Source organism: Pyxicephalus adspersus, chromosome 11 (assembly GCF_032062135.1).
Source record: "Pyxicephalus adspersus chromosome 11, UCB_Pads_2.0, whole genome shotgun sequence".
Classification (NCBI taxonomy): Eukaryota; Metazoa; Chordata; class Amphibia; order Anura; family Pyxicephalidae; genus Pyxicephalus; species Pyxicephalus adspersus.
This window is the reverse complement of record NC_092868.1, coordinates 15807729-15933116: the sequence shown is the minus strand read 5'-3', so window position 1 is coordinate 15933116 and position 125388 is coordinate 15807729. Positions and strand designations below refer to the sequence as shown.

General features: G+C 37.4%; 2 protein-coding genes across 8 annotated transcripts in view; both read left to right on the top strand.

Moving 5' to 3' along the window:
• The window catches only part of FLT3LG (fms related receptor tyrosine kinase 3 ligand), an 86381-nt gene extending 48020 nt beyond the window's left edge, over positions 1-38361 (top strand). For 2 of the 6 annotated variants that reach the window (XM_072425470.1, XM_072425474.1), the window contains exons 3-9: positions 15623-15730; positions 20253-20306; positions 22130-22273; positions 24068-24191; positions 25909-26034; positions 27693-27841; positions 28703-28885. In XM_072425470.1, coding sequence (XP_072281571.1) covers positions 15623-15730; positions 20253-20306; positions 22130-22273; positions 24068-24191; positions 25909-26034; positions 27693-27841; positions 28703-28798 — 801 coding nt within the window. In that variant the 3' untranslated portion in view covers positions 28799-28885. Of the gene's footprint in view, positions 1-15622; positions 15731-20252; positions 20307-22129; positions 22274-24067; positions 24192-25908; positions 26035-27692; positions 27842-28702; positions 28886-29067; positions 29108-32154; positions 32986-36106 lie in introns of those variants that run through there. The other 4 variants (XR_011922634.1, XM_072425471.1, XM_072425472.1 and 1 more) reach the window with 4 other exon arrangements.
• Positions 38362-57646: 19285 nt separating this feature from the next.
• LOC140340682 (excitatory amino acid transporter 2-like) lies at positions 57647-123612 on the top strand. 2 transcript variants are annotated; one of them, XM_072426020.1, is made up of 10 exons: positions 57647-57842; positions 86094-86266; positions 102579-102731; positions 110385-110635; positions 113077-113260; positions 114627-114753; positions 115895-116128; positions 118975-119169; positions 119255-119389; positions 123028-123612. In XM_072426020.1, the coding sequence occupies exons 2-10, from the start codon at positions 86137-86139 to the stop codon at positions 123290-123292; spliced, it is 1674 nt and encodes a 557-aa protein (XP_072282121.1). In that variant the 5' UTR covers positions 57647-57842; positions 86094-86136; the 3' UTR covers positions 123293-123612. The 2 variants fall into 2 exon arrangements, with proteins under 2 accessions (XP_072282121.1, XP_072282122.1); XM_072426021.1 differs by lacking the exons at positions 57647-57842; positions 86094-86266 and adding an exon at positions 107505-107532 and having other exon boundaries at positions 102601-102731.
• The last annotated feature ends 1776 nt before the right edge of the window (positions 123613-125388 follow it).

Sequence of the window (125388 nt, the reverse complement as noted above, 5' to 3'; positions counted from 1 at the left end):
TTTTGTTTTCTTTTATAGTCTGACATTTGCACTCATGTTGATTTGTCCCCACACAACTCCTGTGTTCATTTGTAGTTGTATACAAACACACTTCCACTTGCTGCCCAAACTGGTTGTCAATTAGTTGTCTAGCTGAGTTGCATACTCATTCTAACACACCTGATGGTGATGGAAGGAGGAAGGAGGTCCATGTCTTCCAGATTTGAATGGCATTTTAGGTCTTGGCCCACTATATATAATTGACTTACCTCAGCTTGGCAGTGGAAGCACATAAATGTGGATTCCTTCTTTTAACCAGAAGCAATATTCTCCAAGATTGTTGCTTGTAGCCAAGCCCATGATATCCGAAATCATAGGAAGAAATAGGCAATCTTTTCAATGTGAAGCAAAAAGGATTCAAAAAGCCATCTTTGCCTATATCTATTTTCTCTTTTCTATGAACATGTATATACATCTAAATGCATACATACAGGTTAGGCTTTATGTACACTTATGTCTATACATAGATGAGTGCATATGGAGCAAAACATGCAACATACACAAAAAAATACAAACTTACCTTAATGAGGACTGTGCAAAAGTGCAGTGCATTTTTCAACTGATAAAACAGTTCAGGCACACGTAGCGGGTTCGCCGTTGCGCACAACTATGAGCTACACGCTTCTGAAGTTTGGCGCACAACTATGTGCATCAAACAAATAAGACAATTGTGCTGTTTTTAGCTTTAAAAATAATTCAGAGGAACAGCCTAAAACAATCACAATTGTCTTTTTAAACTGTGTGTCCTTGGAGATTGGAAAGGAGATCACATAACCAACCCCCACAAAACAAACAACAACATTTTAGAAACAACTTTATTAAAAAGAAACATTTGCTAAAAGGTCACAATAAAATATAAAAACACATCAAAACCAAAAAAAAAAACACATCAACAAAATGGCCCAACAAATATTGTATTCAAAAAATACTCACCAAACCAATATGCAATTTTGCCCTATCAAGGGTGGAAAACTGGATTAGAAAATATTTATGCAGGACAAACTTTTCAAAGTGGTAATAAAGGCAGAATTTTGCAATCAAACAATCTGGCCACAAACACAATAACATAGCATTAACATTGACTTCAAAATTGCAAAATGCACATTAAAACTTTCAAAGTAAAAAAAATAAAAAAGAAGCTATTGTGCTAAGTGGTAAGCAAGGTATCAAATGCAGCAACATAGATTAATCAGGATAACACACAAACAACAGCCCCTCCAAGAAAAGAAAAAGACAAATGGAAAAAGCAAGCAACTATAGAAGTTACAATTAAATATATATATATATATATATATATATATATATATATATATATATATATATATATATATATATATATATATATATATATATATATATATTTATTTATTTATATACACATATCTATAAGAAGCAAACATGAACGTGTGTCTGCTTGTGACTTTTTGTGAATCTAGTCCGATGGCAAAGCCGAGGCTTCGCCCGCGGAAAGTCGCAAGACTTACCCCGAGGCGGCTCCTCCGATCAGGCATCATACGCCTTTAGATAGGCGCCTATGTAGAGTAGCTGAACTCGGTTAACTCTTTCCCAACAGGAAAGAAATAAGTGATTTTAAAATATGCTTTTTTCTTAGCACATATAGATGTTTTAAACATTTGAACAGCACAAACATTTTTTTTTTTTTAGGGCAATTTAATGTATATGTAATATATGTGCTATTAGAATGCTTTTTTAGGGGAACAGTGACTTTTAATGCAAGCTCGCCAGTGTAAAACTGCCAGGGATGCGCGGCTCCAGCAGCGAGCTTATTCAGTTGCTGAATTGCGCGACGGCTTCTGATTTCGGATCGCGAATACGAATGCGCGAGCGATCTTCTGAATTTGCTTCGTGAACCAGGGCCAGAGGCGGGTAATGTATCACTGCAGGGGAAAAAGACAGATTATTTGGCTTTCATACTCTGCAGGCAAGCTGCACTAAATGGTTTTATGTTTCCTATTTAGTAAAAACAACCCTCTCCAACTTTGGAAAGCTTTAATAAATCAGGCCCAATGTGTAGACAAGTTTCTGGAAGTAAACGCAGCGATATTGTTTTCTGGGAAAAAACTAACATTAGCACATGCATGCTTTGATGATGTTCACTTTAGTTATTTAGTAGGCTGCTTATGATTAAGCACATTTATGAGAGGCAAAGGTCATAGTTACTGAATGCAGCTGAAGTTATCGCCTTCAATTAATAAAAGTTTCAAAGAGCAGAAATGCTGTAGTGCACTTTGTAAATTATGATACCATTGTATCCAAATATTGTTCTTTTTATAATAAGCTTGTCTTATTATTAACCTGTGATTTATTTAATATTGTAATTTCACCACAAGAATCTGAAAAGAAATCCCAGAAATTATCAGTTAAATATTTTTGCTAACACATAACTCATTAAATAAAATAGTTTATTATATGAATATTTTAACTCTTTTGCTATCTTCGTCATCCCAGTACATTATTTCTAAGCAGTGTTTTGGGATCCAAATTGGCTGAGGAACATTTTTGTGATGGGTTTCCACATGACTTGTAGCTAACATGTAGCTAACTTAGCCTTGTTTGTCCAAATACAAAACCAGTTGGAAATGGTATAGATTACTTGATATATATATATATATATATATATATATATATATATATATATATATATATATATATATATATATTTATTTATTTATGTATTGACTTTCTCTGTTGGACGCTCAGAAGAGATACCGCATACCAATCAGGACTTAAAAAGGAAGCTTTTTGAAAAAGCATCAGGGATACTTTCCCTTTATCTTTCTTATTAGGGTGAAATTAAATTAGTTTTTACATTAATTATACAAATTTACAAAGTTTAAAGACATCAGACATCTGTGTGTGTTCCAATGGAATATATCCTTGGAAGTGCAACTGTTCTGCATACTGACTGTAACAGATATTTTCCCCTCCTTTTGCCCAGGCCACTAGAGAATTATTGGATGGTGGAACATATAGAGGTCTTTTCTTCTGAGGAAGCAATGTCTGCCACAAAACACATAGAGAATTAAAAAGCAACATAGCCAATATAGTTTGAGAACATATATCCAACAAAAAGCTATTGCTTGTGTTTTATGTCCTATATTCAAAATTGTTGTTTTACTATATTTTGCATGCTGTTTGCCTATATGACTGTATGTCATATGGATTACCATGACATTTATTGTATATGCAGTCTTTTTAGGATACACGTGCCTAAAAAAAAATTGTATCTCTATATATAGTAATAAAGTGATATATATCAATTTAAAGTTTGAAGTTTACATATTTTTTAGTCACATATTGTGCATTCTAAAACATACACAGAGAGTGTCCATTTCTGTGGGAGGAATACGTATTGAATTTTCCCTCCCACAATACCCCCACAACCTGTATAAATGACGGCACATATATGTATACAGGACTGGAGAATATAAAAGACAGCATGTGAAGAGAACTACACAGACAAGATTGTGATATGAAGCAAACCCTGTGCTATTAAAAAATGTCAAAATGACATGTAAAAATGAATTCATGATTCATGTATTTCTCTTGGCTTTACTAGTGTCCCTGTAGATAAAAAGTACACTTTTTAATATGTCATTAAAATTATGATTCTGGTATAGACATAGCAATGTTATTTACAAATTTAGATGAAATCAATAATAATTATAATATAATAAACAAATAATAAAGGTTTAAATAGAAAGTAATGCAAAACAATATGGGTAGGGTATGGCATAACTGACATAAGTTGTGTTCTGAATGCTGGCCAGAACCTCAGTTTTAAAGAACAGTTGGCTACATTAGCAAAATTGCTATCTAATGTAATGGGGGAAAAAAAGCAGGGAACCACAGGAAGCATGGGCTGTCCATGTATGCACTGCAAATGTTCTGTACTTTACTGTACTGTACTTTTTTCTAGACAAGGTTTTAGTGTTTTTCCTTAGGGATTTTTTTTAACCCATTGAACTATATGTAAACCTAATAACTAAAATCTCATATAAGCTTTAAAATGTTAATGTGCAAGTAAAGCCAAAAGTTAAATGCCATAGATAAGCTACCTACATGTATTCAACATGCTAAAAGAACATGCATCCTAGAAAGGAAATTTCCTGTTTCCTTTATGTGCAGTCACAGGTCTTGGAACCAACATGCACTCCTTGTAAAAATAGTTTACTTTCATTATATTGAATTTCACAAACTGTAAAATATATTCCAATGGGTAATAGGTTTAGGAGGCTAAAATTAAAACCTATGTGGCTTACAGCTGATGTTAAAAAAGCTATAAGGAACAAGAAAAAGCCATTCCAAAAATAAAAAAATGAAGGATCACCTTCATCATTTGAAACCTATAAAGAATATAACAAAAGATGTAAAAAGAAGATAAAATGTGCAAAACTTTAAAATTAAAGACTGATTGCAAAGTAAAGTAAGACAAACCCCCCCATATATTTTCATATATATTAATAGCAAAAGTTCAGATCTGAGCATGTAGGCCCCTTAAGGATGTCGCTAGGTTTGTACCTGGGGATAAAGACGAGGCAGATTTGCTAAACACTTTTTTGTAGCTTTGTGTAGACAAAGGAAAATGGCAGAGCTCAATTCCAAATTCATAATAGCAATGTCACTGCCTTAAATAAGTCACGATGGCTCAGAATTGATATGATTGAGAAACAGCTGGGAAAAATTAAGGTTGACAAAGCACCAGGACCTGATGGATTACATCCACGTGTCCTCAAAGAGTTGAGCTCAGTTATTTCAAAGCCTTTATTTATAATTTTTAGAGACTCTTTAGTCACTGGCAAGGCACCGATGGATTGGGGTAAGGACAATGTGGTTCCTATCTTCAAAAAGGGAGCAAAGTCATTACCAGGTAACTACAGACCCGTTAGTTTAACATCCATAGTTGGAAAGGTCTTGGAGAATTTGATAAAGAGCCACATAGAGGAGTTTCTGCTAGAAAATAATATAAGTTATAGTCAGCATGGCTTCAAGAAATACAGAAATTGTCAAACAAATTTACTCTCTTTTTATGAGGAAATAATTAAACAGGTAGACAGTGGAATAGCAGTTGACTTAGTGTACTTGGTCTTTGCTAAAGCATTTGACACTATACCCCACAGACGGTCAATATGCAAGTTAGGCTCAATAGGTTTAGAAAAGTCAATCTGTAAATGGATAAAGAACTGGCTTAAAGATCGCATCTAGAGAGTTGTAATTAATGATTCATACTCTGAATGGTCTAAGGTTATTAGTGGTGTACCCCAGGGTTCAGTGTTAGGACCTTTACTGTTTAACATCTTCATAAATGATGTAGAGTTTTGGATTAAAAGTACCATTTCTGTGTTTGCAGATGACACCAAACTATGTGATGAAATTACGTCCATACAGGATGCCTATAATCTACAAGCAGACCTGGATCTACTGTTTGATTGGGCAGCCAAGTGGCAAATGACATTTAATATAGATAAATGAAAAATTATGAATTTGGGAGCATACTTCATACTGTCTAGGGGAAATGCATTTGGGGGAGTCAGAAATGGAAAAGGATCTGGGGGTTCTGGTATATCATAGACTTAATAACAGCATGCATTGCCAAGCTGCAATATCTAAAGCTAGTCAAGTACTTTCTTGTAATAAAAAAGGAATAGACTGCAGAGATGAATAATAATTGGATAATCCTGTCCCTGTACAAAGCATTGTTCAGACCACATCTGGAATATGCAGTCCAGTTTTGGGCACCAGTTCACATAAAGGACATTGTGGAATTGGAGAGAGTGCAGAGAAGGGCAACTAAATTAATAAAAGGAATGGAGGAGCTCAGCTATGATGAGAGATTAGCTGAACTGAATCTATTCTCTGTTGAGAAGAGACATATAAGGGGGGAATATGATCACCCTGTATAAAATATATAAATGGTCTATATATAGAACTCTCTTCCCCATTATTCACTTTGAGATCATTACAAAGAACAAGAGGGCACTCTTTGTGTCTGGAGGAAAAGAAGTTTAAGCTCCAGATAAGGAAGGGATTGTGGAATTGGCTCCCTCAGGAAGTAATATCAGCAACTACTATGGATTGCTTTAAGAAAAAGCTGGATGTTTTTCTAGAAGCACCGAATATAACTGGGAAGTAAGACTTTAAAATAAAAATAACAGTGACTGTTGATCCAGGGAACATCTGATTGCCTCATGGAATCAGGAAGGAATTTTTTTTCCCCTGTTGAAGCAAATTGTACCAGGTTTTTTTTTGCCTTCCTCTGGACCAACTATGTCTTATAGGGTTTTATATGTGGGATATGTTTATTTCCCTAGTGGTTGAACTTGATGGACTTATGTCTTTTTTCAATTTTTTCAATTAAGCAGATTAACCACCTGGGCGATTACCCCAAGCCTGGTTTGGGGTAAGAAAACTTGCTGAAAGCGTTTACCAGGTTCAGGGTAGCTAAAAATAGAAACAAGCATTACAGTGCAATCTGATTTTCATACAACATTGTATATATATTATATAGGCTACTGTACAGTTACATTACATTATACACTATTTTTTTTTATATTGTTTTATACATTTTTTTAACGTTTATTATTAATTTTTGGACATAGCTCTGTGAGTTATGCCTAAGAATTATAGCCTACTATCTAAAATAGATTTCCGTGCAAAAAATGTAATGTTTTTTAAGCATGGAAGTACGGAAAGAATTAGAAAACACGGCGTTTGTGTACGCGTTCCTCGGCGATTCCTGATGATGTCAGTGCATACGCTCGTCGACGGGTGTCGTAGGAATGTGACGTTGGACATTGTAAAATTTACTACACTAGGGAGGTGTTTTAGAAAAATATAGTACTATACAGTATACCGAATTACTGCATTTTCAGTATTTTTTATTTATTTACTTTTATTTATTTAACACATTCTTGTTTAACCACCTGGGCGGTTAGCCCGCGCCTGGTTCGCGGTAAGAAAACTTGCTACTATCGGTTACCCCGAACCAGGCGCGGGGTAGCTAAAAATAGAAACACACATTACAGTGCAATCCGATTGTCATACAGCATTGTATGACAATCGTATTACAATTGAAAAAAAAATACTTACCCTGTCCCCGCAGCTCCTCCGAAAATGTCTGTCCTCTTCTGTCTTCATCTGGCGTGTCCAGTGACGATGTCCGGGGTTTCCATATATTTATGTGGTTTTGTCTATAGGTATGTGACGTTGGTCTCTGTTTTAAAATTTACCACACTAGGGAGGTATTTTAGTAAAATATATTACTATACAGTTACAGTATTATTGCATTTTCAATATTTTTTTTTTATTTATGCATTCTTGTTTAAGCTGATTTTTGTGTTTTTTATTTAATTTTATTATTAAAGTTAATTTTTTTTTCATGATTGTGTGTTTCAAACTTTATTCTATTCAGGATATCTTCTAGACCCTTGTTGGACATATTTCTGTAAGTTACAGGTCTACAATTTAAAAAAACAAAATTTCATGAAAAACAGTGTACCGCTTTTGGTACAGAAATCCAGACATCAGTTAAACGCCCAGGAGGTTAAAGGCCTGGAGTTGATTTGAGGGGGGTGGGGTCCTTGTATGTGGAAGATTCTGTTGTGAACAGACAACATACGGTCAAAGGAGCTCTCCATGCAGGTAAAACAAACCATCCTTAAACTTCAAAAACAGAAAAAACCCATCCGAGAAATTGCTACACAAATATTTTAAAATGTTTTGTAAAGGGAGCTACCCTACTAACTGGAATAGAAGGCAGAGGTTGATATTCCAATGTTTAGGACAAAGGATTTGGTTATTATGTAAAGGTTTCTTATATGTAGATAGAATTTCACCAATGTATGTTTTATCCAATGGTACTGTTTTAGTGTTTTTAATATGTCAGTTTAGAATGTTCATGGATCGGTTGTTGCATTGGAGTGAGCCTGATTGGCTGGGACCAGACTCACTCTTTATTGGAAAGAGTTGGCTAATAGGTTGCTGCTTTTGGAAGCCGCCATGATGACTTCATCCAACATCCCTCCCCATAAAATAGCTAACTCTCAGATGAATCTACGCTTAATATCTTGGAACGTGGCAGGTTTAAATAGCCCTCAAAAACGTAAAAAAGTTTTGCTACATCTGAAGTGTAAAAAAACGGATGAAGTATTTCTGCAGGAAACTCACTGGAAGGCTGGCGATACTGCAACTTTACATGATTTATGGATAGGTGACAATATAGCTACTACCTTTTCAACTAAGAGGAGTGGCGATCCTTTTGAATAAGAATCTTCCTTGGAAGATCATTACTAGAGCAGATGAGGAGAGTAGATATGTGATAGCAGACTTGGCGGGCCAGAGATTCTCATTTTTTTGATCTATGCTCCTACAGGTAATTCAAGTTCTAGCTGATTTCCCGGCGCTTTCCGGGTATTTATTTTTTGCAATCTTATACAGGAAAAAGAATCAAATAAAGTCTATAGTGATTTTCTTGTCTTTGGTGCTGTTTCATTTTTTTGCCTTTGATTGCACTCAGCCAATTCCCTTACGGTTTCTCAAGGGCATTATTACAGGCCAGAAATTTGTAAAAGAGTCCAAAAAAAGTATGTAAAAATTTAAGCAAAAGGCACACTGTCACTGAGCAATACATACACACATGCAAATATACCTCTGACATATACCATAGGGCTGTACAAAGATCAGTGGTGCACTCACATGAGTCTGAGTCATACAGTATGTCTAGCAATTTTGGTTTAAATGTCTCCATGTGTTTCCTAGTGATAACATACTCACATACATACAAATATAGCTCTGACATATAGTACAGCACTGTACAAAGATGACTGGTGCACTCACATGAGTCTCAGTCATATGTATAGGAAGTTCGGTTGAAATGTCTCCATGCGTTTTTGAGTACACACATATATTCAATTTTATATATATAGATTTTATAGCTCTGACATATACCAAAGTTCTGAAAAATGAAACACTGAGCTAGACCCATCAGTCTCTGTACAGAGGAGCTGACACTCTAATGTCACACACTATTATTATACATTTATATTGCTTGGACATATACCGCATTGCTGTAGAGAGAACACTAAGCCAATCCCATCAGTCTCTGTACATAGGAGCTGACACTCCAATGTCCCCCCACAGTCACATGCTATTATTATGCATTTATATAGCTCTGACATATACCGCAGTTCTGTACAGAGAACAATGAGCCAGTCCCATCAGTCTCTGTACAGAGGAGCTGACACTCTAATGTCCCCCCTCCATCACACTATTATTATACATTTATATAGCCCGGACATATACCGCAGTGCTGTAAAGAGAACACTGAGCCAGTCCCATTAGTCTCGGTACAGAGGAGCTGACATTCTAATGTCCCCCCCACAGTCACACACTAATATTATACATGTATATAGCTCTGACATATACCATAGTGCTGTACAGAGAACACTGAGCCAGTTTCAACAGTCTCTTTACACAGGAGCTGACATTCTAGTGTCCCCTCACAGTCATTCACTATTAATATACATTTATATAGCTCTGACATATACCACAGTGCTGTACAGAGATCACTGAGCTAGTCCTATTAGTCTCTGCACAGAAGAGCTGACACTCCAATGTCCCCCCACAGTCACACACTATTGTTATACATTTATATAGCTCTGACATATACCGCAGTGCTGTATAGAGAACACTAAGCCAGTCCCATCAGTCTCTGTACAGAGGAGCTGACACTCTAATGTCCCTTCACAGTCACACACTACTAATATACACTTATATAGCTCTGACATATACCATAGTGCTGTACAGAGATCACTGAGCCAGTCCTATCAGTCTCTGTACAGAGGAGCTGACATTCTACTGTCCCCCCGTGCTCCACAAAGATGACTGCTGCACCCACATGAGTCTGAGTCATACTGTATGTCTAGCAAGTTTGGTTAAAATGTGTTGATGCTTTTCCAAGTGATGGTGGAACATAGCATGTTTGGTTGAGTTGTCTCCATGCGTTTCATCCAAATATAGCTCTGACATATAGCACAGCGCTGTACAAAGATGACAGGTGCATTCACATTAGTCTCAGTCATATGTATGGCAAGTTTGGTTGAAATGTCTCCATGTGTTTTCGACTGATGGTGGAACATACATACACACATACAGATACATACATACACATACATTTTAACGCGGTAGTAGATAATGGATTAGACCGTTCTAGTTCAGCTAAAAATACACCAGGGCCGGTTTAGAATTAGATTAGAGTTTTTCAATGGAAATGTTCCTCATCATTAATGAGATTTCCAGAATTTTTGAACTATGTGCAAAATCACTGGGTAAATAGTCTTGACGATAACTTGGAACACAACTAGGATACACCTATATTGCTTTGGCGTACCCTGAAAGCGGTCATGAGAGAATACTTTATGGACTATACTAGACAGCAATACAAGGAACATCTAAGGAAGGAAAACAAGGAAAACCTAATGTCCGGAAGCTGTTACTTGTTTTAACACCTATGTAGCCTCCAGAGTGGATACTCAGCTTAGATATCAGAAATTAAAATGTTATCGCTGGGGCACCAAAGCAGGCTCCCTGCTGGCAAAATAAGCTAAACCACATGGGCCCAAGAGATATATTTTTAAGATCACCGATCCTATTTCTAAGATGACTCAAACTAAAAGATAGTATTAAATATTTTTCAGGGTTATTATAGACAATTGTATACAGCACAATCAGTACAATCTGGGGTATTAGATGAGTTGATAACCAAAGCTAAACTACCTAAACTTGCATCTGAGGATAGAGATTCTCTTATTAAACCAATTTCATTAGAAGAAGTTCAGAGTATGATTAGATCAATGGTCAACCATAAGACTCAGGGTCCTGATGGCTTTGCTGCTGAATTTTATAAAATACTTCTGGGTGAAGTGGCACCCCTGTTAACAGAGGTATTTAATGCTATACTTTAACAACAAATCTCCTTCCTAGAATTCAATTAAGCACATACAATATTGATACCTAAGGTGGGCAAAGATTTGTCTTAGTCTTTTCTTATAGACCAATTTCGCTTTTAAATTGTGATTACAAAATTTTGTCAAGTTAATGGCTAATAGACAGCAACATTTTTTACCATCCCAGTTGATTAAACATCAACTGGGATTTGTACGAGGTAAACACCCGATAGGGGTTTGCACTGCCATTGCTGCAACTGTTGCAGCACGAATACCCAATTCTCCAAAAACAATGGTATTGAGCCTAAATGCAGAAAAAAGCCTTTGATAAAGTCGAATTGCCATTTTTACACCCAGTATTGGCTCAAAGGTCTTTTGGACATTTTTTCAGTATTCATTTAATATATATATATTTATAACATCTTATACAAGACTATTGATTAATGGATCTTTTACTTCTGTAGAGATGAAAAGGGGCATCCATCAAGGCTGCCCACTTTCACCACTGCTGTTTAATTTGGCTTTCGATACGCTGTTAGGACTTCTTGAATACTCTCCAGACTTTGAACGTATACTTATAGGCACTAAGAGAGTTAAAGAAACGGCATTCGGAAATGATCTGCTGTTGAAAATTTGCTAAACCTAGAACTAGCCTCCCGACTATCCTGAACCTAATAACACAATAGGGTTTGGTATCTGGATACTTTAATAATTTGGATAAATCTAAGGCCTTTTATTTAACTAAAGGTGTTTAACCTAATTGGAGCTCTATACCCTGTTGTTTGGTGTAAGGAAAAGCTACAATATCTAGGGGTCTATATTACAAAGAAACTGTCAAATTTATACAGGGCTATTATTAAGCCACAGTGGAGTATACTCAAAACTCAATTGTATAAATGGTCCTCATTTACCATTTTTTTATCTGGGAAGAACGAGCTTGATTAAGATGATACTATTTCTTAAGCTCCTGTAAACCATCCGAATGTTGCCAATTTTGCTCTGCCAACAGGATCTGAAAACTCTTTATAGAATGTTTTGTACAGTAATTTGGGGGGGCAAGAGGGCCCGAGTGACTATGCACAATATGCACCAGTCAGTAGGAAATGGTGGGTTGAACTTTCCAGACATGGAATTATATAATTGGGCAGCGCTAACCAGATAGCTAAGGGATTGGCTCCACACAACTAGTGTTTATACAGATACATGTTTGGAGAAACAAATGGTTCCATACATGCGGCATATGCATAGGGAATTGCTCCCAAAAGCGGTAGTGTCAAATCCGCTTTTGTTTTCAATTTGGCAGATTTGGAATAAAATTAGACATCGTTGTCAATTAAATAGTCACTCTTCTTTATACTCCCACTAGTGAATAATCCGGACTTTCTATTGAGATTTTAAGGAAGGATTGATAAGGAGAAGCAGGAATTACAGCATTTGATGGTAAAATCCTTTGGTGATGGTCAAACTAAGAAACTTATTTTATATTCTGCTACAATATATTTATATCCATTCCTGGAAAAATAAATTTTTGTATACCATCAGATCCGGTCATATGTTTCAGTAATATTGGGAAGGCTTTCTGATAGTGACTGGTCTAATACGTTAAATAAAATGCTGCATAGGCCGAACCATTCAAGAATATTCCACTTCTTTGCTTTAATTAACTCCTGGGTTGCTTTGGCTGTATGTTTTGGGTCATTGTCCATCTGTATTATGAAAAGCCTCCCAATCAATTTGACTGCATTTAGCTGGATTTGAGCAGACAGAATGTCTCTAAACACCTCAGAATTAATTTGGCTGCTTCTGTCCTGTGTCACATTGTCTATAAACACTAGTGTCCCAGTGGCATGGCAGCCATGCACGCCCAAACCATCACACTGCCTCTGCCATGTTTTACAGATGATGTGGTATGCTTTGAATCAAGAGCTTCCATGCTTGCTCCATGCTTTCCCTATACTTTTTTCTTTACATCATTCTAGTGAACCCTGATCCTTGATCTGTTCAAAGAATGTTTTTCCAGAACTGTGCTGGCTTTTTTTTAAAGTCAAATCTACCCTTTTTTATACTTGGCTTTTGAGTGGCTTGCACCTTGCAGTGCACCCTCTGTATTTACTTTCATGCAGTCTTCTCATTATGGTAGACTTGGATATCGATACGCCTACTTCCTGGAGAGTGTTGGTTGGCTGTTGTGAAGGGGTTTCTCTTCACCATGGAAATGATTCTGCCATCATCCACCACTGTTGTCTTACGTGGACGTCCAGGTCTTTTATCATTGCTGAGTTCACCAGTGCTTTGTTTCCTTCTCCTGGTGTATCAAACTGTAGATTTTGCCACTCCTAATATTGTAGCAATTTCTCGGATGGGTTTTTTCTGTCTTTGCAGCATAAGGATGGCTTGTTTCACTTGCTCCCTTACAAGCACCGCCCCCCCCCCCCCCCCCCCTCAAATCAACTCCAGGTCTTTTATCTGCTTAATTGATAATGACATAACAAAGGAATTGCCCACACCAGCCCATGAAATAGCCTTTGAGTCATTTGTCCAATTACTTTTAAGCCCCTGATATGAAGTGATTGTATAAAAAAAAAGGCTTTAGTTCCTCGCATTTTTTTGCAATCTTTTTGTTCAACCCACTGAATTAAAGCTGAAAGGGAAAGCCCCTCCTCTTCTGTCTTTACCGCTGTGGAGGAAAAGACTAAATGGAAGTGCATGGCTTCATGGGATACGCACGTCATGAATTCCAGGAGGCTTGGGCTGCTCCTTCTGCACATGCCCGATATCAAGCATGTGCACAAGGGACTTTTCTGTCATTAAAAAAAGAAAGATGCTGATCTCACACATGTGAAGGGAGATTGGCACTTTTTTTTTGTTACTAATACAGCAGCATACGTCACCTGATCTTGCGCAGTGAGAGGTCGAGTGATGTATGCAGAATAAGGAAGGAAAATCCTTCTCCATGCTGGGACGAAGCAAGCATCCGAGACAACATGGGGGACCGCATGGAAGATAGCACCAGGGGGATCGATGGAAGTTGTGTCATTTGTTTATTTTCACTTTTATTCCGCTTTAACTGATACCCTTTTTTTGATAACTTACAAAAAATGCAAGCTTTCGACTTAACATAGATCCCCGCTCTTTGGGGTTTAAACCTGAGGAAGGTTTTTACTTGAAAAAATCATTTTCAGTATTTTTACATTTACAGCTTTCAATAAAATAATACTTGTTGATCATTGTTTAGGCACTTCCAGTAATAAGTAAATGTTTTGTATCCCAAATGTACGAGTATCATATGGGCACAACAAGTAGCTATTTCTACACACATTATGCAGCCATGGTCTACTGTTTTCACCAACAAGAAACCTTCCCATTGAAATGACATGCAGCCATCACTGAAATGCCTACATGTAGACAGAAAGTGGCTGCAAAGAGACTATAATAATAAATAGATAAATATGTAAAAAAAAAAAAAAAAAAAGTAAACTGCCATTCAGTTAGTGTTTACATCTAATTATTTTGTTTTACCTTGTTGCATCAAGAATTCCAGATCCCTAAACTTCACTTTAGCACTGTCTTTTTTTCCCTTCATTTAGTTCTAATATTAGAATTCTCCTGTAATTATGAGATAATAGGATTACAAACCTCTAAGCCTTGGAAATCATATAGCAGTGTTCCAAATTAACATTAAAGTAAATGTAAAATCAAGGCATCTCACAAATAAAATACAAAATGTTTATTATATCTTCAGTTCGAATCTTTGGATTATTGTTTGCATACTTTTGCAAACTTGTGTTGCTTGAATTTGCCTTAGATTAGTTCTACGTCTGTTCAGCCTGACTAAGGGTATGGGTACTGTTGCTGCCTACTGTGCTCTTCCCCAATGACTGTTAGCCAATGGGAATTTTGCCAGCTGTCATGTCAATAGCCTTTACATTAGTGAACATTGGCTCAGAGTCTGTGGCAATGTACACAATGATTTAATAAAGTTCTACAAGGCTGGAGAGAGGATACACTTTCATCAGTGAACCTGGGTAATCCAGCAAACCTATCAAATAGCAAATTACTTTCAAGAAATCCATTCCAGGTTTTCTGGATCACCCAGCTTCACTGAAAGTGTATCCTCCTCGGAGAGCTTTATTAAATCAGGCCCAGTGTGTACTGTAAATAGGCTAACCGATGTTAGCTCAAACAACATGTTTATAAAAACTGACCAGGGGAGAAATAGCAGTAAAAATCTTCTCCTGAAAATGTAGGTGTCAGTCTAAAAATAAAAAATGTAAGGACTGCACTCAACTCTATTGTTTCAACTGATCTTAATTTGTATTTTCAGGATGATTTAGGCCTTTGAAAAACACTAATTCTAAAAAAAAAAAATCACTAAAGAGTAATGGGTGCCCTTGTACTTATAGGTTCCCTTTGTACACACACACACACATATATATATCATACTAGTTTGTACACATTAACACACGGTAGTAGGAATATTTGCATGAAAATGATCTCTTATCATTATATATATACAATATATATATAAATGTATATGTATACATTTATTTTGATGCATATTTGGGTAATAGGGTGATTGTCTAATTTTTATTTTAATTTTGATTTTTTTTTTGTTATAGGTGGTTGTGTATCTGGTGCTGTTATTAGGGCTGACCTTCACAGAATCTGTCACTGCTTGTGAATACAGTAGCATAACAAGCTACTTTAATGAAACATTATACAAAGTGGTAAGTGCTGGGTAATTGGATAATATTTCTGTTCTGGATTTGTTTGGATCCACCACCAAGATCTGTGATTGTTATTGATGGGCACATCTACTTAGAATTTTTTGGATCAAACTGAAAATCTAAGGTATATCCTATTTGGCAAACTTTTGAACAAGACAGCTGTTTGGAAACATGGTGTGGTTGCATAAATTAGTATTCCAACCAGGCCCTTACTCAAGAATGCAGCCTCAGGCAAAAAAAGGAAGGGCAACAAGTATTTAGTACCTCGTCCTGTCCTGTACCAGACAACTCCACATGCTTTGCAACATGGGGGGGGGGGGGGGGAGTTGAATCCTTCCACCGTGCAAAGTACCCTTGTCACTCATTGTTGAGGAGACACAACAAGTCCTCAAATCACTCACTTTTTACTAGAGCAGTTATTTCAGTTTTGTGATGTGTTTGTTTGACCTTAAATATCTTGGTCATATTTTAGTCCAGCTACATAAGTTTTGTATGTTTTTTGTATCCTTTAGACATTTTGCAGCTTGAAATGTTTTTTGTTTTTAAAAGAAAATAGGTTAATGAAAAAGTGTACACCAGGGGTCGGCAAACTTTTTGAACTACTAGGCCATTTCAGGAGGTCAAGAAGGCACACTAGGCCAGAAAAAATAGGGTGTCCAAGGAAAGGTTTTTTTCCAACCATGACTGCAAACGAGCAGACAAAGGAAGCTTGAAAGTGCTGTTGGTGTCGTTGCACACTAAACACAAGGCTTTGTTGATGTGTTGGGCGAAGAATAATTTGTCAGTCCATTCGGGTTTGAAGATACAATGGTCAAAGTCAACCCTACGGAGACTTGTGGCTGCGAGTTGCTTCTGCTTTAGGCATAGTAATTGGGGTTACTGTGCGGGCACTCAATGATATCGATATTGCGAGAACTCGCGATAACGTGACAAGTCAATTAGGCCGGATCCAACAATAAATAACTACGGGGGTGTTAGGCCAGACTGGAATACTGGCTAGGCCGTATCCCACCTATAGACCAGAGTTTGCCTACCTCTGGTGTACACAATACAATACAATACTATATATACATACCTTTACATTTTCTGTAATTTATTAACCTATCACTCTAATAGTGATCTACGCTGTTGTAAACAGCAAGAAAATACATCAAGGGGATCAACTATTTTTGCCAGCGGGAGAAAAAAGTTGTGTTTATCAGAAAGTAAAATCACATATGGGAACTACTCTACCCTCCAGACTATTTGTAATTTTCTTACCTGATTTATAAAACTCTGCCAAGACAGAAATGTAATGTAATTTCCTTTTGGACAAATAATTCACTTAATCACACTGCTAATTTAGTGCCAAATAAGCAGAATAGTGACACAGGAGCCACAGGAGCATGGTGTCTCAGAGGTAAGTGCTCTGGCCTTTGCAGCACTAGGTCCCAGGTTCGAATCTTGGCCTCGTGTTTGCGTGGGTTTCCTCCCACATCCCAAAAACATGCAGTTAGGTAATTGACTTCTCCCTCCCTGAAATTAGAGAATAACAAGAAAAGATGGGTTTTCTTGGCAAAATAAAGAATTTAGGTGTATTTGTTGACAAAAATCCAATGTACAAATCACAAGAGAGATCAATTTCAAATACAAAAGAACAAAAAAGATAATTAAAAGACACATTCAGGCTAGAGCACCCCTAGTATTATGTAGCTAGGGAGATGCCCTGCTTACTAGACAGTCAGATGCAACACTTGTAAGAATGAAGCTCAGTAATCTCTAACCCGATGCGTTTCGCCAGAGGGCTTCATTAGGAAATATATATGAAGAGAGTCAGAGCAATCAGTATATAAGATGGCAGACAAAAATGGCATGGACTGATGGTAGGAAGTGAATGGTATTTGTAAATTCTTTATTTTGCCCTGTCTTTTCTTGTTATTCTCTAATTTCTGCATCACTATGGGGTCGGAGGACCCAATATTGAGATCATAGGTAGAGTCACTTCTTCTATTTTGCACTTTTCCCACTAAAATTGACCGTAGACTGTGTTAAAAGATATATGACTATGGTAGGGACATTTCATTGTGAGCCCCTTTGAGAGACAGCTAGTGACATGACTATGGACTCTGTACAGCACTGCGTAATATGATGGCGCTATATAAATACTGTGTACTACTACTACAAATACTACTACTACCACCATATTCAACATGGTCTAAAGCTAGCAGTGGCATACTACTACAGAATATGCAATGGATTGGTTCATTTCAATCAATATGTAATATATACTACATACCAGGTACTTAAAAAAGGAGGTGTAACACCAAAAAGAATAGCTCAGAAATTTACAGAGAGTTATCTCTCAAAGACCCAGCCTGTGAATATTCAAGAAAGTCAGAATCCAGGAGAGAGGAGAAGAAAAATATAGGCTTTTGTAGGGCCAAGTGGTTTATAATAAAAAACTAAACTTTATTTGCATTTTATAACCAAAAACTTAAACAAAGACCACCTATGCTAGTCCTGGCTCAACATAGGTATACTACTCCACCATCAAAAATCAGTTACAATAAGTTTCAACAATAATAATGTAGAATCATGGCTGGATCTCCCTGCTTAATGTGTTTTGCTCCATGGGGCTTCTTCAGGGGATTAGGGGATCGTAATAGGATTGCTGAAACCTTGAACTCTGAGAGGAGGAAAAATGTGGTGGCTGTTGTTCCTCAAATATGAGGGAAGAAGTAAAACCAAGTATTGCACATACTCAGATGTTAGGCTGTCATATGCCCCCACACTCATTTTTCTATTTCATCTGCAAGGGGGCAAAACCAAGAACTTCTCAGCACCCCCTCATATTTTTAAATAATCTTTTACCTGTTTTTTCTTCTATATTGAAATAGTATACCCCAAAAAGTGAGCCTTACTTTAGTATGCACAACCCATAAACGCAGACACAAATTTTCGGGTGGGTAGAGTTGAAAGGCCCTGCAGCATGGTTAGCTCAGTGGTTAGCATTCTCACCTTTGCAGCACTGGGTCACAGGTTTGTATCCCATCCAGGACTTTATCTGCAAGAAGCTTGTATGTTCTCCTGTTGGCTTGGGTTTCCTCCAGGTACTCTCCCACATCCCAAAAAGTAAGTAGGTTAACTGCCCCCCCACCCCAAAAAAAAATGTCTCAATCTTTTATTGTAAATAGATATAAATTTACATGTCATGTATATTTTTGATGTCAATAGAATGAATATACTGTAAAGGAGACAAAAATGACCAACATACTCCTTGTCTCAAGCTCAAACATAGGAGAGGCTAACCAGGAGAGTATTTTTTAAAATGATCTAAAACATGTTTATCAAAGCTTGATGAAATAGTCATGATGCCCCTTGTTAAATGCAGGCCCAAAAATTTAACAGATGGGGGGGGGTGGAGTGAGACAAAGTTCAACCAGCAGCATACCCTGGAAGATGCTGTAATCCATGATCATAATCTAATGAAATATTAACCCCTACCAAAAATGGCCTTCAGCAGAGCAACAATATTGAAAGACATGATGGTTGGAAACCACTTTATGGGTGCACAAAAGTGAAAATTTTGGGACTAAATTAGGGGTACGTAAAAATTGTGAAGGATGCCTTCAAAATAAGTTTGGAACTACCTAATGGCTAAAAAGATCAATTAAATTATTTTTCAAATTATACAACTTTTGTGGTATTTTTTTTCCAACAAACTGCAAACTTTTAAATATTAAAGAAGGAAATTGTAATTTCAAATATGCTGAGTTAAATAGCTAAACACAAGAGAATACAGGCAGGCTGCATTTTTTGCAACTTCCTAAATAAGAAAATAAAATGTTAATGCGCCAAGGTATAGGGCATGGTAATAGCCTTTACGCTTTGCTGATGTGTAAAATCAGAGTATGTACTGACTAAGCATAACTTCTGAGCATTTTTTATTAGACACACCAAGGTATAACTGGCATGCACATTTATAAATTTAATAGCAAAATACCCATCTCAATTAATTCCATATAGGTTTGCTTTTCCTAATGCATAAATGTTGTCATACAAAGTAAACAAATAGGAATTTCTGTTAACCTAGCTTTATCTCATCCTTACAGCATCAATGCTCAATTATAAGTGCATATATACTGATAATGTCTTCATTACAGAAAAATCAAAATTTTAAGTTTATGGTTGCAGCTACTGAATTAATGGGATAATATGCCTTAATGAGACATCAAAATACAATTATACAAATAAATTACAGCCAAAGCTGTAGGAGGAAATTTGAAAGTGTCAAGAATTTGACACTAAGTCTATAGTTGCCTTATACAGAAGAAACTTTACAAATATAAAAGAGAAGTAGTTCTGTACAAGAATTGTGTTTCCAAAGTTATGAGAAGAATATGTTTTCCTTTGTTGGTGATGAGTTAAGTAAAATAATGTAGTATATTTAGGCAGAAGTGGAAATGTAAAAGAGGAATGTAAAATTGTGTAATTATTTATGTAAGTAAAGACTAACTAATGCATGCATTTCTCTATTTTACAGATACATGTCTTGATCAATGATTATGAAGTCCCAGTGGTGTCTAACTTTGAACAGGTAAGTCTTTTTGCTAATACCTAAACTCCTAAAGGAACATTGTCCATGGAAGAAATGGCTGCATTTCAATTAAGCCAACATGCATACTTTTCACCTAAATAATTTCAATGATTAAGCCCTTATGGGTAAAATCCATCATAAAGGGCAGAGTCTGTGCAAGTGTGTGGTGTATACACCACTTGTGTTAGAATCACTGGGCGGTAGCTGTTAGTTATGAAGACATCTGGCCTAATTTATTAAAGCTTTCCAAGACTCATGAAGATAGACTATCATGGGTGAACGGGGGCAATCCATCAAACCTGGAAAACATCTCATCTATTTCAGGTGTGCAGGATCACCCAGGTTCACCCATGATGGCCATGATTCTCCAGTCTATGGGAGCTTTAATAAGTCAGGCCTAATGTCTGTGTGGTTTCATTTGTTCCATTATTCCATTCTATTCCTTTTGTGCTGCATAGAGTGGTGTCATCTGGATTTGGAGTGTGCATTTCCTCAAATGAAGAATATAAATTCTTGCTTGTCCTGCTGTTGTCTTCAAACACTGCTCTGTTGATGCAGAAATAATCTACTGGAAACCATTACCTCCAGAAATGTCAGTCTCCTGGGCTGTGCACAGTGTTAATTTTTTTCTTCCACAGACGTCCATGTTTTTGCAGGACACAAGCGTCAGAACACTCGATACATTTGTACCAGGTCATATACTTAGTAAACATTGGCTGAGCAAGAAAAGCTTTTCTCCTTTAAACATTTGTGATGTTTTTAAACTGGGCTGTGTAACTATAACAGTACCTTCCCTTCCTTTACCAGCACCATATCTTCCATTATCTGCACCTTACATTTCTTTTTTAGCACCCTACCTTTCTATCTCAGAATTGGTTTGAAAATGGAATGGGTGAAGTGGGCGCCTATAAAATATTGTGAGAATGACCAAGGGAAACCTTGTTAGCAAGGTGTAATATAGTTTCAGTTCTATTTCAAAACAGACCTTCCACTGTCTGGGCCCCCCTACCCTTTCCCAAATTCATTACTACTAGAGCAGGAGTAAAATGCACATAAAAAGAAGAGCGTTAGAATTATGTTCACCTTACAGCTGTTATCTGTATTCCATGACATCACTTTCTGGGAAGAATCCTGTCTGGATGCAGAACAAGCAAATCATGATGGTAAGACACTGAATTCCAAACACTAGGATCACTTGGGAGATTTTGGATACTCTGTTTTCTGCAGAAATCTTCTCAGAAGGACGGTGTCATCCTCCCCTAGCTGCCATGGGCAGAGGAAGGATGTAAGAAAATTGCAATTCAGTTTTTTCTTTTTTAGGTGTATTTTATTACTGCTAAAAGTTTGTGATTTGGTGAAGGGGATCTAAACTGTATAGGTGAACCTTCTATCTAAGCTTTCTAATCAAATCTACCAGTTTTTCTAGAATAGAAATGTTGGAGGTAGTAAGAAAATAGGGTAAAAATTGTAACAAACTTAGCGGTTCCAAGTTCTTCCCAGTACTTTGATTCCTGGTAATGTAAACAAAACGCTGTAAATCTCATAATACCTTCTAAGTAAGTGCAGATATGCAAAATATGTCAAGGCTGTGTAATTCTACTCCTAATATTAATTCTACTCCTAATAATAATTAATTAAAATTATTATTATCATTCATTAAAAATAATGGAAAACCACTTAAGTTTTACACAGAAGTTTTAAAGTTTAAGAATCAGGTAAGAATGGGGTCTTGAAGGGGTGTTGGAAAAGAGATAAGTTTGGACTCTCACATTGCAGGAGACTAAATTGTTTGCACAAAATTTTTACTCTTTTTTGTCCCTTAGGATAACCACTGTTTAGACCTTTGGAGGGCTCATGATACTTATACAATGCTGAAAGTCTTAAATGAAAAAACACAAAATGACCTTAAGGAACGTATAGAAAAACTGCTAGAAGAGCTATCATTTGTGAAAGACTGCCAATTTCAGGTCTGTGTTCTTTGCTTATTGGTAAATCAAGAAATCTGATTTGCAAATACTTAGGAATGCAAAATAGGGCTACCTAATGCTTATTCACATTCAACTGCATTTGTCATTTTAAAGACATTTCACAGCCTTCCAAGCTGCTTCTTTAGTTTTACCAGTGTAGGAAATATCCAGCATTAAATCTAGCATAAACACCTTATTCCATTAAAATCACCATTAAATGTGACACTGCATATTGTTCAAGACTGAGGGGAAACAAGGTGACATTTGTTAAACCACCCCTTTCTATTAGCATTATCCCATTCATTGCTGTCAGAAAGTCAGACTCTTGAATTACATAGCTCAAGTGGGAATTGTTTTTTAAAACACTGAAATTAAGATGGTAAACTGGCAATATAGGTGGAGACAGATGGTGTTGAAGACCTCCATCTCTGTTTAGAGATAATTTTTCTAATTTGATGTTGCTGGCCACTTTCACTCTTGCAAACCACTTATCTTCTCAGGCCAAAATTTACACCTCGCTGTCCTGGAACGTCCTGCCGAATCTTGGCCTGCAGCATTTGCCTTCCGATATTGGGCCAGTTGTTTGTGGTTTTTGTTTTTTTGCTGGATCACCCAGGTTCACAGATGAGAGTGTATCTTCTCCAGCCTTGGAGAACTTTATTAAATTAATACCATAGATTTCAGTACTGACTTAATCTTCAGTACTTTATCTGGCTTTCCTGTTTCAAACAAAAAAGATTCAAACCTGGGACCTAGTGCTAAAAAAGGCAAGTGTGCTAAACCCTGAGCCCCCATGCTGCCTCCTCACTGCCCCCAGTTTTTAACCACCTGTCTTAGCTTTTTACTAGAAAGGACTTTATTACTCTCAACCTGTCACAATTTTTGTAGGGAATCAGAATGGGTTTGGTGGATCACTGCCCTTTTGCCCTTTAAGTAGAGCAATGGCCGGGCTATAAACATGAAATATTTACAGTACAAATTCTTAACAGCCTTAACAAGGTATAAAGCAAAGTCTGAGCATCTGGGCCAAGGTAACGTTAGAGACTAAAAGTCTACTGAGTCATTGTTGATTTACTAATGGAAGTAATTTGTTCCCCTGTTGGAGCCAATTGAAACTTGATGGGCTTATGTATTTTTCTCAATCCAACTATGGAACTGAAGAAATAGAGGCTGTGTACATAGCAAAGTGAATCATTCCCATTTAATGGAATATTTCACTTGTCTTAGTTATTATGACGGACGTTTTGCTGACTTCAGCCATCCAATCATATGCAAGGGAAATCATGTTTTATTTTAGATTTCTTTTGTTTGGATATTCTTTGCAAAGCAAATGTTCACCAAGCTGATTCACTTATGCCTTGCAAGGTGATTGTTCACTATGGTAATTGAACAGCTTAAAATAGGGAAAAAAAGGAACTGAACTCAGGAAATTAACTTAAAGTGCTATTACTTTGAAGATGAATTAAGCAAAAATACGTCCAAACATTATTATGTGCTTGTTTTAAAGTTGATTTACTTCTTGTTATAGGTTTTTGTACATATTTGAATACTCATAGCCTGGTCATAACTTTACATAAAACTATGACTTTATCCCATGTGACAATACTTTTGATATATAAACCATTGCAAGTTGCCTACTACAATATATTCTTTAAACATTTACAGTACTTGTGAAAATCATTTGTGTGACAATCTTGTCACTGGCATGACTTCCTTATAGCTGATATTTTAGTAGGCAAAAAAATAAAAATATCATAATAAATTATTGTATGATATACTCAACATTTCTTTTAGGAATCAGAAATCTGTACCAAACATAACCAGACGCTTGTAAAGGTACTCCAGCAATTAAATGCTCAGCAACTTGAAAACATTAGTGGAAACCATTTCAGATGCACTTCCATACGATGTGTTTCAGGTAAGTGTACAAGGGGGGCTCTGGAAAATTTATACTTGTGTGAAAACCAGCAGCTACTGGAAAATAAATTACTTTATAGCACTTAAATATGTTAAAAATAACCATAGAAAAAGAACAGGATTTATTTTTGGGTGTATATTACTAGAATATAGTGTATGGTTAAAGTGGAACTAAAGTCACATGACTCATCCGTGTTTCATGGCACAAGTGCCATCATTCATTCTTCTTCTTTCTGAAGATGATCTTCATCCATTTGATTGGTTGTGCCGGGATGATGTAACTATTCATCCCCAACATACACAAAAGAGGCCGGGATTGCCAGGTTTCCCTGGCACCTAAAGCTGATGCTGTGTCATGGCTCCACAAGGCAAAGTGGTGGACCCACTATGTCACCCACCCTGTGCACGGGGCGCAGGGTCTAAGCAGTAGCTTGGTCTTCTCTAGAGCCTCTAGAGGTGAGGATGTTGTGCGGCAAGCTACTGCCAGGTTGCAGCCACCGTGACTGCCAACAAGCAGTGACTGAAGCGTAGTACAAAAGGGAAATCCAGGAGGGTAGTCAGATAAGCCAAAAGGTCAGGACCGGCAGCGAACAAGGATGGTCAGGAAACAGGCAACTTCCTGTTGCCAGGTCACTTCCTTGAGAAGGGAAGATGGGCGTGGATCAAGTGAGCCACAGACATCAATCCCACCAGCTGTTGCTGGGATGGTCTCAGGTGTTATTTAGAAGGATTTTAATGTGTGTTTAATAAAGTTTTTTTATATTTTAATTGTGACTGGGACATGCCACATAACTCCTTACTTTGGGTTTTACCCCCTCTTTATGATAAACAACCATTGGCCCCTTGGCCATTCTTTATGCTATTTTTAAAATTAAAACAGAAACCATTTCAAAAATATAACATAAAAATACATAAAAATACATTTGAAAAAAACAAAAAGAAAAAAACTGAATGAAAAATCCCTATCACAGGAAAAAAACACCTGATACTCATGCATGGAAAGTGGTTTGGGTGGCCAATCCACATGTGAAAATTATCCCACCACCGCTTGTTCACAATTAGAGCCTGATGAATCCTGACATTGTCATCTTGGAAGTACCTGTTGATGGATGTATGGTCATTTGGTTAATTCACATATTCAGCTAGACCTGACCAATTTACACAACCCTAGTTCATTACACTGCCCACACAGGCATCGGAACCTTATTTTGGCAAGGGAGTTTATATTCTGATCAAATGTAATATATTTAAATATTTAAATGTATTACTTTGTACTTTGGCCCTAATTTATGAAAGCTCTCCAAGGCTAGAGAGAATACACTTTCAGAAGTGAAGCTGGGTGATCCAGCAAACCTGGAATGGATCTGATCCAGGATTCAAATCATTTGCTAGCAAATAGCAAATCATTTTTAAAAATCCATTCCATGTTTTTTCACCCAGCTTCACTTCTAAAAGTGTATTCTCTCCAGCCTTGGAGAACTTTCATAAATCAGGGCCTTTGTATCATTGCAAAATCCTGGGCTGATGGCAAGGGCAAGCTGAGGAAATTATTTCTTTCTGTTTACATTTCTAGGCATTTCTTACTATATTTAATAGTGTGGCCATTTGATACGGTTACTCGTGGGATGCTCCCCTGGGGAATTATCACCCTTCACAGATCTCTAGTGCTCTTTACACTGTTTACCATGTAACCTGAAATATCTAAATTTGATCTGCAGGCAGTACCATAGCACCTACCGACCAGCCAATTGTTTACCATGACAATGTTACTACCAATTATTCTTCTGAATGGCAGGATGCAGGGAGTGTTCCAAATAATGAAGAATATTTGCAACAAAAAAGAAGTATGTAGAAACAAAAATGATTATTACCTAACATTACCAACTCCCTAAAATATTGAGAGCATAATCATTAATAATTATGATATCCATACTTGTTTAAAGTGGTGTTCATCTTATCCTTCTTTACATTAAACCCCCTATTCTATTGTTCTATTGACTTGCTAGGTGGTGAAGTCAGAGTTGGAATGACAGCTATGACTTCTGTATATTCCTAAGCAATTAAAGTAAATATTAACCTCCTGAGCGGTTCATTTCTGTCCGGTTTTATATGTTTAAAAGCATGATATAATAGTATGAGTATAAGAAAGTTTGAAACACAAAATCATGTCAAAATAATAAATTAAATATTTTTTTTTTAATCAAAAAAAAAAAATTACTAATATGATTATATTATACTGTAAAATAAATGTTCATGAAAGACAATGCTTTTACACATATACATCCACTGTATTGTATTCAATACAGGTATTTTGTATTGAATGCAATACAAATAGATTTTCCTGCCCCGAGCGGAACGTCCGCAAACTCTGTCACCGGGAACTCCCGGTGACTCGTCGGGTGCAGAGGACACCAGCTGGAAAAAGGAAGACGACGGGGATTGTGAAGAAGGACGCCGGCGGATCAGTTAAGCACTTTATCATTGTTTTCCATAGGTTTACCTACCCCGACTCGGGGTTTACCACATGCAGCATCTTTTTTTCTACCCTCGGGGTTACTGCTGGGGAGGTTAAGAGACTGATGTTTTGTTTGTAAGTTTGACACATTACGCCATTTTTTTCACTATAATTGTATAATACATTAAATATTCATATTTTTTACTACTGTTTATACATTTAAAGTATCAAAAGAGTCAAGGGACTTTTCCCATAGGAGGCCACAACACATTAGAAAATTGTACACTTTGTTACCAAAAAAGTGAAAAATAGTGTTCTGATTCTTTAAAACTTGATTTAAAAATGTTAAATAAAACTTGATATAATAATATGTTCTTCAACACAAATAGGTGTGCTGCGTCAACCCTTAATTAAAAATATAAGAGTATAGGATCTGTGGAGAAATGTAACATATTAAGTGTTGGGGTGTAGCAGTTGTTTGGGATAAACAAGGAAAAGAGCACTATAATTTGACCAATTCTACAAATACTATGTTTTTGTTATTTATGTTGTTTGGAAGTTGTCTGTCAATTGTTAACAAGTGAAAAGTATTTGCTGTAATTACGGTACTTGTTTTTGAGGTTAGCCCATTAAAGTGTAACAGGTGCATTGGTTTTATTACCAAATATTTTAGCATAAGGTTTCTTTCACACTTGCAAACTGCACTGTAAGCCTTTCCCAGGCTCATAGAAAACTTCTGCTATACTCCCAGGAGCACACATTGTCCATTGGAGAAAAGGCAACCCCCATGGCCAGAAGCGACATGTCGCACAAACTGGTTCCCAACCTTTCCCATACAGTTGCATGAGAATGGTTGAAAGTGCAGTTCTGAATGTGGTATTGGCCAAACCACTATGGTATGTATGTACAGTATGTATGTATGTGCATTTCAGTGCTTCATTTACTATGGACCGATAAAGTTGTTTATTCTATGCTGATAATATGATAGAAATGAAACAACATGCCTAAATGTAAAAATGTACAAATTAGATCTATATTTTATTATAGGTGAGCCTTCAAACAAGCATGCATTAAGTCAAGATGATAAAACCCATACACCTCAAACTGGAAGAAACAGGCTTTTTGTTTTTGTCAGTTTTATTCTATTTATTCTACTCCTTGCTATTTTTCTGCAACGTGGAAAACACCAAAATATGGTAAAATTAAAAAAAAAAAAAAAATACTTGCAAAACAGTCATCCGCAGTTTAATATGACTCCTGATGCTTACCACTGATGTTTCAATTCATTTTTATTATGCAAGTTTTGTTATGAATTTTTATCATGCACATGCACATTTCATAATTGTTGACTGCTAACATGCCAAAGTCAAATAGCACAGATTAGCTGGAAAAATTGGTAATTTTTAGGCTATTAACTATTTTTATAATTAATGCCACTTTTTTATTTACATATTCTGGTTGCCATATATATAGATGGTAATCAGCCTTATCACCACTATTGATTTGAATGTAAAGACCACCAAAGGCAGCTGCTTGCGGTGAACAGTGGGAACAATGGAGGCTTTTTTTTAAACTTTTGAAGCAGTTTATAAAAAAAGGATGAGAGAAAGCACAGGCTTTTTGAATGCAATGTATAATATTGTAGTTTAATGTTTTGTGTTAAAAAATTAGCTTCTAACAGAGTCCAACTGAACACTATTACATAACAAAACAAATTGAATTTAGTAGTGTTTTTTGCATATCAAATCACAGCTTGCTCCAAGAGTTAAAAAAATGTCTGGGCTTCATATCGATTTTTTTTTTGCTTTGTTTGTGATTAACTCACAGTGAGGTAACTGACACCATGCTGCCAAATATTATGTTGAGAAAAACATCTGTCCCAATTGAATTTATTAAAATAATGTACCTGTTCTGACTTACATACAAGTTCAACTTCAGAACAAACCTACAGTCCCTATCTTATATGTAACCGGGGGACTACCTGTATTTGACTTTTTTTATAAATAGACCCACTAGTATCAGATATAATATTTAACATATCCTTTTCTGTCATCCAGGTTTGTGCAGGAATATGTGCTAAACATTGTGGCTCTGTGAATACAGGACAAGGCAGTGCAAGGACTGAAAGCAGCTATTTATGTGGGAGAAAATGACTTTTAAACCATTTTCAATCAAAAGTCAATCACAAATCATAACTTGCATGGATAATACACAATAAATAGAAAAAATGTTGTAAGAAATTATTTAGACTTTCTGTTTTCTGCCTCATTGTGCCTGGTGCTAAACCTGAATATTATATACATAATTTAGACAATCTTGTTTTAGCCACTTTGCCATACAAGAATTAATTGTAGTTGAAGTGTTATTAATTCTATATTGCTTTTACTAATATAGCATTATTATTTTTTTCTATTGACTATAGGATCCACAAAATGAAAACCAGAATAATGCAGATATCGCTGGTATGTGTTAGTTTAACTTGCAATATACCTGAAATAATTCAGTTTGGTCACTTGCAACTTACAAAGCCCTGTGGTAATCAATTTTTTAAAAAAAAGAGTATGGCCTAATTCTGTATCAAAATTGCCTAGAGAATATAGTGAAAATCAAGATAGGGTACAAGGGACTGATATTGGTCAAAGATCTAAAGAAATAAAGGCACCATTTTCCTCCACTGGAAAATGTCAGTTATCCTTGTTCCTGTTCTGTTATAAGAATTCATACATTAATAATCTAGGAGAGAATTAAATTACTAATTTATCAAAATAAAACTGTAGTCAAAATTGAAGAATAAATTGAGGTACACACAGGGAGAGCCTAGTAATTTTTGTTTTATGTGTTTTATGTACCACGCAGTGTTAGTCTATCTGACACACTATTATTTGTATTTTGGTGATCCTGGAACATACCTGCTGGGGCCTGAACGCCATTCTTGTTGTCAATCATTTACATAAAGCCTGACCTAATAATGCCAGTGATATAAAGTTTGTTACAGGAACCAGTCAAGTGTAATACTTCCTTGCAAGTGTGAATCCAGGTGATAAAGTAAGCAGAGTTAGGAAGGTACACTGCCCAAGATTTCCGGGACACATTCTGCAAGGGGACATACAATAAATTAGGAGAACTCTCTGGTTTACAAGATAGCTTTAGGAACTTACTAAATGCTTATAATTACTGTGTGGATTGGCTATTTATTACTTACAGTGTATGTGCTTTTTGCATTTATTGTATTAGTTAAAGTAGTATTCTTAGACATATTATATTTTGCTACTAATATTTTTTATATCAGGGTTAGGTGACTCTGTAAGGCACTTCAAGTGCAAGTATTAAACAATGTTTAACATATTATCTGGAATTGTTCAAAATGTATATGTTGTTATATATTTCATAGTAATAGTCATTTTAGAGACCCTGGCACTAAAAAAAAATCACAGTTAAAGGCAGGAAAAATGCTAATTCAATGCTTAATTTTTTAATTGACTTAATAGGCTTCTGATCTTGTTAAAAACTTTATCTACTTGAGGAAGACATTTTATTAATGCAATCCCTCCTTTATTGCACAATAAAGTTCTCTACTCTTAAAGCAGACAATAAGTCTGCTGTGTACTGTTTTTGCCGCCTCTCCTATCATTTTTCGTCATAACAGTGTAGCAGCCAGGGGAGAAGCAAAGGAAATACATTAGATTGTCACTTCAGTTCTGAATCTGCTGGGGATGCTGACATCCAAGATGGTGGTGCCCAGTAGCAGCCTCATTGCTTTTGGATGTCTACACAAGGGAGGAGTTTACAGGTGCTTCAAAAACTTTAAATGTCCATATACTGTAATTGTATTGTAAGATTGTAGGGGTCAGGTCTCTTTATGGGACTTTTTATAAGTAGTTAAACTGTCTAGACTGAATGAATAATGTAAATACGTGTAAAATATCTTCTTATTAAGGGCATGTAAGGGAGAAATTTTTTTTTTGAACTTTGTTGTTTAATGGCTTAATGCCACAGATGTCACTTAGTCAATAAACAGCTCTGACTAAGGAGGAATAGATAGTAAGAAGTCAGTATGTCCTTTAGGATTTGTGTGTACTTTGGAGCAATATAAAACATGTTAATGTTAAACTTAATATCTTCAAAAGGTAATTGAGGCATGCAAAAATGCTACAGAAGGTAGGAAACTAAGTATTAATAAAATTATGAAAGGAATGGAGGAGCTCAGCTATAAGGAGAGATTAGCTGAACTGAATATATTCTTCCTTAAGAAGAGACGTTTAAGGGGGGATATGATCACCCTGTGTAAATATATAAATTATCCATATAGAGAACTCTCTTCCTCATTATTCACTTTGAGATCATTACAAAGAACAAGAGGGCACTCTTTGCATCTGGAGGAAAAGAAGTTTAAGCTTCGAATAAGGAAAAGGGATTTTTCACTGTAAGGTCTGTGAAAATGTGGAATCGGCTCCCTCAGGAAGCAGTTTCAGCAACTACTATAGATTGCTTTAAGAAAAAGCTGGATGATTTCTAGAAGCAAAGAATATAACTGGGTATTAAGGCTTTAAAGTAAAAATAACAGTGACTGTTGATCTAGGGAACATCTGCTTGCCTCATGGAATTCAGGAAGGATTTTTTTCCCCCCCGTTGAAGCAAGTTGTACCAGGGTTTTTTTTTTTTGCCTTGGACCAACTATGTCTTATAGGGTTTTATATCTGGGATATGTTTATTTCCCTAGTGGTTAAACTTGATGAACCTATGTCTTTTTTCAACCTAACCCACTATGTAACTAAGTACAAACAAAGCATTTTTAAATAAATAGTATATTAAAACTGGAAGATTGCCCTGCTTGCTTCGGTAGTTTGAAGAGAATAATGTCAGTTTCACTAGTCAACTACTTTACTACTGAAATACAGAAAATGATGTAGTGCTACAAAAAGCTGTTAGCAATTATAAACCAAAATATTGGATTATGATAAAAAAATGAATATCAGTTAGCGAATGTTAGTAATAAATGGTACACCAGCCAATAGGAGTGCATCCACCATGTGCCTAATAATTATTCAATGTGTACCTTAGTTACCCCAGATAATACACGTTTGCTCATCATGGAGTACATAGATGTAATACCTTCACATGCAGTCTTTGTCTCTCACTACAATGCAAACCTATAATATTACAAAGTGAATAACACGTTATATGTCTCAACCAGAGGGCCAGAAAATTGCACATGTTTGCAGTGTTTTATGGCTTCCGACTATTGAATCACTAATCATAATTGAGATGAAGGACATTCCAGATGGAAATTTCCCATCAGATTGCAAAAAACAGTGTGAAAGTGTGTTTTCCTCCTTAGGATTCCTGTTAGGTTTGAATTCTTGCCACCTTCACCAACAGATTCCTTTACTTTTTTATCTGTTGATACAGCTGTAAAACAGGTCCTTTTTTGTATTTTAATACGGCTCATTACAGTTCACTGTATTAAGCATTTGTTTTTGGTTTTTTTTGTTTTTTTTTTAACTTTTAGATGCCCAATAAATGATTGTTGAAGGGTAAACATCACTAGATTGGTAAAACCAACTATACAGAACATCTGAAACATATTTCAATTTTCTGCTGAGCTAATAAACTGAAATCACAGAAATAAAAAATAGGACAATTACATAAGAAAGATACAAAGTAAGTACTTACAAACTCTGGATTGCTTTGCACATGAAACATTTGTTGCACATGTTGTTTATTAGAATAGATACAACTACAAATGGAAACTAAAGGGGATAGACTTAAATATATATGGGCAGCTAAAGAGTACATAATCAAACAATTCCTGAGTTTCTTAGCCACCATGGTAAATGTATTAACGCATACATCAACAACAAACTGCCCCGTTGGAAAGACTGCACTAATAGTGAAAGAAAGCAATATGTGGACAGAGATTGCTTTGAGAAGCCAGCCATGTGAACAAAGACAAATTCAAATAGACTGTCACTTGGCTGCAGCAAATGCCAAGATAAATCTACCTATTAGATACTACTGGTTTCAGGTCATCTGGAAATTATACAACTGGAATGAGGACATGTTTGAGCAGCAATTACCATTTAAAGAAAAGGATACAGTGAAATGGATGGATTTTTTGGCAAATAATGTGAAACAGGTGTGAAAATCATAACATAAATGTAAATATAAATGCTTTGACAGACAAAATTGTTTGCATATATGTATTTAAATTGTGAATATTGTTGTCTGTGTACTTGTTTCCCTCTTGAAAGAAAACCTATATGAGAGAAATGTGCATGCTGCCTGAAACTGCTGACCTTTCCTTCTTAAAAAAAAAATAAAATGCTTTGTTTATGATAAATTGGCTTCATTGCTATTTTAACCAATGACCCAATACAAATATGCTGAGTAGGAGTTCTGCTTTCTTTCTTGGTCAGTGACACAGGAAATATGGAAGAGTTTGCAGGGTAACTAATATTTGAAGTTAGATGTCAGCAATGGCAGCCTGTTTGTCTAAGTAGAGGTTTCCTTTAAAGACAAAGCCTAAATCACACAATTTCATTTCAGGGCTTTGTGCCATCCTCGGGCTACTCCTGTTATCTGTGTTTTTAAATACTTGCTTCATAATCTCCTTGAAAATAATGATTTGTGCTGCATTTTTATCTATTACCATGCTGAAACATAAGAGCAGTTATTTATGCACTTGTGTGTCTGTTTTACTTTTCACTATTATTTTTTGACGAACTTCAGGGTTCCTATGGGAATGGTTTTAAAAAAGGAATAGTCCGTAATATGTCAGATGCCAAAGTTGCAGCACATGTAAATCTAGACTTGCTGCACCAGGTCTGTAAACTAGTTAAAATGATGGTGGAAAGAAAGGCACACATGAGTCTAGGACAGGGGTCAGCAACCTTTTGAGTTGAAAGAGCCAAAAATTACAATTTACAAAATTTCAAAGTTTTTAAAGAGCCGCAAAATTTTTTCTTGCCAACAATAAATAGTACTCGCATAAATAAAGTTTTTTGATAAAAAAACTAATCTATTTATTCATAAGAAAAAATATCTATTTATTCATATATAAGTAGTGTTTTTCACAACAAATTAGATAATATATATATGGCATTTTTGGATAATTACCTATTATTTAAGTAAAAAATTAAAACAAGTAAACATTTACTTACAACACTAACTTGTACTTCAATAACAAACAATTGAGCAAACAAATTCAATGGGAGCGATGGCTTTGCATGGTTTTAGAAAGTTTGGATAACATTAGATGACATTTCATTTTCTTCAGAATTCTGTAATGGTGAAACAGGTACAAACATTTTGATTTTCCATGTATTGTTGCTAAACTGCCCACTTTTGTATTTTATTGTAGAAATATAGATACCTTTAGGCACCGATTCTATCTCTCAGCCTGGCTTTTTGTGAAGCTGCGGCTCTTTAATTCAGTCTGTCGGAAGCTATTCTATCTCTCAGCCTGGCTTTTTGTGAAGCTGCGGCTCTTTAATTCAGTCTGTCGGAAGCTATTCTATCTCTCAGCCACTATCTATCTCTCGGCCTGGCTTTTCACCACACCCCTCCCCCGTGACACGGGTCCTCACTGTGATCAGTTCTTCGGAAGCTCTCGAGTGTCACGGGGGAGGGGTGTGGTGAAAAGCCAGGCTGAGAGATAGAATAGCTTCCGACAGAATTAATTAAAGAGCCTCAGCTTCACATCTAAAGAGCCGCATGTGGCTCGCGAGCCGCAGGTTGCCGACCCCTGGCCTAGGAGTAAAATAGCACATGGCTGCCCTTTGTGGCCAACGGTAGAGTTGCATGTGAAGAGAGAGCTCTAAACTGGATCTGCATCTGATGATGCTATGGTCAGACCTGCTGAGTATGGAGACACAGAGGTGTCCTAGTGAATCAGTAGCAGCCCCTCTTTTGTTTTCAAGGGCCTCCTCTCTTTTGCCAAAGTAATCCATCTGAGTTGTCACTTGTTTACGAGGATGCTGTTCTATCTATAATATGTGTCTTTCTCAATCAGGGCTCCCCCAGAGGTTGTTAGGGAGGGATTCTGAGGCTGATTGATCAGCAATTTGATGATGCCTGCATAGGTTTAGGGCCAGCTACATGATTCTATGGCCATCAATTTGAGATGCTTTTTCCTCAGTAGTATAAAGGTTGAGAAAGCTTGCTCTATACATTCATGTTTGCCACTGGCTGTGGAGGGCTGCCAGATGCTATCTTTTGTCAGGTATGGATGAGGTTCTATTTTACATTTATGTGCTGTAAATAAATATCTAGTATTTTGCATTCACCTTTTCCAGGAGTATATGTGTAAATTCATTGGGTGTACTTTAAAGGACCTATAATGGCCCTACCTGAACTTTCAACTGTGTTTTGTAGGATTAAAGAGACAAAGAGTGAGGGCTTTGGTGTATCAGCTTTAAAAGTTTGTGTTTCCAGCAGGTACTTGTCAGTGTTTTAAAGCAATTAAGGTAGAGCTTAGACTATGTACATGTTAGATTTTTGTTGTTGGAAACAATCTTTCAACTAAAAAGGTGAATGAATAGGCGATTTACATACAGCAACTTTCTGTTCTATGGAGTTGGAAGGGGGGAAAAAGAGAGAGCGGCGCCCTGCTGCGCTCTCCTCCCTTCACTTCTATTGCAGTCGTTCGTTTTCCATCGAATGGCCACAGTACACATGTGAGATTCTCGTCGAGACGAGCCCTGAGGCCAGAATCGGACAAGAATCATCTGACGTGTGTATACTTAGCCCTTCAGTGTGTGTTGGAATAGTTATATAGTGCTATTGTTTTATTACTTTGGATTACAGTGTAGTGGGCTACAAATTTTAGTAGCTACCCAATGTTTACAGTTTAGAGGCCAGACCCTTTTTAGAAAAACAATGTTTTGTTTTGTTTTTGTTTTTTTTTTGGGGGGGGGGGAATCTGTAGTTGATGCTTAGCTGCTAAAAACAGTCTTTTTTAAAATTTATTTATTTTACATTGTCCAATATTGGTTTTATTCTATGCTTGTTTTATTTTATTTTATTTTTAATTCACTATCCTGTTGCTAAAGCTTCTTTTTTATGAGTATATCAGTATATTTGTGTTGCTAACACAGGCAAAGCTACTCTTAGTTTGCAGCACCTAACCACTTTTGTGCTAAGTGGTGTGCACCCATATATATATATATATATATATATATATATATATATATATATATACCCCTGTTTTTCTAGTTATCTATGCAGTACCTATGATACACTATAGCCTGTCAGGCAGCCTAAAGTGAGGGGGTGAGGATTTTTAGGCAGAAATAGTATGATGGGGGCAGATTCTGCAGGACAAAAAAGTAGTCAGGCTGCAGCCGCTGTCAGTGGAAGGTCTTGTCAGCTTTTTCTGTGTCAGTTTGAGTGTAATCTACAGCCAGAACATTTGCATGAGGTAATGCATTGGCTGACCAAACACTCTTCTTTTTTTCCCCCAGGCATAATTATCAGTTGACTGAAAGAGCCTTCTCTTCTTTCTCTTGTGTGAATCCCACCATAGCTCAGCAAACCAGCCATGAGGAATCCACAGAAATATTTGAATATTCAATATATGACCAACATTCTTCCTTTCAGATAATGAGGATGAAGACCTGCCATCACCAGAGAGAGGGAGAAAAGAAGTTAGAGAACCAGTAGTCAAAGGAGACTATCAAGTTGGTGGCTGACCATCTGTAGGTTCCACTAGTGCAGGAAAGATCAGACAGAAAAATTGGACAGTCACAAGAGGATTTCTTCAAGGTATATATTTCAGGAAACTGAAAGCAGCCTTTTGTCTACTCTATCAGGTGGCTCTGCCCCACAGGTACAGGCAACTGCTATCAGGGCTCTTTCCCTGACAATAACACAGTTGTAGTGATTCTCTGCCTGCAGGGTATCAGCCAAAAAACAACAAACATTTGTATACTAAATCATGAGGACGTAAATATAAAAAAGAGGAACAAGAAAGCTGGGGTTTTTTTTGGGCAAAGTAAGCCTATATTGTGATAATTTGTCACAGACAGTTATAAAAATATACAAAAAGTGGAAAAGGTCTTGACCCATTAGTATCATGGGTATAGTCAGACCAATCAGCTAGACAGTTTAGATCCCTAAATGTATAATATTAGAGGGTTTAATACATGAAAGTATAACGTCTCCCTGCAACGTGTCCAGCATTTCGCCCTTGTCGGCTTCCTCAGGGGGTGTATAGATATTGTTAGGAGATAAGCTACATGTAGAAAATACATATGTAAATATACAGGGTATCATAAATAGTTGATGTTTAAATGTAGTATTCACATAGCAGAACATCAAAGTTGTGATCACGTTTCTTAAGTGTGCATATATAAGGCATACTAAGTACTACATCCATTTATTGGTACAATGCTCAGAGAATCAATATTTAAACATCAGAATTATAATAAGGTTCGATACAGTATATTTGTGCATAATGTAAAAATCTTTAAGAGACACTATACTCTATACCACAGAGCCCAGCTGTATCAGTAACTCAATAACGCAAGTCAGCAGCAAGGGGGTGCACTTCTGTTCATTCCTCACTGTTTACACCCCTTCCCCACAAAATTCTCATCTGTAGACTACAGATAGGAGGTTGGCCTGACACGTAAATTTCTAGGACTTAGGCCTCACCAAAATATCCTCAAGGGGCTATGATGAGGTAGACTTTGACATTAGCCTGGATCTCTGCTATCAGCACTATGACGCCATCAGCATCATTCCCTAAACGGATCTGCTCCACAGCCACTGAATCAAAATGAATATGTCCCCAAAACATTCCTATTGTCATAGTGTGACTGTCAGCTTGGAAAAACTTTTGGCATTGCAGCCTCTTCCATTCAAAACTTGTTCTCCCTCTTTTGTGAGTTCAGGGCTTCATGGCCTGTGCTACACCACGATGGCAATTACCTGACTTCCACTAATAGCAGCATGTGGACTGTAATGTTTAGGGATGAGCGAGAATGCCTCTGGCATTCTCACGAAAATTTCCTCGAAATTCTGAATTTTGCGAAACCGCGAAATAAAAATAGAGAAACTCTATCCAAGAACACATACAACTAGTAAAGGGCTGCAAGAACAATCGGGAGTGGATCTGACAGCATGGAAGCTGCATATCTTTTACAGCACACTGGGTATTTTTCTTGGTGGCTGGGAAGGATGTACGATGGGGCAAACGGCAGCAGTTAGTGATACTGTGGCAGGTCAGATGGGGGTGATGACAAAGTATTCATGTGTATAATCTCCTCCTTTTTTACTTGATCCTTTGACACTTTCAGCAGTCTGCTCCAAGTGCCTCAAAGCCTTTAACCCCTTACATTCAATACACTGCTATGCTGTGTTACAGCTTTTTTGCCTGGGGGAATGTACACTGGGCTATAGCTACTGTGAGGTCTCCAGTTTCAGGCCAATAGCAATGTGTGACAAAAGCACCTCCCTTTGCCTGGGCAAGATCACACCTTGATTAAAGTACACTGAAGTTAAAGTGTAGGTGGGAAACATGTTTAACTTCAGTGGATGCTCACTCTGAATTAGATTGTAGTTCCTTAGCATTGCAGTTTTTTTCCCTGAGTCAACTGGCAATTTATTTAAATGTTTACGCTTTCATTCATTCACAATTACCATGGAAAATCTTATTGCATAGTATGAAATTTTGCTGTATAAAAGGGAAAATGTAAAGGCCCAAGTCTTTTAAATATCTTAATTTGGAAAAGAAAAAAAAAAGAAAAACATTAGCTAGAGTATCCTCTTTTTATGTGTTATGTATATTTAGATTTTTCCTCAAATATGCGTATTTTGTTATTTCATTTGGTTAATCAATACCAAACTGCCATATCCCTTAATCTTACATAGTACACAAATAAACCAAAAACATATATGGGACTTTCAAGGCAGTCAAAAATCACATCAATTATGAACTAATTTTTTATCACTTTTTTTTAAACATCTGAATAAAACAGTATTATTTATTGTCTGAACATATAAAACCAACATAAAAACATTTTCACCATTTCAATGTGTAACTTCAGACAAATAAAGGCCTCAACATGATATAAGGCTCTTGACGCGTTTCACGGAATTCCAGTCTGCTTTTTCAGGAGGTATTTTCTTTGTTGCTTTACCCTTTTCAAATGCTGCCCTAGATATTACAATGGTCACAGGACAGGAAAAGGGGGCGAGGAACTAGACTAGAGGTTGCACACTTTCTACTATACCGCCATCATCCCTCCATTATACAATAAGTTTGGTAACTTTCTGATATCAGTCTTTAGATCAACTTTCAATATATCCCAATCAACAAAAATCCCATAGGAAGCCAATACCTTAGCAATGTCTGGCTCCTGTGCTTTTCAAATGTTCCTCTGTGTAGTATAAATCATCCTGGTCTGTCCTCCCCGATGAATAGCTAAGGTTGAGGCCTGAGGATTTCCACTGTGAAGGATGACTTAGTAGTCTAAGAATGTTTGGTCAGATACAAAGAAGCTCACTCTTAGTATTTTAGATGAGCTTGAGAACAGATCACACAGAAGTATTTAAGGGTCACTGGTATCACTAAGACAATAAAACTTCAATCTTTACAGGAACTTTACTCTAAAATGATTCACTGTCTCAAGCCAAAAAAACTGCCCGTAGGGTGGAGTGGACCATTGTGCTGTTATATGAGGTGTGAGGCCTGTTATATGATGTTACTACAAAAAATAAACAAAAATTCCACAATTATTCTGCACACAAACATAGTTGGATGGACAGAATTTATTCATCTTAAGAGATCACTAAATGGAGGTGTTCTGCATTCATAAAACATTCAGCAAAATCTGGGCATTACAGTTGCAAAAAAGTTTGCTTCACATATGTACCCTAAAACTCTGCATTTACAGGAGGTGGAGGAATTTCTACAGATAATGTTCAGAGAAGCCGATTCAGACCTGCCTGATTTATTACACACCCTCAGCAGGGATAAGGATAAAATAAATATGACTCCCAAGGCCCAAAAGGTGAATCAACTGCAAACTACAAACTTAAGAAGTATACTTGAGTAGATGAGTATTGTTCTCTGCTGATTACCTGTAACTGTCAGATTTTTCTATTGTCTATGATTTAGTTCATCTTTTATATCTTTGTTTTTTTTTTTCCTTGTTCCAAGCTGAATGGTATAACAAATTGCCATAGGGTCTGCTTTCCCAGGAACAAACATTCTATTCAAACTACAGTAGCCTGAACTAATTGTGAAATGTCTTTTATGTGCAACAGATCGTTACATTTATTAGTATATAGTAATTAAAATATGATTCTGTAATATCTCTCCCTTTTGAGATGTTTCCCATGAGCCCTCTGAGTATAAGCCAGTATACCATGTTTGCTACCAATGCATTTTTACAGTTCATTAATGACTCTGGTTCACTTTTTAGATTATGTCTTGTTATTGAATGATAAATCCATAGTTGCCCATGCTGGGGGCGTTATCCTTTCTGGACTTTTATTTTGTATTAAACACGTTTGCCAAAAGATATATACTTAGTTTATGGTTTATTAATATAATATTAACAAATGATTACACATACTGTAGCCATTCTTGCTAGTAACCTTCTGTCAATGTCAGTAATCCCCCATCAAGTGTGTATTTATTCATAGACACCACAAATTATAGACAGATGTAACACTACTACACAAAATGCATTTTTAATATTGTATACTGTTTTTTATGTACAATAAAATCAACACATTTTGACTGAGATGGTAGAAAATGAAAAATGCATATAGAACTCTGTGATAAAGAACTGTATGTATATATTTTTTTTATCCCAAACCCCAAACAATTTTTTTCCAGGAGGTTGCTTCCACATTGTATTCCACAAGACTGTGTGAGCTTATAGGTGTTTTTTTTTACTACTATGAACAGACAAAAAAGCAGTACTTCTTCATTTGAATGTTTTACATCCTCCTTGCCACATGAAACACAGCTATGTGACCTTGCCAGTTCAATGAATCTTACTTTTATTTGGAGGCAGAGGTACCGACTTATCTATATAGATTTACATTTTTGTTCAGATGCTTTGCTTCAATTGGCCATTTCAGTGGAAATATTATTCTCCAATGATCATTATTCTACTACATACAATACAGAGGGTCAGTACTAGGTTCTGGAAGTTTTTCTCTTTTCTTTTAATGCCCTTAATGAAAGCCTTCAACTTTTCATCATGGGAATAAGCAACTCCCAATTCAGTTCATAGTAATAATCCCAATTTATTTTTGGAGATGGGAGTTCTTGCAAGGGAATTTTTTTTTCTTTTGGCCTGAAAGAAACACACGACATGCAAAATCTTCAAGCTCAACAGTAACTTGCTAACAATGCTACTCATGTAAGCAAAAAATAAATGACATGAAGCAAAGAGACAATTAGACAAATGGCCTGAGTAACAAAATAAACAGTTGGGTAAAATTAGGAGAAATTTTAAATAGAGAGAGTACATACAATCTAGAGCCAACCTTTTTGGTCCTGCGGACTACTAAAATCATGGGCTTCCAACCGCGCATGCGCCAGGAGCCAAGTGACACTCAAAGGGGGAGAAACTTCCCCCCGAGTGACGTCATTATGAAACAACCCCGCCCACTCTCCCATCGCAGATCTGAGCCTGCAATGGGAGAGTGGGCGGGTTGTGTCCAGGGACCTAGCCCGCCCACTTCCCCGAGCGTGGAAACTGTACGGGGCACATGGTCCATGGCTCTGGCAAGTGCGTCATTGTCTTATTTATATATTTAACAATTCTGGATGCCAAAGTCCTTTCCTAAAACTATGAAGAACCAACTGCTTATTAGCTTGCTATCTCTTATATCCCTAACACAGGGGATACAAAAGGACATGGCGGTCTTCTTTCACCCAATGGGCCTGATTCATTAAAGCTCACCAAGGCTGGAGAGGATACATTTTTATCAGTGGACCTGAGTGAACCAGCAAACCTGGAATGCTTAAGGTCCAGGAATAAAAACATTTGCTACCAAATATAAAATACCTGTTTAAGAAATCTGATCCATTCATTTCTTTTCACCTTTTAAAATCCAACTAACAACAACTAGACATAAGCTTCAACTAACTTTTCCAGACACCCAGCAATTTGTGGTAATCTAATATTTCCTCAAGTATTGGATCACTCCAGTTTTCCTATATGGAAAGTTTCAGGCCTTGGCAAATGTAAACACATCTTTTATGCTTTTCATCCCGTTGTTTCAAGACCTTCCAATTAAATATAAAAAGCCAGTCCCTGCAATTCATCCCGTCTTTTGTATGTAGCACACCAATTTTTGCAAGTCACTAATCTGTAATCGTTAGGAACTCTTAACTAAAGCATAACTTTTAATTATAAGCGTAAGACTTAAAGCGTAACACTATACTATTTTGTGCCCATCTATTTAATTTCCATTTGTCTTTACATACCTAATATACTATACCTGGTATAGCCTTCATACTACCACACATTTCCCTTCCACTTCTCTATAGAATCCCTACTGTAGATCCATCATGAATGTTCCTTTTACCAACCCATGTTGCTTATCATTCTTAAAAGGTATATTCTATATTCCAACTCAGTTTGTTTCATTCTGTTGTTGAGCTAATTTTAATGATGATTTGGTAAAACACGTTTACTCATGCTGTCAAGAGTTTTTTAAGTGTAAAAGTTTTTTTATTATTATTCTTGTTGGTCTATGGTTGGCAGGCACTGGTCTGTGCTGACTCCCTGGAATCGATTTGGGTACTTTCACATACGATCAGCAACTTGTCATAATTATTTATTCTGTATTGTATGTTTATTTCAAAAATACATGTAAATAATAAATGCAAAAAAGCATAACAGTCTCTAATATTCTTTAGTTTTAACTGCAGTCTTTATTTAGGTAATAGGGTATCTTTAATGTTTCTTAAATCAAGGACAATGCCTTTAGGCTATGCAAGCTGCAGTGAAGAGAGGCGGCAGCATTTCTTGAGGAAAGGTAAGTATTTTTTTATGACTTATAGACCTACTTCTGCCACTACAACAGAAGTTTAGACTCTCATTATCTAAAACAGCCCTGTAGTTTGCACCCCTGCCCCTTCTCTCCTTGGCCAGTCACTAAATACAGTTATTTTGCCTGTTTCATTTTCACTGTGATTAGGACAATGTGGGGGGCACCGAAGGTCAATTTTTTATTCTGTCACTATTATAAAAAGATTTTAGCTGGTGGCTGGAGTTAGCTTTTATGATACAAACTCAATAGAATTAGCCTACACTCTAGTCAAAAGTAATGCACAAACTACCTGCAAAATTGAAAAAGAAAACTGTACAAACAACCTGCTCAGGATTTCACATTTTATCTTTACTTTAAGCTTACCAGTTTATAGCACAGGAGAAGTATTCCTGAATACTTTTGAAGTTTTTTTGTGCCAGTTACAAAGAAGGAAAAGCAGCAAAGAAGCAATAGTATGAAAAGTATAACAAAGGGTGAAGGATGTTTTGTAAAGACACTGTTACTTTCCCTGCATGAGCAAGATGACAACGTCTCTTTAAAGAGCAAAGGCAGACTGAAAGTGTGATAAATCAGTAAGCTACATCTGCTATCCGGAAACTGTGCTATAGTATAGTGCTATGTGCTATCAGCCCCCTCAGAGAGGTGACAAACCACATTGAGAAATTCAGTGACAGAATATAAATGTGGGTGGGAGCTTATCTTGTCCGGAGGTATTGTGGGTGACAAGTGCTGAACGGCTTCCGCACCAAGTGCAGAACCAATCTGTAAACTAGCTGTTAGTGTTGATGTTCGAATTCGGGTTGTCCATATATTCGACCCGAATATGGCTGTTCGAATTCGGGTAGACCCGACCCGAAAAACACGGGATTCCACAGCAAAAATTCGGGAGGAAAATTGTTTATTTTGTATGTGTTTTTTTATTTTAAACTTGTTCATTTTTTTTTTTTTACAGGTTATCCGACAATGACATTATGAATCATAATGTTATTGTGGGATTCCTGGACCGTGGGAACTGTGGTCACAACTAATTGAAAGCACGTGCCTTCAATTAGCTGTAATTGCAGGCAATACCAGGGCAATAGAGGTTGAATGGAGATACTGCCCCTGATTCATCAAGCAGAATCGGATTATCGCTCGCGCATTCGTATTCGCAATCCGAAATCGTATGCCGTCGCGCTATTCAGCAACTGAAAAAGCTCGCGGCCGGAGCCGCGCATATCCGGCAGCTTTACACTGGCGAGCTTGCATTAAAAGTCACTGTTCCCCTAAAAAATCATTCTTTCTAATGGCACACACATTTACAATGTATCTTTTTATGTATCCTTTTATAATGTATCTTTTTACATCTGTTTGGAGGCTGTAGAAGCTCTACACAGTGCTGAAAAAAACCCGAGTTTTTCCTCCCATTGACTTTAATGGTGTTCGACTTTGAAATTCGACCACCCGAATAATTTTGCTACATTCGAGCGAATAGCTGCCGAATCGAATAGCTATTCGACCAACACTACTAGCTGTACAAAGATTCTTCATGCAAAAAAAAGGGCAAGCAGATAATGGAAGGTTGCTGCCTTTCCCAAAATATTTATTTTCATTCCCAGTGTACCTTCCCCTTTCTGTATGTGTAACCATTTATTCTAGTGCAGCATTTTTCAACCTTTTTAACATTGGGGAACCTCCTAAAATAACTCTCAGGTCTCCAGGGAACCCATCCTATAATTGCAATATCCATAGCTCACAGTATATTTTTGTGGTGGTCAGTAGGAAGAATGCCTCTGACATTGCTGTTGAGTAGGAAGGCTGCCACCATTTGCTGTAACATATTACAGACAAAAAGATCATTGGTGTCCCTTAGGAACCCAGGTTTGAGAACCGCTGACCTTGTAGCAAGAACATAGTACATGTTTGCTTTATATGGAAATTTATTGCAATTTGCTAGTTCCAGTAGATCATGTAGGCAGTATTTGTATTGTAATGCTGTTTATAGGGATGAGCAAGAATGCCTCTGACATTCTCACAAAAATTTCCTCGAACTTCAGACGGGTCCGCAAAATTTCGTTGAACCGATATTGCAGACCCATCGGAAGATCGAGTAAATCTTTACAGGAGGAGTACCGTGGCTGCATTTATAAAAGCAGTCGTAGGAATCTTCCTGTCCATGATCCCCGGGCACTAGAGGTTAAATGACGGCTCGCCCCATTTAAGCTCTAGTGCCCGGGGAGGCAGAAGGAGTTTAAAAGTTTTAACACCATAAAGTTTTAACACCATAAAGTTTTAACACCGTTGAGTTTCCATATGGGAACCTGCCAAAGCTATAACAGTGATGAAATGAAATTTATTGCCCTCGAAAAACTCTCCCCAAAGGGAAGGAACTTCGCTAAGGAGCTGCTTCAAAAGGATATAACATATATGTTGTATATTAGCTGTGAATATATTTAATTTAAGATAATTTCCTACACTTGTAACACACTACATCACCTACGTTATCATTATTAACCACAACTATTCACATTGCTCAGGAAGTTTAGGTGAATGTTGAGCAAGTTTATAGAAGTGTCCACTTCTATAAAAGGAATTAAGATGAAAAACATTAATATTACAGTCAAACTTTGCAGTTTTTACCATTAGAGTCGAAATGTGGATATCCTAAAAACTGTTAGTAAACAATTTTTAGGTGATTTATCAAGAAGATATATGAGATAATCCTCGCCTGCTAGCCTATACCACTCTGCTGTTTTGCTAAGTTAGTGCTCTTTTTTTTTGGAGGAGATAACCACCTTAGAGTGTTGTGGTCAACCCTTTTCCAAGAATGTGGTATGTAAGAAATTCCTATTTGAAAGGATTTATTAATGTTATAAAATAAGGGTAAACTAGACGCTGTTCATTCTTGTATATCATTGGGACTCAATACTTTTCAGTCAATTTTTTACTTGTGTTTTAAATCTTCTAAAATAAAAATTGTGTTTTCACTTTTTTTTAAAACTGTGCCCAAAAAGTCCTGTTTTGTTTGTGATACCTGTAAGCTAAAGAGGCAGGAGGAGTACCGTGGCTGCATTCATGAATGCAGCCTTGGGAATCCTCCTGTGCGCGATTCCCAGACACTAGAGGTTAAATGAGGAGGGCAAGCCCTAATTTACCCTCTAGTGCCCAGGGATCACGCACAGGAGGATTCCCACAGCTGCATTCATGGATGCAGCTGCGGTACCCCTCCTGTCAGTGCGAGTCCCGCGGCTGTGCTCATCAATTAACGCAGCCATGGAAATCATCACAGGATGATTCCCACGGCTGCATTTATTCATGATAAGCACAGCCGCGGGACTCCGTATTCTTGGATAGAGAATTTCTATCCAAGAACACATACTACAGGGCTGCAAGAGCAATCAGGGGATCAGTCAGCTCCACTCCCCTGGTTGCTCTTGCAGGTTCCCAAAATCTTGATGGGCGAATTTACACAGGCCGTTCTCGCTTACATGTTCGGTAAGCGTTAACGGCCCGATTTCGCTCGCTCATCCCTAGCTGTTTATACATTTATTCACATTTTATTTTCAGATAAATTTTGTATAATAACATTTTGGTGGTAATTGAGTTATACCCATTTTGGTCCTAGACTTATTTACAACGTGACTTATGTTTCTCAATATTCCAACAGATAAACATAACAATTTATATATTTTAAAATATACTTGATACAAAATAGTATAATGTGATGCAATATGAAGACATTTTAAAGATAAAGGCTCTATGTTTTGGCTTTTTTAAGAAAATTATTATTGAGAATAAATAATCACATATAATAATGCGTAAAGAATGTTTATTTGTTCTAGGAAGTTGTCAACAAATGAATGAACACAAAATATTCGTGTATGAAGAAAGAGTCAAAAGTAACAAAACTACAATAAAATATAGTACAAGATACAAAACTTTTTTTTTTGGTCATCTGTTCCTCTAGTGAATGGTGTTCTCTGGTTGTGGTTCTTTTAGGTACCTCCCACCCCATGCCTGGAATTCCACATTATTATACTCATTGTAGATTAAGCTATTACGATGGTCATGTCTTCTTTCCTATGAAGTATGCTTTTCCCATGGCTCAATGTAGGGTTCTGTCCTGACATCAGTGCTTGTTATAAACTACAATCCCCTAATACACAACCAAGCTCCTCATCTGCGGTTGAACCATTCACTATACACTCACACTCTCAGCACTTGCTGACCTCCCAGGAATTGTGTGCACAAACTATGTTGTCTGTAATGAGACTGCAAGGACTGACAGAAGGCCATGGTGCAAGACAGGGAGTCCAAAATCAGAACCAAATGTCATTTACAAATGTCCAACCGCTAGGCACATGATCAATAGGTAAGGTTAAACGGTAGCTGTCAATTCTCCTTTTATTTAACCCCCTAACCGCTAAGCCTGTAATTTCTCGCACTAAATATTTTTGCTCTTTTGGTTAAGCCCGTATTTTTTCGCCTACACTAAAATCCCCACTTACCTGGTCCCGCTGTGCTAATCCAGCGTCGGTTCCGTGTTCCAGCGTCGGGTCCATGTTCCAGCGTCGTCCTCCAGCGTCGGGTGTCCCTCTCCTTAAAAGAAAAAGCCGGCCGGCTTAGAGGAGAAAGCCAGCTGGCTTTCTTTTCTAAGCCAGCCGGCTTCCTCTCCCTCCTCTCCCTGTCCCTATCCCTGTGCCTCTCCCTGTCCAGCGTCGATCGCTGGACAAAAAAAAAAAAAAAAAATACTCACCTTCTTCCTCCGCTCCTCCGGACACGTCTTGTGTCTTCTGTGTTCAGCCGGCGAGTGCAGAGACGATCACCGGGGTTTCCCGGTGACGTCGCTGCGTGCGTCGGCGCGGGAGGGAGGCGGGGCGGCAAATTCAAAATTTTGCATTGAGTTCCTTTGTATTGAACTCAATACAAAAAAGCTGTATTGAGTTCAATACAAAGAAATCCTTATATAATATATATATAATTGTATTATATATATATTATATAAGCTACTGTACATTACATTTTTCACTTTTTTTTTTTTTTTTTAACTTTTTTTAGTTTTTTTTAAAGATTTTTTTTTTTTATGTTTTTTTTATGTTTTATAAAAAAAAAATTTAATTATTAAATTTATAAAATTTTGGACATATTTTGGTGAGTTATGCGGTAATTCGGTGAATTAGAGCCTACAATCCAAAATAAATTTCCATGCAAAAAATGTAACACTTTTTGCATGGAAGTTTGGAAAGAATTAGAATACCCGGCATTTGCGTACGCGTCCCTCGGCGATTCCTAAAGATGCGCGTGCGTGCGCCCGTCGATGAGGGTCGTAGCGGAAAATTCAAATTTTTTGTATTGGATTTAATACAAAGTCCTGTATCCAATCCAATACAAAATAATAGAAAATATATTTATGTGGTTTTGTCTATAGGTATGTGACGGACACTAGGGAGGTGTTTTAGAAAAATATATTACTATACATTATACCGAATTATCGCATTTTCAGTATTTTTCATTTATTTATGTGTTCTTGTTTAAGCTGATTTTTGTGTTTTTCCTTTAATTTTATTAAAAGTTTTTTTTTTTTTTTTACATGATTGTGTGTTTCAAACATTTTTTATATTCATGATATTTACTAGAACCCTATTCGGACATATTTCTGTAAGTTACAGGTCTACAATTTAAAAAAAAAAATTTCATGAAAACCTGTGACGCTTTTGGAACAGAAATCTAGAAATCAGTGTAACGCTCAGGTGGTTAAATACATACTTATGTAGCTTTGACAATATTTTTGTGCATAAAAAATGACATAATACAATCTAAAAATCAAAGCTTTGAAAGTGAAGAAGGGGCTCTGTCCTGGGACAGTATCTCATTTTTGCCAGTGAGATTAAATATTTTTCAAAATTACAATGGGGAAGAAGTATTGAACATGGCAACATTTTTCTCAGTTGATGTGCACATTGTGCACAATGCAACCTTGTGCACAATGCAACAAAGAACCCCCAACCCATAGCCAAGCTGTCACCATGTCTCATAGTAGGTATAGTGTTTTTTTCTTTAAATGCTTTTTGGATTGTGGAGATAGAGCTGATGTGATTTGCCAAAAGCCTTTGTTTTATCTCCAATATCCGAAGGAAGCAGGAGTCAATCAAAGGAGTCAATTTTCCACTTGCTGACGCCAACGAGGTTGGCTGTCATTGACCTTAAACTTCTAATTTGTAACTTGTCATTGGAATCTCAAGCTGCTTACAGATGGTCTTTTAACCTTTCCCTGTAGCATGCTTGTCTATAATTTCCTTTCTGATCTCCTCAGAAAAGTTTTCTTTTTTTTTTTGTGGTTTTTCTGGTCTGTGTTCAGTGAAGACACACAATGATAGCAAACAGCTGTGACTACTTCAATTCAAATAGGATGAATCACTGATTGCACAATATTGGAAATGTGTTTTGAAAAAAACTGCTAATATTAAACCTAACTCTAACTCAGTTGTTTATGATCTTTTTATGAGTACCAACAAATCTGTCTAGGACATTTTAGAATATGTTTCAATAATAATCAATGCTCTGGCTACCTAATTCCTAATTTTTATTATTTGGTTGCTTAAGGTCAGGAAAAATGTGATAAACTTTTAATTTAAATAGCCTTCATTTTACATATCCTGATGGTCACCAAGCTTTTAATTGTTTACATGCAGTCTTTATTGGACCAGCAGACTTTGTCTTTTGCCTTGTCTGTTTGCTATATCTGACCACCTTGTCTGCATACCATTAGCTTATTAACAAAAGTGAAAAAGGTTTGTGAGATTAAGAAGTGTGTTACTGAATTTATATATATATATATATATATATATATAGACACCAAGGCAGGATTGGAGGTGGAAGGGAGATATATTTGCCCAGGATTCCTCTTTTATGTGAGGTATATTTGCCCAAGATTCCTCTCCTGTGTAAAGTAGCAGGTGGAAGACTCTCACCTGGGAGATAATTAATGAAGAAGCACTGAGGGTGGGGATTTAACATAGAGCCAGGAGCTCAGTCAGCAGCTTAACTTGTAGAGACACAGACAGGGGTCTGTGCGGGCTCAGCTTGCCTTGGAGAGACACAGACAGGGGTTTGTGTCAGTGCAGCTCTATTTGGAGAGAGCTCTGTTTGAAGACACAGCCAGGTTGACTGTGTGAGTGAGCTCTGCTGGAGACACAGACAGTCAGTCTGTAAGGGAGCTCGGCTGAGAGACTCAGAAAGTCAGACTGGGTGAGTGAGCTGAAAAGTGAGCAGAAGGTTCCTAAAAGCTTTGTTTGGAGCTGATAGGGAGAAGCTCAACACCTTTACCTCAGTGTGTGATCTGAATTGGATGAATCAGACAAGTGTCCTTTGACCCCAGCAAAGGCCATCCTGAGCTTAACCCCATATATATATATATATATATATATATATATATATATATATATATATATATGTCCATGGCTTAACTGGGTGTATATAGCATCCAGGCTAAGAAGCTTTGTCTGTTAACCTCCCTGGCGGTATGAATAATGAGGATTTTCAAATGTAAAAGGGGTACATTTAAACTCCCTGGCAATTCCACCCCGTGTGTGGCAAATCCACCCCAAGCAACACTTGGGAATACTGCCAGGGTGGTAAAGGGCTCCAGGACACTGCGTGGTAGTTGGCCAGACAGTTGGCTTTTAGGAAACAACAGTTTAAGGGTACTGGCCAAGAAGAGTTTTGAGGGGTCTTTGGCTTCCTGGTACATGTCTGCGTCTTAACCCTTACTTTGAGAGCACAGGTGCTTTATATGGAGTGTCAGCAGCGGATTGCTGGGAGCTTAGTGGCTTCCCAAAACTTCAAAGGAGATGGAACTGAAGATGAAATCACCTACTAGTAAGCTATTATCTTTCATTTATGCTTTAGGGCCTTTGTTTATTGCCTTGTTAAATAGAAGGGGAACTACAAAAGAGCTAGTTAGTGGCCCAGCCTGCATCCTTGTGATACAATAAAGCACCCAGACTGGAGCCTGAACTAACCGCGTGCTGCCTCATTCGAACTGCAGCAGGCCTGTTTCTATGAGCAATCCCCAGCAGCAATCTTACAATAGAAATAGAAATATATATATATATATATATATATATATATATATATACACACACACACACATACAAACAATATACTGTGTATGGATAAATTGTATACACATTTTTAAATCAATTGCTATTGGTAAATCAACTATAATTTTCTATGCTGCTCCTACAGAGTACACTGTATTTATGTGGGGAAATAAAGACTCTTTGGTCTGCAATGTCTTTTACTCAACACCCACGAGTTGTTGGAGATTTGGGAGAGAGACGGGCACTATGCTACATATTTTAGGCTCTTGTCTGGTATTTAGACAGAGTCGGACACAGTTAGAGAGAAAGTGTGATTTACTGATTTTACCCTCCTGCTGGATCCTGATTTTTTTACTTCTCCTCATATACCATACCTACTAAGCCTTACGCCTGTTCCCCAATGGCACCTAATGATATGAATGATAATGAACTTCTAGGGTATATACAACCTAATCCTTAAACTTTTTTTTAAAAGGATTTATAGAGCAAATAACATCACACTCATGTAAGCTCATTCCCAGCATTTATGACAAAAAATAAAAAACTCTACTAACCTGGAATTACTGGCAATACATGCAAAGGTATTATATAGTTGGAAAAAAACTGTATTAAAAGCAATTAACCTTTTTTGATGTAATTACATGACTGAACATGGTAATGTTACCAAAATTACTGAGGGGTGATGGGATCAACAGGAATAGTGAAGTGTTAATAAATACTGTAAAACTGTAAATACAGCAATTTTGTAAATTGGTTGTTTACATTTGTAGAATCTTCAAATTAATGAAAAGGTCGGACACCCCAGGGGACACCTGGCTCACCTGGCTTTGAAGGCCTTCAAAGTAGGACTGCATGGAGCAATCTTCATCAAGAGATGGACACACTGGCTGACACATTTGTGATTAAAAAATTCTATAATCTTATGGGCATGTGAATATTTCCTAAAATCTCCACAAAAACATGTAGTAATTGGTTATTTAGGATAACAGATCAGGCCTGATGTATTAAAGTTCCAAGGCTGGAGAAGATACACTTCCATCAATGAACATGGGTGATCTAGCAAACCTGGAATGGATTTCTTAAAGTCATTTACTATTTGTTAGCAAATGTTTTCAATCCTGGACCAGATACATTGCAGGTTTTTTTTTTTGGATCACCCAGGTTCACTGATCAGTCCCAAACAGCCAATTACAACATGTTCTTATGGAGATTTGAGGTATGTTTTTGAAAGCTTAGATATACTTTTGGATTGCAATTTCAGTATCCAAAGGTGTATTTCCCCTGCTTTTTAGATTAAAAAAACGTGTCTCAATGTGTAAAAGTAGATGCCGAGATTGCAGAGTTGCTGAAAACAACAAGCCTTCAGAGAACAAGTCACAGGGGTGTTCGTAAGAATCAGAATTTCCACCCTTGAATTGTTTTATAGTGTAGACCCACCACTTTGATTGCTTTGAATGTCCACTGCTCAGAACTCACAGAACTATATCATATTTTAGGACCTGTCACCTACAAACGTTAACAAACTAGCAGACTTTATTATTATCAATTTTATACTTGATCATTTAGAGGAAAAGTACTTGATACATTTATTGGACATCTATAGAATTTTTTATGTTCCAGAAGATCATGTAGGCAGTAAGTGTATGATTACACTGTTTAGCTATTTGTGTGCACATTTTATTTCTAAGAAAATTTGTTTAATAAGTTCTGCCCAGACATGCTTTCACCCGCTTTGGTGCAAATGATAGCAATAATGGCTGAACAGGGCAACTGCAAACCAACCTCCAGCAGTAGAATTTTTTGTTCCCTCCATTCCAGAGCAGTTTTATCAGGTTGGATCTTAAATATTGAGTTTACTGCTGGTAACAAAAAAGAACTGCCACATCATAATACTGGAGGCTTTCTTAGTTTATTGTGTTACTCTTTTCCAGAACAATATAGCACAGGTTCACATTATTGTCTCTACCCCCAGCTGCATAAACTTACCAACTTTTAGGGTACTTAGTTATCCGTTGAGCTGCCAGGACTAAAAGTAAATCCTTTAGCAACAGATGCCAGATTTACGTCTTTCACAAAGTCATGGATTTTACATGTTACAGTGCTTTTCGGTCAGCATCCTCATATGGAGTGAATTTTATACTCCTCATTGATTTTGTTCAGCAGCAGCAAGTAGTTAATTTCAAAATTTCCTTTAAGGTTATAAAGAAACTATAAAAAAGACAACAAATTGAAACAATTGATATGGCTAAAAATCACTAGTTTTGCTTAATGCTGTTTAATAACAGTCTATAATAGATGGGATCTAGATGAAGTTTGTCATAGCTCCACCAGTCTAACACAACTTTGCTTTACAAGATATCACATCTATAGTGGGAGTACATCTTTACTCCTTTCTGGTCGATTGCTTTTGCATATACCTCCACTGTGCTGTTTTCTACAATATCTGTGCACATATAACTTTTGCACTGTTCATGTTAGTGTAAACACACCGGATATCATGATGATGATCTACTGATTCTTTTTGTATTTTGATTCTGCAAGTACTTCAACTGGATCCACTATACTCCCTGGACACTGCAGAAACCAATCAGCATACCAACTCTTAAATTTGACTAGTCATATTGGTGAAAGAAGGGGGTGAGGTATTGTTATAAACTCAAGGTTAATGTCACAAAAAAGTTTCTAGCCAACCCCTGGAAAAGATAGAAAATAGGAAGAAATTAGCATAACTCCAGGGCAAAGCAGGAGGATTCCCTTTGAGCAACCCAGGTCTTGGCTATCACCAAGGGGGAAGCTGCGTCCACACACTCCCTTTTTTTCCCAGTGTGTTTTATGAATCTAGAATCTCCGTTTAAGATTAGCAGATGATTCCGCTTGATTCTACAGCTGGCTCACAAGGTAAACCCAGTAAAACTGCCTAAAGCCTAACTGAGTACTTAGAAACCAAAGAGGCTAACTGCACCTGCAGCAATTGCCTTATTATTCACACATGTACAATTTAAACATGACAGTTGGTTGTAACATGCATTTTTATTCCCCTTATTGTATGTGTATTAATATAGCTTCATTTAATGTCACACTCAAGCTGATACAGATTGTAGGCCAGCCCTGGAACATTCCTCACCACTTTTAGACCAACTTGTTTTGTGAGGCTGTGCTGAAATAAATGAGCGTTATTACTCCCCCATGGCAATCTTTTTTTGCTTGCTGTTTTACTTATTCTTTCAAAAAAGCAACTCAGCCACTTATAGAGAGGGCAATTTTTACTTTAAATAAACTAATACTAAACCATAACACTAAAAAAAACAATATTTACCAGTTAGATACTTTTATTTATATAGTGGCAATTATCAGGCCAAAAAGAAAGACTGGGATAAAAGTGGGATGGAAACATTTGGTCAAAAAAAGCCCAGTACTTCCAAAAGAAAAAAATATTTTACTGCATATTTCCAAGTAACAGTATAACCCTTATCTTGAAAAAAGCTAGGCAAATACATTTCAGTAATTATACAGTTATGTGTAGAAGATTGTAGAAAAATATGGAAAATAAAGTCCAGCAAAAAAGATGAAGAAAATATGAAGAAAAATATATAAAGATCTATATGTATATATACATATATATATATATATATATATATAAAAAATGATAACAGATTTACTGTTTGAGTGTTATAAATTCCGTGGTATAATGTAGTTCTGAATGAATATACTTTAAAGTTTTTTTTCTGATTAAGTCACACTGTATTTTTCTCATAAAGTGGGTGAAAAGCAAAAACAAGTAAGGAGATTCCTGCTCAATAAGTCTTACGTAAGAACTTAGTAACAAGGAACAATTGCACTCAATTTTTTGGTCTCTTGCTAGGAAACTTGGACAGTTCTATCAGCTATGCAGCCAAACCACAAAGCAGCCAGAGTCACAATTTTACAGACTGTAACTTTTAACTAGTAGACTTGAAAACTTTTATATAACAACAAATCATGGGTTAGGTATTACATTTATCAATGTAACCATTCAATACAGACAAGAGATACAAGAGGATCCTGTGAGCCTTGGGCGGCCACACAAAGATTCATGTATCATCTGCACATGCTCTGACCCTGTTTTGACAATCTGATTTTATTTTTGGTGATATCATACAGTTTCTACCACTGTATAAAAAAAGAATATGAAGCACCTAGTCCAGCCTTTCTCGTGCTTTTTACCCTGGAGGTATCCTTGAAAAAAATAATGAAGTCTGAGGGAACCGCTGAATAATTTTCTGATTTACACCTTTTCAGTGAAAACCCTACTCTGTGTTAGAGCTCAGTGCAAAACCCACCCTGCATTAATGTTAAGTGCAAAACCTGCTCTCTGTTGATGTTCAAAGCAAAACCTGTCCTGCAATGGTGTTCAGGATAAAACCTACTCCATAGTTCCGTACAGTGGAAAACCCTCACTGCATTGGTGTTCAGGTAAAGTATTACCTCTGCATTGGTGATCACTGCAAAGTCCACACTACCCTGCTTTATTTCTTGTTTGACTTAAGTATCAGTATTTATCTAGAGTAGTAGACAGGAGTCATTCTGTCCCATGTTTCTGCCATTGTAAAGACTAGAACATGTTTTTTACACCTTCTCTTAAATTGACTTTAGGAGCAGGAACTCTAAGGGGTTTATTTATGAAGCATATAAAGCAACAAATATGACATTCATCAAAACATGGTGAAGAATCAGTTCCTGCCATTGAATACACATGGACCTGAAAGAATCTCCACATGGATTGTTTCAGTGAAGTGAATGCTTTATAAATAGACTCATAAGAATACCATTCGTTGAATTTAATCCACCTTGTGCAAGTCTGCACATTGAAGCCATTGTCGAGTGCATATAAACTCAACTGCAAAAGTGGCCTATGGCAAAACTGCTAGAAATATCTTCCAGATTCCAATTCTTTATGTAACTTTTTTGAAATCTCAATCTTCCTTTTTGAGTTTTTGACTATATATCAATGCCTACTCTATATTTATTTAGGTTTGCATGGTTTGGACATGTATTAGGTGCAGCCTAATTTTATGGCTATTTTTATTCATGGCCACGTGTTTCTAATAAAGTGGGAAATTAATGTACAGTTTGCACAGATTTGAACAAGGGTATGAATAGTGTGGGATCAGCAACAAACATAGTTTTGCTGATGAAACACTAAATGAATTTAAAAAAATAAATATTAATAATTTGTTTTTATGGAATAAAAAAATATATAAATAATGGAGTGGTTAACAAAAGAATCAGGGAATATAATGACCATTTGTAGATAACAGTATAAAGTATTAGAGACTAGGGGTGTGTGTAGTTCTAATGTTTGTTAAAAAGGGAATGTAGTTCTAATGTTTGTTAAAAAGGGAAAGGCGTATCTTTAAAACCTTTACCTATAAAACGTAAAAACTAATCAGCCACCACATCTAAGGACTTGTAACCTGCAATACAATATATTTTTGGTTTTGGTTTTGGATTTGAGATTCACTTTAAGGCTGAACTCCATGAATTTTAAAATGAGTTCTTCTGTTTGTACAAATCAGTCATGATTTCAATTTGCATCATCTTTCATGGAGGAGGAGTAGACATTCCTGGACTGACACTTCCTAACAACCACACATGACAAAAAATAATTGCTTGACATTCCAGCCAACCACTTGATCACAGGTGAGGGCCAGGCAGAGGAAACTAGTTATCAACAAGAATAGCAGATACTGGGAGCAACAAACACATAAGCAAAGCAAAACGGCTTATTAGAATTAAAGATGTGGTTTTGTACAAGTGACAGTAGAATAATAAACAGCCACAGTAACTAGTGTTACTAATCTAAATAAGTAAAATAAAGACTAATAGGTCAATCCCGGAGCCAAAGTACATGTTAATTTGGACACTAAATTTGTAGGTGGCTTATGCTGACCCTGAGTCCTAAATTACTAGTTCCCTGTCTGTCACAGTAATCCAACAACAATATTTTCTGAGTCAGTTCCTGAGTCAGCTTTGACATCACTTTTCTAATTTTTTTGCTTATATTGGGTCAGGGTTTTGGCTAGTTATATATATATATATATATATATATATATATATATATATATATATATATAACTGTATGAGGAACCTAGAGGATTACAGCAAAGTGGCATCTTGTACAATTCCTGTCCGAGCACTCTTGGAAGCTAAGACAGGACCTTCAAGGGTAACAGAGGAGCAGAAATGCTGAAACTGTTGACTGGATTTCAGAAATGCTGGTATCAGATGTTCAGCAGGAAAGCTTGCAATGCACCAAGCCTGCACTAGGTTCAGACATGCAGAGTTAGCGCTCTGGCTGGGGTCAATAATGGATAAATAGCAAACTACCAAACTGCAAGCAAAATCACAGTCAACAACATAGCAGAGGCCAGCAAAGTTTAGGATAATCTGAAGGTAATTCCCTACCTCTAGCAGACATAGTTCAGTCTGCAGAGGTAAATCACTCAGAAGTTGGGTCAAAACTGGCAATGAAGGTCAAAGTTCAAGATCAAAGATAACAGGTCATATGATCTATGCTTAAGTAGTCAATAATGAAATATTTCAATTTTTTGTCAGTCCAGGTATCTTTCAATCATCATATTAGGTAAAAGAGTTAAACAAGTTTTAATCAATGCCTACATGTGAGTTTTTTAAAGAAAGTTAAAGGGCAGGTGAAAAAATGAAGCACTTATTTGTGGAAAGGGGGCATGTATCATGGTTGTGACAGTATATTGTATTCTCTATATATGTTGGAAAATGAAAAAAATTGGGTCAGGGAATGGCTTTCTGTCATACAGTACAATATTACTACTTGAAGCAGTTTAATCCCCTAACAAGATTCCTTTCAGAAAGATTTAGCTACCAGTTATCTTCCTATGCTGCTGCCCTTCAAACCACTGATGACGAGGACAGTGGAGAATCCAATTCACATCCAGATGTGACTTTTCTTGTCTTAATTATTCTCTAGGTTTTACTACTATCCGGCCTCTGTTGTTTTTCTTTTTTCTTATTGTTTTTGGGCATTACATTTTTCACTTGCCAATAGTCATTGTCAGGAAGACCGAACCGTCTGCGCAAGGTAATGTACAAAAAATATTGTTATTGCAACTTTATTTTAAACAGAGGCAACATAGAATACAGTCAGCAAAGAGAAATTAGTATTTTTATAATCTAACAGCTATTTACTGCTGTAAGAGAGTTGGTATTGGCAGCTTTAGGTTTCAGTTTTGAACAAAAATCATATTTCTAATAGCTAAATATGTAATTTTGTTACTGTATATCCCTGAGCTTGAGATTTATTAAAGCTTATGTATTTATTTCTACCAACTTGCACAAGAAAACTATATAGGGTTCAATGTGAAAATAGTAACAAAAATGAAGAGTAACAATAATACCAAAAATGTATTTGCAGTCATTGCAATAAATGCCAATGAATTGTTTTTGAAAGTGGTAAGTAACTCGCACATGGTATGATCCTTCAGAATGTTGTATTTTTCCTGTATGCTGAGAATCATGCTTTGAACCAAACCACAGTTCTGTTCATTCCTAAATTGTATAGTTTTTCACAGATCAGATAGATATACATGCAAATATACTTTATATGTAGGAAAATAAAAAGGAGGGAAAATACTGAAAAGGGCCAGGATAAATAATACAAATCTTTAATTCCCAGAAATCATTAAAAGCCCTTTGCACACTAAATATAAATATATATATATTATTTATAAATAAATAAACCATATTTCACCTTCCCCATTAGGTAGAGGTAATTTTGTCAGAATGGCAAAATTACAAAAATGCTTGCAATGGCAGAAATTTACTCTATGCACATATACTATTTGTAATAAATGTGTTTAAACAGGCAAAATGTTAACATTTAAATGTTACACAATATTTTTGATTGAATAAATTATCTATTTAGATGAAAATGTTTAATTGTTTAAAAATCTATTTGGGCACAATGTCAACTGATCAATTGAAAATTAATCAAGTAAGGCATTTTTTTTCCCTGGTTGCATTGATATTGAAACCACTTTTTGTATCACAAGTGATTTTTTAATTAGATGTATTGGTGAAAACAATTTTAATACCAATCAAATATTGAACAATTGTGAATAAATTTAAATCAAATTGCAATATTAAACAAATATAAAATCATATGCTATATGTCTAGCATAACTTATAACAGGTTTCATTGAACGGAACAAGATGTTCTGAATTATCAGGTTTTGTGCATGCAATTTGTATTTAAAACTAGTATTTTTAACATTAAAATTAATAAAATGTATTTATCAAGTTCATTTTTATTTTATAGGATCACTATATAAAATTGCTTGTACATGAACAGTTCAATTGGCACTTAATATTATAGTATTACATCAATTTTTGTCTGGATGTGTCCTAATAATATATATGTGTATTAATAATATATAATTTGTGGTTTCCAACCACAGAGCACTGTCAATAGCTTTAGGCATTATTGATCTCCTGCACAGCTATTAGCAAGCTTAATAACAACTATAGCAACTATTTTTTTTGCTTTTTACTCAGGGAGAAAAATAAACAATTTCTAGGCTACCTCCCCCCTCTACAGCAATATCTTCTTAAGTTACTAGAAACCCCCAATATGCAAAACAATTATATTTTGCTATGCAAGGTAATTTGCAATATATGGCAACCTAGGGGTGTTCTATGTCATACTAAACTAAGAAACACACCCGGAAGTCATTTGAGAAATGGTAAAGTTAAACAAAGAGCTGTTACCAAAGGTATGGCTAAATCCCAAAAAACTAATCCTTGCAATGTTTATAATTTACCCCCAAAAAACATTTTACAGATGGCACATTGGTGTTAATTGACTTTGCAGGTTACATCCATGAAAATACCCATTAATAAAGCCATGATGATTAGCTGGGGTAGTGCAAATTTTTGATTTCACTACTCGGCTGTTGGGAAAAGAGTAAGTGGTTCCAATGCTGTTCCTGACATCACTGTTACAGCTTGGGGTTTTCCATCACATCGTAGACTGTTGTAAATGCATTCTTTTTTTTTTTAAGTTTCCAAGGCTGACAGCTCTAAAATTTGAAGTGAACTTGTCCAGATTGCATTCATGTGGGCTCTGCTGAAAGTTCTTTAATGCACACCGAGCCCTTTTGAGTCTAAAGTCGAACCAATGTTTACCTTGCCAATCACTTGGTTTGAAAAGGTTAACATTGAATGGGATCTCATTGTCAGGATGCCCATTTATCCATTAGCCCCTGTTGCCACTGTTGTTCATGACCACTACTGACATTTATCAAAAATGGGAATGGTGCCCGCTGGCAAGGGTAACTTCAAATGGACGTTACCTTTAAACTCTTTAAAGCTTGCCCTTTTTTAAAAAAAATTTTTTGAAAATAGCTGAACTTTGAGTTGAACAAATCCTAGGATTTAACTTCATGCCATTTAAATATAAATAATAATTTTTTTCTGTCTCCAAAACATTGATTTTTGTTTTTGTGAAAACAAAATCATTCAATTGTTCATGCTTGCTAGGACATTTGTCTGCCCATAAAGTATAAATAAATTAAATGTATATTATCAGAATATAGGTTATCCTTCTTTCTTTAGCTGAGGTAGTTAAACAAATATACCTACATATTCTGATATTTTACATTAGGAGCAAGAAATACCAATCTACACCGCTGTAAGGACTTCTCTTGATATTTGTCTTCTGTGTTTTCCTCAGTGGAAATGTTTATGTTCTAAGTTTAGGATAAAACTTTAGACAACCTTGCTTAAAATATTTTTAAAATGTAATCGCTTTAGTTTCTCGCACATACTATACCAATACATCGGACCAAGACTATTAGGCTCTCAATACAGCACATTGTGTATTTCTCAGATTTGTCCCCCCACACAGGAGTTCATTTATTTTTCTTTCTGATCTTCCCATTTATAGACAAATGTTTTTTAGCAAATGGCAGCAGCTGTGTCCACTACTTTTACGTAGTTGTCAAATGTCTCATTTACTAAAGCAATGTAAATTGTCCTGCACCCGTCAACGGCTTGCAAATTACCCCATCAAGTAGTGGGCAGCAGGTGGCACTTGAGAAGCAATGCTATGTTTTCCATTCACAGGAAAATGTCCTTCTAAGTTGATGAAGAATTTTCCTGGTCATTACTTCTAGAACAGGGGTACCCACACTTTTTGGCTTGCAAGCTGCTTTAAAAATGACCTACCAACAATAAAAATGCTAAACATATATTTATATATATATACCGAGTATGACACAGAAGTGACTGAAGCTAATGAGACATTGAATGGCAGAACATTGCACAGACATTGCACTACAAGACTATAGCGACAGGAAAGCTACAGTTCACCTGTCATAGGAGAATGACATGCTGCACAAGAAAAAGGACTGCTAATCTTTACAAAGGTATCTTTGCTGCCCAGCACTGCTCACCTCAGACTGCCCTCCTGCCCTCTCTGCCTCACTCCCCACTGTTACACGAAGCCTTCACACACAGAAAGACATCCCCAGCATCCCTATAGACATAGCAGCCAGGCAGGGCTCTGCTTAAGACCCAGGTTGCTATTGAGATAGACTGGTGGATGGTGATCAACGTTTTGGGTACCCCTGATCTAGAGGAATGTATAGGGCCAGTATGCATAAGCAACAATAAAGCAAATTCACTTGAATTTTGTAGAATCGAGCTGACATAACAATACATAGGGGATTTTAGAAAATACTTTAAATTCAATTAATATTTATTTTTCAAAAAATAGCAAATAGTCAGCAAAAGAAAACAGTGACCTACTTAACATATTAGTGTGACACCTTGTACCTTGGTATCACAAAGGAACATAAAAAGTGACATGTACATATAAAATTGCCATTTATATCACACCAGGTAGTATGAACACAGTACACAATCCCCACTATATACCTTAGCATATGTATCCAATTAGAGCAGGTTCACTAAGTTGGGTTCACAGCCTGTGAGTTTTTAAAGATGTTTGTCTTCCCCACAAGATTTTCTTACAAATGGGACCTAATTGAGTTCACCCATCACTAACCCTTAAGATGTTGGTAGGAATACTGAACACGCTGGCACTTTGATTACAGAGGTAATATGAAGAGTATGGAGGCTGGGAGCAGGCCATCAGTGTAATATTTGTAGTCCACTTATTGACATTATTTGTGGTCATTGTTACCTGTGTGTAGTCTGCATATTGTCATGATTTGTTATGCAATTTTGTTGCACCAGTAAGTAGGTCAGCAATGAAGGTCATTGATCTTTCAGTACAGGATTTTAGTAGAAATGATTAATTGTTAAAATAATCAGTTAAAATTGCTTGTAAATACCTTTTAGACTAGTTTTTTGGTGGTGCAACTGATAATTTTCCTTCCCACTACAGCCTTTGTAGAATGGGAAGACTGAAAATGACGATCTGTAAATTCCTGCAGTCTTTCGAGTTCTAGGCGCAGGTTGCTGGATCCTCAGCATGTTATTTGCTATTCTGTCTAGCAATATTCTGCCTGTTAGTCTTCTTGGACACTGACCTTGGCTTAACCATGACCTTGCCTACTGTTCTATGTTGTTGCCACTAGGCCTGACCCTGGACTATCTCAGCCTTTATTTTTGCCTTTTGCCCACCTGGTCCTTGGCTCTCAGTAAATTTTACTGCTTATCTAGATTTTAGCCATGTGGCTTGTATACCTCCTGCTGTTACCAAACTTGCCTGATACCTGCTAACCGGCTGACCATACAACAGTCATCTATTCCCGCTTGTTCCTGGTGGATGCCCCTAGTAGGATTACTAGCATATCATCTCTTGCAGGATGCTCTGGTGAAGACCAAGAATCACATTCAATCTACACCCCATGTAATCCCGCATTACCAATCAGGGAGCAAAGAACCCAACAGATATACTGTTAATTCCTGTTCATGGGCTAGTTTTTTCACCTCTTTCTTACAGACAGTTACTTTAAGTAGCATTTCCAAACATTTTCTCAAATGTTACATGCAGTGTTTAAGGGCAGTTTGCAAGTGGTTTGTTAAAGTAGTTTTAGGCATTCCATGGGGAAAAAGCTTGGTGGTTACCACATGTTGCCACTCTGAATGTAGCTGATAATGCTGTGGCCTTTAACTGTAGCCTTAATTTAGCCTAAATGAGAACTGCAACTTTCAAATAGAAATCTGTAATACTCTACCTGGCACAGCATGAAAACAAACTGGGCCCTGCAGGCCATCAGAGCTTGGTAAGTATACATCTGTGGGAAAAGAGTGGATTAGCTTTGGTCAGGGATTGCTGTAAACATCATACTGTTATCTGTAAAAGAATATCTAAAGCATTTTTTTTTATTGTGTAGATAGTATGGAAGGGTTAAAATTCTCAGTCTTTCCTGTATACTCAACAGGAAGTGAGATGATATTTATCCAAGTGAAATTCTCCTAATTGGCCTGAGAGTAATTCTAATCTCTCACTACGTGATCTAAATCTAAAAAAAAAGTGTTGTGTTTAGCTATATTTATAACCCTAATATCCCCTTTGATTTACAAGAAATAGCATGCTTTTAAGGAAATTAGAACAGGAACTGCTCAGATTTTAGAAAACAATTACATTCATAGTGATTTCCACTTCTACACTGGACAGGTTGTTCTTATTATTGATCAGTATGTTCTGTATACAATGAGGCTTTTTAGAATTATGTATCTACAGTACATTTAATTATTTGTTAAGAAATGCACAGTGTTTATTGCCCAAAACCATCAAGGGGGCAAATAATTACAAACACATAGTCAGTCACTGACTCTGTGATGCAATGTGTAATAGAATTACCATACAAGAGACCTACATATGACCTACAGCTGGCTGTACACTTTCTCATGTTTTTCTAAATATACCTATTCCTGTATTTAAATCAGTGTACAGTTTGGAATTCAGTATATGTGGTTGGAAGAGCAGTAGTGTTCAAATAATGACGACATGTCCTCTACTGATTTATGTAAAACTTAATGACAGGTTCACTTAATGTTGAGTAGATTATTTTGCGTGGCATGTTTGTTGCTCAGGTATTACAGTAAATTTACAGCTTGTCCGCTTGGCTGCTATTATGCTCTGTCTTAGTTCCACATGAAATACAGAACTGCTTTATAACAGCACATACACACAGACCTCCCGTAATGTGTTGTAATAAATTTTGCACAATCTGTCACAAATTCAAGCCAAAATTAACCTGGCAAACTCACCTGTTCCAGCACCGGGCACCAACATCTTTCTTTCCCTTCTGGATGATCGATCGTAATTGGCCTTCCCAGGATGACATAATCATACACCATGCCGACACACACAAGGGAAGCCATGAATGCCAGGTTTCCCTTGCAACTAAAGCTGATGTTGTGCATGTGCAGCTCAGCTTTTTTTTCAGAAACCTGGTGCAATCAGGCAGGTAAGTCTAATTTCTGCAGAAGGGGCATCGCCTGGTAATTTCAATCATAGTCCTAGTAGAGATAAGGTTCAAATTCACTCCTGCCTAGGGTGTTCACTGAACCCTGTGGGCTTCAAAATTTGCAGTCCTCTAAAATTTAATTATGAATTTGATGTGCACATTTTCGACAAATCATAACGTACTGCATACCTTTTGAACCAACCATGGCCAACAGGCTTAAAGGGGCTTTTAAGAAGATATTTAAATACATCAGCCCCTTCATAATAAGAATACCTATGGTGTAAATGCACTTAAAACACACAAACAAAATTTGTGTAAAAAAATTTAACCAGAATAAACATATAGCATAATGTAAGTAATTTAAAATGTAAAAAAGTACCCCCCAGACACATAACCAGTCCTACACAGAAGTAGGGGCCATTTCAAGGGGGAAAATTAAGAAGTAAACTTTCTCTCCTCTGTAACAACATCCAGCAAGAAAACATGCAGCGAATACAGAATAAGAAATAAAAAAAGGAAATAAATAAAATGTAGGTATCAACATAGGCATAGTCACATGAAATTCAACTCAATAATTACAATATACAGGTAGTCCCCAAGTTAAGGACATCCAGCTTATGGACGACTCCTAGATACAAAAAGGGCTTCCCTGCTCATTCGTGTTTCGTTCGTGTTTTTGTTTGTGCAGGATGAAGGCTTGATGGAGGGAAGAAGCAGTTTGCATGCCTTGCAGAAGAAATCTTTTGCTAAACACAGCTGAGACTGAGTTCTTCTGCAAGCTCTTGTAACTCTTTAATGACCAAGACAAACTTTGCAGTTCTTTTTGCATATCAAAGCACAGCTTTCTCCAGGAGTGAATGAATATCTTGGCTCCATAAAGCCTTGCTTTGTTTGTGATTATTTTGTGAGGATTTTACACAGTAACTGACACCTCACTGCTATATGATAGAGCATGGAGGTAAAAAAAGAGTGGAAAAGAGTCCCTGGGCCAAAAAAACTGGAACCTTAAGAACTGATGAATATATTTGCATATCTGACTCCAAATAAACAATCAATTTGGAACAGTACCAAATGATATGCATCATGGTACCTTCCACAGTTTGGCATCTCCAGCACCTGCTTGCTACCAAAGCAAAATACCTATATAATGCCATCAGGGTTCTATACCATTTGCAAAGAAACTTATAGTTCATCTCTTGGTATCTAAAGGCTATAGAGGCGGAAAATAATAATATTAAGAATTACTCATACCTGGAGGTATATATTATATAGATCCTGATAATAGTGATGAAAGGCCTGAGCTATCTTGGATTGTAAGTTTAAGATTGGGTCTGTTTTTTGTGGGTTTATCACCAAAGATGCAGCAACATTTTTGCAAGTGACCGTTTGGGCTATCTCCAGGGCATAGCAAATTGTTCATTCAGTCTAGCTCCACGCCTATTGTAAAACGGATTGGAGCTTAAACTCTAAATATAGCAGGCAATGATAAGCGAAGGTGTGAGAACCTATGTATGAAGCTATAACCACGTCCACAGAACAGAGCAGTACCAAAATATAATCTTTGCGGGAGTAACTTTTATGTACAGAAGAATATGTGTAGTCCCTAGTTTTAGGGTGCTGAAGATGCCAAACATCTGTTAAAAAACTTCTGTTTGAATTTCAGTTAATTCTCTTCAGGGCAGAACAGGACAGGTGTGATGCCTCTCTAGACACATCCAAGAGGGGATCGATCACCACATTCAAATCTCCTTCAATCACTATTGTGCCTGAAGAGAATTGTTTTCATTGGTTGAGGGCTTTCTCTAAAAAAGTAAGCCGATTAACATTACGTATAAACAAGCATAGGGAAAAACATGACCATGAACCTTGCCCTTCACGAACACATCTGCCAAACATTGCCAGGAAAAAAATTGTGAGATTAACACACATACCCCCCCCCCCCTAGATTTGGAACCAGGTGATAGGCTGTGATAGGGTGAGGTGGGATAAATCAAAATCAACTGGTCTTGAACGCTTAGCTCTGTGCAATATTTCCTCCTTTGATCGTAAAATGGACTCTGCATAAGACATCTTGTGATGTATCTTGTTTTACAGAATCAGGATTCTTTCTAATGCAGTATTAGGAGATTGCCCAAGGATAGAGTTTAGAATAGCAGAAAGGGTTCCCCCATAAATCAGGGATGCCACAGAGCCTAATAATATTCCGGTGATAGTGAATTTCATCAGAGGTATGAACTTTTAGATTGGATTGTTGTCCTGCAAAAGTTTTACTCCTGCCAAACCACAGACTCCTAATGGTTATGCAGTGAAAGCCCCTTCCCATTTCCCCAGGGAGAAAAATTTTAGGACATATCCTAATTAATAAATAAAAAAAACTTTTTTAAAATAACAATTTATTGGCTTATATACATGAAAATAAAAATGGTTAAAGTCATGCAATGAGTTTCAATTATTCTAAATTATTACTTGACACGTTTCACTTCCTCAGGAATTCATTAAGATCTACAACTATGTGCAAAAAAGTTCAAATACAACTGTTTTCAGATAAACATATTATCACATATCGTAAATTGCACTTACAATTACCCAAGCACAGTCCCTATGTGGTGTTAGGCATACTACATGGCAGCAGAGTTGATCTTCAAATCTAATTATTCTATTAACCGAATTGAAAAAACTCCTTTTAAAAGATCAATTGCTTTAGACTGTTTTAAAACATACAATTATCTACTTATGTTCCAAAAAACGTAACCCAATATTGATTAACTAGAAAGTAAAGGAGGATATGCTTATGTGTGTATTACATAAATTCAATAGTGAATTGCTCCAATTAGTTACCCAAAAATACATCTATGCATACTTAAACATGTTGAACATCTGTGATTACCTTTCAATATTATAAATTCATAAACCAAGACATTATCCAAAACATGAAACCTACTATATAAAAATTGTACACCTACCTATGTGACATGTCCTATCAATAGAGCCATGTGGAGGCTCTGCTACTGACTGGAACATCCACCAGGTATACTTAACCCCACCACCACATCCATCAGGAAGCATAGAAGTGGCCCTTTGGGCCCCACTGAAAACAGAGAGTATCCCACATACCAACATAGTTAGTACAGGCCTCCCAGAGCAAATTACTAAAATACAGAAAATAAAAGTTTTACTTCCCTCCTGTTAATGCCATATGGACTATATACATGATTACTTTGAATGAACTATTTTTGTGAAGAGGACATCTAATTCCTTTATACATGATGTTAAAATACTACTACTTTTGCAAAAAATAGTTTTGTTATGATTTAGCCTGATGTTACAATTGTTTAAATTTGTTTTTTTTTCAGAGGACAGATTTTCAGACAATTTTACATGTATTAAAAAGAAAAAAAAAACAGAAATATCACATTTACATAAATATTCAGTCCTTTTACAACAACACTTAAAATTTAGCCCAGGTGCTTTACATTTCTCTTGATTGCTGCTGAGATGTTTCTGCACGTTGAGTGGAGCCCACCTGTGGTAAAATAAATTGAATGGACATGGGTTGGAAAGGCACACACCTCTGTATAGAAGGCCTCATAGATGACAATGCATATCAGATCAGAAACCAAGCCATGAGGTCAAAGGAACAGCTCAAAGGAAAGTTCAGAAGTTTGGCATAGTTTTTTTCCAAATGAAAATCTGTTCCCCAGTAAGCAGGACCTCGGACTGGACAGAAGGTTTTGTCTTCTAGCCTTCTAGTTCTGACTTGAACACTATTGAACATCCCTTAAGAGACCTGAAAATGTCTGTTCACTGAAAGTCCCCATCCAACTTTTGCAGAGAACAATGACAGAAAATCCTCCAATCCAGGTATGCAAAGCCAGTTGCACTTTAAAAACTTGAAGCTGTAATTGCTACCACTTTGTCATTATGAGGTACTGAGTGTAGATCGATATGAAAAAAGAATTTAAACGATTGTAGAATCAGGCTGCAACATACCAAAATTGAATAAATTGAAGGGAAAGCCGCTGTATATACTCTAAGGTCCTTTTTAACCTCTTCCCCCCCGCCCCCAGAGTTCTAATTGGCAGCATGGTGGCTCAGAGGTAGCACTCTTGCCTCTGGAGCACTAGGTCCTAGGTTTGAATCTTAGCCAGGACACTATCTGCATGGAGTTTGCATGTTCTCCCTGTGTCTGCATGGGTTTCCTCTCACATCCCCCCAAAAAAAAACATGCAGTTAGGTTAACATTAGATTGTGAGCTCCTTTGAGGGACAGTTAGTGACATGACTATCGAAATTGTACAGCGCTGCACAATATGATATATATATATACTGTGTAATAATAATTTTGTTCGTATTTTCATGCATAGAAATTTATTTTACATTGTAGACCTATAATTCTTAGGCATAATTCACTGAAATATGTCCAATATTTATTAAATTTATTAATAAACTTTAAATTAAAAAAAAAAAACCACAAAAATCTGTAAAACAAAAAATACAGAAACCTGTAAAATAACTGTACCGTAGCATGTGTAAATATATATATATATATATATATATATATATATATATAATAAACATATTTATTATATAAAGTTTTCTTTGTATTGGACTCTATAGCTATTTTGTATTGAATCCAATACAAAATTATTTGAATTTCCCGCCGCTCCTTCCGCCTGCACGGACATCCTCGGGAAACCCCGGAGAATGTCTCTGCATTCGCTGGCTGAAGATCGAAGAAAGAAGACATGTCCCGAGGACTTGCAGGATGCCCGGGGGATGCCAACGGAACAAGGTATGTGGGCTTTTTTTATGTCACACTCAGGATTACCGCTTGGAGGGTTAAGCAATGTTTCTGATATTCGCCAAATACTCTCTGGTGCAGATCTTCTAGTCCTATGTGTTATCAATAGCCATGATTGATTCCATGTGATGGAATGTTGGGTAAATGTCAGCTTTATTGCTTTTAAGTAGGCAGTTTAGAGTGTATGGCAGGCCAAAAACTGTTTGGTTTTGGATAAAGTAGGGAAGGAATTTGAATCTTGACAGTTTGCTTAATAATGTCTGTGGCTCGGTTACATTTATTTACCCTTTTTTTTTCTGTTTTGGTGACAAGAATGGTGAGGGAAAAATAGACACAGAAATAAACACCTACACCAAGTGAGGCCAAAAGAGGACCAGACCAAACACGAAGGAATTCACAAGCTTTTATTCAATAAATAATAAAGAAATATAAAACTTCCAATGCATAAAGGTTTCTAACAACACTCCTCCCTTCTGCAGGGCTACAATAAAGTAAAATCTTTATTAAAAAATAATTTTAAAACATATGGAATATCTTCCCCAGATGTAATATAAAAGTATATGCAGCAGAGCATTTTACAACTATTAGAAATGTAAAAAAGTTCACAGTTATACTAATATACACAGAATAAACAAATGTAGGTCAAAATCCTAGAACAGTAATGACAGAACAGAAATGTACTGCCTCAAACAAAATCATTTTAATAACAATAATAGTAATAATGTTAGTTAAAAATATTATGTTAATAGTTTAATCAATAATATATAATATATAAACCTTAAACAAGATGACAATGAAGATTTAATTGTAACAGTGAAGTCATACATCAAACATCAAATCAGATCCAAACAGTTTGTTTAGCTGCAGACACTGTGGAGAAATTAATTGTCAACAAACACATCAAATCGGTTTCCATTAGCTTAGAACTACTTAGAGTTAGCTTTCTTTGAAAATAATTTAATTATACATTTCAATGCCTTAAGCTATTGATTTCAATGTATACTTGTGCTCTTACTTCTCATTCAGGGATTCATCTTGTAATTCTTCAGTTATCATTTACATTTACAGCTATTTTGGAAATATTTTGGAGCTAAATTAGTGTGATAAATCATGTGTCCATGGGTATGTGCTAACCGAGAGTATCTTCTGAGTTTACTCCGACGCTACAAATCACTTCTAATAGAACATATTTTGGGTCAGTTGGTTTGAAAGTATTAAGAAGAATGGAAGATGCGCAACTAGAATGTATGTTGGCAATGTTAGTACCCATATTTCTCTTTTATTTCGCTTAGGAAAGGTACATGTCATTTTATAATATACAATAACTTTTATTTATGCATTGGTAAATTGGGCACAATTCAAGGTATCCTCACTACAAGAACTGGGTAGGTTACCATATAGGTAGGGTTGACATATATTATCACATTGCTCTAACTTTGAAAATCAAACAGAAAGCGTAAGCGCTCACATCTTCCACAAACACAACCGCTTACTGATTGCCACCAGATGAGACACATCCAAACATTAGAAAAATATTCCACAATACAGTCATGATAGAAAGAATCTAGCCTTGCATAATAACTTTCAGAAATTGTGGTATTTTTGCTTGGCACAGGCATTTGGCTTTGCCTTTTCCATCTTATCAGTATAATCCTGCTAACAGAAGTTGAAACTTCTAGACCATTAATATAAAAATTCATTAAGAGTCACATTTTTTGTGTCAACATAGTTTGAGGGCTGGGTACATCAATGTTGTCTTTCACAACACCTATATTGGTATACATTTATTTTCTATATAAAATTATATTTCCCCTTTAACTTCAACACACACATAAAATGTTCCCCAAAACAAATGCATCACTGAAACCTATGGTAAACAAAAAACATCTTGATATCTTAACCCCTCCTTCCTCCATGGTCAGAGACATACCACAGGTCATAAATCACAAAAGAAAAGATTTACAATATAAATCAAACAGAGAAGGCAAACCTTTACTGAACAGTGCACATTTCTAGAAAGAAGATTGCATGATGCCAGTCAGGAGAATGCCAAACACAATAGACCTTTTCCCCACCACTCTTGGGGCCTGATTTATTAAAGCTCTCCTAGGTTGGAGAGGACACCCTTTCATCAGTGAAGCTGGGTGATCCAGCAAACCTGAAATGGACCATAATTGCAAACATTTGCTAGCAAATAGCAAACTACTTTGTAGAAATCCATTCCAGGTTTGTTCGATCACTCAACTTCACTTTTGAAATTGTACCCTCTTAAGCCTTGGAGAGCTTTAATAAATCAGGTCCTTTTATGTATGGATTTTTTCCTTAGGTTCTTGGTTGTGTGCCTTATTATGTTTTCTTTGGAACAGTTATTTTCTCTGATCTGACTTTTTATGACACGCTAGATACTCAATTTTCATCTGATAATAATTAAATATATTGTGAACTTCTTGATATTAATTACCTTCATATGAAGAAAATGAAGGGAGGGCGTCGTTTATCATTTTAGCCTTGCCAGATTTTAATTTCCTCTTCATTGTGGTTCAACAAAGCGCTAATGATCTAAGTGATTTTTCCCACACAAAGCAAAGTGATTAATGACTGTTGAAGTATAGACTTCCATTCTCTAGCCTTTTACAATAAAAGCACAGGATTTGTATTTCTGAGATTTGTACTGTTCTGCCACAGACTACAACCCTGTCCAGCAGGGTCCGAGACTTGATTTTAATCTGCTAAGTAAAACTCTATTTATTTATTGGTGTGTTAATTAGTGTAGGGCATGCAGTTTCCCATTTCATGTCAACTTCGCTTGAAAGCATAATCTTTTCCTCATACCAGTATTCTCTACTATTTTTAGCCAGACACTTCCAGGTTCCATATGTCCTTTTCCTCTACTGCACACCCTGTAGTTCTTGGCACCATGGTGTTGATGTCATGATGCCCGAGTTCAATGGGTGAGAGACGTTGCTTACTCAGCTTTCACCAATCTCCCCAATGATGCCCATTTCTATTCTAAATTTAGACAGCCCTTTATAGAATGCATGCACCTAGCAGAGTGCACAACTCATCTTACCTGTCACTATTGATTCTTCAGCAATGGTATAAATTTCTATGTTCCACACAGTGTGTGCTGTCCACACAGCTGCCAGTCAGTATTATGATTCTGTTCATACCATGCAGAAAAATTATTTGCAAATATTATTTATAATTATTTGCAAGGAAGCTGTAGCCCAACTAGGCTACCTGGGACAACCAGTCAACTCCAGAAGCTTTTGAATTTAATGGAAGATTTTAGTCCTGCAAAAATACTGCTGGTTAGCAAATGCACTGCTTCTCTCAGCATGAGCTCTGCTGCACAATAGACTACTGAGGGCTAATTCTAGATTTCATTCAGGTACTTTTATTTAAAAAGTTTATTTCATGATTAATAATTAACAGAGCTGAATTAGTAGCATACTTGCAGTCTATTTATTATCTGTGATGTGATATCACTAAAGTAACCAGCTAAAATTTTTCCAATGACCATTTATTGATTATTTAGACTAGCAGGTTATATTTATATACATTCTACTAGGTCACTGGTGAAATACACTGCACCAACACTATTTTATGCATAAAGCTAGAGTAGGTTCCCTACCATTCACTGTTATCACCAGCTAAAATGAGGTATTATTATATCTACTCCTAACAATCAACTAGCTTTTCTTTTTTATATACTGAATCTGGATAATATTATGGGAAATGGATATGTGGTAAGCCACAGTAAACAATTGCACATCAGTAGTTTACAGCTATACAGGCAATGGAATGCTCATTGGTTCTTGAACTTAGCATATTGTTATTTCTCTTATAAAATCAAGGTTTTTGTGTATCCTTGTAAAGCAGTTTGGGTTATGCTGGGGATTTATTTTGCTTGTAAAGATTATTTAATGTCTAGAACAAATGAAAAACTCCATTTTTTATGGATTAAAGTTTAGCCAGCTGAGGCCAGATGCCAAATCCAAACCATAAATTCATACTTAAAGGAACAGATTATCACTTATTTGTAATCCCTTGAATAGTCTTACTGGATCAAAGACAGACCTGACTGTTTTCTATGCTCTGGGATTTTTTTTTGTACATACATTATTCCTGGAAGAGCTCCAGGTTATCTGCAAACTTCACCCCTCCCAGTGCCCTCTTTTACTTACCAGCTGTCTGTCTTGCTCTAGTCTGGGCAACTATAGGCACAAGCAATTATTTTTTATAGTGATGCTGGGTGGGGAATTGACTGAAATCAATGACGCCTAGAGAACTAGCGGGAAAATGGAAATTTGTTGTCATACTTACCTGTAATTTTCCTTTCCGTTCCTGTTCTGTAACAAGCTCACGACAGGATAGAGGAGGAAAACATGCTGTCAGGATGAAGGAAAATTACAGGTAAGTATGACAACAATTTTCCTGGCACTCCTCCTGACAGCATGCAGAGAGGATGTAGCAAGCACAAATATAATGGGAGGGAAGAAACTAACAAACAATGCCACAGAAACAAAGTTACTCTTTAGAAAGAGCTACCTGCCAAATGGAAGCCCTAAGCTAGCTGAATCGCCAACCTTTAAAGCTAAACACATGTTTGGAGACTTATAACTGGTTAATTCTAGATCACTTCAGTGGATACTTCTGTAAATGAAGTCTATAAGGTTTCCCCTTTCCTAGTTAAATGTCTCTTGACTTCCTGCAACAGAATCAAGCCCTCAGGATGTAATACCACAGCATACCACATGGTATTAAAAACCCTAGGATGCTAAATCTGTCAAAGATACTGCTGTGCTCCATAAAGGTCTGCTAGAGAGGCTGACTAGAACATCCACAACTATAAAATCATTGTTTCTCTGTAGATGGAGAAAATCTTTTTCATTTTCATGAGAACCTTCAGAAAATAAGTGACTTCATGCTTAAGGAATTACTTCTCAGTTGGAGTGATACACAGGCTACACCTTAAACAAAATAATAAATAATTTTAATGCATTTCAAGAAGATAGGTGCAGTCTGGCACTGATCCAGAAGAGTGCATAGTCCCGAAACCTTGCTTGTCATGGTCACAGTAAGTCAAGAATTTCATCTAAGTCCATTTTCTTATTGAGCAGACCTAGACTGGATGGAAGGGAGGTTCCATGAGAACTTATAGGACCAGAAGCAAGTCATAAACTGCAAAAAATTACTTTAATGAAAGCTTCAATTTCACAACTACTTTGAAGAACTGTCACCGCAAAAGACGTTCCACTCACTTGGTGGTTGTGGGGGCTGAAACTTGGACCTAAACAAGTTGACCCACAGTTCATCATCTGAAGCTGAATGCAGAACATTCTGGAACCTGTGCTGGTGATGGGTTAACCTAGAAAAACCTTAATCTCTGCTATACAAATAAAAACTTTCCATATATTGTGGCATCAATTTATAGATGTTTATAAGCTTTGAGCATATCTGCCACCACAGAGAATAACCAGATGCTGGGAGCCTCTAACTTCCAGCAAGTTGGCATTCAGTCCTGGGCAGTCAGGAATACAATGCTGCCAACAGCCATGGAAAAGTAGGTCCTGGCAAGAAAGAATAAAAGGCGTAGCCATCATAATTAGAGTTAACACCTTTCCAATTTCAGCCAGTAGAAAAGCATTACCATTGCTTTTTCTGAATCCTTCTTTATTTTCAGAAGACCTGTCAAGATCAGTGCTATTGGTTCTAAAACTTAGGGGAAAAAATAATAAATTTCCTTGTGCCAGCGTCACGGCCAGTATTTGCTGGCACTTGGACATAACTGGATATGCAAGCAGGTCAACCGACTTGAAAAACTGACTTGATGGAAAAAGACACTCTTTGTTCCACTTTTTCTGGTAATGTAGAAGATCAGACCTGCATAAATGTAATAAAATAATATTATTATTATTAATATTATTATTCCTTCATAACACAAAAGTGTCCTATATTTCACAATAATGAATATTAACCTCAAATTTCTATTCCCTGCATAGGCCCTAACTGACTCCTCTGATAATTAACCAGAGTCAGAGTTTGAAGTATTGTCTTATTGTGACAACTTGGATTTGGATATTGTCAGCAAAGAACGTCATTCAAAGTGTTGACATACAGGTGACAGGTGAACTGGAGGTGTTTGAAACATATTAATTAAGACAGACCTGTAGACTTCTACTAGATCTATTGAAATCATCCAATGAGCCAGACAAATGACTGACAAGGTCATCTGCAAAATTATCATACAAAACATTCTAGTGTGAAAGGGATTTAAATCCTTCAGGTCAAGAATTGACCTAAATCCATCAGAGATCTCCATACTATGAAAAGTTTGGAATAGAATCCTTTTTCTTGCTCTCCTATTGAAAGCAGCACCACTGCTCGCCCCATTCCTTGAACATAAGATAGAAGCGCATTGCACTTCTATGAATCACTTGGAACTTTTGTCTGAATGTACCAGGATCTCTCAGAGCCTGACATAAACTCTATCTGGTAACCTTGTACCTGACTGAAATCCCACAGGGTTTCCACATGCTTTTCCAAATGTCAGAAAACTGAACAATCTTGTTTCTTTCTTTGACGTCTGGATGGATACACCCTCAAAAGGCTTTCATTGGGCTCTTTTCAGACTATCTGACCACAGAAACTAGGATTTTTAGGTTCCATTTACTGAGGGTAATAAGTTTCTTGACAGGAAATCTCTTGCCTCCCGCACATTTATGTAAAACAGCTACTGATGCCTATGCCACACGCTGGCAACTTGCCCCCTGTGATCTTCTGTATACCTTCTTCCAAATAGATCTGAGCAGTATACAGGACCTGTTTATCTGCCCACCTCAACAACGTGACACCAATCCCAATATTACTGCTGGGAAACAACCAGACCTGTTGTGGTGTAGATTCGCTTCAAGTCTCCATCTAGACATTGACCCAGAGGATCCTAAACTGAAAATAATTGGACTTTCCTTCTAAAATGTGGGATAACTCCTTTAGGTGAAGAACGGCCAATTCTTCCTAGCCTTGATTCACTTTCTTTATCTCGGCCTGCTTCTTTAAAGCAAATAGCACACACCCGCTTAAATGGTAATGCTATTGCGCCACATGCCCAAACATTATTCACTTTCCCGGTGCTGCACTGATTTGCTTCTGGAATGAGAAAGTGACCTCTTTCTATTAGTAATTTTACAGGGTGAACTTTCTCATGCCCCCCGTCCTCTTCTAGAAGGTCAATGAATAGGACTGGGAGAGGACAGGTGTCTTGCCTTTCTGAGAAGCTTTTTACCAGGGCTTTTATCCCTTTGCCAAACAGATAGTACTTAAAGGCAGGTGGGGAAATATTTGTGTTTGCTTGATGGCCTAAATCCATCTTTCCAAAATTTTAAGAATGGGGAAAGCCCCTGAAATAACTTTTGAGTCTTAAGGAACCTCTGCCACAATCCACAAATCGCTGTACGCTTGTGTGATGGTCAGTGGGATAAATGCCTGGTTGCATTGCTGCCAAAAGGAAGAATACGACCTTTACAAATCAGAATTAGCTGACCTGAGAGGAACAGTAGACGGAGCTGGAGAGAGGCATGGACCCTGATTTATGAAAGCTCTCCAAGGCTGGAGAGAATACACTTTCAGAAGTGAACTGGGTGATCCAGCAAACCTTGAATGGATCTGGTCCAGGATTCAAAACATTTGCTAGCAAATAGAAAATGATTTTTAAAATCCATTCCATGTTTTCTGGATCACCCAGTTCACTTCTGAAAGTGTATTCTCTCCAGCCTTGGAGAGCTTTCATAAATCAGGGCCATGGCCTGACTTCCTGGTATGCTTTCTTGGAGGGTTTTTATCCCACAACAGAAAGAAACCACATTACCACTCTTTTTTAAAAGGTGGCATCCATCTTCTGAATCCATCCTCTACATGTGCCACAGCTTTCATGCCTGTGAGGTGAGGTTAGGTGAGCCAGCAACTAAAAACAAGTAATATATCTTTCTTATATATGTACCTATGAAGAACCAAAACACAACAAAACCTACAAATAAAATTTCCTAACAACCTGCCAGTCAGCATAGCAACTACAAAGAAGTAGAAAACAGAAAAAGTATTTCAAAATAGTGCCTGCTGTAAGCAGGATGGTGATGGTAGCCTGAAAAGGCTGCTACTAGAGCAAAATACACCCTGCTGGAGTAGTCTGGAGATTAACAGCATTATGATAGCAAATTGCATTAATTAACATCTAATGATTTATTAAGTGAACAAGTAACCAAGAAAAAAACCTCCAAGGTTTTCCTACAAAATACCACAGGATGATAAACAGGTATGTCTAATTATAGAATACCAAATACCAAATCTACCAAATTATATGCAATGCCTATTGTTTGAGGCTCAGGCTGCAATTTCATGGAGCCATACAGAAGGTGGCCCCACAGTTACAACATAAATCAAAGATATTCTTTCCTTCAAACTCATCTCTACTACTGCCATTTGAATGATGGATGTGAGTTGAAGTTTGCTGCACCTGTGCAAGGCACTGAGCGACTGTTTTGGACAGCAAAGAAAAATGGAAACAGGTAAAAAAAAAAAAAAACTTGCCTTACTGCTCACCTACCCGCAACAAAGGGGCTATTTAGGCTCCATATCACATGCCATCAGAGTTCCCAAAACTTGATAAACTTACCATCCGTAATGGCACTTTCCCTTGTAGAGGCTGACTGAACCAAGTGGGGGAGGGGGGGTAGAGGTAGGGGAAACAAATCCTGGAGCGAAGACAGAAAAAGAAAACCTGCAGGGCAGAGGGAGGTTACTTTTATTGCTTTGGGAAAGTGGTCCTGTGGAGAGCAAGGGGCTGAACTAACCATGTGTGCATGCTGTCAACGGGAGTGTCAGGAAATATAAATACCCTGTTCCATAGTTGTTTAACCACCTGGCCATTAAGCCCGAGCATGCTCAGGGTAAAAACTTTTGCAATTTTCGTTAACCCCAAGTTTTTCTAACCAGGTGGTTAAATGTAAACAAATGTTATATTGCAATCCGATTGTCATACATTGTATGACAATCAGATTACAACTGAAAGGAAATACTCACCCAGTGTCCGCAGCTCCTCTTGCAGAAATAAAAGATTTGCTATTGCTGCTGGCATCTGCAGTGAGATGTGAAGCACAATGCAGAAATCCTGCATTGTGCTGTGCATCTCTCCGGAGATGCCAGCAGCTTCGAGCGTCCATCGTCTCTGTCTGTGTCTGTGTGAGCTGGGCAGGGAAATCCCCCCCTCACATCACTCGGAGGATGAGTCATCTTCCGGGTGATGTATGGGGGTGTGTCAGGGAGGGAAATTTAAAAGCAGATTACAATGTAATCTGCTTTTAAATGGTTTTTACAGTACAAAAACACCACACAACATGAAATAAAAATAAAAGTACATTTTTTTTTTTTTACATGATTGTGTGTTTCAAACTTTTTTTTATATTCATGATATCTACTAGACCCTTGTTCGGACATATTTCTGTAACTTACAGGTCTAAAATGTAAAAAAAAAATTTCATGAAAAACAGTGTAACGCTTTTGGTACAGAAATCTAGACATCAGTGTAACGTCCAGGAGGTTAAAAGGTGTTTACTGTGGATACTGCCGAACTGTCTTAATATGAGCTTCCATATATTATGAGCTTAAATATATACTACATCATTGCAGGGAATGACCTCACTTTGGGCCTGACGTATTATAGATCTCCAAGAAGGTCATCAGTGAACCTTGGTGATCCAAATCTGGAATAGATTTATTTAATGTAATTTGCTGTTTGTTAGCAAATATTCTCAATCCTGGACCAGATCCATCACAGATGTGTTGGATCACCCATGTTCACTGAAGAAAGTGTGTCCTCTCAAGCCTTGGAGAGCTTTAACAAATCAGGCCCTTTATTCATTGCAAAATTCCTGGGAATGATTGGCACTAAAAACTCTGAGCAGAAAGTAGGAGCAAGCCGAATTCGAAAAGTTGTTAACTGTTAGGCATATGTCAGGGGGAGATTTGGAATTTGTCTGGGGGAGATTCTGTTTTATCCAGGCTGAGTTTCAGGAATCTGTAATACATCCATGATGAGATGGCTGACAGGCAGCATGAGACCTTATCCTGGACTGAAGGAGACAAGCCAGGGGTGGACAGATAAGTGTCATTAGCATACAAATGGTACTGTAAGCCAAGGGAGGATATGAGACTACTGAGAGAGGAGATAACAGAGAAAAGAGAACTGGTCCAAGGAGTGACCCTTGGGGAACACCAACAGGAAGGAGAGTTGGAGAAGAGGAATTACCATTGTAAGAAACTTGAGTAGTAGTGGTCAGACAGATAGGAAACCAAGAGAGAGCAGTGTCACTGATACCAATGGAGTACATGATTTGTATTAAAAGGGGGTGATAAACAATGTCAAAAGTAGAGGAAATATCAAGGAGAAGGAGGAGGAAAAAAGTTGCCTTGAGACTTAGCTCTGATGAGGTCATTGGCCACTTTAGTAAGGGCTGTTTCAGTGGAATGGACAGCTTGAAAACCAGACTGGAGGGGGTCAAGGAGAGAGTTGGTGCTCAGGTAATCAGTAAAGCTTTCGTAGACAAGGCATTCAAGAAGTTTGGAGACATATGGGAGAAGGGAGATAGGAGGGTAGTTAGAGGGTAGGGAGGGGTCCAGTGGGGGTTTCTTCAGGATAAGGAGAATTATGGCATGTTTGAAAGCCGAAGGGTATATACCAGTAGAAAGGGAGAGGTTGAATAGTTTAGTTAGGGCGGGGGCCAGGGTGGAGGAATGGGCACAGAGTAGATCAGAGGGAATTGTGTTAAGTAGACAGGTAGTTGATGGAGATGATGAGAGAAGAAGAGACTTCATCCACAGTAACAGGGCTGATGGAGGTTAGGGATAATTTACGGGTGGAAGGTTTGGAGATGGTTGGAGTGGCCCAGGAAGCAGAGACATCATGTCTGATTTTGTCAATTTTCACTTAAAAGTAGGCGGCAATGTCTTGGACAGTGAAGGTTGTTGTGGGGGGAGAAGGTGTGGGGTTTAGTAGGGAGTCAAATGTTAAGAAAGGGGATGCGTGGGTTGGAAGCTTGAGAGGAAATGACAGCAGAGAAGTAATTTTGCTTGGTGACAGTGAGTTTAGTGGTAAAGCTTTGTGGCTTGGCTTTGTAGTCCATGAAGTCAGCGCTGAGGCCAGATTTCTCCACTTGCGCTCAGCTGCATGAACAGTCTTTTGTAGCTGTTTGGTGTGATTGTTCAGGGGTCAGGGGTTGGTAGGTCGGGGGTAGCCAAAGGTGGCAGGGGCCAATGAAAAATATGCTCTAGCCCAGAGCAAGAACATCTTCTTGGGATTTGAGATGCTCATTGTTCCCAGGATCTCATAAAATAGATTGTGACACTAAACACCATACCAGGAATATACAGGTAAAGTAAATATATACTGTAGCAAATGTTCAGGTACACCTTGGCCCTAGTAATTTAGGCAGCATTTTTTCTTAGTTTGACTTACTTTTAGATACATCTTTTTCACCTTTACATGCAAACAAAAATGGCCATCAAAGATGACATGAATTGAGACAACATGTAATTCTATTAGAGGTGCTTACAATTTTGTATAATTACAGAATACATATGGTACAGATAAATAAGCCTAAACATGCTGCAAAACTGTTTTTTGTAAGTCTCTTAATAAAGAGATCTCTCTAATCTGTGTTCTCCAGCTGAAAAGTAACAATAGATAATTAACAAATGATGATTTTAGTTGGAAAAATTGTGATTGTTTAGTACGCACTATCCTGAACCTTCCTCAGTCTGGTATTTGCCACCCAGGAATATTTTTATTGTAGAGACTGATTACATCCATTTCATAAAAAATATCACAATGAGAGGTAAAACATGGGTGTTTTCTGCATGTACTATCTATGATCCCTGAGCAACATCATATGCTTTTGAAAGAGCATCCCCTTCTCTGCTGAAAATGAATAATATTTTTAAATAATAAAGCTGAACTTTTGTATAAGGTAAGCACCAGTTTTACAATGGTAATTTTTTTACATTATCTTGGTAATGTTTTATGGATCCGAGGGTCCGTCCTGCAGACACAAAGCCGAAAGTTCATTTTAGTTCTTGGGTGGCCAGTAACTAAAAAGGAAGATTCCTTATTTTGGCTATTCCATGAACCCAAGTTCTGCTGAGTTTTCCCCATACAATACAAATTGGGCTAAAGTGCCTTCACCTAGTTAAACACAATGGGCCTGATTTATTACAGCTCCCCAAAGCAGGAGAGGATACACTTTCATCAGTGAAGCTGGGTGATCCAGCAAACCTGGAATGGATTTCTTAAAAGTCATTTGTTATTTGTTAGCAAATGTTTTTAATCATGGTCCAGATCCATTCCAGGTTTGCTGGATCACCCAGCAAGCCCTTATTCTGACCTGTAGTGCCCAAGGATCACTCACTGACAGGAGGATTCCCACAGCTGTATTTATGAATGCAGCCGTGATAATCCTTCCATAGTGATTTCCTATCATCATCATGGTTTCGCGAACCCATTGGAACTTTGAGGAAATTTTTGCAAGAATGCCGGAGAATTTTTGCGGAATCCCTATGTAAGAGTAAAGGGGAATTTGATCAGATAGAGGCTGAGAGAGAGCCAGAGTGGATTCCAGGCTGAGAGAGAGCCAGAGATTTCAGGAAAGCCAGCCGCCAAATAGTACTAAAAAACTGTCAGTGTAACAGTACTGATATAGTGAATGTGTAGTAAGAGAGGGCACCTAAGTGAGGTAGCCAGATGCCCAGCCAGGCTACTCTTTATTGTTTTGTTGTAAAGTGCTGGGGAGTGTGCTGTAACACCTGCCTAAACAAAATAAAAACTGCTGTTATTTTGGACTTTTGGAGTCTGCTGCCTTCAATGTGCCCTGTAAGCATCCTGTTACTATGAGCAATCCCCCTGTGCTATGCCACAATATGTAGTTTGAATTACAAAACTCACAATTCTTTTGTCAAGTGGCACAGATCAGTTTCAACCATTCACTTTGATGACCAGATTTTGAGTTCTTAGCAACCTGTCGTGCCAAGTAAAATGGAATGCTGTATGGAAAATAAATCTCAAATTTTAGGAAGGACTAAGGTGTGCCCAAAAAACAGCAGACAGAGGACAAATGATTAGATGCCAGAACGGCCTCCGGTCTTCCTGCAGCTGACCTTACCCTATAACCACTCCTTGGTCTGCACTGCATCTCTCTGCAAAAGAGGCCATCTTGGATAAGGCAGGCTTTGCTTCCTTGTGTCAGAGCCTTTAATGAGGTAAACAGAGTAGTACAGTAGTGACATCACCAAATTTGATTCCATATCTCATAAGATAAGAAAGGTCAAAGAGCTCTAAAAGAAAACATATCTTAGGTTTTGTTTATCGTTTACCTTCCCTGCACTCCTGATCTCCACCATGTTCAGGAGATACCACTTGATGAGGATTCTTCACATACAACAGCATCCAACACAAGGGTAGCCCTTGAGCTTTTGGGTTCCTGCCACTTCCAGCCTCTGCATCACTGCAGGACAAGGTAATGAGGTAGGGGTCAGTGGAAGAGTATAGTGGGGGACCAGGCATATGATTTTCTTAGAAGTCTGCTGGATCCTGAAGAATCTTCAGCCAGCTGTATCTCATGAATACAGTGGAGATCAGAGGTGCAGTCAGTGATTGGTCTTTTAATAGTTTCCTATTTTTTCATACAGAATTTCTGTATTTCAGAATTATTTGTATATGGCATGTTCCCTTTACAGTAAAACCCAAGTCATGATAACCTTGTACAACATCCCCCAGTCAGCACAGAAATCTGTAGTCAGCACATTACCCCTATGGGATAATGATTTGTCCCCAACAGTCATCCCACTTTCCTTCTCTGTACTAACCATGGGCCATGGCTTTTGTTATGTTTACCTGAGCAGCTTGGACAGCACAGAAGACGATGGGGGGCACATATAGTTGGGCTGCTACTGGACAAGTGATGGCCTAGAGATCTTGAAAAAACAATTAAGTTGCCTTATTCTTGAGATGCCCCTATCTGGTACACAGAGGTGGTAGATGTCTGCACACAGGGAAAGTAATAGGTAAGTGCAAATTGTGCTTCTGCACAAGAGCTCTGGTCCCTCCTCAGCCAAGAAGGAACCCATTAAATAAAAAGGGAAAGAGGTTTTTTTGGCTAATTGTATTCAAACCCATTGCCCCATACATTTTTGTTTTGCTAGAAAATGTATTTTAAGTAGAAATCCCATTTATTTACATGTAACTAGTTCACATTTGCTACACATTAAAAGGCTTTTTTTTATATTTATGTGTATGTGAAGGGGCCAATGAAATAATCATGCAATTTTGTGCTTTTATCTACACTAAAATCCACATAAGTGTAAACTTTTTTTTGTTTTTCCCCAAAAACTGAATTCAGTGAGAAAAACATAAGCCACAATTTCTAATGTTGCACTTTTTTTTACCTTGTTTGAACATAAATTAAGCAACTACTGTATTTTTCAGAATATGTTGGCTCTTTTTGTACAAAACAACTTAATCAAATGCATGTGTTAATTTTTCAAAAATATAGCACAAAAGAAAAATGTAATCTTAAAAAAAAAAAAACAGCTGCAGATTATGTAACAGTGATTTTTTTAAGCAGACCTTAAAATTATCCCCTAGCAATTAAAAATAACTTTGACTTAACTATCAACCAGACAAATCTATCATGAATTCAGCCCTTTCTTTCATTTACCTGCTAATCCATTCAGCAAAAAAAAAAAAAAAAAAAAAAAAAAATTCAATTGAATAAAAGGGATAGCCAGCCTTTTATATAATGTTATTACTAGCTGATTACCTGGTGTTGCCACCAGGAAAAGGAATCAAGTAAAGCTATAGTGTTAAATCAAAGAAATGTTTTTTTTTTTTTTTTTTACAGGTTATAAAATAAGTACAATATACAATGAAATTAACCTATATTAATGACATATGTTCCAATGCTGTTTTAAATGTTTTTAATAAGAACATTGTTCTCATGAAACATCCTTTGTAACATTAAGAGAAACTGAAATGTAGGTGCACCTCTGGTCAGTTTCTATTAGTTTGTTTTCAATAAAATGTAGTTGTACAAACTTTGGTGGTTGATCCGGCAGCGGAAGTAACGATCCTGCTTTATCGTAAATGTGCTCTTGTACTGTGAATGTGGATGGAAATCCAGAGTGTAGAACAACTGATGTGGCGGTGAATGATGTCATTTGGAAACATGAGTTGTATTTTCTGATGTTATTAAGAAAATGCTTTGACTATTTGAGGTATTTCCTGATGTGTAATTCCAAAGTTCTTGTGCTGGTGTTAACACTTGCATGCTGCGAGTAGTCTTTATGTGGATCATAGTGGAATCCTTCCAATGCTAAGCTAAAATGTTGTGCAGTCCGTGATCATCTGGCCTTTTCTCTAATTTCGTGTACTCGGGTCTCACACTGTTGTCCTGTCTCTGTAGCTCTAGATGTAGTAGCTCTTTCTGTCATATCTTGTAGTCGGGTGTCACGCTGTTGTCCTGTCTCTGTAGCTCTAGATGTAGTAGCTCTCACGCAGCGTGGCGTGGCAAACTCTCTGGATATTCTTTTCTACGGTGTAGTTTCATTTATTTTTTGCCTTTGATTGCACTTGGCCAATTGCCTTACCTTTTCTCAAAGGCATTATTACAGGCAAAAAATTTGTAAGAGTCCAAAAAAAAAAAAAAAAAAAAGTATGTAAGCAAAAGGCACGCTGTCATTGAGCAATACATACACATATACCTCTGACATAGGACAGCACTGTACAAATATGTCTGGTACGCTCACATGTCTAGCAAGTTTGGTTGAAATGTGTTGCGTTTTCGAGTGATGGTGGAACACAAACACATCCAATTTTATATACCGTATTTTCCGGCGTACAAGATGACTTTTTAACCCCGAAAAATCTATGACAAAGTCAGGGGTCGTCTTGTACGCTGGGTACCAGTACTTTCCTGCAGTGCCTGGTGTCCTTGCGAGTCCTCCTGTGCCTCCTTCTGTCTCCTGCTTTTCAGCTTACACGAGTCCTCCTGGGCAGGCTCGCATTGCTTCACAGCAGGACTCATGTAAGCTGAAAAGCAGGACGTGAGCCTGGATTGGCTCTCCAGTGGAGAGCCTGGATTGGCTCTTCACTGGAACACGCCCATTCATTAAAAGGAACGTGCCCATTCATTACTTAGAACTAGTAGTGTACAGTTCTTTCTGCCTCTCAGTTCTCACACAATAGTGAGATCTGACAGGCAGAAGGAACAGTACAATACTGGACATATAACACGACCCCCAAATGATTGGTTAGAGTGGGGGGTCGTCTTATATGCCCAGTCGCCTTATACACCGGAAAATACGGTAAATTGATTGTGGTGATAGGTCCGGAGTAAAGAAGGATTACAGTCTTTTTAATTATTTTTTTTTTAAATACTGTAGATATGAGATAAATGGTCTTTCTTGTACATTGTAATGTATGCCCAATTATGTACATTTTTACATATGCAGCAGTAATGCTGCCCATTTAAATAAAAGGTTTCACAATGTGCTAAAATGTACAAAGCAATTTGACATACACCATTTTTGTAATGCATATGCATTCCCCTAGTGTGTTGGGGTACCTTGAAACAGAATGACACTACAACACACTGATGCACGTAATTAGTATGTACATCATTATACTTTGCAATAATGCATGCATTACCACAATGCAACAGTGGCAATGGGCCCCTAATGTCCATTGTCAGGGCATAATTGCATGTTATTTGGTTCATGACTGCAAGTCAACATGAAATGCATGTGCCATAGGATGTTAAATAATCTTGCAGCACAGAACTAGGGAAGAAGTGTCTGTTACTAATGTTAAGCTTTTATATGGTTTATTGCAATTGTAATTGATTTACACGGATGATAAAACTGGTTTGGGCAGCCAAGTTTAAAAAGAAACTTTTGTTTCAGAAGGTGTTCAGCACATCCTAAATAACATACCTTTGATTTCTTGCTTTTTTATGCTATGTTAAAATATTTGTTCTTCTTTTTAGGCTGTACCCTGGCTTTGGCCATTAGCTTGCCAACTTAATTAGGATGACTAATCACATTGAAGTTCCTATATCTGATGGTCATCATATGAGCCTGGAGGAGTTTCCCAAACCATGTTGGACAAAGTATTGCAGCTGGTTTAGAAGAAATCTTCTTTTGATCCTTACTATAGGAGGTACCTGTATAACTACATTTTTTTTAATTTTATTTCTTTTAACAGTAGCTGTTTATGCTATTGGACATTTACATTTAAAAAAACTGGGGTTTTATTTATGTTAACATTTGTTATATGTTTGTATGATTCAACCATCAGTGGTAATTATTTTTCTGCCAGTTGGCTATCAGCAGTGTGAAGCATTCTTCCCTCATACAGTATATCAATGTCCCTCTTTCAGCATTATGCACAACTCACAAATATGCTTTAGAGGATGCACATTTCCCTTTTCCAGCTGTTAGATAAGAAGAAGCCAAGGTCAAAGTGCAGGTCTCATATCTGCTCTGGATATAGTCATCGTCTGACCCTCAATGATGCTTGAAATTCTACTTTATTATAGAGCATGGTTTACTTTATCCTGTTACCTATGATGACCAAAACAGAAAACTACGTGGCAAGCCTTGATCAAAAATGCACCTTTAAAACGTGTGATGTAGAAAGACCTTTAATTCATCAAAGTCATAAAGCAAGCACATCAGTTTTAACAGTTTAAATTGTATTATTATTAATATATGTATTCTATAACATATGGCCATTGGCCAAGGAAAAAGAAAAAAAAACCTGCAGAAAAATAGGATCATCCTTGTAGTTTGCCTGTGGAACTACATACCAAAATATTTGACCTCTCTTCCATTTTTACATCTGATTAGCATGTGAGCAAACTATAGACAATAGACATGTCTGTACTTGAAGATCAAGATTCAGCTTTACTATGTGGGCCTTAAGCTGCGTACACACTTCCAATTTTTATCGTTCAAAATGAACGACGAACAATCGATTGGGCAAAAATAGTTCGTAAAAAAAGTAACCAACGACGCCGACGAACGAGGAAAGTCGTTGGAAATGAACGACCGGACCGGCGGATCGGACGACGATCGTTGACCATCGTTCGTGTGTACGATCGTTCATTGATCGTCCATGGTCTGAGCATGCGTGATGAACGAACGTTCCTGCGGTGCACGTAACTTCCTGTATCGTTCAAACGATCGCATCTATTGTGTGTACAATATCTACGAACAATCGTGTCATTATCTGTATGTACAGGATCGGTGCTATACGATCGTTCGCAGATATCGTGCAGGATCGTTCGTCTACCAACGATAATAATTGGAAGTGTGTACGTAGCTTTAGTATAAAGCAATCTGAATAGTTTTATAGCAAATTAATGACATACACCCTATCAAAACATCTGTTAACTTTCTTGGAGTTCTTGGAGGAGGAAGTATGTCAAAGATGTCCGATGATTTGGTCATTTTGGTCTGCAGTATACCAACAACAAAGTATTACCTTTATTAAGTAGAAAGACCTACATCATAAGGAACAGTGCATTGCATTTGTGTCTGTATGAAAAACAGTAGCACAATTCAATGGAGACCACCTTTTGTATCCTTGGTAAAATTACAAATCAGTCTCAAATGGTCTCTTTAAATTAGCACTGAGATATTGATAGCAGGAGAAACGTTAAATATTATCAGCATGGTCGAGACCAGTTTTACCACCATAATGCTGGATGCTGATGTTGGTTTATTTGTTAAGTGCCAATAACTTGGACAGTTGTGCAAATTTGTGATGTTTATAAATATATCCAGCTATCCCCATGTGTTTAAAAATTTCCCTTCAGAAAGAAGAAAAAAAAAAAAACTGGCTTTAATGCTTACTTTTGATGCTAAGCAAAACTAGGAACTATTTTATTAGACAGATTCAGAGAAAATAATAAATGATGAAATAGTAATAATTACAAAACAATAATAAACTAGTAAGTTTGTTCAAGAGCAGAGAACTGGGAGGGAAAGTTCAACATGTAAATTGTAACAAAAATTGACACCTGAAACATGTGGTGGGACCTTCTTTTGCCAAATTGCAAGCAGCAACTTGGGTCCCACTGGCGTCTGTAAAATCTGAGCTGAAAAAGCAATAGTAGTTGAGAACTGGGAACAATGTATGTGATCACAGCAGAGACAGAGAGTACCGAAAGTTATCAGCTCACTAGATTTCTTGCAGGATCAGTAGGTAGAAATTTGCACTTATCCAACAGATCTAACAAAAAAATTTTAATGGTATAATTTATAGGCAAAAAAGAGAGCAAATGGGAGAAGTTGATACAGATCATCATCAGAAAACAAATATGTTAGGGTCACTTCCCCTCTTAGATAATAAAAAAATTAATTCAATGTTTTTTTAATATCTTATTAACATTTTTCTGCCCTTCTGTCTTTACTGCCATGATGATAAAAACTGAAAGGGAAACCCACAGCCTCCTCAGGTACCTACATCACATATCTTAGGAGGCTGTGTGCTGCTCCTTCCGTGCATGACAGATTGTCATCAGGGATGCTCCTCGTATGCAAATGAACCAGAGACCACATTTAGAGGTCCTGACAGAAGATCATCTCTCAATCTAGCACACAGGGAGTTCAAGATTGGTCAATGTCACTAGTAAGCATAAAGAAAAAAGATGGCAGCATATAACAAGCAGCCCCTAAAAGAAGACAATCTCAAGTTAGCGCAGGATTTGCTGGGTGCAATTAGTACATTGATTGGAGCAAGAAAGGGTAAGTGAAAAAAAAATATTGCAAGTTCTTGACTTAGGCCTGGATAGGCCCAGTTTTTGATGAACTTGGAATTGTTTATTACCTGTCAAAATTGTAAAGAAAGGAACTAAAAGACTAACATTCTGGCACTTCTTTACTTTTTTATAGCGTCATTGCCCAGTGCAAAACCCCAAAAGGTTTTATGATTACAGAATGCTTTCCTAGCTTAAATGGGAACAGTGGGTCATCAAATGCAAGTGCTACCCATAACCTGTGCAGAAAGCAGAGCTGTGGGAAGAACCAAACAGGATAACTTAGTACAGCACAAAAATAAAGGATGAGGGGTGGTCAAAAGAAGTCATCCTGGTTAAAGATAAAGCAGCAGTGACTGGTCTTTGTACTAGTCTAGGTTTACCATTGGTTTACTCCACAGATCTGGAGAAATTACACAATGCACATAAATATTTAACTAAAAATGCAAATGCCTCCTGTATTTAACACTACTTTTGGGTAAATACTCTCAAGCTACTCTCATGCTTTTGGAAAATTCTTAAAGTGAGTCCAAATAGAGTCTTTATGGCAGGGCAGACCTTCTTCAAAAACATATGCCTCTTTATGACTTTTTTTTTTTTAAACTATTGGCTGCTATGGCTTCCCAATCACATCTGTTCTCTCAGAGACTTCCCTTGTTTCACTACTCCAAATCTTCCCTTTTCCTGTGCTTTACTGCTATCAGAGGATTAGACATGGCTAGCCTTGCATGTACAGATGTCCTTACTATGCCTTCTGGCTCATTGCTAGGTAATGATAAAAGCTCCTGAAAATTCATTAGTGCCTCTTTCTGTTCCTCTTACATCACTGATGTGAACAAAAAATAAATCATTCAATAATCTCCAGTCAACATCTTGCTTTACTTCCAAATTTCCTGTTTCTTTGCAGTAATCATACTTTATGCGCATACAAAAAAATCCTTCCTAAATGTTTTTCTATATCATGCTTTTATCAAAGAAAATGTTTTAAATTAAATGTAGGTTCAGGACTAATACAGTCTCTATCTCTAGTTTACAACTTTTTCATACATTTGATTCTGCTATATTCATCAAGTTACAGCCTTCACAATACACATATTTAATTTGCACACAAATAAACAAACACTTTCATTGAACACATCAATGTGCAAACTGTATTAGTCCTGAACCTACATTTAATTCAAAACATTTTTCTTTGATAAAAGCATGATCTAGAAAAACATTTAAGAAGGATTTTTTTTTTGTATGCGCATAAAGTATGATTACTGCAAAGAATCAGGAAATTAACAAATTAAGAAAACCAATAGTATCTATAAATCAATAAATATAATTTAAATCAATAAGTTCTTTATTGTGGTAGTTACTTTAAACACTTGGTTCTTAGCGAGAAACTAACATGGTGGTCTTCAGTTGGCTAGTGATTGCAGATAAGTGCTATGGGTTGTGTTTTATGTTAAATGGCAATACAATGCACCTATTCTGGCACAACCCAATGCATGGCTGTGCATAATCTGTTAACTGTAGTGAACTGCATTAACAAAAATTCTAAAGATCAACTTTAGGTGTTGTTGTGCGTGAACTATTGGTTTGACCAATAAAGTGGAACTAAACCTGCGATACTCACTTGCACGCGCAGCTCAGTAAAATTTGATAGCTGGGTGGTGATCAGGCAGGAAAGAACACCTTACCATGTCTGATCACCAGGTTTTCAAAGTGGGACTTTAGTTCCACCTCAGGATAAAGCAGTCACCTTGTATTTATTAGTTCGGCTACTTAATAAAGACATTTCAACTCACATATTTTCCTATATGAGAAAGTCATTACTGATTCTGCTGACATCTATATTCGCCAAGTAAAACAGTACTAATTACAGTCATATGTGAATAGATAGTCTTATGAATATATTTATATGGAAAAATAGTAGGGGGAAAAGAGAGTAAAAGCATAGTATAAGTATAAAATGTCAGTATGTCTTGTATACTATCGTATTATATTTAAATTATTTGAAAAGAAAAGGTTTAAAGCGGAGGACATCTTTGAGTCCTGGTTTTCTGGTTGCTTTCTGGTTGAAAAACCACTTCGTCTCACAACAGCAAAGTCTTGCATCGAAGTCGCCACCTCTGGGGATTGGTACAATATGTTCTAGAACGAAAAAATTAAAAACCTTTTGGTTGTAGTTATATTTTAGATGCACATGGAGGCTTACTTAGTGTTAACCTGCCTAAGGTTATAGAATATATATGTTCATATGTTCTTTTTCTAAAATGTCTTATCTAAAATGATAATAGCTGAATATATCTTATTTGTACAGTTATTGTTACTATCTCACTGTATCCCCTGAAGAAGCTTTCCAGCAAAACGCATCGAGAGATGTTATTCAACATCTGCCTGTATAATATTGGCTTAGGCAGTCATCTGTCTAGTTTATATGCATTTCCCTATGTTGATACACATAGGGCTGCCCAATTTCTTTATCTGATACATGTTTTGCATTATGAACCAATTTTCCTTTACAATGATTGCAGCTGTGGCTGCATTCATTGAGAAGAGTGTGTGATCCCCAGGGCACTATAGGTTAATTAACTCCTCTCAGCGAATCAGAAGGACGTTCTCAGTTACATTTTCGGTAAGCGAGAAAGGCGCCATTCGCTGTGAGATCGAACCTAATTTTCTTGCTGGCCCTTCCTTACTTCCCACCCCTACATATCTCCCCTCCTATTGGGTGTTACTTTCCCCACCTCCTAGATTGTATTCCTCTGTCATTTGCTACCCCTATTTAATGTACAACATTGTGTAATATGCTGGTGCTATATAAATCCTGTTTATAATTAATATCATTATTAATAATAATAATTTTATTATTAATAATAGTCTATTCTCTATAGTGTGGAAGGGACGATCTGATAGATTTATCACTGGTGCCTCAAAAATGCAACATGGGGCCATCACAAGGTCGGAGTTGGAGTTCTCAAGGGGCCCTAATGTCTTCTACTGGTGACATCTTCATTCGTTACTTTCCATTATTGGAAAAAGGCAGCATGCATCGTCCCAGCTGGTGTAAGTGAAGGAGGGTTTAAAAAACTTGTTTAGCTAATGAATATCTTGGAGTGTAGGTGTATGTACATTATGTATGTGTGGCAATGCAAATACAGTATGTACATGAAAACATTTACCATAGAATTTTAGGGGAAGTTACAATTACAACTAGATTAACCTTTAAACAAATAGATACTCTTGATGGTCCAAGGAACTAAACTTTTTTTAATGAGATTCTGGAAATACACAACTTATTCAAAACCTCAAATTAATTTAAAGGCTCATTTTATAAAACGGGGGAAATCAGGCATTCCCTTATGGCGTGGGAATCTGTTTTAATCACAGGGAAAAAAACTTTAACGTTGGCAAAAATAAATGTGCACTGGATGCTACCGTATTTTTTGCCGTATAAGACGCTCCGGAATATAAGACGCACCCAATTTTAAAGGAGGAAAATCTAGAGAAAAAAAGATTCTGAAAGATTATTCCCCTTCTGATCACTCATGTGCCATTCATACCGGTATTCCCCTTCTGATCACTCATGTGCCATTCGAATTCCCTTTCTGATCACTCTGTGCCTTTCAAATTCCCTTTCTGATCACTCTGTGCCTTTCAAATTCCCTTTCTGATCACTCTGTGTCATTCAAACTCCTCTTCTAATCACTCTGTCATTCAAATTCCCCTTCTGATCACTCTGTGCTTTTTTTCCCACTGTACGGCAGTTAGGACAGGGAACAACAGGTGGCGCTGTGCCGGCTTCTTTCGCTCTGCTTTACAGACAGGAGAAGACACGATGCTGGCAGAGGAGAGAAGAGACACGCTACATGCAGCCAGAGACACACGCAGGATCGGGTATCGGGTGAGTATATTATTTTATAACACATTTGTCATATAGGATGCACTAACTTCCCCCCCCCCCCGTTTTGGGGAAGAAAAAGTGCGTCTTATACGGCAAAAAATACGGTATTTATTATCCTTTAATATATCTCTGTATGCAACAGCTAATCAAGGTATATTAAGTATGTGTGTGTGTATTTATATATAATTACACTTCATGTACCCAATGGCTTTTGTATGTTTGTATATTTAGGTTTCTTTTGTTAAGACCTTACAATTCGGGCTTTGCCTGCTTTTTAGATAATTTATTGTTACTAGAAATCACAAAGTGCCAGTAAAAAACCCCATATGGGTTTTTCATATAACCCATAGATTTTTATTGTATATAGATAGAACTGGGATGTGGCCATTTCAGATTTGCAATGAGCAGCATTGTTCAACTGAAATCCAAACCTCACCTATTTAATTGCAGATTGGGGATGTTGAAAATCATTTTTTTCTTGCGGTTGCACATTGCTATTGCCGTTGTTTTTTTAAAAATTTGCATGGAAGCCAAGTGCAAACTGGTCACCTATAGCAATGGTCCCCAGCCTTTCTGACAGCAGGGTCTGGTAACATTGAAAAAAATTTTGCCCCAGCCCAGTATATGTACAGCTTACACTACTCTGCTATTCTCAGCAGCCCAGCCTCCTGTCAGCACACTAGAGTGGTGTCCACTTCATGGAGTATTGCGAGAGAGCTGGGGTGCTGTCAGGTGGCAGAGCTGCTGGGAATGCCAGGGAAGTGTAAGCCTTACATACATTGCTCTGCCATTCTCAGAAGCTGCTGTGTAAGCAGTGTGAGAAGAGCCATCCGTGCTCCCACTGGTTGTACTCCTGCTGTCACACTGTCACTAGCTTTAGTGCAATTTAAGGAGGGCCTCCGGCACTACCGCTGTAATGTGATGCAGCTGAAGCAATAAAATTTTAGGGGTAGTTAGCCACAAGAACCCCCATTTGCACCTACATTTTACATTTTTACCTACGACTCCCCATTCAGGAGAAAAAGGGACATTTATATGTGTCAGGGCACCATGGTAGGAGTGATGAAGTTTTCGTGTCGGGGGTAACCACAAGAATCCTCTACTTACCATACATTTCCCTTTTCTCTACTGTTAAAGAGAAATTGGGGTTCAGAAAAAGTAAGTGGCCAATTTTTTTTGACAAATGGAGTATCTGGGCAAGTGAAGGTATCGTTTTTTTATTTTCACTTTAGTTCTACTTTAATGAAAAAAAGATCCCTGATTCTTATTAGGATTTTATGTTTGGGACTCCGTATCTGGCAATTTGTTATCACACTGAAGCCCGATCTCATTGGCAAATTGTTATCACACTGAAGCCCTCATTGAAAAGATAAGAGATGCGCTTGCAAACAATAGTACACGTTCCATAGGTAGGTAGGATTTTCTCATAGGACTCTTCTACATCCTGTCATTTGTGCCTACCCCCCCCCCCCCCCCAACTTTCCTGCCACAGTGGCCTGGGGGTTGGGCACCACTGACCTATAGTACAATCGCCCATTCAACCAGCTGGCAGATGCTTGGTTTCTCACCACTTGTCTGAAAAAGTCCTTACTGGTACTCCTAATTTGTTCTATGTCTAATGTTTTAGGCAACAACTATGGAAGAAAATTAGGGATACCTGATACCTAAAATAATATGCAGGCTAAACCCTGAGACGTGCTCTCAGATATGGATTTGGATTCATTTGATAAAAGTTTTGCATAAAAAAAAACTAATGTACTTTTGGACCCCGACTACTAAAATGACTTTTGAATGCTGTGCTGCACAAATTGACACATTGGGCCCGATCTATCATGGGTGATCCAACAAACTGAGAATTGACCAAGGCTGAAAACATTTGACTACTAATAGTAAATTGTTTTTAGGAAATCCATTCCAGGTGTCAGGATTTAATTTCCAGGTGAGCAGCATGAGCAACTCTGGGATGCGTTAAGTGTGTATATTGCAAGTAAATGCAAACACAGCACAGAAAACTGTGCAAATAGTGCAACAGTCCTTAAACATACAGTAACAGCAAACTATAAACAAGGAGCAGGATTTCATTGGGCAAGTGGCCAGAGCCCCAGCAAGGTTTCAGGTACAAATCCAATGCTAAGGCATAGGTAGGTATCTGAAGCCAGATTATATAGGCCTACTAATAAGTTAGTGGAAGTACATTCAAGGTGTGCTAAACCAGTGCCACCAGCAGGAGACATTGGGACCTGCATATTAGTCTATACTCTGCAGTCTTAAGCTACGTACACACTTTCAATTAATATCATTGGTAAACGAACGATCCTGCACGATATCTGCGAACAATTGTATGGCACCGATCCTGTACATAGATAATGACACGATTGTTCGCAGATATTGTACACACGATAGATGCGATTGTTTGAACGATACAGGAAGTGACGTGCACCTGGAACAAATATATATATATACACACACACACACACACAATACAGTATGTATTGAGCGAACGTTCATCGCATATGCTCAGACCATGCATGATCACTGAACGACCATACACACGATAGATTGTCAACAATCGTCATCCAATCCGATCCGCAGGTCCGGTCGTTCATTTCCAACGGCTATCCTCGTTCGTCGGCGTCGGTTACTTTTTTTACGAACGATTTTTGGCCAATCGGTCGTTCGTCGTTCATTTCCAACGATAAAAATTGGAAGTGTGTACGCAGCTTTAGAGAGCTTTGATAAATCATGCCCATTATCTATGACAGCAAAATAGTTGATCGCATTACAATATAATAGTAGGGAATACTTTTTGTGCGATTTTGTCTTGCCCAAGATCGCTATTCTTTGCAGAAATTTGTGGCACAATGTGACTGTGGTCTAAAGGGGCATTGTTTGTATCGATACACTTTTCCCAACTATATATAAAAAAAAAATATTTTCCAACTTTTTTTCAATTTTTTTTTGAATATTCTAAGTGACAATCTAAAAATGTGGTGTCACTGGCTGCTGCCGAACAATCATATGCATATGTGGCATGGTGGCTCTGAGGTTAGCACCCTGACCTTTGCAGCGCTAGGTCCAATCTTGGCCAGGACACAATCTGCATTCCCCGTTTTATAAATTGAGCCCTTAGAGTTCACTATAAATCACACAACTATCTCTAAACTCTCTACATTAAACTAACTAGTCTGTAGTTACTTGGTAATAACTTTCCTCCCTTTTTGAAGATAAACCACATTGGCCTTACGCCAATCCATTGGTACCTTGTGATATACTAAGGACTCTCTAAACATAAAAATAACAGAGCTCAGCTCTTAGAGTACATGTGGATGTATGTAATCCATCAGGTCCTGGTGCTTTGTCATTACTCCAGTCAATGTCAGGGTAGTTGAAATCTCCCATGATTAAAACTTTCACTTTTTGCTGCTTTTTCTATCTGTGCTAGTAGTTGATTTTCTATTTCTTCCTTAAAATTGGGGGGCTTATAGCAGACACCAATAAATATTTGTGTGTTATTCAACCCCACATTCAACCGCACCCATAATGCCTCAACCTCATCACTTGTTCCATCCACAATTTCTTGTTTCACATTCACTTTTAGATCACTTCTCACATATAGACAGACACCACAACCCTTTTGTTTGACTCTGTCTTTACGAAAGAGAGTATACCCAGGAATATTGAAAGTCCAGTCATGCAAATAACAAAGCCAGGATTCAGCATTACCAACTAAGTCATAATTCTCCTCACTCATATAGGCTTCATACTCCCCTATCTTGTTTGCTAGACTTCTAGCATTGGTGAACAGACTCTTTAAACCATTGCTGCATTTACCAGCATTGTTTGCCAAATCCTTTTGTTTTTTAGTACAATTAGTACTGCACAATCCAATGTTTGTTTGTAACATGGGAAGCTCCTTACAATTATCCATAACCCTCCCCCCCCCCCCCAACTATCCCCAATCCACCCTCCACTAGTGTCTGACCCCTGACTAACCTTTCTGCCACCTTATTTGACTGTCCCACCCCCGCCGCATTGGCACAGGCAATATTCCAGATACTATAGCCTTGGAGGTCCTTTTCTTCAGCTTGAAACCTAGTTCCCTAAACTGATTTTTAAGGATCCTCCATCTATATTGTCATTGGTTCCAACATGGACCAAGACAGCCCTTCCCAGTAGTTTGTCCACTCGGTCCACCACATCCCGAACCCTGGCACCAGGGAGACGGCAAACCATTTGGTTGAAGCGATCTGGGGGACAAACTATTCTACCCGTCCTCCTGATCATATAATCCCCTATGACTACTAATTGTCTTTTCCTTCCTGTGTTTCCCTCCCCACCACTACTAGATGTGCTGCTCTCCCTGCTGTTAGGGGTAGCAGTAACATCTGGAGTTGCCACCATTGGGTCTGCCACCTGCACATCCTCACATATCTTTGCAAACATGTTGATGTGCTCAAACACAGGGCTTGCCTTCCTTTTCAGGGTGCCCCTACCACTCCCTCTAGTTACATTAACCCAACTCCCTACATGTTCATCCTGACTAACCTCTCCACCCCCACATCTGAGCCATTAATTGCCTGCTCAGTGAGCAGGAGACCCCTCTAACGGCAAGGCGACTTGCTCACATTTGTCACAGCAGTATTCACCCTGGAGCTGTTGCTCCATTTGTGCATACATATAGCAGACTGTGCACTGAACCAAACCTTCCACCTTGTAACTGGGAAAATGAGTTGTAGCAATTTTTGTTTATAGGGAATTATAAAAGTTTACTTAAAGTTTGATTACTATAAGGATTTATCTCCCGTTTTTTCCAAAACCACTTGATTGGCTTGTGAATCAAGTGGATTTTTAATCAAACAGTAAGCAAGTTCAATATGAGTGGCACAGGAACTTAATTACCCACAAAGCCTTGAGCACTCCCCCTAGAGGTCAGCAAGGAAAAAAAAAATTTAAAATATAAATGACAGTCAAGCAAATACAACCCAACAGTAAAACAGACAACCCCCAAATGCACAATCCCAAATGCACAGTAGACTCCTGTTTTTTCCCCCAACTCCACTTTTCACAAGCCAAACATCTGTCCCTTCTTTTAATGAACACCTGCTTGATTGTAGATTTTGTAAAGTGGGACTTTAGTTCATTATGCTTTTACAAAGTATCACAAATATGTTGGAGTAGTGTTTGGTAAGCGAGAACGACGCAGTTGAATAAATTTGCTCGCTCATCCCTAGTCTAGAGGTCAGAAGAAATATTTCGGTATCATTCTGATAATCATATCACATTGTAGATGTATATAAGCCCTCTGATCTTTTACTGTACTCTTATTTTAGACAATGTTCAGCCAAATTTACATTGCTGTCTGTCAGTTCCAAAATTCCAAACAACCCTCATTATTCTTAAAACAACCATAGACTTGAATATGAATACTTTCCATCTTCATCAGAAGACTAATCTGATATGCCTGAAATGTTAGAAGCCTTTAAGTAGCAGATACTTCACAAAAGTTTTACTCTTTTTTTTTGGTCCTTTCATTTTGGACATAGAGGGTAAGCATTAGAATTACTGCAGTGGATAGATGGAGAAATCCTTTCTCCATGACAGTAGCAGAGAAATATTTTGAACAGCAAAACCTCTGTCAACAATTGATCCTCACAAAAGATTTGTCTAAAATGATAAAGGTGGCCTTATGTTGCTGTAAAGTTGTTTGGTGCCCATATCTGAGGGATGCTACTGCCTTCTGCCCCCAACCCTTTTAACATTAGGGAACTCCTTGAAATAACTTTCAGGTCTTTAGGAAACACTGTCTATAATTATATCCAAAGCTCACAGTATATTACTGTGCCTCTTACATTGCTGGCTTGCCATTGCTGGGAAGAATGTCACCCTTACAAATAGCAAAAAGCATAATTGGTATCCGTTAAACGGAACTAAGTCTCCAATAAATTTGATCAAGGGACCCTGGATGAGAAACACCGCTGTAGCCTGCTTTTTTGTACCTAGGATCCTACACCTGCAGATGCCTCTCTAACCCAGTGATCAAGATGTAAAGGTATCAAAGTGTCTAAAAGGTATCAAGTACTAAAAATCCAATTTTCCTCCATTTATTGAAGGATAGAGGGATATATTTAGATCCATCTGTTGGCATGTTTAGGGTTAAATGTGTTTTAAATTAGGTTTTATTTTTTTTTTTTTAAATTAAAGATAAAATAGCATGCTTCCCTTTTCTACAAACATAACCAACATTTGCGCATTAACCAATATGGATGGTATCCTCAAGGCAAGGCGGTTGTTAATGTGCCACCCCTACCATGTTACTACTATCCCACATGTCTTTTAGCATTGATGGGAGTACTTGGTTGAGCCAACCTCCCCCACAAAAAAAACAAAAAAAAAAAAAAACCAAAACATTTTTCGTGCCTTTTTAGGCAGATTTCTGATACAAGTTAAATATGTGGAAAAGTGAGCTAAGGGGGTCCTCGCCATAGATTACTGAGGGTAAAGCAGTTAGGGCATTATAGCTCCGACACCCAACAGGGTCGGCTTTGCCAGGGGGAGGGCCTGCAGTCATGGCTTCAGCAAGGAGAAGGATGGGACCCTGAAGAATAGTATTAGGGCAGAATCTGGTTGGTGCTGAACTTGGGACTGTCATTCACAGGGGATCCCAATCCAAAAGGAGAAATGCTGCTCTAACACTATAGATTTAGGATTTTTGCAAGGATACTAGAGGTCAGGTGTGAGTATGGAGTGCTTCGGGATGTGAACTCCTACTATTCTGACACTTTGCTACCCCAACCCTATTCTCATGTGTTGAGGTAAAATAAGCCACTAAAAAATGGTTTTGCACTAGCCTTTGTGCGTTTCATCTGCCACAATACTAAGATAGACCTGGGTTTAAGTTGGCCACCCCTACAGGTGTGGGTACTACACTTGTAAAAGCTTAATCAGCTGACAACAGAAAGAAAACGTAAATGGAAAACAGAAATGCTGCAAGTCAATGGGGCTGGATTCACTAACAGTCTTGTTGGTCTCCTGACCTCTTGGTCTCTGTATACCTTAAAACTATGTTTATAGCCATCATAGAAGTAGGTATTTATAATAGCACCTTTGTTATCACTAGCCTGTCGAAGGTTTGTAAACCAGTGTTTTTGTCTTTTTTGATGAGCCACTTCCGGCCACAAATACATGATTTTCATATAAATATATGTTTCCATACAAATGTACATACAGCATGCATCTATACATGAGTGCCAGCTGTTTTGAGTTTAAAGAGTATATTTATGCATCACATTTCCGACAGCTTCTACATTCAGATTTTAGTTGTTTATCACATTTCATCACTTTGCAAGCGTAGTTTACTGCACATTCCCATGGGTACTCGATGCAGAAAAACATCCACCCTCTGCGTTTTTACACTCTGTTCAGGCTGTGCAAACAAATATAGGCAAGAATTGAAAATAATTGGGTAGGGCACATGGCATCAGATCAATGATGACTTCTCAGTTGGCCACCACAGGACACTCCACTGGTTTGTTTTTCTTCATTTGTATATTTTGATTGACCTTTGCTGATGTCAGTCATTCCTTTGTGTGGACCAATTTATGATCAAACTGTTTTATACCGATTTGGCCATCATCCTTGCCAAATGTGCTAAATACCTATTCCACCAATTGCTACTCTTCTCTTCCACCAGCTATTGCTCTGCTCATCTGCCATCAGACCCTACTCGTCTCATGTGCCACTAGACATTAATCTTTTCCTATGCTACCAAACACTTCTGTTTCTCTTCTGCTAGACATTGCTCTTCTTTTAGTAGACTTTGCTCATCCCATCTGCCAACAGATGCTGCTTCTCTGTACTAGACACAGCTTTACTAGATAACCAGAAGACACTACCCTTCACCTCTGACAGACACCTTTCCTCTATTTATTTCAAAGTTACATAGTAGGTTAGGTTGAAAAAAAGACATAAGTCCAAATGGTGTACCGGGAGATTTCTGGCCCTCCTTTTCCTATGTGTATGTGATATTTTCTTTCCCTGTTATGTAATAACTTTTGAAAATTTTAATAAAACTGAAACAAAAAAGACATAAGTCCATGAAGTTCAACCACTGAGGAAATAAACATATCCCAGATATAAAACATAGTTGGTCCAGAGGAAGGCAAAAAACCCCAGTACAATTTGTTTCAACAGGTGGGAAAAAAAAAATCCTTCCTGATTCCTTGAGGCAATCGGATGTTCCCTGGATCAACAGTCACTGTTATCTTTACTTTAAAGCCTTAACACCCAGTTATTTTCTGTGCTTCTAGAAAAGCATCCAGATTTTTCCTAAGTATCTACAGTAGTTGCCGAAATTACTTCCTGAGGGAGCCGATTCTACATTTTCACAGACCTTACAGTGAATAATCCTTTTCTTATCCGGAGCTTAAACGTTTTTTCCTCCAGACGCAAATAGTGCCCTCTTGTTCTTTGTAATGATCTCAAAGTGAATAATTGTGAAGAGAGTTTTCTATATGGACCGTTTATATATTTATACAAGGTAATCATATCCCCCCTTAAAAGGTCTCATCTCAAGGGAGAATAGATTCAGTTCAGCTAATCTCTCCTTATACCTGAGCTCCTCCATTCCGTTTATTAGTTTAGTTGCCCTTCTCTGCACTCTCTCCAATTCCACAATGTCCTTTTGTGAACTGGTGCCCAAAACTGGACTGCATATTGCAGATGTGGTCTGACCAATGCTTTGTACAGGGGCAAGATTATGTCCCCATCTCTGCAGTCTATTCCTCTTAATAGAAGAAAGTACTTTACTAGCTTTAGATATTGCATGCTGTTAATAAATCCATGATCTACCAGAACCCCCAGATCCGTTTCCATTTCTGACTCCCCCATATGTGTTCCCCCTAGACAGTATGAAGCATGCATGTTGTTAGCTCCCAAATTCAAAATTTTCATTCATCTATAAAAAATGTCATTTGCCACTTGGCTGCCCAATACCAGTACATCCAGGTCTGCTTGTAGATTATAGACATCCTGTATGGACTTAATTCCATTACATAGTTTGGGGTCATCTGCAAACAAAAAAGGTACAAGATGTTAAACTGTAAAGGTCCCAACACTGAACCCTGGGGTACACCACTAATAACCTTAGACCATTCAGAGTGTGAATCATTAATTACAACTCTCTGGATGCGATCTTTAGGCCAGTTCTCTATCCATTTAAAGATTGACTTTTCTAAACCTATCGACCCTAACTTGCATATTAACCGTCTGTGGGACAGTGTAAAATGCTTTAGCAAAGTCCAAGTACACTATATCAACCGCTATTCCACTGTTTAATTTCACTACACTTGATTACTTCATTTTCACATGAATCTAACATTCTGGCATGCACTACTGAGGAATAGCTTTGTATTGCATGCAATTATACATATAAATTCAACACTCAAATTAGGTGTTGGATGTAAGTTCCCCTCTTAATACATTTTATACTGCATACACTTTTCTCTATGTTCGTACCCGCTGCTGTATATTTTACCCTAAATGTTACTAAACTCTGTTCTTTTAACACTGTAGTACACATCACTTTACTCTGTACTGTGATTTAATGCATTCAGTTGAAAATACTCTGCAGTACCAACTTTTTACACAGTTTGTTGCCTCGATTTGCTGTATCCTTTTGAGAAACAATATAACATTGTATTTATCTTAAAGTAGTCTTGTTTCCAAATGAAAACACTTTGGCTTCTTGTCTGTCAATATACTTTTTATTAGTTATATATTGTTTTATTGTTATTAGTTAACATTTAATTTCATATCCCTAGGTGTGATATTTGGATCTCTCTTTGGATGCCTCCTTCGATTACTTCCACCACTGGATGGGAACATTCTTATTTTGATATCCTTTCCAGGAGATATACTTATGCGTATGCTGAAGATGTTGATTTTACCCCTAATCATCTCCAGCTTAATTTCTGGTAAATAGCACATTTATTATATTTAATTATCCTAAAAGTGTTTTTTATCCATCTAATATAACTAGGGTGTCTTGTAATATATGTAAGGTAGTTTAATGGTAATGGATTAAAGCATTTAACAATTAAAGCTATGATGATTTACTGCCAAGGTGTGGATGGTTTAGTAATCACTGTAGGGAGGTTGTTGCCTGCAGTGGATGCAAGAACACAACTTAGATGTGAATAGATAATAAACTAATGCCCTACACTAAGGAAGAATTGCAACAAGAAGAATCTCAAAACAGATCACAACCCACACCAATATTTGAAAAAGAATAAAAAATGGTGTTATTAAATTTTTTAAATAGCGTAAGTGTACAAACGACTGACACGCACTTTAAAATCCTTCAAAGGTTTAAAAACATTTCTATTCCAACGTTGCTACATAGCAATGATCAAAAGTTTATTTATATTACAAAAAAATGATTGCACCCTAGCCCCACCAAAAGTACAGAATACCTATTTTTGGGGGCATATGGCTGAGGCCAGCCAGAGGTTTTTCCAGTCCTCCTCTGGACCAATCCAACCCTGAGAATACATGAAAAAAGTAACTATCAAAACTAAGCTAAAAAGGAACTACTTCTTCTTCAAGAGATGCCATACATGAAGGCATAGGGAAGCTGCCTTCATGTATTGCATCTCCTGGAAGTGCCCCTGGAAGTGACATAGTAGTAACTAGAATCCACCAGCAAATATATATCCACCAGCAAATATATATTACAGCCATTCAGGAAGCATATGTCTGATATAATCAATAGCCATATCAGATCTTTTTTATATTGCTAGTCAAAAGACTTAAGACCCTATTAGACTTTTCCATTGTGATAAATGTTTTGACACATATTACTGTATATCACATAACAACTTTTATAAAGTGATGTGGTGGACAGCTTTGTAACACGATGCAGCATGTCTGGTAAATATTATATATTGGGATGTGTTAGAAGTAAAAGCATAATTACTGGACTGTCTTACCTTAAAGAATATTAACCCCCCCTAGCGTTCTAATTCTGTCCATATTTTTATGCAAAAAAAGTGTTACATTTTTTGCATGGAAATTTATCGTAGGCCTATAATTCTTAGGCATAACCCACCAAAATATGTCCAATATTTAAATAAATCCTGAATAAAAAGACAAAATCTGTTAAAAAAAAAGATACAGAAACCTGTAATATAACTGTACAGTAGCATGTATAATAATTTAAATATATTTATTGTGACACCATCGCAGGATTGGTGGTGGAAGGGAGGTATTTGCCCAAGATTCCTCTCCTATGTGAGGTAGCAGGTGGAAGACTCTCACCTGTGAGGTAATTAATGCAGCAGCACTGAGGGTTGGGATATAACAGAGCCAGGAGCTCAGTCAGTCTCTCTGCCTGGGGACACAGAAAGTTGGTCTGTGTGAATGAACTCAAACCTGAGTAAAAGGTTGCTGAAAGCTTTGTTTTGAGCTGACAGGGAGAAGCCCTCCAGCTGATTGACAGGACCGTCGGTATAGTATAGCAAGTGCCGGACACGCAAGGCTTTCTTTTGCCGTTTTGTTATTTTATCTGCAGCCTTCAAAAAACCTGGCTACAAGTCAGCTTAACACTTATACCTCAGTGTGTGATCTGAATTGGATGAACCAGACAAGTGTCCTTTGACCCCAGCAAAGGCGATCCTGAGCTTAACCCCTCACAAGTGGTGGAGGATGCGGGCACCACATTAAAGTCTGAAAATGGATGAGGTAGTAAAGACCCTGATACAGTCTGTGGCAGCCCAGCAGGAGGCAACCACCCTGATAGAGGCCATGCATAAAGACCATCAAGTCTTGCAGGAAGTGGTGCAGCATGTGGCAAGTCTTCCAGTGATACAGCCAGGAAAAGTGCAGACAACTATCCATGTGGGACACTTTTTGCAAAAAATTACAGCAGAGGATGATGTGAAAGCTTACCTGGCTACCTTGGAGTACCTGGTCACCTTTCTTCCAGGTCAGGCGCAAAAGGCTTATTTTGACCTGGAACCTGAGGCTGCCCAGGACTTTGATAAACCGAGATCCCGGCTCGGCTAGGTGTTACCCCAGCAGTCAGAGCCCAGAGAATACATCAGTGGACATAAAATGGATAAGCCGTCACGTTCACAGATGTTCGACCTCATCCATTTGACCCGAAAGAGATGTTATTAGCCCCGGACGTGGTGCAGTGGGTGGTCCTCGACATGTTCCTGAGATTGCTTGCCCCAGCCCTAAAGGAAGTGGGTGAGTCATGGGGACCCCAAGACAGCAGACCAGCTTGTGGATCTGGTAGACCGATACTCTGCAGTGAGGATCTTCTAAATAACTCTCAGCCCTTAACCCCACAGATTCCAAGAGTTCCAGGAAGGACTGTTCTGGGGCATAAGGGAGCTGGGAGGACTTTAAATGAAGATAATGAGACTGTGGGCTCAGAAAAGCCCAAGGTGTATAATTTTAGAGTAAAACAAAGGGCATATAATATGTATTCGGTGTAAGGAGTTATAGGACAGTTCACTGCAATGTGTCCTAACTACTGAACCTATGCAATGTGATGTTGCCTTTATGAAAAACGGCATGTCTATGTTTGTGCAAGTGGTATGTACTGGGGCAGGTTCAGACAGGAGGGAAAAACATTTGTGCGAGTTAAAAGTGAATGATCAAAGTGTGACTGCTCTGCTAGACTCAGGGAGTGTAGTAACTCTGGTGAAAGCAGGCCTTATAGGCCCTTCTGACAGTGAATCAGACACCTTCACGGTGACTTGTGTGCATGGGGATACATGTGAATACCAGACAACCCTTGCCTATATTACAACTCCCTATGGGTCAGTGCTTCATAAAGTTGGATTAGTCCCAGCCAATAATGCATGAGGATATTCTTGTGAGAGATATTCCACATTTTTGGAAGTTATGGGAGTCCAAGTTGGAACCAAAAAGAAGTGCACCGCAGATATTGACAGCATCAGAAATAAGCCCAGAAGAGGATTGCCCATTAGGAGGTAGTTGAGGTATTGGCAGATAGCTCCACCCCTTTTCCATTCTCTGTTATGGCCAGAGACCTAGATGAGTCCACGTCAGAGACAGAACGGGTAACACGTCAGGGTATCCCTGACCTAGACGTTAGGAAAGACGACTGTCAAAGTGAACAAATGAAGGACCATACCCTTACATGAGCCAGGGAGAATATAAAAGTGGTAAATGGGAATCCTGTGGAGTCTGGTTCTAGGCTTGCTTTTCCTTATATGGCTATAAAGAATGACTTGTTGTATCAGATAAACAAGAAGGGAGAGGAGGTGGTACAGCAGTTAATGGTTCCAAAGCCCTACAGGAGAACCGTTCTGGATCTGGCACATGGACACATTATGGGGGGCCCCATTTAGGGATCCAGAAAACTACTGAAAGAATTTTGGAAATATTTTTCTGGCCTGGAATGCATGGAGACATGAACACATATTGCGAATCTTGCCCTCAGTGTTAGATTACAGCCCCTATGCCCCGTTTTGGCAGCCCTTTGGTGCCCTTGCCGATTATTGAAATACCTTTTGAGCGCATCGGGATGGATTTGGTTGCCCCCCCTAATAAAGTCAGCCCAGGGTCACCAGCATATTTTAGTCATAATGGATTATGCTACCCGTTACCCCCAGGCCATATCTTTGCATAATACCTCATCAAAGACCATCGCAAAAGAACTGGTCCATGTGTTATCGGGTTGGTATTCCAAAGTACTCACAGATCAAGGGACACCCTTTATGTCTAATGTCATAAAGGAACTTTGCAGGCTTTTTAAAGTTACCCAACTGCGTACATCAGTCTATCACCCCCAAACTGACGGATTGGTCGAAAGATTTATTAAGGTCTGAAACAAATGCTGAGAAAGGTGGTAAATAAAGATGGACAAAAATTGGGACTTTTTCCTCCCATATCTGCCGTTTGCCAGAAGATAAGTACCGCAGTCATCCACAGGGTTTTCACTTTTTGAGCTTGTATATGGTAGGCATCCACGTGGTTTGTTAGATGTGGCTAAAGAAACGTGGGAAGCACAGGTCACACCCTACAAAAGTGTAATAGAGCATGTGTCACAGATGCAGGACAGGATTTCAGCAAGCATGCGAATTGTTAGGGAACATATGGAATGGGCTCAAGGAGTACAGAAAATGATTTATTATAGGGGGGCCAAGATCTGAACATTTGCGCCAGGAGATCGAGTACTAGTTCTCGCCCCCACCATGGAAAGTAAGTTTATTGCTAAATGGCAAGGTCCGTTTGAAATTATTGAAAGAGTGGGTGAAGTGAACTATAAAGTATACCAACCAGGTAAAAGGAAGCCAGAACAGATTTACCATATAAATCTCTTAAAACCTTGTAAAGACTGGCCAGTCCAGGCAACAGCACTTGCTCCACCCATCAATGCTGGGGCAACAATGCCTGATGTCGGAATAGCGCTAGCTCTCTGTCACTGCCTGGCAGTCCTTGGTCTCGCATGTAACTTTATTTTGGGAAAAAATGGTGATGTGTTCATGGGTTTACACTAAAATAGGTATGCTGATTCTGAAAGTGCACTTAGTTTTCTTCTATCATGTCAGGTTTTTTCTCTACCACTTATATTCATCGCATTACTGTAGCATGGATTTTTATTGGCTATTCATTTACACGCAAGACAGGGTGGTCAGAGGTTGTGTGCTGCTCTACATAGTGAAAAGGGAGAATTTATTTTTCTACTTACACACATATTTCCTTTCTTTCAGATCATGTCTGGCTCTGCTGTTTTTCATCGTAAGTGCCTAAACAACCTTGATTCATTTTGGTATATCTGTTGCAGTTTCACCATTCCCAGTCAAAGGGTGAATGATAGCACATTTGTAGAGCAAGCCTATTCGGCATATTTCAAAGTTAAACTTGGTGAACAAGATAAGTCTTGGGCCCCTCATAAGGTGTGCAAACAGCGTCAAGGGTTTACAGATGTGGACAAAGGGAACACATGATAAGATGCCGTTTGGTATACCTATGGTTTGGCGAAAGCCAGGAGATCATTTAAGTGACTGTTACTTTTGTATAGTGAAAACTTAAGGATATAACAAAAAAAAAAAAAATGTAACAGAGTATCCTAGTCTACCATTGGCTATATGCCCAGTGACTCATTCAGATGAAATCCCAGTGCCAGTTTTCATTACACTACCCTCTCTTGAAGAACATGATTATGGTAATGAACTAGGTGACAACACTGATGAAGAGTTTTAAAAATTGAAGGGGGTCTCTGTTCATAAGGGATTTGATCAGCGTGAGTTGAGTGATTTGGCACGAAGAAGGCTTCAGAACTCCTAGCATCAAGACTGTGTGAGAAAAACATACTTGAAAAAGGAATGAAAGTATCATACTTTCAAACCCAAAAAATTGCATTTCTGCAGTAATTTAGAACTGACAGTGGCTTTGTGTATTGCCATAACATACCTGGTTTAATGGAGGAATTGGGAATTCCAGTCTATAACTCTACTGAATGGCAACTATTCATCAATAGCTCAAAGCGGACTTTAAAGTGTGCCTCCTTCACAATGGCAATATATTTAGGTCAGTCAAAGTAATTGAGTTATTGCAATATCACCAACACAAGTGGTTAATCTGTGTTGACCTTAAAATGGTATGCTTCCTTCTTGTCAGCAATGCAGATACACCAAGTATCCCTGTTATCTGTGCATGTGGGACAGCAGAGCTCGTGAGAGGCATTGGGTGGAAAGGAATTGGCCTCCAAGATCTACCCTAAAACCAGGTGATCGAAACATTCTATATGAGCCACTTGTTGATAGAAAGAATATTATATTTCCACCTCTGCACATGAAACTGGGTCTGATGAAGCCATTCGTTAAAGCTTTGCCAACTGAGGGAGACTGTTTCAAGTACCTCATTTTGGCATTTCCTAGCCTGCCATTTGAAAAAATAGGCCGGTGTGTTTGATAGTCCACAGATTTGGCAGCTCACAGATGAACATTTCATCAGGACAATGTCAGAAGTCAAAAAGAATGCTTGGTTATCATTCAAAGCCATTGTCAATGACGTTCTTGGAAACACACGAGCAAACAAACAGAAATTGTCCAAAAACTTCTGGAGAGCTACAAAATGCTTGGTTGCAATATGAGCACTAAGGTGCATTTTCTGCATAGCCATCTTTCTACCTTCACAGAAAACCTTGGTGCAGTCAGTGATGAGCAAGGTGAACAAGTCCACAAAGATTTGAAGGTCATGGAAGGATGGTATCTGGATAGATGGGATGTACATATGATGGCTGACTATTGTTGGAGCATCTGGAGGGATTGTACTAACACTGAACACTCCAGGAAAAGCTATAAGCGTAAATTCTTACCTTAACCGCTTACCCTATAAATTTTCAATTGTTTTACTGTAAAAAAAAAAAAAAAAAAAAAGTCAGAGTAACAATAAATCCTTTGTATGAACAAAATAAATTCAAATAAACTGTACATTCAAGTTAGTATTTCATTATATGTAACATTTGTATGTTTATTGACAAAAACAGAGGGTACCCTGTATGATAAAAACTAGATGGGATGGTAAAAAACTAGGGTCATGTCTGAGTAAGATCTAACTCAACAAAAAATGCATTCCCCAGTGTTTTTGAGATTAGCATATTTATCTGGAATTTAAATCTTTTATGTTCACATTCATTATGCCTACCTGAAAGGAATGCTATGGTGCTTGGTGTCAAAATGATGTTTTTAGGTGATGATCTACAATTACCTGGTACTGTTTATCCTGTCTATTACCTGGTACTGTGCATATGCAATAACCCCCAAGGAAACCTAATATATAGATTATGCAAGTCTCCTAACAAAGTATCAGTGAAATACCAAACAGAATAAAAATTCAGCAGATTACAGGTATTGTCATTAGCACAAATATTCTTTTTATTCCAGTACTAGTTTTAGTGACACCAAGTTTATAACCTAATATAAAGATTTATTTATCTGTCAATACACTTACACGCTGATTTTTTTTTAGCAGACCTTCAATGACATGTCACTTAAAAACAACTCGTTCAAGCGACATGTCATTGAAGGTCTGGTAAAAAAATAGAACTTTTGTGTGTGTAATTAGATTCCACTGTATATTGGGTATAAAGCAACCAAGCGACCAGAAGCAACTTGTCACTTCAGTTAACTGCATCACAATCCACTACAACTGTATGCAAACACATGCACAGAATGGTTTACAACCATTTCAGATAAATGGGAGTGGTTTTAACCTTCGGTAGAGCACTGTGGTCAACCACAAGAAATGGCCCTGTGTTAGTGCCTTTTTGCTGGTCACTGCAAGCTCTTTACTTCTTTTGTTCTGTTTGCTGCCATTCAAATTTCCCTGAACGCTGCCTGTCATAACCACAGCTTTTAAATACCTGTGTTTGCCTGGCAATTAGATTTATTGCTTTGGTTGTCTGTTGAAAAAAGTGTTACAGTGAAATGAATTCAGAAGCCACTAATTAGCGAGTCCAAATTAGTGAGAACTCTCCCTTCCTCAGCTTTAAAACTTGAAAATGGTCTGCCGTGCCAATTTAGGCATGAGCTCTCAGGGATCTCATTAATTCTTAAAATGTTTTTAATCTTCACTTTTATCAACAGGCTTAGCAGGTCTTGATGCCAAGTCCAGTGGCAGGATGGGCACACGTGCCATGGTCTATTATATGTCTACTACCATTCTAGCTGCACTTCTTGGAGTTATCCTTGTCCTCTCTATCCATCCTGGAAACCCAAAACTTAAGAAACAGGTCAGCGTGTCAATGAAAAATGAAGAGGTGTCCAGCATTGATGCATTTCTGGACCTGATCAGAAACCTGTTTCCAGAGAACTTAGTACAGGCATGCTTTCAACAGGTATGTATTTGCAGGATTTATGCAATGAAAGGTTTGTGCAAATAAAATATAATTCCAAAAATGCTTGAAGAGAATGCTTTAAAAACTGCTTGTATCTTTTGATTTGAGTAAAACTTCTTGGCTGTAAGGGTGTCACATGTTCACCTCCATTAGGTTCTAAATAATTAGCAAAAGATGTTTTATCTCCCTTTCTGTAACAGTCACAAATATTTATCACTATTATGACTCAGTAACACAATATTTTGTGACAAAAAACATCAAACAACAACATATGGCAAGTGTGTACCACTTTTACTCTCTTGGGTATTCAGTCTGAAGAAAATTTAATTTATTTCTAGGTTAGTTGGCGTTCCCATTTGTCATGTCACCAAGACAGAACATAAGGTGAAATATATTCAACAAGGTCATAGACAGTGGTACAAATCTTCTCCAGTCTTTGAGAGCCTAAATAAATCAGGCCATAGCTCAGCTTTACCCTGCATGTTTGGAGTCTAAAAGACTCTAGCCAGTTATTTTTTTAGTTAGTTATAGTATTCTGCCATGAGAGCAAAGCAGTTCCAAAAAGAATGATGGAATGGGCATCCCCTCCTTTCGACCCAATCTTTAGGATCCAAAAAGGACTTTAAATTAGTGACAGTGGGATTATTTAACCCCTAAAGTATTATTACCCCAATAAAGTGCAATAATACAGGAGGCAGCAGCAATAAGTTATAAGGAGCAAATTCCTACTCCAAATGATCACATCACAGAATGTAAAGTACTCTTCACCAAACTACAGTTTGCTGATTGATACAAACACAGTTGGGGTGAGCCAATACAGTGATCTCAACCAATACCCTCTACTAACCTAAGTTATGCAATTTGCACCTTGGTACATATATTCCAGTAGTGTTTTTACCTATCTTTAGGACTGTAATAGGAAGGAATTGCTAACCTACCATCAAAATACCTGCAGTCAGATTTACAAATTTCTAAATGATCATTTCAAGGTAAATAATAAAAGTGAACTCATGGGAAACAACTAAATACAGTATATATATATATATATATATATATATATATAGTGTGAGATCACCCAAAGCAACAGGGGGTGTTTCAAAGCAGGAAACAGGGCCAGCAATTTTTAAGCGCACCAAGGGTTTAATTCACTTTACTATTTACACACAAAACAGACAAAATAAAACAAACAGCAAAAAGAAAGCCTGACCACTTGGCCACTAACTCACGGTTAGTTCCCTTCACTAGCAGTCCAGCCCAACCTAGTGTTGTTCAGGACTCTAAGGCCCTTACCATATATCTTTTGCAATGGTCTGTGTCTTTACTCACAGTTCACCTTAGCCCTCCTTCCAGCTCAGCAGTCAAGACAGAGACACAGGAATAAGCAGGTTTAGAGTTTATATCCCCAGCCTAATTTCCAGGATGCATTTCAGGTGGGACAGTTACACCTGATCATACCCAGGCCTCCTTAACTGCCTCACCTGGTCAGGAAGCTTGGTACTTCAAACCCCACCTTTAGGTTAAAAGGAAAATTAAACAGAAAAATACTCTGCGTATAACCTGTATCTGGGGCAAATGTACCTGTCATCCTGGACGAAACCCTGTGATTTATTTGGCCAGCTGTTACAATATACAAATATATATATATATATATATATATATATATATATATATATATATATATATACAGCATATTTAAACCATGTATAATTATATGGGATAATTATTTAGGCTTATTTGAACTATCCAAACAAAATCAATTAATAAATAAATATTTATGTAGTTCAATGGGGTGACTATCCCAACCTTAAATATCAGTAAGTCCATACCCTTTTCTGGCCCTTTAAATAACATGCTAATTGTTTTTCGGGTAACAATATTAGTTTACAAAACTTTGTTAGATTCAGTTATGAGGTAAACAAAGACAATGTATAATGCAAATACAAATATACAAGTTAAAATACATAGCGTCTAATTATATAGGATAATATTACTGCAAATGGTATATATTGCCTATACCCTTTCCAGCAATATTATGCTAAATTAATTTATGAATGGAGGTTATGTAATTTAATTTGTATTTTTGTCTTTGTCTCCTTGCCAAGATTGTATTAATTTAATATAACATTATTAGATAACAATTTGTGTGTGTATGTATCTATATATCTATATATAACGAATATCAGAAATTCATTGCCAGGGCTTACATACACTTTAATATTATCAAACAAGTAATAATTTCCAGTAATCAACAAAAATGCGCAATAAAAGTTCTTCAAACACAAAATGTCACACATCTAAGTTTCACAAGAACTGTTTTATAACTTTCAACAGTTTCTATTAATTTGATAACTAATGGTAAAAGATTTAGGGTTAAATTTTAGGATGGAAACACATGCTAATTGTCCTTTGTTCTGCCTAAAGCCTCAGATTATCTTTTCCAGATACAAACTGTTTCTAAGAAAGTCCCAGCTCCACCTTCACCCTTGGATCTCATTAGACCTATTAATGATACTGGCATGTCAAGCAATGGCTCACAAGCAAACTCCTCAATTTCTGAAGTGAATGCAGCACCTGCCATGATCACTCAGAAAAAGCTTGAGTTTAAAGGTGGCATGAATGTTCTTGGTAAGAATTTATTTTGTATCTGTTCTAATGTCATCAGCTTATATGCACTGTGAGGGTCTGCAATAGCAGTAAAACAGAGCAGGGTTTGATTTGGAATATTAGCACCTTTGATTTACACAACATGACTACTTTAAAGGTACAAATTATTTCATTTGTAGTACACACAATAATAAACAATACAGAAATTAGAAGTGTACATAGATATTTGGACAATTCCAGGACCTTCAAATGATTCAGTGTAGCTTTAGCAGTATGTTTAGGGTCATTGAACCTTTGTGGCAGTCTTATAAATGGCAGATTGAAGCAGGTTATCCTCAAAAATTACCCTGCTATCCATCCTTTCTGCAACCCTGAGCAGTTTTCTCGTCCCTGATGATGAGGAACATCTCCATAGCATGAGGCTGTCATCACCATGCTTCACTGTTTGGTGTTTTCAGGATCATGGGGAGTGTTGTTTGTACCACACATGGCATTTCTCATGTTGGGAAAAATTAGCCAGGTGTCCTCAAAGAGCTAAATTCAGTTATTTCAAAGCCATTACTTCACATTTTAGAGACTCTGTAATCACTGGCATGGTACCGATGGATTGGCGTAAGGCCAATGTGGTTCCTATTTTCAAAAAGGGAGCAAAGTCATTAACAGGTAATTACAGAACGGTTAGTTTAATGTCCATAGTTGGAAAGGACGAATGCAGTTCAAGAGACACTGGTAGCTAAGTTGTTAGAAGTTTGTATCCCACTCATGGTCTACCGTAAGGTATTTTCATGTTTTTTCATGAGTTTTCCCACAACTGAAAAAAAATCATAGCTGAATTATGTTTTTTTTTAATGTTCCAAATGATCCCTAGAAATATGTCTCTGTATTTATGAGAGTCATAGGTACTTTAGGGTGAAACCGAAGTAAATAGCAATATTCTGAAAAGCAGTATGTAATTGATTGGTGCAATAATAGCAAAACTTCCATGTAGTGCGGGGTTTCAATTACCATGTGAGGGGCAGCAGCAGGAATAAAGAAGAAATGTGAACAAGAATTCCTGGATTTTCTCTCTGAAAAGAAAAATCTTTGTTCTCCTTTAGAATCAATGTGCATAAAGAGGAGGATATACATGGAAAATATGCAATGTTTGATACAATGCTTGGGAGTTACTGTGCTTCGATCAGCTTTTAAATAAAAACATATTTTTTCTTATTCAGCAATCATAGGCAATATTTGTTTTCTTTAAACCAAAGTGTAGCTTTTGTCTAGTGGCCTGCTTAACAAAGACATTTATTCTTTACTTTGTTTTCTTTTTAAGGGACATTTGAGTCACTGCAATCTTTCTGTATGTTTGGTCTGACCTTTGTGTTTTCTTTCCTTGCCTGCTCAGGGCTCATTGGCTTCTTCATCGCCTTTGGAATTTCCATGGGGAAAATGGGAGATCAGGCCAAATTAATGGCTGACTTCTTTAATATCCTCAATGAGATTATTATGAGGCTGGTCAGCATGATAATGTGGTAAGAGATGTGTGAGTTTTCCAGTTTATATGGCTTATGGTTTACTTAACACATTAAAGTTGCACTGAGGAATGGTTGTACAAAGTTCAGTGGTCTGGCTTGGTGGTATGTTGATTCTGTATTACTCTTTGGAATTCTTTTGGTTTACAAAAATACATCCTTCAGGTTATTTGAGGTCCTAACTGCAAGAAAGATGCTGCATAAGGTCATTTAACTCACTCCCTTTCTTCCCATGTGATGGTGTAGTGAATTATATTTATTTCCTCCATCTGCATATCTGCTTTGGACATTTTGATCATTTAAATCATTTAAATACACACACAGGTGTATGAACAGGTGATCAGTGTGATGTCACCTAGGATCGCTGTGGGAACAAGAGTGAATGTTTGCATTAACAGGAAGGACACTCATTGGGCAGGCAAATCAACAGCGTCAGTTAGCCAGAACTCTTACTAGCAGCACATACTCCATACCTTCATTATCCCTCTGCACCCCTGGCCCTGCATATAGATACACAAGTATAGGGTAATATTTTTAATGTGGTGTAACAAAATAAATGGTCACCAGAGGTTCCTAAAGGGGTGTTTGTTTTTATGTATCTTTGTGATTGGTTGCCTTTAGGGTAAATTTAAATGCTGTTGCTATAGGTAATAGCAATAGGGAATGCTGCATCCAGAGAAACAAAGAGCAAGGAAAAGCAGGTTAAAGGGCAGGCACTGATCTGCCATATGCTCTGCTTAATGAAAGTCAGTGGGATTCCAAATGCACCTCAAACACAGGAAAATAATGCCAGTGGGAACATACCCTAAAGGTGTTGGATTCCATTACTGATCCTTGGTTGTTCAGCTTTCATCCTAACCCAACAGCTTTAATAATTTCTGACTCACTGATTGTATCATCTTCTTCACATTATTTAAAATCTGGCTAGCTATATAATTTCCTGCACTTACTGAATAAATTAAAACGGACACTATAAATGTATTTGATTGCACATCATACTACATCTGTTCTGTCTGTGGTTATTACTGTTCTGTTTATTACAAGCAAACATCTTTTTTATTTGTTTTTATTTTTCTGCAAATAAATGTCTCTATTGTAAATGTCTCTATTGCTTACTATAATATGACCCTGTTCTGTTTAGGTACTCTCCTCTTGGGATTGCCTCTCTTATCTGTGGGAAAATCGCAGCCATCAAAGATCTAGAGACCGTTGCCCGGCAACTTGGCATGTACATGGTTACAGTGATTGTTGGCTTAGTGATTCATGGAGGAATGATCCTGCCACTTATATTTTTCTCCATCACCAGGAAAAACCCCTTTAAATTTTATGGTGGCATATTCCAGGCATGGATCACAGCACTTGGGACTGCTTCCAGGTATTTACCAGTCAACCCATTTGATGCAATAATTAACGAATTGTTAATACTAATAAACCCTTGCACGCATGTCTGTACTTGTATTTCATTGCTAAGCAACAGTTAAAATATTTGCATTGCGATTACAAATCACATCAGTAAAATAGCCCAATATCAAGCCTGGAGTACATGATCTATGGTGAGAAACACGTGAATATTTGTAAAGGCAAAAAAAAGGAACAGATTTACAATATATTCTTTTAGTGTAATGCCTGGAATTCATAAAAACAAATGTAATAAATGTGATATGTAAATACCTGATATATGTGAGCACCACATATTTCTGTTGTTGTAATAAAAAAATAAGTACTTGTATTTACACAATTACTTATGTAAATGTGTTTCATCATGTGTTGCATTCAGCTGTAATGCACAGTGTTATCCATATTATGTACAAAATATACAATCCCCATTTCCAAAAAAAGTTAGGGCACTTTCTAAAAGTGCAATTAAAACTAAACCCTGTAATTAGGTTACTCAGTTGAGCCCTTATATCACAGGGAAATGACAAAAAAAGTGTTTCAGTGTTTTCACCAAAAATGTGATTTTTTTTATTTGTGTAAGCATAAAAAATTAGAAATTGATGCCTACAACCCAACAAAATCTCAGGAGAGACAAGTGTACCACTTCTAGTCCCTATTTTTTTTACCTAACAGAAAAACTGTTAAGTGGAATTTTTGCCCATTCCTGTTGTATACAGGACTTACAGTTTGTGGTTATCATTGTCTGATTCTCCTCCTAATTATGTGCCAGACATTTTCAATAGAAGACATATCTGGAATGCAGGTGGGCCAGTCAAGCACATAGACTCTATGGACCTGATTTATTAAAACTATCCAACGCTGGAGAGGATACACTTTCATGAGTGAAGCTGGGTGATCCACAAAACCTGGAATGGATCCGGTCCAGGATTGAAAACATTTATTAACAAATAGCAAATTGCTTTTAAGAAATCCATTTAAGGTGTGCTGGACCACCAAACTTCATTTATGAAAGTGTATCCTCTCCAGTCTTGGAAAGTTTTAATAAATCAGGCCCCATGTCTTCAAATGCTTTTGTAATTTGTGCAGAATGAGGCTTGGCATTAACATTCTTGCTGAAATATACATAGAGTTCCTGGGAAAGATGTTGTCTTGATGGAAGCATCAATTGTGCCTTCACATATATACAGAACCCCATATGCCAGGTGTACCCCCATGCCATAACAAACTCTGCTTTTTGTACCTTTTGTTGATTACAATCTAGATGCTTTTTTTAACTTGGCACATAGAATCTGACACCCGATTTTCCCAAAAACATATAAAACAGAACACATTTCCATTGTTTTTGAAATAAGCTTGGGTCCAGAGAACTCTTTGCATAATTCAGTTTCAGGGAGCATTTTGTCTAACTAATAAAAAAAGTTTGTTGGTAAAACCACTGAAAACCATTTCTTTGTCAATTGCCTTTTACAAAAGTTCAAACAAATTAACAAATTACAGTTTTTAGTTTTTATTTCAAATTTACAAAATTTGTGAACCCTGGGTGCTAAATTTTGACAGGGCCTCTGCTATTAATGACAAGCTCAGTCACATCAGAAGTCCCCCTTTACAATAGAAACACCCTTTTACAACAGAGTTGCCCCCTTTGAATCAGGAGCTTCACTTTAAATCTAGACCCCCTTTTTAAAAGAACCCCCATCATATCTGGACCCCTAATTTTTTAATCAGAGCCCCACCTTCACATCAGGAGCTCCCTTTAACAGCAAAATCCTACAGTCGCATCAGGAGCCCCCCATAGTCCTGTTAGCGTGGACCCTAAGCAGCTCGCCCTTGGGTGCAGCTGCAGTGATTGCTCATTATTGAGACTGCCAGGAACAGGAAACTAATGTAGAAGATGTCCTTTTGCAGCTCTATGTATACCAGTAAGTGGCTGGACACTGGTTGTGGGGAGGTCTCCTACAGGTCATTTGGAGTAATGGGCCTGCATTTGAGGATACCTTCAATCCCATTCTATGCCACTGATTACAGGCACACCAAAATGTTTAGGGACGCTTTGTGGACCTTCTATGGACCTTGGTTTGCCCATGTTTAGTGGTAAATGGATCTTCCAGTGGTTAGTGGTTTGTCCCCAGTGTCTTCTTCACTCTATGGCTCCGGTAACGTGGTGCAAGCGAAGTGATGGGAAGAAAAGAAGCAGATTCCACTAATATTTTTCTAGGCAGTGCCCAATGTGGAATGACAGTGTAGTATGAGTTACAAACTGTATATGCACTGGGCATGGCAGCCTGGCAAAGAATAGCCTGGCTGTGTTAAGGCAAATTGTGCTTATGCAGTGCTCTTTTTAATGTTGGTTGTTTGATACAGTGGTGTCACTCATGAACAGGCATAATTAGACAATGCTATTGAAAACCATCCTTAAATTAGTGAATGCTTAGAAACATTACTGTAGGTATTTGAAGTCACCTGCTCCCGAGAAGGGTGCTCTGAGCCTATATTTGGTGCAAAGTGAAAATGTTTGGGGCCCACATAAGGCCATTTCTTAAAAGCAGCCTTAGCATCAGTGTACATGGTTTTGTAGTAATTTGTGTTATCCTTCATTCTTTTCCTTTTAGCAATTTTCCAAGCAGTCATAATAGTAAAATTTTATTGTGGACATACATGATTTACCAATTTATTTACCAATTTTATTTGCATGTGGAGAAACTGCAGTTTATAGGCTATCAATGTTTGGCCATACATGTGGAATGAATACAAAGCAGTAGAGGTATTATAAAAGGTTCTCTCTGACTTTTAATACTCTTCTTAGCAGAGTATTTGATATTTCAGTGCCGGTACTCTTCCTGTGACTTTTCGCTGCTTGGAAGAAAATCTGAAGATTGACAAAAGAGTGACCCGCTTTGTTCTTCCTATTGGAGCCACCATTAACATGGATGGCACAGCTCTCTATGAGGCAGTGGCAGCCATTTTTATTGCTCAGATGAATGGGGTATCCTTAGATGCTGGTCAGATAGCAACAGTCAGGTAAGTTGAATTGATGTGGCAGGAACATAAAGACTTGTTAAAATGTCACAGTTATATTTAGTCCCTTTTCTTTTTTGCCTTGTAGTCTTACAGCCACGTTAGCAAGTGTTGGAGCAGCCAGTATTCCAAGTGCTGGACTTGTCACCATGCTTCTCATCCTAACAGCTGTGGGACTTCCAACTCAGGACATCAGTCTGCTCATTGCAGTGGACTGGCTACTGTAAGTATACTGTTTTTTTATGCTACCTCTGGGAAAATGACAGTAATTGGTTTTAGTCATTCAGACCTTCATTTTTTAACAGTTGCAAATAAAGCTTTGGCACCCACAACAGTTTTAGGAATGGGTATTATGACCATCATTTGAATAGACATATCTGTCAGTTTAACACTTCTAAATATTAACAACACTTTTAACACTGTCAGACTAATGCTGCGGAATGTGGATCACAAGTGCACTGGGCACAGTGAAAAAAAGAAATAACTTCTAGGCAGCAAAAACAAAATATTGAAATCACTACTGTGCCTTGTAATAACATCAGGAATGGATAAGAAAAACTATGGTGGGTGGGGGCCCATGCATCTAAGCCATCTAGAGGTCTACTGGATAACCCCATGTTATATTCTGTACTTCTAGACCCAGCTATATTCTGTACTTCTAGAAAAGTACTTCTGTACTTCTAGAAAAGCATCCAGCTTTATCTTAAAGCAATGCTCGGGAAAAAAAAAATCATTCCATATTCCATGAGGCAGGCAGATGTTCCCTGGACCAACAGTCTCTGTTATTTTTTCCTTAAAATTTTAACACCCAGTTAAAATATCTAGAAAAGCATTCAGCTTTTTCTTAAAGCAATCTATAGTAGTTCCTAAAACTACTTCCTGAGGGAGCCGATTCCACATTTTCACAGAGCTTACAGTGAATAATCCTTTCCTTATCCAGAGATTGTTTTCTTCTCTTTCAGAAACAGAGTGTCCTCTTGTTATTTGTACCGATCCTAAAATTTAAAGTTGGGAAGAGTGTTCCCTATATGAACTGTTTATATATTTATACAGGGTGATCATATCCCCGTTAAACGTCTAAAGGGAGAATAGATTCAGTTCAGCTAATCTCTCCTCATAGCTGAGCTCCTCCATTCCTTTTATTAGTTTAGTTGCACTTCTCTGCATTATCCCCAATTCCAGAATATACTTTTTTGTGAGCTGGTGCCCAGAACTGGACTGCAGATTCCAGATGTGGTCTGACCAATGCTTTGTACAGGGGCAGGATAATGTCTCCATCTCTGCAGTCTATTCCTCTTTTAATACAAGAAAGTACTTTACTAGCTTTAGATATTGCAGCTTGGCATTGCATGCTGTTGTTAAGTCTATGATCTACCAGAACCCCCAGATCCTTTTCCATTTTTGATTCCCACAGGGGAAGATCTTTTAATGTCACTGAAAGGGCAACATTGAAGCTAAACATATACCCTAAAATTCAAGAAACAATTTAGAGGGATTAGTTAAAACTGTAAACTGTATTTTAAAAACAGCATGGTTTTAAGGGATATTAGTTAGTCCTTACTAACAGAAAACAACACCCCAATCTGTGTAAATTATATTATTTAAAACATAAAGGTTTTCTTTAGGTGGTTTGCCTGGCAGATTTAGCAGACCCAAAATATTGTAGTTTCCATTAGAAAGGGTTTGCTGATGCAGCCTTTTACCCTTTCCTTCACCCCAAATCCCACTAGAATCCTTGGAACTGGATAGGAGTAAATCCATCTGAATTGCCTGAGCTTTCTGTAGGAGAAGCCACACAAAAAATATGCTATCACAGTTTCTCTATATTTCTATCTTACCTTCCTGTTATCATACCAATCAAACTACTGTTTGATAAAAACTACTGAGAGGTGTTGCCATGATTGTGAAAGATATGGAGCACCCCTGGACACCCTGAGAGGAGCAAGTTGTGCTAATTGTAGCAGGCCACAGAGAATGGCGGGTTTGGCAAAATATGTAGTGCTAGAGGCCAGGTGTATGGAGTATACTGCGCAGGTATCAGGTGTATGTAACGTTCTGAGTGTAGAGGTCCAGAGTATACATGTAGGTATATAACGCTAAGTGCACAACACTGCTTATGATGCATTTCACCAACATCCCTTTATTATCGGAATCCAGCAGTAGGCCAATGCACACAAACTTTAAACACACATGCTGTATACACATGTACACACACACTTCACACATGCATACAGTTAGGACCATAAATATTTGGACAGAGAAAACTTTTTTTCTAATTTTGGCTCTGTACATTACCACAATTAATTTAAATAAAACCACTCAGATGCAGTTGAACGGCAGACTTTCAGCTTTAATTCATGGGGTTGAACAAAAAAATTGCATAAAAATGTAAGGAACTAAAGCCTTTTTTTTACACAATCACTTTATTTTAGGGTTCTGTCAATTCCAAAATAAACATCCAGTACAAAAAGCTATTGTTCTATGTGATCAAAATAAAACATTTTTAAGGAAACATAGACATTGCAGTGGTTTCAGCAGCATAAACACTTCCTTTTTTTCTAATGCTCTACCCAATGCTTTGTATTTAAATTCATTTTTTAAATTAGGTCTATAATGGTCTTTTGTATGCATTTATAGTACCCCAAACTTAGCAGTAACCCTCACCCCTCTATGTAGGAGTATGCATTCCCAACAGTCCCTGATTTTTTATTCTTAAAATTATTCTTCGGTCGCTCCTTTCTCCTCAAATTGTTTTTGTGTTTGGGTGGATATATACACCTCTATGAAAATATATATTATTTGACTATAAAAAGTTTTATTTTACAGTAAATATTTAATCCAGCCACCCGTCTAGTCAGGAGGTGTGCATATATACATGTTCTGCTTGTATGCTGTTGTAAATTGTGTTATGGGAGCCAATCAAATTATAAATAAAATTGATATTATATATATATATATATATATATATATATATATATATATATATATATATAGTAGGACACTATTGAGCACCTATATTGTATTTGGTGTCTCAATTTCTCAAGTTGAGATTACGTCTTGCCTATTTTAATGCTTATGCTATTTTAATTCTTAGCCTCACTTCATATTTTAACTATCAAACACCAGAACTATAGTGACCGGAAACAATATGACAATATGTATGTTGTCAATTTTTGGTGTTTTTTTTACCATCCTAAAAAGAAATACCTGCAACCCTAACACATTTCCAACCCCCTAAACTAATTATAACATGGCAATAGAACCCCTTAACTAAGCCTTAACACCAACCCCTAATAAATGCTCTCCTTCTTCTGCACCAGCAGCCTCTGGGGCAAAGACAGGCATCCTGCACGGCAGCCATGCACCCAAAATGATGATGAGTAGTTGGTGAACATTTTTGTTTGTACAGTTTTTCTTCTTTTTCTAATAATTCTTTATCTCCTGTGCTTTATGGGAATGGTTATTCAACTAAATGGTTATTTGGTGGCGATAGAAACTCATTTTCATTGGTATTGTGATAATGGGTTTTAGAAAAAGCGAACACAGAATTCTGAAAACATTCTTTAGATGAGGGTGTGTATCCTTACCTGTGAGCCTGATTTATGAAACTCTCCAAGGCTGGAGAGAATATACTTTCAGATTGTAAAGTGGGTGATCCAGAAAACATGGAATGTATTTGAAAAAATCATTTGGTATTTGCTAGCAAACGTTTTGAATCCTGGACCAGATCCATTCCAGGTTTGCTGGGTTACCCAGCTTCACTGTTGAAAGTGTATTCTCCCCAGCCTTGGAGAGCTTTCATAAATCAGGGTCTGAGTCTTTATCCATCACTTTTCCTCTCAATAAATTTTATTTCAACAGAGATCGAATGAGGACTTCTATCAATGTAGTCGGTGACTCATTTGGAGCTGGAATCATCTTCCACCTTTCCAAAGCTGAGTTAGCTGCCATTGATGCCAAACATGATACAAAGGATGGGACAGATATGATGAAACTGCACACAATGAATCATGAGGGTGCAAAGAAACCAGCCAGGGAGGTTGTTGGTACCCCACCATTCTCTGGATATGCCTCCTTGCCCACTGATGAATATGAGGTTCAGGTGGAGCCATCTATGCATCTTTAATTTATACCCTGTGCTGCATATGCTGTTCCTTCAGCTACAACAGAGGTTCCTTCAGCTTGTGATTGCAGCAGTGAATTTATCTATGAGTGCCAGCCTCAGGTTACCCAGCTTTCCTTACTTACTTATTAGAACTAATCAGGCAGGGCATTGGTGCAATGTCTACTGGTTAACTGATGCCTTTTGCTGTCCTCTCTATTTGCTCCTTTGGGAATTAAGGCCAGAGTCTGAATGTCCAAATTTGCAGTTTGTTGATGTTTGTGAAATGAACCTTTAAATATGATATTGAATCACAATATTAAATACCATATTTTGTAGTGTCAGACGTGTCCAGCTAATCAGTATAGTTTTCGTGCTTTTCCTGTTACAGAGGGAACAAAACAAGCCACTTGATCATTTCAGCGCTCTTATCCTGGAAATGCACAGTAGTTTTAATACATAAAATGTATTTTAAAATATTATTTTTTAGTGTTGAAAACAGTGGGGTTCATCTGAAGGGACATTTACCTTTGCATAGTTTTTAATTGTGAGGTCCTACAATGCACAGTTTGAAATAAGAATGGCCTTCCTGCATCTATTTCAGCTGCACAGGGACTGTGCTTAGGGGCATGACATACAGCACTACCTCTGTCTGTGATAATTAATACTGTGGGCACAATCATATGATAAATGGGTCAAGTCATTTCATGGTGCACCTTTACTTTAACAATTTATGTTATATAGTAGTTTTAATTAAAACAATTCATACAGTTCACCCAGAATTATTTTCTAAGATGATGTCCTACTCATTTTCGACAAGTGCTAGTGCTTACTTTGCAGCTCTTCCCAACTTTCAATCCAACATTTAAATTACAAAAATGGCAGCTGTGCTGAAAAACTCTTTCAAATGCAAAAAACCTTACCAGTATGTTATTGGCTGCTCCCTTTGACTCTTCCTAACAACGCCTATTTTTAAGAGTAAGTTTATTCTAAAACAAGTTCTTTGTAAAGGAGGGTGAAGCTCAGAAAGAATTGTCCTGGATCTGGAAAAATAATAATAAAGAAAAAAATAATAATAAAATATATAGTGAGGCAAAAGGCAGCATCTAAAGGGAATGAATTCAAGAAGTATTTAATCTTTTTTCATATTTTGCAGGTTTACTGTTTAAAAAATGTTCTTTAGTAAATAAATATTTCGATTTGTAAAGTGGCAACTAGATTGGCCTCTTTAACCTTTTTGCCTTGAGGATTAATTTATTTGAGGTGAGTGAGAAAAAAAGCCTCTTACATTGGTGGCCAGCGATGGCTAGAATGCCACCCTTAAACAACACATAATTGTGACCCCTGAAATATGAAGGTATCCAGCAAAAATGAAGTCTGCTACAATTTAAGGACCCCCCCCCCAAACCCCTAGAGACTGAGAATAGCTGCACTAGACATAACTCAGCAGTTGTTAGAAAACCTACTGAGCCACTGAGATCTCTGAGGTCAGCCACCCAGGGAGAGTATTTATATTGGTTATCCCACAGACTTGCGTTGTAGGGTTGACTAATGTCGATGACAGCCCATTGTATTAAAGTACAGATTAAAAGTATATTGATAAATAACAAAATATAGATAAGAATATTAAACTATGTTTATTTTATATAACAGGCTAATAATTTTCAGATTTTTTTTTAGGTTTCACACACTGGATTCCAAATAGCTAATCCTATATTCTATGGAAATAAATATAATAGTAAATAAATAAACTGATATTTGGCTGTAAAATGCTGAAAAAAATCATAAATATATTTATATTCATTTAGTTTTATAACATACCAGAGTAAGAAAGCTATAAACTTACACAGGCTGCCTCTGTAGTATGTGTCCTTGTTATACTATAGTTATTCCTGCAACACCTCAATAACCTTACATTTTATAAATAGTATATATATTTATTTATTTAAAGTATATAGTATACATAGGAATATTTACATCTGTAATTCAGGCAACTTATCTGTAAGCACTAGCATATTTTAGTAAGGTGGAAGGTTAAAAAAAGGGTCCAAAAAAGCAGCATTATAGTGGAGTTAAAAAAATTAAAATGTTGCCTGGCTACTATCTACCAAGTACTCCAG

Excerpts from the sequence above, each read along its gene's own strand:
- LOC140340682 (XM_072426020.1), top strand. The coding sequence starts at position 86,137 with ATGACTAATCACATTGAAGTTCCTATATCTGATGGTCATCATATGAGC. Across the intron at positions 114,754-115,894 it reads CTGGTCAGCATGATAATGTG|GTACTCTCCTCTTGGGATTG; the intron begins GTAAGAGATGTG and ends TGTTCTGTTTAG. Across the intron at positions 119,170-119,254 it reads GGTCAGATAGCAACAGTCAG|TCTTACAGCCACGTTAGCAA; the intron begins GTAAGTTGAATT and ends TTTGCCTTGTAG.